This window comes from Hippoglossus stenolepis, chromosome 11 (genome assembly GCF_022539355.2).
Source record: "Hippoglossus stenolepis isolate QCI-W04-F060 chromosome 11, HSTE1.2, whole genome shotgun sequence".
NCBI lineage: Eukaryota > Metazoa > Chordata > Actinopteri > Pleuronectiformes > Pleuronectidae > Hippoglossus > Hippoglossus stenolepis.
Genome location: NC_061493.1, coordinates 11,775,816 through 11,883,691, shown reverse-complemented (window position 1 = coordinate 11,883,691; position 107,876 = coordinate 11,775,816). Strand labels below are relative to the sequence as shown.

At 41.9% G+C, this 107,876-nt stretch overlaps 3 protein-coding genes and 1 long non-coding RNA gene across 7 annotated transcripts; 1 reads left to right on the top strand and 3 right to left on the bottom strand.

Annotated features, from left to right (window-relative positions):
* Positions 1-412: 412 nt before the first annotated feature.
* Positions 413-2,365, bottom strand: LOC118117357. Its single transcript, XR_004697784.1, has 3 exons — positions 2,137-2,365; positions 585-631; positions 413-480 (listed from the first exon to the last, which is right to left on the bottom strand). It is a non-coding gene; the product is annotated as an uncharacterized LOC118117357 (long non-coding RNA).
* A 2,395-nt stretch (positions 2,366-4,760) lies between these two features.
* LOC118117162 (small integral membrane protein 44) lies at positions 4,761-10,509 on the bottom strand. 4 transcript variants are annotated; one of them, XM_035169180.2, is made up of 4 exons: positions 9,943-10,496; positions 9,100-9,194; positions 5,653-5,921; positions 4,761-5,535 (listed from the first exon to the last, which is right to left on the bottom strand). In XM_035169180.2, exons 1-4 carry the CDS (start codon positions 9,964-9,966, stop codon positions 5,297-5,299), a joined length of 627 nt encoding a protein of 208 aa, XP_035025071.1. In that variant the 5' UTR covers positions 9,967-10,496; the 3' UTR covers positions 4,761-5,296. The 4 variants fall into 4 exon arrangements, with proteins under 4 accessions (XP_035025071.1, XP_035025072.1, XP_035025073.1 ...); XM_035169181.2 differs by lacking the exon at positions 9,943-10,496 and adding an exon at positions 9,297-9,872; XM_035169182.2 differs by lacking the exons at positions 4,761-5,535; positions 5,653-5,921 and adding exons at positions 6,593-7,268; positions 7,869-8,272 and having other exon boundaries at positions 9,943-10,509.
* A 694-nt stretch (positions 10,510-11,203) lies between these two features.
* tm6sf2a (transmembrane 6 superfamily member 2a) lies at positions 11,204-15,571 on the top strand. The gene is made up of 10 exons (XM_035169179.2): positions 11,204-11,537; positions 12,436-12,539; positions 12,626-12,723; positions 12,941-13,044; positions 13,135-13,217; positions 13,306-13,430; positions 14,155-14,256; positions 14,347-14,439; positions 14,519-14,638; positions 14,749-15,571. Exons 1-10 carry the CDS (start codon positions 11,446-11,448, stop codon positions 14,956-14,958), a joined length of 1,131 nt encoding a protein of 376 aa, XP_035025070.1. The 5' UTR covers positions 11,204-11,445; the 3' UTR covers positions 14,959-15,571.
* A 1,311-nt stretch (positions 15,572-16,882) lies between these two features.
* Positions 16,883-59,397, bottom strand: LOC118117205 (neurocan core protein-like). The gene is made up of 20 exons (XM_035169257.2): positions 58,992-59,397; positions 45,297-45,376; positions 41,758-41,958; positions 40,313-40,495; positions 39,602-39,776; positions 38,113-38,240; positions 37,014-37,298; positions 36,308-36,451; positions 36,069-36,158; positions 35,823-35,980; positions 35,559-35,721; positions 31,316-32,464; positions 27,621-27,737; positions 23,977-24,090; positions 21,867-21,918; positions 21,549-21,655; positions 21,108-21,190; positions 19,952-20,096; positions 18,996-19,178; positions 16,883-18,137 (listed from the first exon to the last, which is right to left on the bottom strand). Exons 2-20 carry the CDS (start codon positions 45,367-45,369, stop codon positions 18,019-18,021), a joined length of 3,669 nt encoding a protein of 1,222 aa, XP_035025148.2. The 5' UTR covers positions 45,370-45,376; positions 58,992-59,397; the 3' UTR covers positions 16,883-18,018.
* Between the last annotated feature and the right edge of the window lie 48,479 nt (positions 59,398-107,876).

Genomic DNA, 107,876 nt, shown 5'->3' with positions numbered 1-107,876 from the left:
TTTTGTAAAATATAACTGTTACAATGTACAGTAATAGTGCAGCAAAGACTGATGAAAAATCTTAAAGTAGGCCATGCTGTAGCCGGAGGCTATTTTTACCTATCAGGAGGATTCTGGGTGTTTTCCATCCAAATCCTCACTTATAGGTGTTCTCCTTTTCTGCACAGTATTTTAAAGACATATGCTGTGTGTGATTTTTTTTTTGTTGTCTATGTATTTCTGGATATTTCTGTGATCTGATCCCACAGAGAGACTTCTTCATCAAAGCCAACCACATCCTGAAGTAAGACATTGATCCACAAGGTGGCCCTGTAGAGCACATTATCAGGCTCGACCACAGTGTCGTTAATCATGCCAGAGGACATGATGCTCATATCGAGCTCCATGATCATTTGAAAATACAAGCTCTCACCTGCTCAAACTGCTTGAGAGTGTGAAGCTGGAGAGGAAGAGAGCTGTCTGTTTCATCACTGCACAAATCTAAACAGAAGAAAAACAAGAAATCAAAGAATTAGCAAGTCATTTGAGTAGTTTGTACGATTTCTCACAGGCGTAGGAGTTTTTATTAAAGAAAAGCTATGTACCTGACATGTGACCTGTGATCTTGGATGAAGTATCCTCCTGCACAGCACTGACGAGAAACACAACAAGGCATCATCAGCACGACTGACACACGCACATAACACAATAGAAATAAAGTGACAAAACCTCCTCAGTTGTTTATCCATTACAACTCTTACAGAGGTGTGAACATCATGCAGAATAACAAGTTAACTGTCTTTTTGTAATCTTTAAAGCAGAGATCCATTCTAGAAAAGAAAAAGACACTAAAATCCTTTGACTATAATAATAGTGCAATTTAATTTGCATCTGTGTGGGAGAGTAGGGGGTCATCAGGGAGTCCCAACGGGGGAGAGGAGAGTTCTTGCGAGGTGGGGGTGCTGAGGGTCAGAGTTCAACTGGGCCCTTTCACTATAGGCTTCCACGCTATCTGTCCAAACCGTTTTGCTATCAGTGGAATCAATCATCCCTTAATCTGGTGGAAACAATTTGATTAGAGCGCACTTAAACACATCATTCACAATAAAATGACAACAAGTAAATAAACGGACCTATAATTGAACACTATGTGCTCAGGCTCACTGTTTGGCCATCGCGACCGGGCTATACGTCTTTTTATACAGTGCTGCATCGGTCCTCCTCATTCCTAACCGTGCACGTTGTAAATTCCTCTGACAGCTGCTGGGTTACAAATGGTAAAGACAGTTGCTGCATGCCAGGGGTTTCAAAATTCACCAGGTGCAGGAACAGACACGCTGCAGCGTTGTGGTGGGCCGGGTATCATATCTATGTTTTACTACTTTTTAAGCAAAATTCAGTGGGATATGCCATGTTACTGTAAATGTGCTTGTGGGATTTAGTGATGTAATAACCTAGCCTACATATTAGCCTACACACTACACTGCATGGAGATTTTTTAAACCATTGCAAAGTAATTTTAGTACAGGATCTAGTGCATGAAAAATATAATATAAAAGGCTAACCAAACATATTTAATGATTGGAAGTTGTGCTTTTATTTAATTTACGCTCATTCTTACCTGATTGTGTGAAGTATTTTTTAGTTATTACATCTGTGCCTGTTATATGAAGTGTCTCATGGGCCATATGCACATCCCCATGCACATTTGGACCCTTTAAATAATTCCTACTGTACCGCAGTGTTCTTTAGTGCAAAGTAGGCCACAATTAGCCTCGTGAAAAATCCTCCTTTTCATACACATTTCATCAGTTCATCATTCTTATCATGAAGGTATTTGGGTAAAGATGCAGACATCCGGTGCATCACGACAGTCAAAGTCACACAATGTAATCGCCAGTGGCCTCAATAGCTTGCACTGATCTATAAATCATGCAGATGGATGCTGTGTTGATGCAGCCTGGTGCAGGAGAACGGCCTTTATTAGCTGTACCTCTGCTTTCTGTAGAGAACTGACATAAATGACAGAACGCAGCGACACTGTGAGAGGAGATAGTGCGTTAATGAGCCCCCAACCCTCGGCTCATATGTTTTGTTATAATGCCCAATGAGCGCCAGTGTTCCTCCGCGCACACGCTCCGCTCTGCGCCGCCTCACCTCTCACTCTGTCCCCAGGTTGGCTCCGGCGATGATGAGCTCCAATCCATGGAGGCTACTCCTGCAGACAACGGGCATCCATGCCGGTTAGCCTCCTTCAAATCAGCCGTGCACCAGTCATCGCTTAGCGGTAAACACAAGCATCCAGGAGGAGCGTGACATCTGCGGCGCACATCCGCTCAGATTTGGTTTGGAGAGTGAGAGGGAGAAAGAAGGGGGGGTGAGTGTGTGTGTGTGTGTGTGTGTGTGTGTGTGTGTGTGTGTGTGTGTGTGTGTGTGTGTGTGTGTGTATGTGTAGGATGTCGCCCCCCCATCCTGCAGAGAAGAGCCCCTGCTGTTCCTCCAGCCCACCACCACCATCACCACCACCACAACAGAACAATACAAGAACAATACATCCCCCAGAATAAGTGTCTGCACTTTCCCTGATTTAACTGAGGGTAGCTGGCTGTTTTCATAACAAAAGTGCCACAGCCTCGTTTTCAAAGCAAACTATACCATACACTCCGCAGACTCAGCATAGTATAATGTACTCCATGTCCATTATTTATCATTATATATGGCTATGTATAATCTTTCAGAGCCAGTAGTATGTCTACATTCATTCAAATACAAATAGCATACGGATGTGGGCCACTTCAGACAATGATGCAGCACTTCTGACTTTCTCGTGGCCCGGTCAAAATGGATGAGAGCCTGAAGTTGCCAACTTGCAAAATAGCAAATGTGGCCCAAATATCCCAAAAACAAATGTGGGACTTTATGGCAAACATGTGAAGCTCTAAGCAAAGTGTAATGTTGAGGTGAATCGAAAGTGGCCCATGTGGTAATTGGAGAATATGGACCAAATAGTACAAAACAAATGTGGGCCACATTTGGCACCTTAGGCTGACATGCAGTACGGCTTACTTGTGGTCCAGATCTGGCAAACAGGTGCTGACATCATTCCATGTGGTATATGGGCCAGATAGCAGTGTTTGTGTGGAACAAATCTGGGCCAAAACTATTTTGCAATGTGTACAATGCGCTGATTTAACTGAGGGAATCTGATTTTTTTCCAAAATAAAAGTACCACAGCCGTGTTTTCAAAGCAAACTATAGCTTACACTCCAGACTCAGCCGATTATAAAATGCTCTATGAAATAATTGACGGTTTTTAATCAATTTATTTCAGTCTTTTATTTAGTCTACAGATTTATGCAACTGCAAATTAGGAGTCTGTGTGTATATTACACTCATATCACCAGCTGCCATATGAAACCAACATCTGCATATTTTATACACCACAAACCGACCATTAAGTTTCGCCTGTTTGCCAAAAATGTGTGCTTTACACCATGAAGCCTATTCATAACAACATAGTGTCAGTTGTCAAATGATATGATCTGTAATTACAGTCAACAACTTCATTAGAAATGGGGATTGTGATTATTTGACACATACCATTCGGCACACAAGGCACATTATCCTTATATCACAATATCACCTTCCTATAAGTGAAGTATTTAAGTTCCCTGAGATCCCACTCACACTCTTGATATGTGTATCAAATTGCTGAGGCTGCAGAAGACTTTATCCAGCCCATCAGCCACAGATAGTGACATAAACTCGGGGGGTCCTGCTCTGAAGAACAAAGAGAAAAGGGATTAGGGGGGACAGAGTTAATAAGATTATGTCATTGTTTGCTTTAGTGCTCAGTGGCAAATCAGCCAGATGATGTGAAGATGGACACAGCTTTGGTAATCTTGTTAAATGTCACTGCACCAACTCAACTCTTAAAAACACAACTCATGGTGGAGACAGAAAACATTTACTTACTGTTCTTTTACTGGATGCGTGTTTGCTTGTTACTCATTAACCCCACACATTCATTTAAACCTGAAAAGGTCCCTGTCTCTCCTTCACTGCATCAGCTGAGGTGGCATATGGAGCCAATTTTACCACAGCGCCCTCTCCTGGGACCAAGGTTGCAGTTACGTCAGACATTTTTTTATCTTTCTTTTTACTTTTCCTATTATTATTTGGTTGAACTGGCTCTTTAGGTGTACGTTTAGTCTGACTAAGATCAGGGTAAATTATGTTTTATGTTTTTAATGATCATGTTCACTCAAACTATGGACTCATCACCCTCAACCGCACTATTTAGTCTCATTTAGTTTTTTTCTAGTGTTTTGTGTTCTCATTCATGACTTGGATGTAGCCACACGATTCATTTTTGATTCGTTTTATTGGAATCAACCATTTGGCCTGTATGATTTCAAACCAAAATGCTTGAGGTTGTCGACTAATGTATTTATTCACATAACCCGATTAAATGTCTATTTTCAATAGGACGATCCCAAGATGCCTGTATAAGAGCTATATGCATATTTTTCTGTGTAATACATCTGGTTTAAATTTACATATATTTATGTTATTGGTTATTCTCAAATTCACTAAATCCATGTGACCATCAGTTGGGCTTATGTTTCCCTATAAATTCTAAGAAAATTCAGAAAACATCCTAGTTTTCACATTCTACTGTCTATATATAACAGCAAATATGTTCACTGTACCTGCTATAGAGAGCAGAGAGCTTTTTCCACATATACGACAGACATGAAAGTGAAACATTAAAAAACAAGCACTCTGCAATTGTTTTTATTGAACTAGGCTCATCTGCATATTAATGTGTAGCTCTTAATCTGAGCAGATGTATCTTCATACACTTGACTTCATTAATTTAGACATAAATGTTCTACAGAGGAGACATATTGCACATATACATATTCTGATATTATCTATATATACAAAACATTAATACTTTCATAGGATATTAACTAATCAGGGATGAAATGTTAATGATGTTCTAATGTTTGATCATCTCAGCCTATGTGCTTGCATTTTGTGTCACGTGTGTTGCGGCAAATCAGCTGCAGTTCCCTCAACAGACACTGGATGTCCTCCTGAGACCACTGAAGCATTGAGCCCCAACAGACAAGAGTGACCACCACTCCTACAATAACACATTTTCAACCTGACACAATAACAGCATGTCAAAGCCACTCATTGAAACCTTTTCAGTCACATTAGTCTTCACACATTCACACCAGATACAGGAAGTCAGCATCAACGACAACAAGTCTCTAATCAGATTTCACCTTCCTCTTCCATTTCTTCTCTAAGCTCTGTTCCCGAACACCACACGAGGGCCCGACTTGAGGTTCCCCAGAGGTTCTGTGGAGAGGATCCAGATGGCGGGAGCTTTCCTGAAGTCCCTGTCCATGAACTTGTTCTCCTCTGCCCGAGCCAACGCCTCCAGCTCAGGCGAGGTTTCTGGGCACCAGTCGATCATGAACTTATCCTTTGCCTCGCAGTAGTTCACCACCACTTCTTCAGGCTGCTCCCCAAAAAGCAAATCTGGAACACAGAAACCGAGGGAGGATGTGTGAGTAAAACACATGGAGTGGCTGCTCTAACCGTGGAGAGCGGCACTTTTTGTATTTCCTTGTTTTCTAAAGAGTTGCAGATACAAACCTGCAAAGTCATGGATGAGGTCTTTGATGAGGTGCCCGATGATGGCATAGAGAACAAAAAACAAGATGAAGACGGCCATGATTAGGTAGAGGATATAGGAAGGCAGGTTGATGGCGTCCCGAGACGGAGGTATGTAAGACTCGAAGAGCACGGACCCATCTTCCTCCCTGAAGCGAGCGTTTAAGCTGTCGGACGTCGTTTCCATCGCCAGCGTCTTCAGATATCTGCCGTCAGCCAGAGGATATCCACTTAACAACTCTGTGTCATCCCTGTGTTAAGAAGCAGACACACAAGGTTCCCTCTTACTTGTCAATCCATGAAAACAGACACAAAATAGATCTGGAGGAAATAACAAGTTCTCCGACTTTAGGCATGCGTTCACAGAATTTCTATTCTTGTTGCTCTAACAGCAAAGCCAGAAAGAAGCAGCTGAGGATCCCCCCCAGTTCATTAGGTGTCTTTACACTCCTCTGGCTAAACACTACACTGAGCGTGCACGTCTTTATCTCTCAGTGTGATGATATATGCTCAGGTTGTTTCCCTCCCTATCCCTTCGCTCGTTGAGCTTCGCATTTGGAAACTAGATTAGCTGCAGAGGCTTGAGGTCATCAAGCTTAGGGGAACCAAGGACAGCTCTCCGAAAAGGGAAAGTATTCAACTGCTGCATAAAGGATACGTACAGACCTACCGACCTACCTACATCCCTATCTATCAATCCATCTATCCAACTATCCAACTATCCAACTATCTATCCATCTATCTATATCTATCTGTCTATCCATCCAGCCATCCTTGGTGCATCCATCATTACCGGCCAGTATCTAATATGGCTGATGTCGACTAATCCTTGGCATTTGTAAATAAGGTCACAGCCCCTGACACAGCAGGTATTACAGTGAGGTAAGATGGATTAATGAAAGCAGACAAGACACAACAGCTCTCATGTATTATTCAGTTGTTTACTGGAGAGAAGCTTGGTCCAACACCACAACATGGAAATGTGTGAGCTAATGATGGAGAGTGACAGTTGTGGAAAATGAACAGAAAAGACCAATCATGTGCAATTTAACAATAAATTCTTGATATGTGATGGAAACATTCTCATTTCTATACATTTCAAAATAAGATACTCTTGATGGGTGACAAATTGGACGTTAAATAGCAACATAATGCAATATAATTAAATGAAGGACAATATGGACTGTGTTCACATTAACTTTTAATAATTAAATCAAATGCTTTAGCATCACTACAACAAAGTCACAACACTGATCACCGCACTGACATATGAGATGTGACTTGAATTTGTGGAAAAACTCAGAGGGAAGTGACATAAGGGGTCAGGGGGCAGGCGAAGGTCACGCTATGAGTAGATATCCGTTTTTCTCCAGGGTATGACGAAGGGATGGAGCTCCTCAGCAAATGAGGGGTGGATGGGCGGCGGTGGTCTCCGTCTCCCCGGTGGAAACCAGGCAGTAGCCCGTCCTTCTCCATCTCCATCCTCAGCACGTCCCTCTCCATTAGTTTACTGGAAACACTCAGGCATCGCTCTTCTTTTACCTCCGCTCTACCTTCCTCTGAATCATCCTCCACCGGTTTGGGCCCAAAAATCCAGTCTGTGATCAGGAGAAGAATGAGAGTGAAAGAATGAAATGAAAGTCATGGTTCTCTGTGACTTGACAGTGTTTTTTAAAGGGGAAATCAACAACTTTCTTATTTGTACAAATAATAGTGCTGCTGTCTAAACATGGCATTAGAGACTACTTTTTTTAAAGGGCCTGTGTCACAAACAGGGTAATGGAGTTTGAAAGAAGTGGAATTTACCATACAAGGGAAGCCTAATTAAAGTTGCTGTTGACTTTCATTAGGGGAAATAAAGGATTAAGTGATTTTCGTTCTTAGTGGAAGTATATTACCACTCTCAGAGGCTTCTAGCGGCAGCCATTCACTCTTTTTTTTTGGTCCTTGGAATTGACCTTAAAGGGTATAACAAGGAAAGTGTTGGGAAGGTTAAACACGGCACACAAACCTCAGGATAAATGTGAAGGAGAGTCCTCGAGCAACACGTTCACCCAAAAGGAAAATGGAGGGAAAGACGAAATGTTTCTACCACCTTGACCTCAGAGTGTTGGGTAAGAAAAGGGCTCAGTGACACCACACACATGAACACCAGAGTGGGGAAGGAGAGGACACCAGCCTGGGGGTTTTACATGTACCTGCCAGGTCATGCATCAGATCTTTGATCAGGTGTCCCACTATGGCGTAAGTGGCCACTACAACCAACACCACCCCAATTAGGACGTAGACTACATTGCGCGGCAGAGTTATGGCGTCTCTAGCTGGGGGGATGTAGTCCACAAAATAGGCCTCCTCCTCGTTCCTCCTGGACAGCTGCAGGAGCTGCCGGTGCTCCAACGCCACATGTGAGAGGTTCAACAGCAGAGCTCCTCCCGAGGCGTTCAGGGACACGAATGGTAATTGGTTCATGGTTTTGGTGCTTGGTATATTTGGACAGATAGAAACTCTCTTTTAAGGAGAGGCTGTTCAGAGAAGGGGGTGAAACTTGGTGGTGGCTTCTCTGGCTGATGAGGGATTCATTGTCTTGTTGAAGATCCGGCTCCTTCATTGGGAAAACGGGTATCATCAGAGAGGAGGAGGGAGAGGAACTGAGCGTTAGAAGATTTATAACGTTCTCCGAAGCTCGGAGGGGTGGAAGGAGTGACGGACAGATGGAAATGTCAAGATGGTTTTGAAAAATGAGAACACTGTCTCTGAGCTGCAACAGAATAATACAAAAATGTAGTTCACCAGACAAGGAAAAAAATAACATAAGTGTGCCACTTCTACTAATCTCTCGTCTAGACCTAAATCCCAGCACTCCTCTTTCTAGGTTTTTCAGAGAGGGGGTCCTCGGTCAAATTTCCAGCAGAGCAAGGAATGTGAGACGGAGGAGAGGTGAATATAGGACAGACACAGTTAATAGGATTGAGTCTGTCACAGAGCAATATCAGCTTTCCATCTGCAGGGATTAGAGATATGAGCGACGAGAGGTGGACAGTAATATGCCAAAGAGGCTTATGGTCCTCCATGACCACATTGCATATACATATATATATGATACATATATTACAGTAAACCCAGTTTCTCCAGGGCTTAAACTGGCATCACTCTGTGGATATATATATCATGCATTAATTCATCTTAAGCAGCAGGTTATCTATAAATATCCTGTCACATAATTTCACTAATATGACACAATATTTTCACGGCAAAACTGCAGTCGGAGCTTTGTGACCAGTAAATATTCTCAGGGGTCGGAAAACTATACAACATCAAATGTAACTTATGGAAGACTGTCAACTGCTTTTCAAATATGAAAGTTGATCAAATGTTATGGAAGGAAAGAGATGACGCTGATGATTTGAGGACACAAAGTCAACTCCTTACCTTGTGATCAAGACTCGAAACGGCTCCTCAGCTTTTTTCGTTGACTTGTGCATAGACAGGACATCCAAATTAGCAGGTGTGGTAAACAGGCGGCTCTGGAGATAAACACAAACACATGGCACAAGGTTAAGGTCATGCAAAACAAAAGGCTTACCTAAGCGGGTGGTCTCTTTCATATTAAACAGACAAAAACCCACCATCAACTAGTGGGCAGGTAAACAGTGATCTTAAAAATGTACTTTCATCCGTTCAGATCTGGGCGGAGCATCGGGATGTGCCGTAAACCGCTTCCTCTAGGCTTTAGAATCATTTTCCGTTTGCTTTTGAAGTTTGCAAAACTGAGAAATGAGAAAGTGCCATTCTATGATGGTGATGGCGACGTTTGCAAAGAGAATGAACCAAGAGACTGGGTGCAGCCCATAGTAGAAATCGTTCGACATGTTGCTCAAAAAAGGCGATTTCTAATGAAAATCAAGGCGAGAGAAAGATAAACAAAAAGAGGTGAATGTTTGAAGTGAAAAAGCAGTGCGAGGTGTCTGAACGTGTGTCAGGGTGGAGATGTGAGGAGGATAAGGCTCGATGGTCTGAGATAATCCTGGGCAGGATTTGGTTGACACATACCACCGCCACCAGGGACACCTTTTCACTGAGTCAGCAGACAAGCAAAAAAAGAAGATGGAGCTCATTTAGCATCACCCGAGGAACCTGTCGACTCTGTGTGGTGCAGTTCAAGGCGCAGATTTACACTGTCAAGCCACAAATATTAAAACAAGACAATTCACGGAGGATAAAATCATGAAATTCAACCGTATTTTGATGTGAAAAAAGTTTCGGATACTCTACCTGTGAGAAGGGTTCCTGTCTCATTTATTGCAGGATCCGTTCACTTCAGAAATTTTTTGTCGTTCGCATTTGGGGTCTTGTTCTTCTTCAGGTGAAACACAAAGCAGATTAACGGCTCCACAGAAAGCACTACAAGCTGAACTAGTCCGAAGCAACAAAAAAATAACCACCCAGTCACTCAGTGAAGTTGGTCCATATTGACAGTGACTCCCTCAGGCCGGGGTGACCACCTTCGTGGGTTTGTCTTCTGGCTCCAACATCCACTTGAAGTAGACATCTCCCAGCAGGAAGGTCCAGTAGACGACAGTTAGGGAGGTGTTTACGACCATGATGCCGATGATTAAAGGGTGAAACATGGTCGAAGAGAGAAATCTTGAAAATCTCAAAATGAAAAAACCTGTCAGCTGTGTGGGCGAAGGGTTTTTCAATAAGTCTGATTGAATCTGTCGGCTTCCACTCTCTTCTTGAACTCCCCACCCCTCTCTACTCTCCCTTTCCACTGGTCACTAAGTTTCTGTGGCAACAGCAGCATAATCCTCTTCAGCAGCTTTGTTACAGAAGATAAAGTTGCATTAGATGAAGGCCTGCTTTACAAATGTTGTTCATCCATAAGAGGCAGTTGCATAATGCTGATGATCTGCAGTAAATAGAGTAACGTGATCCAATGTTATGCAAAGACACCGCATAAAGAAATGTAACAATAATGATCAGATTTAATCAAACACCCTGACAACAATAAAACAATATAATCTTTGTTCTGAACTTTATGTTCCATCTCGCATATAATCCAGAATTTAATCAAGCATGGAGACATTAGACTTAGCTGTTCTTAATCTTATACCAACACGGACAGATGGCTCCTCCAGTGAACCCCAGGGGCCACAGGGGCCTACAAAACACTTCAACCTGTGCAATATGACACCGATTTTTTTTTTTTTTAACTATTTCCTTTGCCTACTTATCTCATGTTCCTAGAATCCTAAAAAAGATAGAATGCAAAAGCAGAGGAGGACAAGTTGAGGACAAGAGTGGAGGAAAGCTGCCACCAGCAGGCGGCAGTGTGTACTAGCTGCACTGTCAACGTATATGAATCAAATGGTTTGTCAGCAACATGTGGAACAACATCTCATTAAGTTCAAAAGCAACATCAGCCAACAGATCAAATCAAGATATCAAAATAAAGAATGCAGAGCCAAATGCGTAACTTACGCATGACGCACGACCCAACACGTTTCCATGCGTTTCCTTTAAATTTCCACCTGGTGGTCGTGACTCTTGGGTTGAACTTTGAGACCTGCAGACAACGCTGGAGCGAGCCAGTGCGTTGTTTCTTCACAGATCAAAAGCCAACGACTGACGCACCTTTTATAATTGTCTCCTTGCCTCTGCAAGCAGTGGAGAGGACACTGGCTCCTAACATGCCTCGTTCTGGTTCTACCGCCTGTCACCGCGTTTAACTGGGAATATTTCTCTCTGGACATTTCAAACGATACGCTTGGAACAATGAGGCCGCCGGTGGAAGTCTCCGTGTTTCTCATCTCTCTCTTGGCTCCTGGAGTTTTATACACATTGAACAACGTCCTTGCCCTCCAGGAGTAAGTGTGTGCGTGCGTGCGTGTGCGTGTGCGTGCGTGTGTATGTGTGTGCGGCCTTGCACAAGAGAGCTGCTGATAGTTACAGGCTTGAGAACAGGCCCATTACCATCGATATAGAGGGTTGTTAACATTGAGAAGATATTCACACATTCAAAAATAATGATAAACGAATCTTTGTTTCAACACAACACAGGGAAGACAGACAACGTCCTATCAAACCTAATCCTCCAAAGCGTGTTGATCCAACCTCGTTTAAAGTTACTGGTGAAAACCTGGACTCAAAACAAGATTCTAACAAGAAAATAAAAGTAAGAAACGATTAGTTTAAGAAAATAGAGTCAAATGTTAAAACCAGTTGACTATAGTAAATTTATAAAGTTGAATTTAAGATTATAAAATTATAATATGACCCAAATTCACTCATTGTCTGTGCCAAGATCAGTGCAATAGAGTTCCACTGAAAAGTAAAAGAATTCAAACTTTCCGATTCTTAATTTGTTCATACAAAATTATTTTGTTACATTCAGTGTTAGATATCGTGTCTAAAAGGAAATAATAGAGTTAATTAAATGGTTTCCAGGATTAAAGATCTTCATTGTTCTAAATTACTCCTCACCTTTTCCTGATGGAAGTATGAATGTGAATGATAAATTGTACATTCTAGTAAAATCAGGGACTGGAACCAAAGATTATTGTCATTGAATAGTCTACTAATTATTTTCCTGATTAGTTTAATGAAAACGTCGGTTCCATAGAAGAATGGTCTGTGATAACTTTAAGAAGCACAAGGTGATTTATTTAACAGGATGTGAAAAAGACTGCCTAATAGACTAAAGACGAGAAATGCAAGCAAAGCCCACCGAGGAGGAGTCCACCGCTTGTGTTTTTTCCCCCTCAGACCTCTACCTATCCTGGGCGTGGGACTGGTCGTCCTGGGATCTGTTCTTCTTCTCGTCCTCCTCACTGTGCGACACAAGACCAACGTGGACCCTTTATTCTACGGTACAGTTAGATACACACACATTTAAACTTGTATCTGTGGTCCGAGTGTGGAAGCAGCAGTGTGAATGTTTGTTGTGTTTCTGCAGTGTTCGCAGAGTTTTCCTTCTCCTGCATGGTGGGCCTGACGAACGCTTTAGAGCAAGATGGGTTCATCTCTGGCTTCATGGGCTTCTATCTGAAGATGGTGAGAGAACTTCCAAATGGGTCATTCTGTGTCACATCATCACACACACATCTTAATGACATTTTTCAAGCTTATCTGGTCACAAGAGAATCCTATGGAACTTAAATTGAATCAACATGCCAAATTTAAAACACTACTTCCTAACGATGGTTTCTTTTCCACGTGTTTATGTGTCAAAAGTAAAAGTATTTACCACGATGTGCTTCGGTCTCTTCAGGGTGAGCCTCATCTGAGTACCGCCTATGCTGTGATGATGTCTTACTGGGAAGGCGTCTTTCACTTTGTCCTCTTCCTCTTCATCATCCACCGCATGTTTAAAGGGTAAGCTGTCCCATCACCAGCGTCTGTGATTATCTTCTGCATGTTTACAGACGCACGTTGATGAAGTTTGTTGTTTTCCTGTCTGTGCAGGAAGTCCTACCGAAGCCTGGGCCTGCTGTGGGCGGGCTCCTCCATCGGCCACCAAATTGTTCTCATCCCAGGAGTGGTCGTCGGTGAGAGCTGCTTAAATAAACGCCGTCTTTCTCTGAACGGTAGAGTGTTGTTTGAGAGCATTTCTATTGATGGTGTTCCTGTGTGCAGGTAAATACGGGTCTAACATTCGTCCAGCCTTTTGGAGGAACGTCCCCTTCTTCGTGGTGCCTTTCTGGGCTGCGTCCGTGCTCTTCAGGAGACACAGAGAGATGCCAGTTGTCACAGCAGACAAGGTGAATTTCAAATAGTGAGACATGTACAATATTCTGAATATCTGAGAGGAGTGTCTTCAAACCGTTTTCCTTTAGAGATTCATTTAATTGAACTTCTATCAAAGTAAAAACTATCTAACTAAAATCTCATGATTATATTTAATCTTCAGATAAGGACACATAATTTGTCTTTTAATTTGTTGGCTGATGTCCTCCCTGAATCAGTGTGTGGAAGAACACGAAGCACCATCTAAATGATGAAAACATCGCCCTTGAGAGCGATTTGAGGCTTGATGAAATAATAATAGATGCCTTTTCTATCATCATACATTATATATCATCATATTGCACACATATATTTCATTATCACTGACGGTGACCTGTTATTGATAATAATATAAATTCAATAAGTTGTTGTATTGACCTTTATTTGTTTATCTACACACACATTTGAAAAGGATTCTTCAAATTAAGATGCAGAAGATCTGTCTTATATTTAACGATGGACTTTATTATGAAAGATGATATGAACAGTAAATATAAGGTAACGCACTTTCTTAGTTTGCAAACGTTCCTGGAAATTATAATAAATAGTTACTATAATTTAAATAATGAGTAAATATAAATGAAAACAGGTTAAACTTAAAGCAAATCTGCCATCTCAATTTATGACACTTTTAATCACTATAAAAATAATGAGATGGAGTGTACCCACATTAACTGAGAATGCTCCTGTGTTGACTAGGTTGCAGAGGAGCAGAAGAAAAGTCTACTGACCAGGCCGGTCGACCTGCTTCTGTCACTTCTCTTAATGGGAGCCATGCTCTTCTCAGTTTTCCGAGGCTTTGTGAGTAAAACCACATGTTTCTTTTCAGTGTCTCTGCCTCTTATCGCACTCTTTGAGATATTAGCTAACATGTTTCTGTCTCTGTTCCAGGTGGTGCTGGACTGTCCTCTGGACACCTGTTTCACATACATCTATCAGTACGAGCCCTACCTCAAAGACCCAGTCGGCTTCCCCAGGGTTACGGTCAGTCTGAATACAGAATTAATGAAACCAAATATATTGTACATCCTCGATAACTGATTCTTGTGCACAATTCTTTCAGATGCTGGTGTATTTATTCTACGCTCTGCCCCTGCTGACTGTCTTCATCTACGGTCTGAAAACACCAGGGTGTAGCTGGATGTTAGACTGGACCATCTTCTTTGCTGGAGCCATGGCTCAGGTAACTGGTAATTATGTGTTTGCAGTTCTTCATATTCCTAGTAAAAGCAAATTACAACATATAGAGTCTAACGTTGGCTTCTTCCTGCTTCTCTGGCTTCCTCCCTCCAGACCCAGTGGTGCCATATCGGTGCATCTCTGCACTCCCGCACTCCCTTCACGTACCGAGTCCCTGCAGACAAATGGTGGCCTGTTATCACCCTCAACGTGCTGCTTGCTGCGGTGCCGGCTCTGCTGGCCCTGCGCTGCCACTCCAGCCCCACCTTTTTTATGAAACCTGTCCCCAAGGGACAGACCAACACCGAGAAGAAGAAAAACTAAACCTCACTCCAGCCACGGACTGTCGAGGAATACGTCACGCTATGACAAGGCTAATGTTTTCTGGGACTCTCTGTTGTGCACAAACTGCTTAAAACACCCAATTTTTCAACCTTAAAACCCAGGGAAAGTCTACAACCATCCGTCACCTGGCGCAGCACTCCCTGCTCGGACTATTGGACCCCTGATAAGAAAGCAGTTGATGAAGTAGAGGGCTGTGATCATCTCGCACAGCTTTCAGGTGACTCATGCAGATACAGAGATGGTATCTTTCCAAACTGAGTCTCTTAACCTAAATATATAGGACAGCAACAAACCACTGGAGTGTGAAAGTCTTATTATATAGTTTCTATGCAGGAATCCACAACAAAACTCCAAAGCTTTAAGTTTGTTTTGTACTGGGTCAGTGAAAAACCAAAACTAAAGAGTTTAGTAACTTGATAAAATTCAATGAAGGATTGAAAGCCTGAATAAGTTGAGTTTGTGATAAGAGAGATGGTATCAGAGGTTGACAGATACTGTGCAATGTCTGGATCTACATGTTGTCACTGCACTGATCAAGTTGTGATCAACTGATAATTATGTCTATAAAATGTCAATAAACGATGAAGCATCACAGTTTTCTACAGCCTCAACAGTAAACCTTAAGGTTTTTATTGATATAGAAATAAGAGAACCCGAAATCAGAAATTACTGTTTTTGATTAATGATTTATTATTGGCTCTGTTCAACTCATCAATTGATTAACCAATAATTCTAGTTAACTCAGTATCTCATGGTTCACTTTATTTTGTACAATGAAAACAAATGCTGCCGTGTCTGAGCTAATAAAGCAAAAATCTGCTTTTCTACACCAGCTGAGCATTTTGGTGGTTTAATAAGACGTTTCCTCAGAGGGTCAATATTGTCCCCTCCGTCGGATGATGCCATTGTGCCCTATGTGCTCTGAGCTGCTGCTGTTGTCAAACTGATAAGCAGTGAACCTGGGTCAAGGTGAATTGTGACACACGACAGCAACACAAATGATCACGCGACACACTGATCAGCAGTGCGGCTACAAACAGTTTTAGTCTTTAAGAGTTTCATCCACTGGGGGAACTTTGACATGACAGAAACATTCTAAACACAACAGCACTTTCACTTAAAAAACTAATGGACTGAAGGACCTGTTCCCTCCAGTGAAACAAACAACCCAGGTCCAGCCTTGCTAGCAGCTCCATGTGAGCCTTTAAGCTAAATGATCAAATCCGCATGCTAATGCTCACATCGGGTATTTACCATGTTCATGATGTCAGTTTAATATGTCAGCATGCTAACATTGAATTATTAAGGAAAATGTTAATGCCATTAATTTGTAAGTATTTTTGATATAGTTAAGTGTTGGATGGAACTTTGAACTGAGGGGGGAGCTGGTTCATACCAGTTCATACTGTTCATACTGAGGGGAAACTTCATGGTGGTTCATCTTATATTTGACATTACAGTCAAAACCACAAGAGTCAACCTCAGGTGCCAATGGAGGAAAGGTGTTTTCATATCGGGTCCTAAGGACACAACCTCTGGGTAGCATGACTGTCTAGGTACAAATTGACATTGCAATGGTTAGATAAACATTAAGATGTTTCACTTGATAAATGTAAACTCTAATTTGTTGGTGCAATGGGAAAAGTCAATTGATAATCTAAGATATCGGAATTCATCCTCATAGGAAGACAAGTATCAATGTAAAGTTTCATGGCAGTCATTAGATAAATATGAATAGGTTTCACTTGATCAGTGAAAGTGCAATGGGAAAAGTCAATGGATAAGCCAAGATATTGGGATTCATCCTCAGGGGATCAAGAGCGTCAATGCAAAATCGGTGGTTGTTGCGACATTTACAATATAGAAATAAATAAGTGAGTTAATTAAAGAATAAACAGAAATGTAAATTTTTATCACTTTATTAAGAATGAAATACAACAGCAGGACAAAAAGTCATAAGAACACCAAAAAAGTGGATGACCGATCAAATATCAAAAGGACCAAAGACAAAAAAATTGTGACATTCTATCCATCATGTAAATATAGCCGTGCAAAGATCGAAAGTATTTAGCGATTCAGATACAATCAAGTGGTTATCTCGAGGGTGTACGGTATAATCCCATCTAAACTAACTATGTCAATGGGATATATGCTTTAGTTTAGAGTGCTTATGGAGAGAGGGGGGTCTATTTGATTGGACAAGGTCCAGCTATTGATTAAGGATCAGCCAATGACATAACACCACAATATTTACAGTACAGAGATTAGAGGCAATCAAATGATTAACTTTGTAACTAATTGATTGTTGGACTTATATAGAAAAAAATGATGTTACGTTGGCTTTTTGAAATATAAGTTAAAAAGGGAAAGTATATCACTTGTAAATGATTCATAATAAATAGCAACATACACAAACATAGTAAATATCAGGAAAAAAGCATGTCAGTAGATTAAGACAGACCAGCTATTCAGTAACTCTATGGGAGAAAAAAGTAACAGCTACAGTACACACACAAAAACCTCAGGGTTACCAGGGGCTGAACGCTGTCTTGCATCAATTACATCTGTGCTTTGTAAACAGAAAACTAGGATGAGAGTAATTTTTCATGTGGGACAAGCAAACTTTTAGAAAAGAAAACCTGACTCAGCACTTCTCTACGCCTCTCTTCTACATGCACACGCTCACACATGCTCACACACTGCTGTCGGCCCGACAGACCCAGAGAGGTGCAGGATTTACTGTCAGGGGGGGGACGGAGGGCGGGTGTTAATACGAGTTAGTGTAGGAGTTAGTGTTCGCATGGACCTTGGTTAAAGGAAGCAGCGTGAAAACAATAAGAGGCATCAAAAACACCCAAACTCAGTGACAGGGTTATGGAGATCAACTTTATGTTACAGTAAGAAAACCTTATTCATCAGCTAAACGGAGAGAGCATGGTCAGAAGCACGAAAGGAAAACAGGAGGGATGTCAACTACTGTCTTTTCTTTATGGGCCATGGTTAGCACCTAGGCGTAGCAGACATGTCGTGTTATTTGGTTCAGTAGGAGCTGTTTGCGTCCTCTCTGGCCTTGTGTCCGTCTCCGCCGTGTCTCCTGTGGCTGCGGCGCTCGCGGTGCTGATTGTGGTGGTGGCGTCTGTACCGGTGTGAACGGCGGGCTGAAGGTAGAATGGAAACAAAGGTGTAGCTTGTTATATGTTGTACGAGATGTTATATGCTGCACTATAGCAGATACACAACACAATTTATTGTGTAAGATTATTGAATTTAATTAATCCCATTCATATTTAGTGATAATGAAGACACAGTTTTCCAAACAGACCTCAAACATAGTTTTTTCTGTAGTGCAAGTACTTCATGGCATCAATTCCACATGATGTTGGAAACAATCCTTTAAAATTCTGCTCCATGCAGACATGATTTCAAGCTAGCAATCAAGTCAGGTGGTGGATGAGGATGAGGGGGCATTTAAGTACATTGTTAAGTTAGTGACAGAACATTTGCTTTGTAGCATGGTGTATTATTAAATTGGAAACCGCCTTGAGAAGATTGTACAATGTGGCCTGCACATGGTCTGCTTCAATCCTCAGACAGACTGTGGTATTAAAATGATGATTAATTGGTATTAATGAGCCCAATGTGTGGGAGAAAACATTCCCATACCATTAAACCATTACCAGCACACACAAGGCAGATGGGTTCATTGATTCCTGCCATTGATGCCAATTTCTACCCCTACCATCTGCAGCCTCAGCAGATTTATCAGGCCAGGCTAAGTTTCCAGGTCTTAAACTGTCCAGTTTTCATGAACCTGTGTCCACTGCAGCCTCACGTTTTCTGTTCTCGGCTGACAGGGCTGGAACCCAACATGACCCTCTGCTTCAAGGTTCTATGTTATTCAATGCTTTTGTGCTCCCCACATTAGTATAGAGAGGTTCTCTGAGTTACCAGAGCCTTTGCAGCCAGTCTCCTCTGACCTCTCTCAGGCGGCCTGCGGGTTGAAAACAGACACTCACACTTTGTGCAGATGATCCTGGGTCTCTCCCAGCTCCCGTCGGCCCGGCAGCGAGTGGTCGGGATGTGACGCTGGTAGAAGCCTTCAGAGCACTGGTAGCGCACCACCGAATGGATGTCATAGTGTGACCTCCGGCGACCTATCAAATGGGCGTTCTCCACTGTGGGCGGGGTCCCACACAACACTGAAAATAATTGAATTAAATCATAAATCATGCAGATAGAAGTTGATACATGTACATGTTTTCAGTCCATGATTTAATTTACGATAATAGTCTACACTTTCACTTCATGCATCTGTTGTGTAAAAATACTGACATTAGGGCACTGTCCATATTTGCAGGTGTAGAAAGCATAGTATTACAGTGTGTTTTGCCTGTAGATGGCAGCATTGTTTCTGTATCTGCAATTTGAGCTGAGCGGTGGTGGGTCCAGGGGGAGGTACCGGGTCTCCGCGGTCCACAGGGAACACAGCCAAGCCACAGAGCCATGAGACCACAGCCAGACTAACAAACACTCCCCAACCACTTAATCCTTCCTTTTCTAACCCCTCCTGGACGTCCACTGTGTCTGCCTGTCTATAGCTCTCCTTGCATCCTGTAAGATCTCTCTGCATCTTCACATTCAGGCTGGCTGGGTCGGGTCTCAGGGTGAAGGTGAGTACGAGGAAAACTTGGTGGAACCGAACAGAGGAATTTCAGATTGTATTGACAATATCCGTAACGACAGTTCTGCTGCCTGGTCAAAGTGTGAGTGAGACCATGAAGAGTTGAGATTAAATCTCAATTTTCACAAAAGTTACTGAATTCTGAGCAACTCCTGAAGCTTTGTGAGAACCAATCATTTCTACATGTCGTTGTGTATGTGCACGTTTATTTAAATTATGCTAAAAGTACTAGTTAGTTTGTTGAGCGCTATCCACTGTTTGGTTACATTCGGTTCAGCAGTGTTGCAGTACCTGTGCCTTTCTTGCAGATGTAGGGCAGGTTGTAGTTGCAGGGCACGTCGTTCCACTTGCCATCCTCATGGGCAATGGTCACCACACAGTCCTCGCCACCTGCAAAGAAGTTATCCGGCTGGCTCTCCCTCCAGTTCTCATAAACCTGCACAAGAGCAACACAGTTCAGCTGAGACTGGGGCTCGGGTCGAATTTTTCTGTCCGAATCCATCCTAGAGAGAAAACTATCCGAGCACAACAAGCATTCTGTATTCATAAGCAGATAGCTGTTAATAGAGATCAGCCAAAATGTCCTCTGGACCAAAAGCACCTACAAATAGCCACTGTTTGTGTTTTGTGTGGAGAAACATTCAACTCATAGATAAAAAAAATGTGTGAGTGTAAACGGTAAACAGCGATCTGAAGTCTTGATTCGCACATCCGCTGTCTACATCCAAAGAGGAGGCTAGTTCGTCATCAGATGATAGCTGAGGCTCAGAGATCGTCCTGTCCCTGACACACATGGTTACTGCTTGTTTTACCCAAGTACAGACTGTGCTGTGTAAAAAACCAACCAAGCAATTGTGACCGACCTAACCCGAACCTGAAGGCTGATCATGAACCTGAAGGAATTCCAAGATTTTTGTCCCAACGGGTCCCGACAGGCTTTAGCTCAGCTGCATTAGTTTTCCTTTCTCAGTACTCTCTGGAAGTCTCTCAACTTTTTCGTTTTCTCTAAAGGCAAAGATGAATGCTTTCATTTTCCAATTAATTCCATGTGTAAGATTAAAAATTTGATTTAGCATATAAATGGAAACGTTTAATCTTTTAAGGTCCTAAAGACTTGTTTTTAAATGTGTTTGTTATTGTCAACAATGTAGTCCTTCATGAATACAAATGTTTTAACAGTTGTGTCTTGTTCATAAGAGATTTCTGTATTTACTATAAGTAAATCTTTATCAGAGCTCTTCTTCCTTTGAGATCTGATCAAACTGCTCCGACACAGAACTGATAATGCACATTATTTGAGTTTCAGGGCGTTGAATCCTTATTCAATAAAAACCGAGTGCATCTTCTTCAGGATTTTAGCTTTTGATTTGTGCTCATTTTATCACCGATCTTATCAACTAGACAGTTTTTTCTGATGTGAAATTTTCAGGTCCTTTCAAACTCTCACCAGATCGTTTCCATCAGTCCACTGAAAGTCCTCCTCCACTGTGCGGTCGTTCAGTCCGATCCAGGCATTGTCATGACCCAGGCCTGTAGAGAACCAGTACAGGATCAATCTTTGACTTATTACACTGTAAGAAATCTGACACCCACACTGATATATCTATGTGATTAACACTCCTTTGTTCTATATGTTCTTTTCATCATTTTATTTGTTAATTCCTTTCTTTTCTCTGTCCTCAACTCTGCGTGCGTCATAATATAAATGAACAAATCAGGACAATTACGAAGATTAGTATTTCTATGGTGTTGTTCGGTTGTATATTTTTGGTTGGAGTGAATTTACATGTCGTTGTTGAAGTTGTACTTTTTTTGTTTTGTGAACATTTGCGTGAGTGTCTTCCACATAAGTTCTGGTCGAACCACAACAACAGAAACACACACCCACCATTGATAAACTCCTGCTCTGTGGTGGAGATGACACTGCTGAGGTGGGCACTGTGCTCTCTGCAGTCTTTCTCTGCGTCCTCCCACGTGTGCCTGTGGGTGAAGTACCTGTGGAACAAGGCCGTGAAAGTGGATGTGAAAATGCATATTTCATACATTATGCAGCACGCCCAAGTGTAAATGGCACAGAGTGCTGCAGTAAGTATGTCACGGATAACTCAAGGGTATGAAGAAGTAATGCAGATAAACGAGGCCCCTGTGGTTGCAGGTAAATATATTGTGGCTCCATTCATTTTCCCGGTGCAGCCATCATTCCTACCTGTAGCAGTGGCCGTGGAACTTCCACCAACCGTGCTCGCAGCCTTCTATGTCTGGGAAGATGAAGAGAAAAGAGAAGGGGAAATGAGAGGAGCTAAAATTACTCCTCGAAGGGCACGTGAAAGCACAGTTAAGTGCAGGAACATGGGGAAAGATAAAACAGTCTGTCTAAGGTGGGAGGAGAGAGGAAGCAGAAGAACCATTTACTCTTTTTAACCAAGCGTTCTATCTCACTCACGACTTAAATATATGACTCTGGCATCTTGAGAGGCTAAATACACGAACTGTAATTATACTGGATTGTTTTCAATTCGCTGCACACGTGGCCCTCTCTCTGCACTATTAGTATTCATTAATAACACCGAGGCCCACGGTTTCATTTATAACTACTAAGGTTAGATATTCATTAATCCTCATTACTACTGCAGCGCACACATACAACCACACACACACACACACACACACACAGAGAGAGAGAGAGAGAGAGAGAGAGAGAGAGAGAGAGAGAGAGAGAGAGAGAGAGAGGTGGATGTGGCTATAGCCAGGGAGCTGATGTATCTGAGTGTGTGTTGGTTTGAATGTGGTATGGGGGTTGATTAGTGCCACAAACCACTTAGACATACTGTGCCGTCCAAAAATCTAATTCCACTTTCTTACATTCATATAAATCTTTCCTCTGTATCGATTGTTTACCTTGGTATGGATCCTCACATTCGAGCACCTAAATCAATCTATTTGACACTCAGCCAGTTAATTGCTCGTTTTACTTGTTTTCAGTGGCTTGTTTCTCTGACTTCCCATCCATGGCTCTGTTCTTTTCTACTTATTTGCTTATTCTTAAAAGCTCAATTATTAACACACATTGTATCTTGGCAGCTGTCTGCAAGAAAGAGATAAGCATTTTTCCCAAAATATTGAGCTACTGCTTTAATATTATGTTAAAACTGACTTGGTTTCTTTGACTTTGTCTCTATTCAATTTTGTTGTTTTATTCCTGCTTGTTTTTATATGTTTACCTCCACCAGGGAGGCTGTGTTTTCATTCCCATTACTCAGTCTGTCTTTCTGTCTGTCTGTCAGCAGGATTACTGAAAAATGACTGAACCCATTTCCATTCAATTTTGTGAAGGGATGGAGCATGACCCAAGGAAGATCCCATAAAATTGTGGACTGAATTCTTTTTCACAGCCTTGTCGGAGATATGGCCCACTAGTGCATTCTGCCTCTCTTCCATTGCCCTCATTTTAACTATCTTCTCCATATGACACCCATTTTAATCCTGTTTTTCAAAGCCCCATATAAATAATGTTTATTTGTCTGCCTTATTTAGATGAATATCGACATATACCTTGGTAACAGCTATTCTCTCTGGGTTCTTTGACCATTACTACTACTTACGGCAAAGCCCCACAGGACACCTTTAATCTTAAACCGGCACATAACACAGCTACTGCAATTATCTCAACCCATAAAACAATATTGCTAAAACAGCAAACACAATAAAAATGAGTATTTGATGGGTAACAACTATCAAATAATTCTGCGGCCAAGTATGTGGGGATGCTGACAGAAAAAATGTGCAAATATTAACTGGCGTGGAAAAATTTGAGTACACACAGAAGAGTCAGTCAGAATCCATCACAGTGTGACACACAGTGTATCTGTGTCTCACAGAGCCGCATGGCTGCACACTGATCAGGATTATTTCCACCAGCACCTTTCACTGCTGCTATCAGATGGCTGCGAATCTTAATAAGCTCACCACTGTGGCTGCACACACACACGCACGCACGCACGCACGCACGCACGCACGCACGCACGCCGCATGCAGCACACGCACACACACACACACACACACACACACACACACACACACACACACACACACACCACGATGCACTGAATTTGTTGGTGCAACACAGTCCAATAACATGATGCATAATAATAAATCCCCTAACATGGCTTGGAGTCATCTGTTCGGTATCTGTGTGTAAATGTGTGTGTGTGTGTGTGTGTGTGTGTGTGTGTGTGTGTGTGTGTGTGTGTGTGTGTGTGTGTGTGTGTGTGTGTGTGTGTGTGGTGTGTGTGTGTGTGCCGTTTCCTCCCTCTCACCTTTCTCACACGTGTCTCCCCCGTAGCTGGGCAGGCAAAGGCAGAGGAATGAATCAATCTTGTCAATGCAAGTGCCTCCATTTTCACATGGCTCCGACTGACAGTCATCAACATCTGTAGAGAGAGGAAAGCAGTAAGAGCTGATGGGTCGTAGATGTCGTTAGGGTTCAAATAAAGGACGTTTTCTGCTGAGGAGATGTTTTTCATAAAGATGGTTTGGGCGTTTAGGTTCTTACAAGAGGAGCTGGTCCTTGTTTAAACAGTGAAATGTGAGCATGTCGGCGCGTACAGTGCTGTAATTCAAACAGGGTGTGATAAGAATGCAGATAACCCAAATCCCCCTTTACATTCCTCATTGGTCCTCATGCTCTCACAGAGGACGACACTATAAACACCTTTCAAGTGTTAACACAGGCTTCACTACCCATTCACAGAGCTTATGGTCGTCTTGATGTAGGTCCAATCTCTTCTTTTGTCTCTTGTTCATCGTGTCCCTCCACAAAAGGCTGCACGAGGGAGAAAGACCAGTCTGCACATCAAATCATTTTTCCTTTTAAGCTGTTATAGTGTAGACATAATTTTGGTGGACAAGTGAGCAGATAGGCTGGACCTGGTCCTGGCTCAGGTCCCCAGCCTGGCAGACTTCCACCTCGCTGTAGGGGAAACAGATACCAGCTTCCAGGCTGCTCCTCTGCAGCTATCTGTGCTCTCTAACCTCTCTGTGGATGGCAAAAGGAACATTTCTCTCCATGGATCAATAAAGCATCACTTTATCATTGAAAATGGAGGGTAGGTAATCTCTTTTCTCCACTGTGGGCTTTTTTGGACCCAGAATAAAAGACTGTACCCCAGGACTGCAGAAATCTATTAAAACTCACAGCGAGAGCGCAGAAAGAAAACTACTCCCAAGTTTAAACTTTCTTCAGAGTATTTCCTCAGATCTAAATGGTTTCTTAGATTCAAGCACAGAGCTGAACAGTGGAAAAGGTCAGCGGCTGTAAAGATCTGCGGTAAATGTGTCAGACAGATCAAACAAGAATGACCTTTAGCCTCGGACAAGACTTTCATATTTCAGACTGTCCTCACACGCTGAGGCTTCTATCATGGGATTAAGTATGATTGTTGTTCAATCATTTTAGAGGAGACGTATTAATGCTTTTTTTAGACTTTCTCTTTCTGCAAAATTAAAGTCTGGCCCAACCATCTGGTCTGGCATGCCCCCTAACCCCTGCAGCTACATCCATACTAAACGCATCAACTCTGCTTCTGAAATGCCAAGCGTTGCCAATATTCTGGAGTTTATTAAACGGAGAAGTTTTGGAAACGCTTCTGGCCCCATTTTAGTTTGAAAACTCCGGGGGTTGCCTTTTAGTGTGGATGTGCAAAAACTGAGATGTTTGGATACAATGATGTAGACACTGATTGGTTCTTTTTGGTCACGAGGTAGCCTTAGCTGATTGGTCGTTAGAACGCAACATGGATAATCTATAAGCGTTGCTGACCCTGTTGTCTTTGCAAACAGCTGTTGTGCAAATTCTGCATTTTACAATGATACAAATGTTACAGTGATGACGCTGAATCAGAGGATAATGTGCCTCCGTTAAAGTACAGTTTTCTCAGCTTTAATCTATAGTTTATTCTGTGACATCAAACAGTTTTAGGCTTGACTTTAATCTGACAACAGAGTCTGTTTATCTGTTTATGAAGATGGCAGCTCTGTTAAGATAGATGGAGAAAAAACGAGGTCGACAGAGATTGAACCACAGATTTGTAATAATGTGTTTTCTTGCAAGATTTTCTTTAATCTCTCAGAGTTGGAATCAATCAAACAGGGTTTCTTGTCTGTAAGATCAAATATCAGTTTAAGAACATAAGTAGCATACAAGTTTTCAAATGACAGTTTTCTTATACCGAAAAAGAAAAAATTGTCACTGGTTTAAATCAGTTAAAACCACCATGTGTAGGAACGACACTATGGCAGAAAACATAACGTAAGATTAGATCTATATTAAAGTTACTAAAATGTTACACATTTTAATATGTTGATGATTGGATGAACAATAGTACCAAACTCAGAATGTCATTGATCAGAGGTCAAATTAAAAACGGGAAAAGTGACAATCAGACATTCATGTTTTTAGTCTTTAGGTTTTCTACAAGGTGATTTTTTATTATATTATTATTATATATTTGTTTATATTATTAGCACTGGTGAGAGTAGCTCCCCGGGAACATGTAGTGACTCAGACCTGTAAAAAATATACACAAAATGGTCGGAATAATACAAAAACGTAACTTTTTACAATTAAAAATTGTATAAGTATGAAACTGACTAATGAGTGACCTTGAATGACCTTGAGAGATGCTAAATCCCAGTAAAAGACACATCACCTTCTCTCCCACCCCATTAAAATCAGCTCTTTGTTGTTCGATATGTAAAAAGAATCCCTTTGTGCCTCTCATCCAATATTCAGTGGGGAAGCTGCTCCTCAGAGAGGTAATACTGCAAATTCTGCAAATCCATGACAAAGCCGTACAGCATACCCCTGCATCAGCTGCTGGCTGTCCATCTGTCCGTCTGTCTGTGACACTGAACAAACCTCGGTAAGTATCAAGGCGTTCACAGCCCAAATTGGCCTGTGAATACAGATAAGCGTGCTGCTGCATGTGAATCATTTATTCATAAAGTGATCACTTCCTTGAGGAATCGCTGCCTAATGAGCTGAGCATGTGTTACGGAGCAAATTAGGACCCTCATGGCAGATTTACACCTCGGTGTCAAACTGTCTCACCACTGCCGAGGTAGTTCTGCCGTGTGCTGAGGGATTACAGCGACTCACAAGCACCTCTTCTAAAACCTGAATACCTGCATGGGTTCATCGCATCAATGCAAACATCCTCTAAATCAAACATTACCACTTATTTCCCAAACTGCCAGCAACGATCTGATGAAACTAGAGATATTTTCAAGAAAGATATTTCATACAGTCTTTATACAGTAGGAAAAATATTGATCTTTCTCAAGGTTTCCCCAAGTTCAAATTAAAACATTATAAAGACGTCTTAATATCACAGAGACTTAAAGAATTTAATACCTCTTTCATGGTCAAAACTAAGTATACAAACCAGATGGTGTGATTTGAGGAATCCATTTATCTACAATTTCTTCAGCTTTGAGAAGACCCTCCGTGTACTTTTCTGCATTGCATTGTGGGAGAACATAAGCGAGGATTTAAAGACCTTCAGGTATATTTGCTGGTGACATGAAATCAAATCGAAATTCAGACTGTGATGTGTAGGTTTGACTCACAGAATCCATTCGCACATGAAACCAGCCTCTTTGCGACATGACACATCTTGGAATTTTGTGATTAAAAGAACTTTGCCAGGGAAAAAGCTGCCACATCCTGACCTTGAGGGACCGTGACCATCATCCCCTGACAGTTTGAATCTAACCTTTGACCCTCAGCCTCGGTTCATCCTCCTCTCTCACCGTGACGCACAGCTCGACCTTTGACCCGCCAATAGGGCGTTAAAGAGCCCCTGCGTCAGTACGCACACACTTACTGACACGGAGCTGGCTTCATTATGCCAGCGAGTGTGTGTTTGTTTTTTTTCGTGTGGGATGTTTGAGCATAACTCACCAATTTCACAGTTCTCCCCAGTGAATCCTTGTGGGCAGTAGCAGCTGTAGCCCGTTCCCTGAGGAAGGCACTTCCCTCCGTGCAGACACGGGTTTGTCACGCAGGGCTCCACCTCAGCTAAAAGAGACAGACGGATGGGAGTGGAGAAGGAATTTAGGGATTCAGAATAAGTGAGTTAATTAAATACTGTAAAACGTTTTTTCCTGTTTTTGAATGTGATTCATTTTGGCATCGTGTATTTAAGCTCCGGGGCTGAATAAAGCTTAAAATATTCCTTTCCATGTGGATCCTCTAAAAGTTGGGCGGCTTGAACACAATTACCCTCATGTCCGCGTGGGTTCTGGATAAAAATAAAATCAATGTATGACTCAGAAAATAAAAATACAAACATGCTACCCTAATTTTCTGTAATTGCAGCTCAGCTAAAACCAGCGGCTACAACACAACGCATATCCATTTCACACTCTGTCTCTTTTCAAAGGGATCAGAAGCCAGGGAGCCTCAACCTCGCCATCCACTCACAGCCACAGTTGTCATGGTTACCATATGGAAAGCGAGCCCTGGCTCACTCCACCGAGCGTAGTGGGCAGCGTGAGAACTTCAGACATTAGCCACCCTCAAAAGAAAGGAGCAGACCCCCCGCTGAGCGCCTTGGCCCCGCCATTCACCCCCAAAATGTCTTCATGTGTGTGGTCTCCTTCCACAATTACAAATTTCCATATCAATTGACACGCCACCACATGTTTCTCCCCTGAGCCGCTCATTATAGCAACTTAAGGTCTTTGAAAACCAACACTCGTTCATCCTGGCCGCAAAGGCTCGGCTGTGGGACCCTTTGTTCTGCCAGATCCTTCTCTGACACTGAGGACTGTTGAGGAGGAGGTGCTGTGTGAAGTTCACATTGTGTGTGTGTGCAGGTTTGTGTGTTTTTCCTTAACACTGTGAAAATCAATACCCTGGTTATGATTAGCCCCGAGGCCGATCCAGTCCAATAATTAACCAGAAGCAGACATCTTAAGCTCAGATCATCTGATCTATCATCACGTCAGATTGGACAAAATAAATGTTGGGGGACAAAAAAATCAGGTTGAGTGTTTTTCGAGTTTTCAATCACAAGGACCCAGTGCAGAGCAAGATTTCTCAACAGCCTCAACTTTATAGATTTATGGTAAATTTTGCTTAATAAACATCTCTGATGATTCAAAGTCAGGTGCTAAAACCAGCCACGCATTTCATTTAATGCACAGCGGTCTCGCCCTATGTGCACTTGCGCCCTGTGCATCAGCGAAGGTCAATGGCACGCCTTGACAAATATAAAGTGTTATGACAAGCAGATTTACTACAGTATGTGTGTGTGTGTGTGTGTGTGTGTGTGTGTGTGTGTGTGTGTGTGTGTGTGTGTGTGTGTGTGTGTGTGTGCGTCTGCATGTGTGAAAGATAAACCTTGTGTGCCTGGCCATTCATTAGAGCGAGTGGTGCAGAAAAATCAATAGTTGGTGGAAGGAACTGACAGGAGCGGACTGTCCCTCGCTCTGCACAGCGGCTGCTACAAACAACAGCAACAATAAGCTGGCAACAGCAAAATCCGACTAATAAGTTTACAGAGATAAGACCGTTAGAGATTAATTCTTTTGCTGCAGCGATGCCGGGGATACCTCAAAGTATTTAATCTACACATCACACACGGCCTTCGCTGCAAGTAATCACAGCTGCAGACACAGTGGAAAGGCGGTTTACTGTGGAAATATGATTTCGGATAAGCACTTTAAATCTCACAAGTCACGGTTGGCATTTCTGCGAAGGCGCGGGAGCACGGAGAGGGAAACAAAGAAGCTTGCTTGCGATTTAAATGTTACAGAAAGATGGAAAATCAGTTTAAAAAGATCAAACAATGGAAAGAAACTCAGTGTGTCTCTGTGCATCAAGTGTGAAGCCGTGTGTGTCTGTGTGTGTGTGTGTGTGTGTGTGTGTGTGTTGTGTGTGTGTGTGTGTGTGTGTGTGTGTGTGTGCTCCAGTTTGAGAACAATGCGCTCCGCAGCTGAAGGTCCTCGAATCCAACCTGAGGCCCCTCTATCTCTCCTCTCTCATTGATTGAGCGGACTGATTAAGTGCTCTGTGATCCAGTCAGGAGAGCAAATACCGACCACCACCGTGAAACCCAACCACAGGGGAGCTGAGCCCGTGTACATGAGAGTGAGAGAGATGTAAGCTGAAAGCCGTTACTCTGCTCCAATCTCCTGCCAGCGTGTCCACCCCCCCCCTCGTTTTCCAGCAAAGATATCTGTGTGTTTGTGTGTTTACGGGCCTCTGCCTGCACCACTCCAGGGTCTCTCCGTCAATCAATCAGCTCTCACACTGTACACCGGCAGTCCAGATTGACCTCGTCTTCTTGTCGATACAGTTTACAGCTGTTTTCTATCCGCAAGACTCGGAACACCTCAGCCATGCCTGCTCCAGACATGAGCTGCAGAATAAATCACCTCGTGTGATAGCATGATGTCCGTGGGGCATCCACACGCTGGGTGATAGGATTTTTTCCCCCCCTGTATGCACTGTCATTATCGAGCGAGAAATAAACCAATGGGCCGGCCCCTCGGATGTACAGCACAGGGCTGCAGACTTAATCAGCAGATTGTATACGGTGACAAGGATGTGATCTCTGCTTCTGGCAGGAATAAATGGTGGGTACATAGCCAGGGAATGAACACTGAATCTTACAATAAATAAGCCAGTGCTGAGCTCAGTGGAAGGATTAATGAAGAAAACTGTATGAAAGGATAATTCTGTTCTTTTACAACCAGGAACATTCCTGTAACAGAAAATGAGTAAGTAAGTAATTCCTGAGGTTTAGGAATCAAAGGTTTTGCTGCAACAAAAAGCAGGAAGAGAACAACAAGCAGACACAGAGCTAAACAGTGCTGGGAAGATGTATCAATTACACCCTAAAATTACATGTGAAAAAAAGCACAGTGTTGCCTTGCTAATTATGTGACGGAAAGCATATCTAGTTTTATCGCTTGCTACATTTCATTGTTCTGTTGAGTTCACATTATCTGATTGACATTCATTTCCAGCTTTAAGCTCTTGAAGATACAGTGATCTCATGTATATCTTGCAAAAGAGCCAATCAAAACACCCAGAATGGTCAAAGTTGTCATGTTGACATTTCAGGTGTATCAATTGATTCACAACATCAACTCATCTGTTGACTAACACACAATAAAACATTCCACCTTAAAATTTGTCAGCCACTATTGAGTGGCACAGTGAATTTGATTATTTTCTACCCTTTTAACTTAAGATTAAAAGGCAGAAAAACAAGCTTTCATTCATCATCCAGTCTCCTGGCCGTGTCTTTATTTGTGATGCATTTGCAGAAGAAACACAACACAAAATGAAAGCTTTAGGTTATCTCGCTATGTTATCATAATCTAGCCTAATTATTTTTTTTTTTAAACACAAACTACTGGTTAATGGCATGCTAATTAGAACGTTAAGTGGTCAGTTATAGTTGACCGATTAACTTGCTACCATAGGAACAGTGGAATATCTGAACCATATAATTTGGAGCGAAGGATCAGAATTATCCGCTATCAAATCAAAATAATGCTCATAATACTACAATCTATGACTAATTCAAACACATGCAGATACGTAGATACACTAGAATGTACAAACAGACAAACATAGCTTACTTGCTGGGCCCAGAGTAACGGTGCTGACGTTCGCTCCTCTGCTGCTCTCCTCCTCCATGTTGCCAGGTAACAGGGCCCCTGAGCCCACGGCGTGAGACCAAGCGGGCTCTTCCTCATCCGGGGGCCCTGACAGTAACGGGGGATAATCCACAGAGCTGTTCTGACCTGCTGTCTTCACTGGGACCCAGTGAAGCGGCGTCAGGGGGTTAGAGGAGCCGTCCTGGTTTTCGAGGTGAGGAGACGGTGATGGGTCTCCTGATCCGACCATTTGAGACAGGGTATGGGAGGAGACTGATGATGGTGAGGGTGAGAGGGATGCGGTTTGGGAAGTCAGTGAAGGTGAGAAAGTGGATGAAGAAGAGGAGGAAGAGGAAGAGGAAGGGGAAGGAGATGGTGACGATGGTTGAGAAGAGGACATGAACACTGTGGCTGATGGGGATGGTGAGTCTGAGGGGGATGAGGACAGTGTTTGATGTTGGTCAGGGGAGATCGATGGTGTTCCTGCTGGTAAACTGGACGGTGATTTTGATGTAGAGAAGTCGGTGCTCTCCGACCCAGTTGTGGTCGTCCCAGTGATCTCCAGAGGACTGGTGGTGGCAGTGGCAGTCGTGGTGGTGGAAGCGGTGGACTGTCCTTTCCTGTGACCCCTCTCCCTGGATCTTTCTCTGGACCTTTCTCTCGGTTTAGACGTTCCAACCGGTCGTCGTGACACTTGTATCTCCCCCTTTGCCTCTGCTCCGGTGATTTCTCCACTCCCCTCATCTTCTCCTTTCCCTTTCTCCTCTCCTCTCTCCTTCTCTTCTCCTCTACTCCTGTCCTCGCCTCGGTTCTTCTTTCCCCTCCCTCTGCCGCCCCTACCGCTCGCTCTGGAGGTCACCGTCTCCTCCCTCTTGCCACCCGGCTGGGTCGTGGTCTCTGATTCAACGCGGACCCAGGTATCCCCGCTGGATGAGGTGATTTCAGGTGCAGAGCTCGAGGCGGTGGATGTGTGGGTCTCTGGATTCTCCTGGGTCTTGGTGCTATCTGTAGTGATAGGAATACCGGAGGCGGGCAAGGTAGATGCCAGACGAGTGGGTGAGTCTACGCTGGCTGGTGCGCTGCTCTCCTTGGAGGGGCTGCTGAACCATGAACTTCCCCAAGAAAACAAACCTGCAGAGGGCACAAAATAAACAAAAAGAAAACCAGGAGTGAAGCCAGAGGTGTTCGTTTTTGCCGACAAGTGCAGAAGACGAAAACAACAGTGATGAACCAAGTAAAAATAATCTTGTGGATTCTGTCTGTCTCGTCAAGGGAGACAAAACATTTCAAAGCTGTCTGCTCTTCGTCAGCTGTTTTTCCTCTGTCACTACACTCAGGCTGTCTACACTTCAATATTATCAACGCTAGCAGGCAAAGCTCTGAGGACACTGAAAACAAACATTTCAATAAAGGTCAGAATAGAGCCGAGCATTTCCCATGTTATAACATTTTTTTAAAACCACTAGATTTAACCAGAGAACACTGCCTGCAGGGGTTGCATAAGATACCGAAAAACATTAGACTTACAAAGACAGAAAGATTTAACCGTCAACACTTACTGCAAGTGTGAGCTTTCAGAAAAACGTGTGTAATGTAATTACCAGTTTATGATGTGAACATGTTATTCACGTCAACATACAAGTTGTTATTAAGAAAAGAACAGATAGTATTTTTTTCCTGCCACATGACCTACTTTGGAATAATACAACTGTCTTAATGTGTGCATTGTCATAAACACTTGTAGTTTCTGACCATCATCCCATGGACCTTTACCAGTAGCGTATATAAGCAACGTGGGCACGCGAGAGAGCAGCATGCTTTCAAAAAAATTTTTTTTACGGAGAGTATATAAAAAGCACATATGGAATATATGATTGCTGTATATTCACATTAAGTGTCACATATAAATAATGCATGAACCTACATTCAAATAGCATCTATAGCCCAGGGCGCTGTTCAAGCTAGAACCACCACATGCCTGCTCGCACTATCAGTGTATAGAGACCACAAATTAGCTAGAGTACATATACCACACTCCACAGTTGTGTTGTACATGGCCCCTGTTAAATACACTAATAAACTAAACACAACAACTGACCTCTGAGCTGCAAAGTCATTACACTAAAAGCTGCAAAATTAAATAACATGGCAATATATGGCAAGAGCACAAAATAACACTGTCTGAAGCTAATTAACAAACTGCTGATGAAATTTAAAGACTCTCCTGTGTCATTATCACATTTAAAAGAGCTACTTTCAATTACGATGAATAAGTACAAATGCAACAAAAAAAACATCTGGGTGAAGCTTTAAATCCCCTCTAGACACACCTGCACGTACACACACCACGCACACACGCACATGTCTGAACAAAATGAAAAATGCATGCTATAAACTTTCAGCAGGGTCTCTTAGTCTCATTCCTCACCATTCTCTTCATCTCACACACACTACCTCCCTGTTAAACACACACACACACACACACACACACAGCCTGAAACGCGGGACCTCCACGCTCTCACAAATTGCCTCAAAATTGAATCAACAACTCTGTAACACAGTTTCAACAAACACTGAACAGCAACGTCTGCCATTTGAAAACCACTTTCTTCTTCCGCCAGCACATAAAAACATTTAAACTCAGAAGGCCCCTGAGGAATGGGGAGGAGAAATGCAGGTTGATGAGTCTTCCTAGTGTTTATGTTGGAAGGAAACCTGATGATTTCAACACACAATGCCTGTGCTCCAGGGTTAATAATGGGCATCAAGCTAAAGAGACATGATTCGTCTGCTTATGCACTCATGTGGGAAGACTCAAATCAACACAATCACAGGCACAGAAATACTTCTGTTTGTGCATGCTCTGTGTGGGCGATTTTGAAGATACAAAAATGCCGCACCATTAAAACAAATCTCTTGAAAACAGTCTTTGTTTTGACATTAAAGTGATTCTTAACCACTTGCTGATGAGGGTTTGAATTTGTTAGAAACAGAAAACTCTTCTCTGATAAGGAAAATGGAATCTAACCAAACATATTCTGGTGACAGCTGAGACAAGAGCTGGTTGAACTGTCAAAATGCTAAGTAGAGAATTGTCGGTGCCTCCTTTACTGTCTCTCCGTTTGATTTTTCCGCCTCCACCAAATTTGATTTATTAATTATAGAAATAACACCACATGTCATCTGAGTCATATGAAGATTATTCTTGATGTTTGTTTCTCCCTCTCTAGTGTCATTGCTTTTAATTATCAAAATAACATGTCCTTGTCCACTGGTGGGCTTGAGGATGACTGGTTTTATGGGATTATTAGTTTATTTAAAGGTTTTATTTCATCCCTGATATTTCTTCCCCGTGTTTCCTACAGTAAACTGTCCTTTGTTTTCGTGACACTTGGCAGAAAGTCTTTGATCCAGTTGTGTAAGACACACTTTTGAGCAATTAAAAAGCGTCTCAAGAAGTTTGGAGTGCATGTAGGGAAGTGTAATTCCCTGGAAGTAACAACTAAGAGGTAGACACCAGGGTCTTTTTTTATTTTTATTTCAAAGGTCCCACTAATTACCTTGGAAATCGATGCCCAGAATCTGGAAACAAGTTTACACTCCCAGAAGGAATGGAAATGTGTCCCTATATCAGAAAAGCTCTTGATGCATATAGAGGGGAAAGGGAATGATTTATTTTGTGCAGGGTAACCAGGCTGATACGTCTGCGAGGAGTATAACCACCTTCATCTTCTATAGGTTCAGCACCTAAATCTTTTTCCTATTTATGATAAATGTTTGCCAACTCATACAGTAACTGAGCAATTAAAATATTTTCCATTTTGGGGTTAAATCCCTCTAAATCACTACAGGGAGGCGACCAGAAAGAGGTAATCTGAGGAAATATAAAACACCTTATTTGCAGATATCCAAAGATATTACAAATAAGAAAAAGATGTACATTCTGAGCTATGGGGGTCTTAATAAAATAATCTAATTTTTCTTAGCTAATTTGAGTTGCCAAGATATGTCCTTATCTATGACAGAAGGGATTACATTTGACTCGGTTCTAAAGTGAGCAAGGCTTGAAAGTAAGAAATAAGCTTAGAATACACACATACAAATATAATGTTATTAAGCCTCATGAATTTAAGTCAAACGCTATAAAGCTCTTTGTCATCAGGGGTCAAAACCTGGTTAGTAGGCCATTCAGTTCAGTGATTAGAAATAGTAATGATCCACACACCTGGAGATGCCGTACTGGAAGGCTTAGATTCTTGATCTTCCTTTTTTGTAGTTGTCTCCTCGTCACCTTCCTTCCCGTTTGGTGCTTGGGTCCCGTTCTCGTTTCCAGTTCCCACCAAGTAGTTCCAAGGCTTCCACATGGACTTGGCAATCTTTGAGATCACCTGAATTAATGAGCAGATGGACAGAAACTTAGCTGATTCACTGATGCCATCATTTTTTGGTATTTCAAACAGAACTGATTGAAGCACAAAACCTGACTGACTTTCTTCTCAGCAGGTGTTGGGTGAACTGGGGGTCGGAGAAACTCTTCCGAGTCAGGACCAGGCTCCAGTTGCTCTCCCCAGTCTAAGGAGCTCTGTCCTGGGATTAGCTGGAGGGTCACATAGGATCCTGAAGACTCTGAGGACCAGGGGTCTGAGGCTGAGGGTGAATCATAATCCACAGGATCTTTGGTCAATACAAGCAATCTTTATTTTTTACAGAAATCAATACTAGTAATCAGACTCACCAGCATCAGTGCTGTTAAGAGTGGCCTCCTCCTCAAGGTCAACCAATCCTGTCCAGTTGGAAGGTGAACCATCGCTGCCATTTAAGGTTCCTGTATGGATGTAAGTAGAAAGAACATTATACTTGTACCCAAATGAAGTGCATTGCCACTATGTCTAAATCTACTAATTAGATTGTTGATTCTCTTAATGAGCTTCTTTGTGCTGCTACTGATCTTCGAACCACAGACAAATGAGAAACCTCTTGTAGTGACAGCCTGCTGTGTAGTCGGGTCGGGGCTGTCCATCCCTGAGGAGTCAGCATCACTTGAGCCTGCGAGGTAGCTCCAGGGCTTCCACAGGGAGGTGTAGATGTGAGACATGGAGTCCATATTCTTTATGTTTCCTAGGAAACAAGTTGATAAGATCTGCTGTTCACATTGCTGTCGCTGAAGGATTTCACCCAGTGTGTCTCTAACTTTTGCAGAAATTGACCGATATCAGTCAACATACGAAGCCGCGAGTGAAAATGAACCACTAGATATTGACATCCTGTCCTCTTTGCACTTCTTCTGTCAATCCAGCTATTTCACAGAGACATGACGGTGGGGTAGATAATGTGGATCAGAAATCAGAGTTGCCATAGCTACAACAGCAGTAATGTCATTTATCATAACTGATTCAAATAGCCACTTAAATCCTCCACAGCAACATCAACACCTCTCTTATGAGTGAGGTGGTAAATAAATCTGTGAATTCATCCATTTTTATGGCCATTTCTATCTATATAGATCTATAAAGTCCAAATAATATTTACGTTAAACATAATTTCAACATAATTATAATAGTACAGATTTATGATTAATTTTCATTGCTGTCTAAACAATCCATAATGAGTTAGCTCTGTAGTTTTGATAGTCTTTTCCCGAAGCAGAAATAGTATACAAAAACAGCACAATTAATAATACCTCTGTAGCAATAAGCATCATATAGAACTGTGGTGTTGTCAGCGGTGCTGTTGGGTGTGACGGTGCGGACTCCCGGCTGGATCCCTCCACAGTCGAGGCGAGGCGAGGTCACCGGGTAGCGAATGCTGCCATCGGACAGCCAGCCAGGGGCACAGCTGTCCAGGCCTGCCCTCCAGGCAAGGTAAAGCTGCCCCACCGTGGCAAGCTGCCCCCCGAGGGACACACAGCGGTCTGAGGCCGAAGACAGAGACAACCTGCCCGGGACCGAGGAGTGAAACACCTCACCTAAGGGAAGGAGACATGAAAAGGGAGCTTGTCACGAATATAAAATTCAGTCATAACATAATGAATCTTTTCCTAAAACACCTGGGTACTGGGGTTTTTGCCAAACATTACTCAACTAAAATAACCGCCTCCACTAACCAGCGCAGTTTCAGTCTACAAACATTTTTTTCACAGTCATATGAGGTCGCTGTGACCTTTGACCTCTGGAATTTAATCACTTATCATCTTTAAGTCCAAGTGCCACTGTCACATATGACCACTAAAATCAAATCAGTTTGTCCTTAGGTTGAACTGAACATTTATACCAAATTTGAACCCATTGCCTGGTGGCATTCTTGAGATGTTTTGTTCACAAGTATGGCGTGGAGGCATAAAAAGGACTGTTGAATTTGCTCTGAACTATTTTTAGATGTGGATTAATACACTTTTGATGCAGTATCCCCTATTTACAGCAGGAGGATGGTGCTCGTGGGACTGGCTTAATATAAACCACAGTGCCCATGTCACTTTTATGAGGGGACATGTCACCAAGTGCAAAGGTCTGAGTTGCTGATTTTTTTTTTTTTATAGGATTTGGACAATTAATTGGATCAATGACACAAGACCAATAAACTTGCTAGGAGAAGTCATTGTCGCTTAATGTTTTTGTATTGGAATAGAAAAAATATATATTGCCAGTATTATCCTTTAGTAGTGTAGCAGAATAAGATGCAGACATCAGTGTAAAGCTATGACTGGTTTTGATATGTTCTCTGTGTGTGTGTGTGTGTGTGTGTGTGTGTGTGTGTGTGTGTGTGGGTGTGTGTGTGTGTACCATCCAGTTCTTTGGCAAAACAGTACACATCAAACAGCTCTTTCGGGTCCCTCTTCCCATAATTCCTCACTCCAGCGGAGTACTCCTTGTGGCCATAGCAACCAAGCTCTGGCAGCTGGACAGAATAGCTGTGGAGACGAATCATGTGGGAGTCATAAACGGTAATAAATTTGGGATTAGTCTTTCTTTTGTCTGATCAAAGGAAATAAGCATTAGAGATATCTTATGGATGTTTTACTGTATGAATATGATCTTAGCACACATATCAAAACTTTGATTCTCATTAAGACTTTAAATGTCAGTTTAGAATAAATTCCTATTAGTGCTCTCTTTCAAAGGGCAAGGGATTAGAATAGATTAAAATACAATTGAACAGTGAAGAAACAACAGCGGTAAAAATATGAACATGATCCAGAAGCAGATTAAAACAAAAAACAAAAGAACTGAATAACAATTGAAAAAGCAGAAGATCCGAGAAGAGAAAGTGAACAAAGAATATTATTCTCATGAGATCATTAGCAGGCATATTCAAAAATATGTAGCAGTCTTTAAAATAGAGTTCAAACAATTGATCAATTAATGGATTAAGTGATTGAAGGAAAAACTGCAGTAGCTTTGATAATCGATTACTTGTCTAACAGTTTTATTTTTAAGAAGAGATTGATCCGACTGTTGTGTCTGTATGGTAAATATGAAGCTACAGCAAGCAGCCGGTTAGCTTCGCTTAGCATGAAGACTTGAAACAGGGGGAAACAGCTAGCTTGGTAAACGGATTTTGTTGTCTTTGGACAGAGCTAAGCTGCTGGAGGTAGCTTTACATTTAGTGTGCAACCATGAGAGTGGTGTCAATCTTCTCAATTGACTTCGTAAGAAAGCAAACAAGCATATTTACCAAACTATTCATTTAAAGCTAGGGTTGGTAATAAGGCTCCACTTTGAAAACATCTAACCAATACATCCCAACCTTCCCATCGGCCATCTTGTCAAAGCTACGCCCCCAAAACGCATGAACTGCCTCACAACTCATCATTCGGGAGGAATTAAATTATTAGTAAAGTCCTGTGAGGGTCAGAGAAAGCAGCTTTTTTCTTGTCCAGATAACTTTGTTTATCGATGGCTATCGGAACGTGAAGAGGACTTTAACAACTAAGACAAAAAGTGTTTCAGGAGCAACTTACCAGCTCTGCAAAAATGCCCCAAATTTACTGGTTGAAAAATTTCGAATGTAAAAATCTATTCATATCCTAATTTTATTTGATATAGCCTAAAGTAACTTGAACCCTAGGAAATATGTATTATATTTTATTGACCAAATTATTAATAATATTTAATTTAATAATAATATTAATAATATTTAGCCAGTAGGGAGTCAGACATATCAAAAACCTCACAGCATACCTTGAGCAAAGCAAAGCAAGACTCATTGCAACCAGCGAGCAGCGATGTGAGGGTGTGACAAGCAAACGGAAGTTATTAAACGTCTTCTCACCGAACGGTCTGATCATCCAACCAGCCGGCTGCACAGCTGGCAAAGCCGTCATAGTACGCTGCCCACATCTGGGCTGGTGTGGCGATCTGTGCTGAGTTCTCCTGGCAGACCCGCTGTGCGTCGGTAAATGAGAGGGCATAGCGGGCGCTGGGGGTCCGGTAGTGAAACACCACGCCTAGACGGGCAGACGCAGGGAAAAGAGTTGAGGCAAAACATTTAAAAATTCGTAGTGGGATGTAACAGAACAGGCCACAAACAGATCAATACAACAGTATGCGAGTTCCAGCAAATGAGCATATGAGCAAACAGAAAAGAGATCATTGGTGTTCGGTCCAAACACTTTGATTTAAAGAATAACACACTCACTCCAGTGGAAAGTTAGATAATACTCCAACACCAACACAGAGAATTGTGTTGGGTCCATCATTATGATATCGATATGGAGAATCAATGTTACTAATCTAACGCTGAAAAGGCTTAATTGGTCATGCTTCTGTTTTAAAGCAGCTGTCATCTATCTTACATTAGCACGACAAGCATTGGATGCAATCAAACAAGGAAATCAATGAAGTTAAAAGAAGAATTTTAAAGGCTTTTGTGTAAATGCTGCTCAGTCTGTCAGCAGGATTTCTGTTTTGTTTCCTTTGGAGAGTTGCGGCACAAAACTTTTTGCTCACAAAGAAATCCGACGAAAGACGCTGCGGCACTCACCGGAGACCACCAGGGGCACAGTGTCCCTCTCATAGTCGTTACCCATGACAACCTGACAGTGGTAAGTGCCTGAGTCGTTGGTACGGAGACTGGAGATCTCCATGGTAGCATTCAGAGGATTGGCAGTGTGTCCTGGCAGCATGACGCGGCCACTGAAAGCCTTATTCAGCTTGATTACATCACCTTTGGCAGAGATAACAAACCTTTGTTCAATACAACTGGCATCCTGCACAGATATACAGATATAAAATAAACTTCAAGGGACCACAGACAAATTGATGTAGATATAATTATGTTCTCAAATTCTATTTTTGCTAGAAAAATTCCTGGAAAATCTTTTCCTGAGGGTTTGTATCTCATTTTGACTGCAGGAGCTCCAGCTGTCGGCTCAAGATCTATGTCATTGTTTTGCTTTGGAAACCTTTCAGATTCAATCACATTCATGATTATTTTTGGCATCAGAAACAATCACAATTTGCAATTACCTTTTAAGTTGATACAGCAAACGTTTTGGCAAACAGCTGCTTATTTATACATCCAGCTTGTGGAACATGATTTTCGTTAATTTGGGGTTTTGTTACTGATCAAACAAAGACAAGTCAAACATTCACTCTCTTTTAGCTCAGCTTTGCTCTGCACACTCATTCGCGAGCTGCTAAATACTCCACTATGTTCACCTGCAAGTTGCCAACTTTATGGTGTAAAATGAAGCCGTTTTCAAACATGAACGCAGCAGGAGATTGTCCTCGTCAGTCCAAAATATCTGGACGTATAAATTACACCAACACTGGCATCAGTTCTCATCACCTCGAAACTTGTTGTTTTTAAAAGTTGACGTTTTTGTCTGTGCCTTCTACATGTTCGGCTCCTTTTTTTCATCATCATTCGATATTTGTGTTCATTTTGTTTTTTTCACTTTTATATCCGTCACATGGGCTCCCTTGGACACATTCCTTTTTTTGTGGTGGCAGTAAAAATTCTGGAGTATGTCCTGAGCCACTGAGTCGGTCATTTGCGTTCTCACATACAGCCCCTCTAGATAATTTCAATGTCAAATGATATCAGAATATATCAATGAACTGTTAGATACTATAAAAAAAGGCCCTGGGTAGATTAATTTCATATGTACAAGCCTTGACTTTGCTAAAACGCTTCCACTCAGACAGATTTGAAGTGTTTACAGTGGAAATTCAGTATAAAAAGGTTTATCATTTGAAATCCTGGAGCTGCTACAGTCAGCTTGTTAAATTCTTCTCCTGTGAGGCCTTCAGGTTCAATTTCTCTGAGCTTAGCAGAACTGCCAACTCAGGTGGTGACTGTCTGTGAAAGACTCACATCCACATATTATAAGCTCCGTTGTTGCACTTGTGGGATGTTATTTGACTGAGTAATGTAGGTTTTTATCAGCAGCTGAATCCCACTGTACCATCACATCTTTGTTTTACCTTTAGCTGAAAGCACAATCTGCTCCACTGGAGCTTCCTGTCCTTCAGATGCCACGGTGCGGGTCCACAGGATGTGTGGACGCTGGCTGGAGGAGCTGCTCTGGAGGGTAAAGACACAGGGCAGGACAGCTTTGCCTGCCAGTGTTTGTTGTACTGTGGGATGGGTGATCCTACGCATGTTCACTACGGAGGAGGTCTCACCTAGAGGGCAACAACACGAGAACAGAGCATAGTTAGATGATGAAATTAAATATGTTGCGAGGGAAGAAAACGACACAGAGAAAATGGGGCAGTAAACAATTTCCTGTGATTATGATTCACTTAATGTGTTGCATAAATCTGCTTTGAGAAAGGGCTCTGCAGACAAATACAAATCTTTCTGCTGGTTGATTAGGGTAAATGCAGCCAAGGAGATGCACAGAAAGTGTAGCGTGTGCAGGTGTCAGGTTCCTCTGGGATTCATTAGCAGTGTCTCACATTTCCACAAATGAATGAGGAACTTGTTTTATTATTCCAGCAAATAAACCCAACCCAGGCTTTCACACACACACACACCTGAACACATACACACAAGTGAACATGGTGGCTCACCAGCTCCAAGTAATTATTTACATTTCTATATATATTGTCACCGCTCACACAAATGACTTCGGCTGTCACTCACAGATTCATTTAAATAAATTTCACGCCACAGAAACATCAGTGTAAAGGCATCGACACAGTAAGAGCTAGGTTCATGGTTCTGCAGCCTGATATCAGCGATTCACTGGCAACCAGGCTGGTTGCCAGGATATACAGGCTAAATGTAACCATGACAACGTGATCATCTACACAGACATTATCCTCCAACCAGACAGTTCCTAGAAATCTCTGTGTGGTGTTATCCTCTGTGGACCTTAGTTTAACATTGGTATGTTATGGCTTTCATTATTTTTCATTTTATTTTATTTAGTTTCTTACCACAATTTAATTGAATTGTATTTATTATTTTATTATTATCATTAATATTTGTTTTCCTTTTAAATACATATTTCTCATAATATATATATTTTTTTGTAGATTTTTATTTTGTTTTAATACTGTCTACTCAATAATAATACATAGTAAGGTCATAAGCTGTTTCTACTTAATTCAAGGAGTGCTGCATTCCTTTTTTCTGTTCCTCTCTGTAAAATGTTCACTGTTAGTCAAAAAGAGCAATGTGTAGAAAACATCAGCGTAACAAAAGAACCTGTGTTAAAATAAAAAAAAATAAAGCCTCATTTGGAATATGGCACACGATGGAATTGAATCCCTGAAAGATATTTTCCATCTGCATTTATATTGGCTTTCACAAGCTAAACCCCCTGAGAACGTCTCCCCACAGTGGAGAACGCCGCCGCTGGCTTCCCTACAAATCAGATGTAATCACAGAATCACAAATACCAGGGAAAAGCATAAGAGCCTGAACATGACGGAGAACAGGAATGAGAGAGATGGAAGGAAAGATTTAAGGAGAGGTGGAGGGAGGGCGAGATGGAGGGAGGGCGAGATGGAGGACTAAGAAAATGGATGGGTGAAATTGAGGGACTCTGGATGACAAGTGTGTCGTGTAGCATGGTGCTGACAGATTGGACAAAAGACAAATGGCCTGAAAAGAGGAGCGGAGAGCTGGAAGTGACATGAGAGGACGCTCTCTGTCATTAACAGATGTCGTCTCCACCTCCTGTTCATCCTCCTCACTCCACTGAGCTCTTTACATTACAGCAGAGTTCCCCCATAACAATTTTATATGTAATTATGGCCCGTAAACCTATAAACATAAGGACCTACTAACAATACTAATGCAGCGACAGATTATATATACATATATAAATAGTCTTATTATAAGATGCTGAGCTTGAAGAGTCATTCTTGACCTTGCAAACAATAATTTGATGAAATGAGTCAGAGTCTATTCAGCTTTTTCTGGAGCTTTCTACAGTTTGCTCAGTCATTCTGTGAAAAAGATGTGAAATAAGTAGCTTTACTCCACCTGATGTTCTGCTGTGCAAAGCTCATTAGTTAATTTGTTTTTTAATCAGTATTGATACAGCTATGATGCAGTCATTTCTATAGCCACTTATCCTGTTCAGGGTCACATTGGGATAAACTCCTTGGTGTTATTAGGAGATTGGACATGATGTGAATCACAGGACATCACATAGAAACGATATGGACAAGCAGTATTTACCATTAACTGGTAATAAATGTGTGCAGCATTGATCATCCAGTGGTACCAGAGGGTTGTTATTGGTCTTATGCTGGTATATTTCCATACACTATTATGATTTGCACCTCATGTTGTCGTTTGTTTGTCCAGATATCCGTCAGGTCATGGGTGGTGATCTGAATGTTTAGCAGTGTTTTCTTTGTTCTTGTGATACAGAGACTGTGTGTTTCCATGAGTTAGGTCAAGGTGGTTTTGTTTTATCAGTTTCTATGAATTTGTCGTCATCCGCAGCCCTTCCTTTGTTCTTCATCTCACCTGACGATTTTGGTTCATTGAACAATAAACAGCTTATTTCGCCTTTTCCATTACCAGCAGTTGTTGCTTCCCTTATTCCTATTAGGCACATGCAGGGTTGGAACAGTGGTACTTTGTTGACTATTTGAAGACAAATATAACAAAACAAAACGAAAATAATAATAAAGTGATAACACAACAAAATAGTTCAACACGATAAAATGTAACAGCTTTTACAGTAGCTTAAAATATAATGATTGTTTGGTCCTGTTTTGAATTTTAGTACTGGCAAGATCCTTTTACCTTTACCTAGATTGTGCAATATACATATATAAATGATTGAATGTGGATGAAAAACTTTCTACTGTCAGAATGTAACGACTAGGCTATGTTTTAATTTTGGAAATGACAGATGCAGTTTCTCCTCTTAATAAAGGGACAAAACGACCAGGCCGACCGGCGACCACCACCACGCCTGCCAACTGTAGCAAACGTAATTAAGGAGAGCCACTAATCTTTACTACAGGCAGTCGGCAGGCTGCAAGTGGGACCTCAAACCTTCGCTACTATCCTCCAGAGACTCACAGCTCCGACACGTTTTCTCTTTTTGTTCCATAATTGTGAATTTTATGCAGAGTTGTGATGGAACAGATGGTCAGCTAAATTTGCACAAATGGGTTTGGAGGTGTTCCAGCTCAATCCCACTGAGCATGTCTGCAAACATCCTCACTGTGTCAGCTTTCACTTACAACACTCAAATTAGCGCAGACCTGTCTTGTGAATATGTGTTTGTCAGAAAATTTATGTGGGAACTGTTTTTCTCTGGATCCTGGTCCAGGTGCTTCGTCCTTCCTTAATTCCTTCCACTCATCCTCCTTTCAGTTGTCTTCATTCCTTTCCTCTTGTCCTTTACCTCCCTCTTCTTCCACTAAACACTATTGTGCCATATTCTGTTCCCACTGACTGTTGTCCCTTTGCATCTGGAAGTGCTGATTAGCACTTGGAGATGAAGCGCTTGAAGGAAACAAAGAGCGGAGGTAGGAGACAGACTCACCCAAGCCTAAATAGAGCAGCAGCATCACAGCAAAGAGGATCTGCCGCCCAGCTGCACATGGAGTGAGCCCCATCCTGGACCTGCAGAGAGAGAGAGAGGAAACAGAGGAGAGAGGGGGAGAAAACAGAGAAGAGAGGGGAGAAACAGAGAAGAGAGGGGGAGAAACAGAGAAGAGAGGGAGAGAAAACAGAGATGAGAGGGAGAAAGAACAGAGATGAGAGGGGGAGATGGTTTCAATCATCAGTAAGAAGAAAATACAAACTTATTCACACTGCACTTGCAAAAATATCATAACATATTGCCAAGATTTCCTTTTGCCAATAGATTAAATATCTCAAAGTGAATGGTTGGGAATGGGAATGCAGCAACCTGAAAAACGTCTTTCAAATGGAAACAGATTATCACTGAATAATTACCTTCACCAAAGTGGGATAAGTATAATCCCATATTCCCGAAACTGAAAAAAGTAGTATGGCAATGTATATATCTATACCAAGTAGGTAATTTTCTCATTTCACTTTCTTTAATATTACCAGATCGGGGGTTCCTCTTTACTTTTGGGAATTTCTGAACAAATAATGCAGAGACATATGTAAAGTGTTTTTATCAATAAAAGGTGAAATAGTGAGCACTTTGCAGAAAATGTCTGTATATCTATCTCATCTCAATAAATGTATTGTGGCCAATCAGGTTAGTCTCTTCTACATTTTCATGCATATTCATCCAACAAGACGATAGAGATCAGTGTTATCACCTCAACCATTAATATCCATGTTTTATTGAAGACAAACAGTAACTTTGATATTCAGATCTTACACATGTTGATTGTTGACATGAAACCCCAAAGATCTCATGTTTCTCTCGACCCCAAATTGCTTTCTGCAACTAGGCTAGAACTCTGAACCCTCCCTACCAGTGTGTGAAATGGTGAATAAGAGACAAATTGTAAAGAACTCCAAAAATGCAGTCTCTTTTTTTTTTTTTTTGTCACATGAAACAGTTTGTTGATTTTTAATTGTAGGAACAGATGAGGGACGACTTGCTCCTGCGCGGATCGGAAAAACCTCCACAGCTGTTTGGTTTATCCCTTCAGAAGCTAATTATACTTTTTCACATCCATCCAGCTGTTGTACAAATAAATCTGTCTTTCTTGGTTAAACGCTTAAAAAAATAAAAGCTGGCCTGATGGAAATAAAATCTATTTTCAGAGCTGCCATATTCTAACGGTGTTGCCGATGTTTACACACACCTGGTTACATGTCATTCATCTTTAATGACTTGTCTACCAGTTTTCACAAGCTGAGGGAAAGCATCGTCTGTGAAGTCACAACAGGTGTTGAAGCAGCAGCATGAAATCTCACCGACACAAAAACTGACGCAGACTGTGACAAAGTTCACGAATGAGTAAATTACTCATATGTTGTTTGTTTTCTATCATTTACTGTTGTGACGTCAACATTAGTTATAACCATAGACTGTGTGTAAAGAAGGAGTACATGATTCCTCCGTAAAAGTGAAGCCAAAGTGTCTCAAATACCACCTAGTGGCTGGCTGCAGGTCATAAACCTCGCCTCCTCCATGTTAGGGGATGGGACATGGACCAAACTAAGAAAGTCAAAGTGCAAATCAAATACTTTTCTGTTGTTTTCTCTCATTTACGGTGGTTCTAATCCTACTGATGATTGTTCAAGAGTTCATTTTTCCAGTAAGTTTGGTTTTAACTATAATTATTTGATGATATAACAATGGGTGAAACATCACGATTGACAGCTGAGACTGACGGATTGGTCAAGAAGGGACCTCGATACATACAGACCTCCAAATGTGCAAGATGGCGGGATTCGTATAAGGGATACATTTAGCTTCAATTCTGGACAATAGGTCAGTCATCCATCTTTATTTACTGTCTATGGTAAAAAAATACACCAAGTGTTCCAGATGGCCTTGAGGCTTAAATCAATGAAAATCTAATCTGAGGCAAACAAGGTTGCACGTACACATTATCACAGCAGCAGATAATGTTTCATATCCATTCATTATCACTGTGATAATATAATAACAAATAAATAACTTCATCTATATAAGGCCACTTAAGGACCCAGACATGGTCCACTGAAGCTTAGCAAATTACTCATTCAGCGCTTTCCAGCCAGGGAGCTAATACAGACCAGTGTGTGTGTGTGTGTGTGTGTGTGTGTGTGTGTGTGTGTGTGTGTGTGTGTGTGTGTGTGTGTGTGTGTGTGTGTGTGTGTGTGTGTGTGTGTGTGTGTGTGTGTGGGTGGGTGTGTGTGTGTGAGGCTGTAAAACGTTGGCACTGCACTGAGACAAAGTGACCTTTGAACCCATTTCCAATTGGAGATGGGAGGATGCCCTGTTGGACACATTACATTTATCTGGCAGATGCTTTTGTCCACAGTGACTCACATTTTTCACCCAGGACCCACTTTAACACCTGAGCTGCAGCTGCCTGTATTAATACAAATGACGGCATCCAGCCCCGGTCTTATACTCTACAATATCAGATGTTGTCAAGAATGATTTGGACACAGAGTAAGAACTCTAATGGAGAAAAACTGGATTATTTTTTAAAACGTCCAAACAGTCTTTCGCCACAAAATATAAAGTTACAGTGCACTGCAGTGAAAAAGTGTTTCTGGTGCATTCCTGCTGCACCACATAGAGCAAATTCTACCACATATCAGCAATGAGCTGCTGACTTTGCCAGAGTGTTTGGCTTGGGGCCCGAAGCGTCTCAGCTCAATGGAGAGGCGCCTGAGACGGAGCTTTATTGCCCCGTACTGGTATGAAATGGAGATGAAGAGGAGGGTATGCTGTTTGAAGTAAACACAGCTTTGTTTTATATAGTGATGCTGATTTTAAGGGGACTCCAGCAACAGTAATAACTCTGAATTATTCATTTACCCGTGGACACAAAAAAAAGGCTCCTTCTACCTTCCAGACTGGTTGGAAGAGAAGCTGGAACCATTTGAGCAGAAATTAGTCCAGCTCGTTTGGACTGTCTAGATTTCACTTACATGAAGTAAATAATTGATCCAACTAAGCAAATGTCCCCTTTGCATTCACCGAGGTAACAGCAACTCATTCCAACAGCATCCCGAAGCTCAGAAAGAAGCATTATGCAAGACCAGCTCGACCCTTTATAAATTACAGGAATAATGGCGGCTCTCTTCTCCGACCATGTGAAAGCCCACTTAAATGTTCGGCCATTTTAAAGTGAAGCGTGTGAGTCAAAGAAAAAAACGTTCCTCAGATGGTGACACCTGCCAAACAATACCGTCATCAAAGTACAATTGTGATTCTTTTTTATTTTTTGCGGGCAACCAAGTAGGTCTTGGACTTTATGAAAAAGGGGGGAATTCTGGTGATGGTGAGATCCCGCTGTGCCACACACTTAGAGGCATCGCACCATAAAGGTGGGTTAGGACCTCGTGATGGGCTGTGACAGATTGGGGTCGAGCTGTTGGACTCTGAAGGCCTGGTGGAGCTAGCTGGGTGGGTGACAGCAGATTTCTAAAGGTTCGGAGAGGGTCATGACACCGAGGAGTTTGCCCAGTCTTGCAAGCACAGAGCATTGGAGGGTGTTGTATGCGGGTGCCTGGGACTGGCAGGGGCCCCTGCTTCTATCCACAGCAACAGAATTCAGAGTTCAGCATATGGACATCTCTATGGATGCAATACAACATGCAAACCGTGTTTCTATAGACAGCAGCCATTCAAAGTTTTACCCGTGGGGAATTTACAACATACAGTCGCACCAGCTGCATACTAACCACTACCTGCTTTTGTTAGGGACGAGACATCAGATGTTGTGAGCGCCTCCCTCTGAATCGCCCCTCTTCACTCTCACAGGCTCAGTTGTGTCTTGAGGAGAAAAGAGCCAGAAGTCTCTAAAATGCTTCAGTGGACATCAATGTGGATGTCCATCCGACACATTTTCACGATGTCGCCTGAATAGGTCGGATTCTCGGCTCATTGTGAGAGCCAGTGAGTGCAGTGACAGAGATCCAAAGAGAGCTAACAGACGAGGCTGGCAACGGACGAGGTCGACATTATGCCTCAGCACTAAGCTGTCAATCTGTCGAAGCCCCATGATCATCGTGACGCAGGCGAGTATGTGCCCCTCGACCCAAGTCTCCTTCAGACCTACACTAGGTGGGAAAACTGCTTGAAGGGAAAATCATGAAAAGTGTTGAACAAGTTATTTCCGTGTGTGTGTGTGTGTGTGTGTGTGTAATCAGGCCACATTGGGTCCCATGTTGATTGATGACATAAGCACACAGCTGTAATGGTGCGGCTCCTATAAAGTCCCACATCAACCCGCCGCCGGTGCAGAAGGTGCAGAAGTCACTGAATCTCACCCTCTGCGTTCATGCATAGAAAACATAAACACAACTCACTGAAACACACGCACACAACAACACAGGTACACACACCCGGTCTCCCTCGATCTCTCTGTTAAACATTAGATCACGTTTGCTGAATCTTTAACATCCTGCAAGTCAACAAATACACGTGCATGTACGCAGGAGCAAGAAAAAGGAAGTGAACCAGTCGAAATGACCTCGTTTCTCATAAAATGTGATCAGGTCATCATCAAGTGGAGAAGAAACACAAGGTGCTTAAACTGATATTAAACCATGAAACACACCCATTACACATTCCAAGTGCTGGTGGAAAAAACAAATGAACCGCTTGATTTAATGTGATAAAATTACACTTTATCATCAGAATGCTCTCCTGAAATTTGTCCTAAGCGTTTCACATAAATGACTACGAAAATAAAAAACCATAGAACCACCAAACAAAAACAATCATTGTGTCGCACATTATGAATATGTGGCTGTCGTGCAATCGATATTATCACTATTATTATTATCCTCAATCGCTGGTTCATATACATCCTTCGGCAACATTAACCTTAAACAATAGCTGCAGTTCAGAGCTGCACAGTGTTCAGGAGGTGGTGGTGTTTGACACCATACATACTGCGACATGGTTTTTACCCAAAAAATGTACCTGTGCACCATACTCCAGGTGACCATGTAGACTCAGGAGATGCAAACCAGCTACAGTGATTTCTTTTTCACCTCTGGGCTTCTTTTTTGCATTGGGACTTTAGAGTTATCTTAGGTGGGCGCCCACTTCTAGGAAAACAGCTACAAAACAAAACCAACAACTCTTGATTGTAAGCTTCTAAAATCTCTGCTTTGTGAGGCATGGTTCATTTCGGCAGATGTTTCTTTTGAACAGCAAACTTAAAATGCATGATGTTTTTTAATTTTTTAAATCAAAGTCTGACGCACACCTCCAATCTGGTTGCATTGAGTGGCCTCCAGGTTCACTCCTGACTAGGCTTTAGTTGTGATAATTAGCCGAGAGGTTCACAAATATGCATTAGATAGCTGCAGTACATGATTGTGGTAAAAGTTAGCTCTTTGTCAACAAAATTATCCTGTCTGGACGCTAACTATGATTAAACAGTTTGTAAAACTACATGTATGCTTTATGGTTTAACTTTCCATATACTGTTTGGCTGGAGCACGATAGAATGTATGAATGAGTATTGGAAATGTGGAAGTAAAATATTTGACTGAGATGCAGATACATAAACCTTCCCAAACCAAATACGGTACAGAATAGAGCCTCAACTGTGATTAACAATGTAGATGTGTCGACCCTGAACAAGACCTTTGGTAATATAATCTCTAACCTCTAATTATATAGTCATTGATATGTTGCAGTAATGGTCTACTTACTCTACTACTGTTTTAAACATGTACAGCTCATATTAGTGCATTCAAACACACCTTTGAATCCATAACATTCAATTTGGATTCTCACACAAATTCTCACACAAATCATGTTTTTCCTTTTCTTCTTGGTATTTGACAGAATATTATTCTCCCCACAACAGAAGAGAGCTCGGGAAAATGACTTCCTGATTACATTTTTATTTCTGCAGTAAGATCCAAAACATTTTGGGGGCAACGGCATGATGACAAGAAGGAGCCACGGAATAAAATATCTAGAAATATGAGGCAGCTGAAGAGGAGAGACTTGAGGACTTAAGATAAATCTGTACCATTAGACATTGAGACTGAAGCTGAATAATTTTTACAGTGTGGGGACAAAATGTCAGCCCACTGGGACCTGACAGGAAAATCTGATTCCTCTCCTCCTTTTTCTTTAATCATGTCTCGCCTATTACCTCACGAGAGCGGCGTATAATAACACCAGATGAGTGACAGACAAAGTGGTGAGCTGGGAGAGGACGAGCGTGAAGGAAGAGGAGTGAAACGAAGGTCATTTTATCACCATTGTGATAATACACTTCCATGATGAAAGCTCTTCAGAAAACCTGCGCTGGAGGCTCCATAATTCTTCTTAATTTACCGTTTGTGAGCAATAGGCTGCAGTCGGTCCATCCTGAATGGATGTGTGGCTGAAAATTTGAAATTCAGCCATGCACAGAAGCAATTTTCCTTAATGAATTGTAAGGACAGGGGGGGGGAAATACAGTAATAGTATGTTGCAGTCGAGATTTGGTGCCATAAAAGAGACATAAAACCAGAGTGCATGAACGCTAATTGCTCAAGAAATTAAAAACAGAGAAAAGGACACTGCTGAGGGAGGGTGAACTAAGCCGAATCATTTATTCACTTCCTGCACACAAAGACACAGATAGCCTTTGTGTTCAGTGTGCCTGTGTGGTGACTAATCACACTCAAAGCAACTAATGACTCATGCAGTTGTGGCCGGGGGTTTCAGATGGTGAGAGGACTCTGGAAAGCTGCTGGTTCCTCCGATTCAAGATTACACACCCCGTTCCTCTCACACTGAAACCATTGATCTCACTGGGCATGGAGACAGGGGTTACTTAAACCAGCTCGACAACACGCTCAGACGCCAAGTTAAAATTTGGCTCAGATCTGCGTTGAGTAAAGCGCAGAGAGGAGGCAGTTAAGATCTGTCTGAGTTCCTGCACCGGGTCGGGTACCTGACGGGGTAACGGGTAAAAGTTAACATAAATTCACAAATAGGGAAGGGGTGAGAACTAAAGTGTGTTTTTTTCAGAACATTTCATAAATGATTATATCTAAATAAGATTATATGAAGCCTAGTCAGCCTCTGTGAAAGCCCCACTCCACCATTGCCCACTTCTCTGTTGCTTAGGTAATTGTTACTATGGACATTGAACCAGCTTCAAATGGACCAAATAAAGACAACAACAAAATTGCCACGTTGTAATACCTTTCGATAGCCACAAGTCTTGCACGTGGACGCAGAGGAAACACACTGACAGCTGCAGGTGCACAGGTGCCGCAGCAATTATTTTCCAAGAACACCACTGAGCCACCGGAACAGGAGGACAAGGTGGACAAGGAGGCCATAACCCAGCTGATGTGAGTGACTGTGTATGTAGCACGTGTTTAATCACAGGTCATATGTAAACGGGTCTGGGCAGGTCCAGATTTGACTTAGAGATAATGGCGGTTAACACGTCCGATATGGAGATTTGCAAGTGTGCGCGGATTTGCAAAAGTGGACCCGTGCAGCACTGAGGGATCCCTAACAAACAAGTGAGAGATGGCGAGGAGCCAGGACTGTAAGTAGGTTATAGTAACTGTAGTTGGCTGTTACAACTTTTGTGGTCTTTTCATTAACTATTCATTATAGTACACAGAGAGCTAAGAGGGAATATGTTTAATGCATGTCCCACCAATGATTTGTTCATACCTGAGAGAGATTGACAGCTCTTATAAAACCCATCTGTTGGCATCCTTCCTGTCGAGGCTTTCAGATGCACTCAACAGACCCGCAGCAGATGATCTCAGATATGCTCCTTTTCTCTCTCCACATCTTCATCCTCAGCCTCTTTCTGGCACCGCCGCATGTGTGTTTTTGTTGCGCGTATGTCTGTGTATGTTAGCCAACAGTGATTTGGCAAAAGAAATCTATTAAATTACATCTGAATAACATATGAAGCAGCCGCAGTATTTATACTGTAAGTGTGGACACAAATGTGAGAACAGAGCGTTGTAACGTAGCTTTTCAACACAACCAGTCGAGAGCCTCAGTGGAATCAATCATCTCCCGTTTCTGTAATGCATCATAAAGGATCAAGTCACACTGGCTTCAAGTGTTTTGTAACCAGTGCCTCTTAAACAAAAGAGAAAAGAAATGTTCTCATTTGACTTAAAGAGGGACTTCACGGAAAAACCACGGTGATTCAGCTGAAGCATTTAATGTGTTTGTATTCATTTCCCTGCAGGAACAGGCTTTTATACTACACATGTCACATTTCAGGAATAAAATGAATGAAAAAAAATAAAACTAAAGTGTTGATGTGTTATTTAACACTTTTCACATGAATGTATCTGAAAGCACAAACTGTATAAAATCAACTTTAAATCTGCTTTAATTAGTAACATTATCCACAAGATGGCAGCTTTAAACACAACACTGATATATCATAAACCTCTAAAGTAAATATGGTAAACATGTTGGCAAACACTAGTTAATCTACATTTCTAATAGACATAGCACAACCTGATGGATGTTATATATAACATCCCCGGGGCTTTCAGCTCTATTTTTGGTCTCCTCCAACTCCTGTAGGGGAATATCTGTCTCTTTAGCTGTTAAATGCTGTGCTGTGCAACACTAGTAAACAGTCAAGATGCAGCCATGAAAACCAAAACAGTGACCTGGGAGAGGCTAAAAACTATCTGTCGATCTTGGAGTATCTGTAGAGTTGGGGAATAACTCTCTTAATTGTTCTGTTTTGCATTGGTCCCATGAAAATATTGATTAAAGTAGCTTTAAATAATCAGTTCCATTGAAACCATTCAAATGTATTGCACGTAAAATGTTTGTTTAAGTAAAAAGCATTATTGAGGAAAATATAGATTTTGGGATCAGGGGTCAAATATATGTATCATGGGGCTGTCAGTGTGTGGTCTGAGTGGCCAATACACCAGCTGTGTCTGAAAGAACCCAGAGGTCAAAGGTGAAGGTTCAGAGGTCGGCTCTCGATGACAAAGCCAATAAAGGATCAGGTGTGTGTGAGACTCAGCATTCATCCACTCTTAATTCTACAGCTCCACACACGCACACGCACACACAAACACACACCCTCTCTTGCAGTTTGCCTTGGATCATCAGCACGGCCATAAAGGCGACAGTAAAGGCCATATTTTCATCCCCAGCATAACAGACGCAAATATAGACACACTGTTGGGACGTCCTCCAAGAATCTGTCTTCTTTAATGACGCGCTGCGGCTGTGGACTATCAACTAGGAGAGGACAGAAAATACAAGACAGAGCTCTGTCCTTCAGGTGTTCACTGCCGATGCCCAGAGAAACTGTCCTCTTCATTCTCACAACAGCGAATAAACAATAACAGGACAAATAGCTGAGGGGAGATGTTTCAAACAGTGTGACGTTAGGAATAAAAATAACCCAACAGCATCTTGGAAGTGACAAATCATTCAAATCTACACCACAGAGGCAGAGGGAACTTCTGTTACTACTTATGAAGCTTCTTCTTATCCAACAAGTGCTGACTAAAGCTACTTTTGTTTGGAAACGCTCCTACAGATGTGCCTGGAGTCTGCACAACTCAACACAACACAACTAGTTTGAGAGCCGCTAGGATAAAGGAATGTGGAAACGCGACTGTTTTAGTTTGAAAGCTCCAGAGCAGCGTTTTAGTCTGGACTGGTAGAAGCTAAGATTATATCTGAGAGGAGCTGAAAATGATTACAGACTCAAACCCAACTCTTTAGTCTGACTTTTATGTAGGTTTTTATCATTTCTATTATTTCTATCATTATCATTATTCTTGTTCTATTTTGTTTAACTAAAATTTCAATGTTGATTATATATATTGTATGATTTTAACTTTCTTTTTTTGTTGTTTTTGCTATTATTGATGGCTTTGGTATGCATTAGTGTCTATATATTTTTATTTTTTTTATTTAACATCCTATGTTTTGTCAATCACCTCCAAAGCACTCGGATTGCATTTGACCAAATGTTTGTCTTCTACCATGCAGTCGGTACTTAGAGGAGAGCCCCCCCGGCCAAAGACAAAGAGAGCGACCTTTCTCTCTTTGTGTGGATGAGCTGTTCATCTACGCTCGTAATGATTGGTCCGGTGGGCTGCTCCTGTCCCCGCCCAGGACTAAAGACGGAAGTTGATTGATGGATTGGTTTGTCCAATCCCTTCTGGGTTTTTGTATCTGCAGGGACTCGCTCTGGCAAAAGGGTCTCAATATTCCAGGGAGAGAGTCACAGAGCGACAGCCAAAATCCGGCAGCTCCACAAACCGCACGCTGCTCTTTTCCCCTTTGACAAATGTCGGTGGTCGGATCGTTGGGCTCGGAGATTTGAGAGCTGTCCAGTGCTGAAAACGTGGACAGTTTCTGCTCCAGTCACCGTGAAGCCATTGTTAGTCTAAAAACCTATTCCCCCCCTGGCTGTAAACAGACGACAAAGTTCAGTGAGATCATAAAATCTCCACTTTCCCTTCACAGTCTAGTTCACAGTTGGATCTGCTGTTTATGAATTAAAGCTAGAGCAAAATAAAATGGGGACTGCAGCACAGAAGTCCAATATATTTACTGCATTGTACAACACACTGAGAGACACCGAGCGAATCTAAATCAACACATATTCAGGGCAATATCATCCTAAAGCCATTTGATCGTACACCTGGGCCTCTATAAGCCAGTGCTGATGTTATTTGCATTTATATAGTTCCATTCTGTTGGTTATTAACACTGTATAAGGGGAATTCACTCCATAATCACCGCAGTGACATATTAGAACAGGCACTTTCATACCATAGAGACCAATATCAAAGCCTGGCTGAGGATTACCTTTGGCTTCTTCTGAAAATACACCATCAGCAAGTCTCATAGCCGTGAACTGGAGAGAAAACCGCACATGTGTGATCAGTGGGGCTAAACTGTCGTCTCTGATGCATTTCATTCTGAAAAAGTGTCTATTAGGGCTCCGGGTAATGATTATTTCCATGATTGAGCACAGTTTACCAAAGCCACGTCGATGATGTAAAATCTTTTGTCTGAGTCCAAAATCCAAAGATATTCAACTGACAATGATATAACAAAGAAAAACGGCAAATATTTGTCCTTTTCACATGAAAAATGATTTGATTATTTCAAGAGTTGCTCATTAATTTATCATTAATCTATAAATTGTCTAATTGTTTGTGTTGTAATCTTCATTCAGATATTTTTTTCAAATTTTTGGGGTTTGATCTTTTGCGTAAAAAATGTAAACAAAAAAAGAAAAACTGATGATCAGTGCACTATTGTGTCAGACAAAGAAAAACAACAAATCTTCACAGTTTAGAGTCTGAAATAAGGGTTTGTTTGGCATTTTTGCTCGAGCAACTACTTAAAATTGGCTCCAATCACTTTTCTGTCGATTGACTCATTGATTATTCCACCTATCTTTCTACTTCTACAGTATTTCATCTATTTAAAAGTGCCTCACGTGACTCTTTTTAACTCCCGGCTTCCACTGATGCAAAGAGTCTCCTCAAATTGCAGACGGCTCGCAGCCAGACGTGATAAACAATACGGAGGCTGATTGAGTGCAGAGTGTGCAGCCACAGACAGCGAGGCAGCTGAACTGCAGCTTGTACTCTATTTTAGAATCAGACCCTTTTGTTCCCCCCCACAACCCGTCTCTCTCTGGTTCCTCTCCTCGAAAAAGTGCAGTCATCTACTTACACAGATGACTACACAAGCATACACACAGCTACTGTATGCGTGCCGGCCCACATGCCCCTTCACAACAACACACACACACACACACACACACATACACACACAAAAAACACACACACACACGTCTGAAGAGAATGAAAAATGCATGCTGTAAACTTTCAGCACGGTCTCTTAGCCTCATTCCTTAGTATTCTCCACGCTCCTGCTCCCACATGCACTACTTCCCCGTTATCTCGCTCACACGCACTTCCTCCTCCTTCAACTGCATCCCGCTCATAACGCAGGGTTGCCCTGTTACCCTTGTCCTGTTTTATGGCCCTGACACACAGCTGGTGGTGGGCACTCTAACCAGGCCATAGAAGAAAAGACTCCTCCACACATTGAGCGGTGAATAGAAACAGAGCTGGGCTTTATTGGGCTGCAGGGGCTCTCATAATCTCAGACAATACAGCTCATTTGTCAAGGTGACCCAAACAGTTCTCCTCCTTCACTGTGTTTGTACATGCCAGCGTTTGTTTACAGAACATGACACTCATCAAAACCAGACTCTCAGAGATCCGTTCGTCTGCTTGGACACCAGGCGATCACTCATACCACCATCATGTCACTCTTTGTGTCATCCCTCATTTAATATCAACAGGACCAAAGCAAAGTTAGTTTCACAAGGCAGACGAACATGAGGTGGTGTGATGTAAAGACAGACTCGTCTATGAAGCTGCCAGAGTACACCGTGATCAGTGATAACCCAGATTCTATAAGCAAAACCATCTATATTTAATGTCCTGCCCAGGTGACGGCTCTCGGAGGTGCATGGCTCAATATAATGTCTGATTTTGGCAGATATTCAACAACATGTTGTTTGTTCAGCAGGAGACTGTGATTTACATAATGGATTTCACAAACACCTGTTCAAGTGTTCAGATCCGCTTCCACAGTTGCATCACTCAACAGACTGCATCCTCCCACCCTTTCATTTCTATTACTTATTTGCATCTGTAAAGGGAGGACTGTGTGTGTGTGTGTGTGTGTGTGTGTGTGTGTGTGTGTGTGTGTGTGTGTGTGTGTGTGTGTGTGTGTGTGTGTGTGTGTGTGTGTGTGTGTGTAGTCCAGGTATTACTCATATTGTGAGGACCTAAATCTGTTTCTATATTACATTGTGGGGACTGGTGTTTATGGGGACTAAAAACAAGTCTCCACAATGTCAATCATTCGATTTTAAGGTGAAGACATGTTTTAAGGTTAGGTTAAGGTTAAGTTTAGGTCAGGTTTATGCTAAGGGTGGGTTAAGGTTAGGGCAAGGGTTAGGGTTGGGTTAGGGTTAGGGGTTACCCTTAAGTTGTAACTATGGTTAAGGTGGAAATCGTAGAGACACCAGTGCAGAAATGACTAAAATGATGTTGTGTGTGTGTGTGTGTGTGTGAGAAACAAAGCAAAGTTCTACTAGACATAACATCACTTGAGATGTAAAGGACACACAGACAAGGTTACTTGGTGACTTGATTATTTATGCATGTCCCTACATGGCTTGTAAATATAGACCAATATTAAAAGCTCTGACCTGGTTAATAATTAAAGATATCCCAAACGATGTGTGTGAGGCTGTGTGGTCATGCGAGGAGGGAGGCACAGATCGGTCCACGGGAAACACTTATTACTTACACTTAATGCATGTGCATATAATTAGGTATTGCGTGAATGGGCAGAGTTGGGAAAGGGGACTCTGAAATACCTTTAGATTGACCCGCGATGGTTTTGCAAAAGTGCATTGATTTAGCCAAGGACCTGAGACAGTTGGAATCCAGCAGCTGAGCGGGCACAGGAGCTCCCCACCACCCGGTGACATGAGATGTATGACACACTGACCAAATGATTTGTCTCATAAAACACGCATAATCCTCCTGCTCTCACTCTTACCTTTCTGTGACAAGGCGAGGTGCGTCCTGGTGGTGCAATCCTCTGGAATGCGAGAGAAGGCGCCTCGGTGCAGGTGCTCTCCAGAAAGAAAAGAGGCTCCCAGAGGATGCAGAGACGGCAAACGACGAGAACAGGGGTGAAACAGCACTTTTGCAAAAGGGGGAAGAAGAAAAAGAGACCGGCCCGAGTGTGTGTGCGCGCACGCAAGCGCAACCGCTCCGCGTCCTGGAGTTTACGCGCTCCTTCTTCTCCTGCGTTATCCTCCGCTCACTGAGCAGCAGCAGCCTCTATGCGCCGTTCATCCCCACACACTGACAGACACACACACACGCGTGCACCCACAACACAGCAAGGTGCTCCCTCCGCCCCCAAGCAGCAGAAGCAAAATCAGTTTGAACAAAGAGGCAAGCGGTGACAGGCAGACGGTTCCAGCGCCCCCATTCAAAGAGAGGGGGGACGAGGGTGGTGGTGGTGGTGGTGGTGTGAGAGGCAGGGGGAGGGTTGGGGTGAAGGAGAGAGAGAGAGAGAGAGAGAGAGAGAGAGAGAGAGAGAGAGAGAGAGAGAGAAAGGGAGAGGGGTGGGGGGTGTACTTTATGTGTGACCATAATCCGATTCCTACATAAACCTCAAAGGTTGATCCGGTGTCTGTGAATTAAATTAGAATTTACATGAGCTTATATATATAATGACAGTCTGACCATCATCTAAAACCTCCTTATGTCACACACACACACACACACACACACACACACACACACACACACACACACACACACACACACACACACACACACACAATACAAATCATGACCACTTGTTCAGTTCCCACAGACCAACCATAACACTGTCTACATCATTTTATATTGTATATCCATCTATCTATCTATCTATCTATCTATCTATCTATCTATCTATCTATCTATCTATCTATCTATCTATCTATCTATCTATCTATCTATCTATCTATCTATCTATCTATCTATCTATCTATCCATCTATCTATCTATCTATCTATCTATCTATCTATCTATCTATCTATCTATCTAGAATCTATTGTTTCTGATGGCAGATCTGACCAGAGGTGTCTGACCTGCAGGTTCATCCACACTGAATCCCCTCAATGATAAAGTGAAGAAGAGCAACAGCCTGGTCTTTGTTATTCATCACATTATGGCCTGTTGCTCAAGATGGTTTTGAATTATGCATCCTCCCGTTCTAATGGAGGCAGCAGTTGGTTTTGAAATCTTAATAGAGCCACTAATCATGGCAATCATGGATCTTAACTACAATCTTTATTTAAAGAAAGAGCCTCTGGTTACATTTTTGAATGAAGTCTCAGGTTTAATCAGTGAATTGAGGTGTTTTGGGGGAATAAAAGTGAAATGTGTCCCTCAAACTTTAGATCTGTCTCTGTGGATAAACTGAATGGAGAATTTGGGGTTTGAGCTTTTTCAAACCCAGAAAATCTAAATATTCTCTACTGTATAACAACCATACCAAACACACTTGTGGGTCCATATTAGTTCTCAAAACCAATTAAAACAGCATTTGTCCAATGACACACTCAACCCCTCGTCCAACTCTAGCATACTTGGTGCCTTCCCCCGGGAACCCCTGTTCATAATCCGATGGTACCCTCTAGCACTGTTTGGGCAGTTCCAGGTCTAACAGGGGAGCTCACGTGCAGCAGAGAGGAAACAGGTGACAAACAATTCACTGTCTTTGTCTTTAACAATAAAGTCGCTGTGTCTTTATTTCAAAATACATTACATGTATTCTATGACCCCTAAATATTTCCTGCTTTGTCGGACAAACAAATCGTTACACTAACTACTACTGACACAGATGCCTCGGAGCCGGCCTATGCAGTGTGTATCTGGACATAGTGTATCTTACTTTAAAGGGCACAGGCTAACCCTGTGACAGTGATCATGGAGGGGATCTTTGTGAGTTTGAGTTGGCCTTGAATTAAAAAAATTGTTATATAAGTTTTAGTTTTGGGGTATGATAGCTTTACTTCTTTAAGAATTCGAGTGGTGACCTAAACCAGGTTCATGCACTCACACCCTTTCCTTGCTTCATTTAAAACCATATAAAACATATATTACATACATTTATGTGTGAACTTGGTTAGAATAACTGCGCATTCAAGAGTCTCAAACAGCTACAGCTAACACATCAATTTAACTCGTCGACATTACAACTGGCATTCTATTGGACGGGGAATTTGGATAGAATTGTTGTTCAAAAAATACAGAGAAGAAATCTGAGAGCAAAACGTTTCACATGTGCACAGAATCAGCATGAGGAGAAGAGCTGAAGCTTCAGGAACTCTGTCGAAGCAATAAAACATCTGAGAGCAAGCGAAGAGTTTGAGCATCAGCAGAGCAAATCTAAGCCCCAAGCAGGGGCTACTTGAGTCAAAGCATTACAAAATCTGATTGTGAAATCAAGAGGTCAAACTCTCAAACTGAAACACCAGGTCTTGAATACAGATATAGGGAAAAACATACTGATTGGTGATGGATAAGTAGGAGGTACAGTGAATTTATTGCTTAGGTTCTTCTCTGAACAGACGCCTGCTGTGGCTCAGATAAGAAATGAGGTTCATTTGAGCCATAAAACCAAAACAATGGGCTGAGAGACACTAAAATAGCTGTAGAGCTAAAGACAACAACATGTTGGCTGTGATTTCCTGTGGGTCTGTAACATTGAGGGTAAATAAAGGCAACATCTGATGTGAAGTCTGTCGACAGCGCTGTTGCCTGAAGCCTGCAGTGTTTGAGACAAGTGAAAGCAGCTGAAACACTCAGCAGTAAAGTGGTCTGAACTGTGATGCAGGTTCTTTATAAACTCAGAAAACGCAGACACACAAGTGAAGGCATCCGTATAAATACGATACGTCTTTATGCTGCCGTGTGTTTCTACTCGTACGTCTGACACTGAGGGGATAAACAAGGTCGACTGCAGGGAGAGAGACTTGTTGTAATTCATCTGGAAATTGATCCTGTGGAAATGAAGCTGAGGCCAGATCCTCTGTCCGCAGTTCCTCTGAGCAGTTTCCAGTTTACAGAGGTATACGGGAGTTTCCAATAACAAGTATTGATTCAGTCCATTACGGTTATTGAACGGTGTAGACTTACAGTTTGTCGTCATCTGACATAAATATTACAGACATCTGCGGACGTTGTCGGATTTCCCTGTCGTGACCTGGAATCCGCAGCACCGACAATGATGTGAGTGCAACTATGAGATAAGTGCGCGTGTGGTTGACACAAAGGCTTTTTGTTTCTGTCAGCAAATAAATCTGCAGAACCGAGAGACTAGACGAGACGCGTTACATGTGACAGCCGGGCCTGAGCCAGCCAAACATCTTCCAGGCAAATTCACTCAGCCACCTAAACACCTCCCTGTGCTCCCGAAGTGCTTCAGCGTCACTACACAAAACACAGTCTCCATTTTAATTGGGAACATTCAGAAAATAAACCAAAGAGTTTGATGTATATTTTAGTCATGTTTAATCGTATTTAGTGTGTAAACATACGCGGTTGCATTTGGGTTAGTGTCTAATCCTGTTTCAAACATTACTCCTTGGCTCAGTTTTGTTGGCGTTCAAACACAATGACATGTTGTGTTATACTTTAGTGAGACAAAGAGGAAAATATATGCAGACTGCAGTCATTGGATCTCTCTCTCTCTCTCTCTCACACTCTCATACACACACACGTTATCTTAAAAACAGGCACATTTACAGAGAGGTTAGTTGACACAGGCAGACACACACAGAGAAGTGGGAGATTCATCCGGCTCTTGTTGCATCTCCGACTGCCTAGGAACAAGAAAGGAGGAGCGGGAAAGAGTTGCCGAAGCCCTGAACACAACTGAGAGTTTTACTGTGAAAGGCCTCGGGGAAGTGCTCCAGGGAACTTCATCTGAAAACACCCAGACATCCTCATCAACGCACTATAAAACCAATATTGCAGGATAAAGATGTTTGGGCTTTGTTAAATCTGATTTGCTCTGATTCAGCTGCAGCACAGTGGGCGCTGTATTGACAGATTATTGTAAATTATGAATATTGATATATCTTTCACAGCGGGAAAGTGAAACTGCATATATCATTTTGTTCATGCCTGTTAGGAGATTAAATATTGAATTAAAGTTTTACATATACATACCGCACATGACACACACACACACACACACACACACACACACACTCAGCCTTAATGTGGGCTGTGACTTTTAGAAATGTCAGGCACCTCGCCAAACAGACAAAGAACGTCAATCACTCTCCAGCGAGGGAGCAGCCATCCACGCACAATGGAGAACACACAATACACAAGAGAGGCCGGGTGACGATGATGACACAAATATTACTCCTGCAAAGCTATTACAGCGTCTTAACGGAAGCGAAATTACGCCGCCATGTAACGCACACTGCCCCCGGCTGGGAGCAGAGAGAGCGTAATGAGGCTTTCAGTAGCGTCATGATTTCTCCACACTGGTTGAGATGTGTCTGTGTGTGTTCAGGCGGCCATGTTTGCTTATTATTCGCCAGGCAGACTCATTCGCCGCTTCGTGGGGTTTGTATTTTATGGCATTGCTGTTAATGTGAGGAGATCAAACAAGCCAGTAACCAAAGCCACATAAAAAGAAGGGAAACAGGATATCTCCCAGTAGAGAGAAGTCTATACTGGACTTTATAAACTCTGATGAAGCAGTTGCTTAAACTTGGTTTTGACACCACGCTGTGTTTAAAACGCTTCTGTGCCAGAAGGCCCCATCTGGGCAGCAGTCGTGGAGGAAGTCTGGGAGACATCGGTGGGCCAGGATGTTAACTATGGAATATCTCCACAGTGTCTGTCTGCCTGTCAGTCTGCCTGTGTTGGTCGCTCCACAGCTTTGGTCCAGACTGAAATATCTCAGCTGTTACTGAACCAATGACCAGGAAGTTTGGTTCCAATATTCAATGTACTGTACTGACTTTGTTAATTCCCTTTACACCACCGTGAGGCTGACATTTGAAGTTTGGAGTGAAATGACAACCACCAGATGGATTATGACGACATTTGCTACAGAGTTGTAATAACAGTTTCTCCAGCTCTTTATTTTATCTCCAAATCTGTGCAAAACTAATGAAGCTAAGTGAAAGTTCAGTCATAAATACCACCTTCTTACACGTGCCTCCTAAGTCACATGCCCCAGTTTCCGCTGTCTCTTCACTCCAATATCTCATTCTCTCTTTTCTCCAGTCACAGCCTGACACAATCACCTGTAAGCTGTTAAAATGTTCCCTCTCCCTCCTGTCATTCAGCTGTCCGTTCAGTACAGCGATTAATAAAGGACACACCTCCACCCCTGTACCACCTCAACCCTGGATACTAGGTCATCTCCCTTCCAACCGTCCAATCAGAAGTCTTCATGTATTAACTTCGTGCTCCGTCCCTCCAAGGGGAAAGTCTCCTTCATATCCAAAGCACGTAATTCATGAGACTGCTTCCATGGCCTTCCTCTTCCTGTTTGGGCCTAAAACACAACATCTGTTCCTATTATTTCACGATAAATTCAATTTCATCCGAACTTACTCATTTTCTTTTGTTCCTCGATAAGTTTCTCCTGATTGAGATGAACTTCCCATCAGTCTCACTTGTACTTTGTGTTGTGCTGCTTTGCAACGACAATTAACTGACACTGTCAGTCAATTAACCTCACACATTTCACTTCACTCAGATTCAGACACCTGTGAGCCAATCATCTCGCTGCTGTCAGATGTTAAAATCTTCTCCTTTATCTGCTGCTGTCAGATTTCCCCTTAATCCTCAGACGGATGTCATTCACCTCCATCCCTCGTTCACCTCCAGCGTTTGTCGGAAGCAGACGTCCAGTGACATCACCAGGGATCCTGCTCCTCATCCCATCCTCACAGATCCTCAGCTACACACGTTCAACCACCAGCTTCACCACCACCAGGGTTCAGACTCCATCAGACGGATGTTTCTTTGCTGCTGCTGATGTTCCATTCCTCCCTGTTATCAATCTCCTGATTGAAACAGTATTTTTCTACAGCATCTCTCGGCCTTCATCAGAACAGTTTGCTCAAGTTGTCATGGAAATGAATCAGTGTTGTTACAAGATAAAGGTGGCCATTCATATCTAATGCCAGACAGACGTCTTTGGTCAGAAATGGGTCATAATCTCGGCAGCACAAGCCAATGACTATGATTAAGTAAAATATTGACTTTTCTTGACATCAAAAAAAATCGTCTATCCGTTATCTATACCACTTATCCTTTTGAGGGTCGTGGGGGGAGCTGGAGCCGAGGCGGGCTACACCCTGGACAGGTCACCAGGGTATCATGAGGCCAACAAACAGAGACAAACAACCATTCACAGTCACATCCGAGTCTCCAATTTACCTAAACCCAATCTGCATGTCTTTGGACTTTGGCAGGAAGTCAACACAACCGGAAAAAACCCATGCTGACATGAGGAGAACATGCAAACTCCGATTTGAGGGCTTTATACACTGCATGGTTTATTTTGCATTGCTTTACCTTTCTCAATTCATAGAAATCCCAGAAGATTTCAGTGATACACACCGTGACCACCAAGCAAACTGCATCTGCTGATGAAAACTGGGAGATAAGAAGCACCTGAAAGAGTCATGTTGTCTTTTTATTAGCCAATCAATCAAATGAGATGATGCATGTTAGTGGCATTAATGCCTGTAAAATGATCTTGATATTAATGTGGGGAAGGAAAGTATCTGTCAGAACTCAAAGACAAAGGAGCTCTTGGCAACCTACAAAAAAAAGGTGAAAAAGTGTGACTAAACAAAAGATCACAGCAGCAGCAGTGGAGGGACTATTAGCAGACAAAGGAGCAGGCAGTTTGGGGGAAGAAAAACAGAAACAAATTCCAAAGTAAAAAAACTGGTTTTGCAGATTTTACCAATGTTTGAGCTCAGGACAGAATGAGACTATTTTTGACAAAGCTGTTTTTGATCTTTGAAGTGTAGCGTTTCCTCGTCTAACAGTTCAGCTGATGTGTGAGGGCTTTTAATTCAGACTGGATGACAGCTTTACCCCCCCCAACCCCCAGCAGCACACACAAACACACTCAAATATATATATATATATATGCACACTCACGCAAAATAAGAAAAAAAACCTTTCACATGCTCAATTAAGCACTGATCTACCTTGGCAGTTAAAATTCAGGTCATGTGTGGAGGAGCAGCTGCGGTGTGTGTGTACGTGTGTGTGTGTGTGTGTGTGTGTGTGTGTGTGTGTGTGTGTGTGTGTGTGTGTGTGTGTGTGTTTGATGATGTTTCTACTTGCGTATATGTGTAACTCTGTACATCCTCATGCATGATTGGGGAGTGTAGATATGACTAAAATTATGTGCTATGTGTGTGTGTGTGTGTGTGTGTGTGTGTGTGTGTGTGTGTGTGTGTGTGTGTGTACCCGTCCCTAATGAGCTCTTCTGTGCAGCAGCTGTGGTCTGGGTCACACTCAGCCCTCGTCTTTCTCCACCTCCTGTTTTCATTCAGTGTCTGCGGCAGTTGCTTTCTTCACAGCGGCAAATAAAAACCATGCAGCTTTGAAAACAGGAAGCTCTGTTGTCAAAGCTTTCGGTCATTACGCTGTCCTTCTCACACATGTGAAGAGAGAGCGAAGACACTCACACACAGATACAAACACACACACACACACACACACACACACATAGAGAGGGCAGGTTTATTATGTTCATTAGCATCGCACCAAAAAGACGACATTAAAAAGATATTCCAAGAGAATAGCACAATAAATCCTACATGTACCATCACTAAACTCTGCCTTAACTCTTCTTTGCTATGCTCCATTCTGCTGGAACTTACTTTCCACTTTACAGTAACAGGAATAGCAAGCAGTATAGTGCGTACCTTCACCAATACCCAACAGTCCCCTTATGAAACCACATTTTTATTTACTAGATCCGGATTTCTATCCATCCGCACCAAACTGCACACGCTCATTAATATCAGTAGTAGAAGTTTCATGATAATCCGTCCAGTAGTTTTTGTGTTATCCTGCTAATTCACAAACAAACACCAACCTTGGCAGATGTATTAACTCTACTTTGCTGGATCACTAGTCTAATTTATTATTCTTTCCACTTTGTAAGGGCTTTGCTCTTATTTCTGTGGATTTAACCATCATTTCTATTAGTAACTAATAGAGGTAACTGCTGAGATCTGACAATTCTGCAACGCTGCAAAAATGAGTCCTAATGGGGCAACAAGCATGAGAGGTCAACAGATCAGTCAGACTATTAACAAGTTAGTCAACAGTTTTTAAGAGACAAAACAAATTATAACACAAACTTTTAACATCAGATCTTACCTAATACTTGGACCCGTTTTAGTGAAGTTACAGCATTTCCAGATCTCAGCAGGTATTTTTGGGAAGTGGAGTGTTACAATAACTGATATGTCCGACCGCCAGAACCAAAGTTGTGATAAACACTAGTTTTCCTTTATCTCTATTTTAAAGAGGCACTGATTTGTGATTTGATTTTGCATCTCCATAATGTTGGAGGGCTCATGAGAGACAGTAGCAGTAAAGAGAGATATCCTGATTATTACTCGAGGTGTTCAGTAACAAATCAGATCTGATCACTGAACAGATCTGTAGCTTTTAGCAGCGATGATTCTCTTACAGGTGACTGAGTGCACTGTTCACAATTCAGCCATAATAAACAACCTTTAATGTGTTTGTTTAAAACAGACACATTACATTACATATCATTATTACTCATCACCATCATCATAATGTGATAACAGTTGTGTAAGCGTGGGCAGTTTGAATCATCCCTGAACGGCAGTATGAACAGATCTGTACACTCACTGTCGTCTGTAGTGAAGCTCACAGAGAGCTGATCGCTTCGCTTATCACAGGACAACGTGACTTTGAACAAAATATTTTGAATCAGCAAAATAATTTGCAATTTACACCTCTAGACCCAAGCAGTGATGTATGGTGACTTTTACAGAAACAACCTTCTCCCCTTCGACTGACAGTAAACTGTGAAATGTGCAGTATATATACTGTAGGAAAAAATATCCAGAAAAGATCCTTGAAATCTTTAAAAAATATTTACTATTGAATAACATTTTCTCTTAATCTTCTCTGTGAATTCTTATCATGCAAAAGTAAAACTGCTCGATAATACACTCTTACTCCTCTGCATCATAAATGCTACTTCTTAATGGTCTGGAAGAAAAGGCTGTTGCAAGTAATCTGTGCAACTAATAATGTTGATCTCAAAGCGGTGGAGGCTGAGTCCAGGGCAGCTCGACAAACTCACTTGTCTGTAACTAGCAAAGTACATCAACGAAATTATAGAAACTGACTCGCACTCAAAGTAGCTTTAAGAGACAAAAGCCTACCGCAGCCACAAGAGGGCAGTAGATTACAAGATAAAACAATCATACAGTATCAGATCTTTTATTGGACTAAACGCTCTCAATTTTTAGCTTTAACCAGTCAAACACTGCTTGTCTTTCTTGTCTTGATATCAAACCACTGGTCTCAAGGATCGATCTGCAAAACCACAAGTTACTACATTTCCCATAATGCAATTTAATGGTTTCTTAAGCTTTCAGCCTCTTGTATACACTTACTACCCAGGCTTCACCCCTCTGGTGTGTAAAGCAATCTCTCTGTTATAGATTACAAATCTCAATCCCAAACTGAGATTAACTGCAAAAACATCACTATGAAATCATCAGGGTTATTTTTTAGGACTTTAAAATGGGATGTTATTACAGCTAGTATAGTATAGTATAGTATAGTATAGTGTGGTGTCTGGTGTGGTAGCTATAGTATCGCATAGCATTGCATAACAGAGTAGTCTTTACTCAACTCTAACCTGCTGTAACTGTACTTTATCTTCTCTCTTCTCCTCCACACATCACTACTCTCCTCCTCTGTCCTGTAACTCAGTTGTATTCTATCGTAACTCCACACGTTAATGGAGCTTGTTTCATAAACCACAGGGTGAGCTTTAAATGTCTCCATCGCTGCAGGTATGACTTGCTCTTGTTGGCCTGATAATAGAGCACATTTCAGTCTTATTGCCTCACTCAGCCTCCTTGACACGGAGGAGAATCTGACTAAACGATCAATCTGCAGACTCACTCCTTAACCTACTTTACTCTGGTTTTAACACTGTTTCATCAGCCAGGTCGTCCTTCGTTTTTTTTCTTCCAGCCCCCTTCAGGCAAGTTGCTTGAAAAGATGCTCCACTTTCTTTCCGCGTCAACTGATGACGCCTCTGTGTGACTATATTTCATAACAGAGCAAACATCTCTCGTGAAGCCGTTCATAATGCCCCGTCCCTGTCCGCGATCAGCTTTCTCTCTGCTGCTTCCCACTGAAATGAAAAACATGGAGCGTAGCTATTTCCACCCAAACGCGGCATGCTGTGCACAGAAATGCATGTAATTCATTGTTAAGGGAGGCAGCTTTTGGCTTCAGCCCAGAAGTGAAAAAGCAAATCCCATCAAATTATAAAAGAATAACCATAACAGAGTGGTTGTGGAGACTGAGCTGTAACGCCCAGCAGACCTGTGAGCTCAGGGGGATAATGCTGAAATAGATTGGATAATTTCACAGTGTTTAGCAGTGAGAAATAAGACACCTTCTCAGAAAACCTGAAAATTAACGTATGTGTACATGTGTGTATATATAAACACAGTATATATGTGTGTGTGTGTGTGTGTGTGTGTGTGTGTGTGTGTGTGTGTGTGTGTCTCTGTGTGTGTCTGTGTGTGTCTGTGTGTGTCTACACTACACACCCACATTTAGCGCCTCTAATGAAAATGCCCATCTGTTTGTTTTTCCTAAACACAAACATTTGGCTTGTCAGAACATTAACTCCGCTTGAATCCAACATATTTCTTAAAGAACATAATTCCATTACAAACATTGTGCATCTTGGAGACACACAATTATCTTAGATAGGAGGGCCCAGTTACCACCCGGCACGACCCAATATGGTGCCGGGGATGAGAGTAAGAAATGGGCTTTTAGGAGGAACAGGATGTGGCTCTCACAGGTAAGCGATACTATAAACTTGATCTTATATAATATGATGCATTGTTGTAGCTATACAAAATTGTATAAAATAATATCACCCTAACTTTAAATGTGTGCAAAACTAAAATGCAACATGTTGCTGTAATAATTATCCGAAAAACATCACCTATAGTAGTAAAACACTGAGAGTGAACATTTTTCTGCATGTACACTCTTATTACTTTTGATACCTTGAGTACATTTTGCTCATTTTGCAGGGTAAAGTTTTCAATACAGGACTTTTACTTGAAGTGCAGTATGTTTATAGTATGGAAATAATATTTTTCTTAAGTTAAATACCTGAACTATACCCCCACCACTGTTTATTTGACAGCTTTAGTAACTATTTACTGTAGGATGAAAAATGTTCACAATGGATCGTGAAACAAGCTTTTAAAATACAACACAGTTTAAGATTGAACCAAGCCTCTGGGCTTCAGGCATTTTATAAAAGGCAATATAGATCCGGGGGGTCACATCTCAGACGTCTATGAGCTGTTAACAGTTCGACCCAAGAGTAATCTTTTTCCCTCTAAACCCTTTGCATGGTTTCATTTCGGTAAAAGACAAACCTCTGCACTTTGCTTTCCTTTCCTTCCTGCTCTTTTCTCTTTTTTTTTGTATTTGTGCATCTGAAAGCTTGAACCTTGAACAGATTTGAGCTCATAATAATAATAAGACTCCCATCCCTCAGTCAGTGTAACATCCTGAACTTGGGCTGAGTGATACACGGTTTGTTATACTTCACTTTCAGTGTGCAGCTGACTGACAGTTCCAGGTCACAGTGTGTTTACCATTGTAATCAAACAGCTGTTTTTGTTGATAATGTTTTTACTGTAATCGGGATCAATGAGATTATGTTTGGGTATTCTTGCACCTATAGGCACTTGCTTATGTTTCATATACTGTATGGTGCAAGCCAGCTCGGTGTTAGCACCCTACAATCCACTACAGGCTCTTGTTACATAGTCGGGTTCCTTGAACCTGCAATAACTGATCGTCAGTTCAGGGCATTAATGCAACAATAACATTACTCGTTTGCTGGTGTGTTTCTGCAGACCTGGCAAACATAAGTCCAATATTCACTTATTTTATCTCTATCTTATTCTCCACCAAATGATGTTCCCAGAATAGTCCTTGTTAGCGGTTTCCTCTTGTTTCCAGGACTTATCTCCATATTTATTTGCATACAGACAGGAGATTGATATTAATACTGTCTCCGCCAGAGGGCAAATTAGGAGGCCTCCCAAAATGTCAAACGATTCACTCTCAAATTTGTCCTTCACGCCTCATTGTCATTCTGAGCAACCATTTGACCAGTAAAATTCTGTCATCTCACTCCTCTGCTTGTGTTTCAGTGTGTGTGTGTGTGTGTGTGTGTGTGTGTGTGTGTGTGTGTGTGTGTGTGTGTGTGTGTGTGTGTGTGTGTGTGTGTGTGTGTGTGTATTATGCAGACAGGCCTGTAAATCCTTCAGCAGCAGAATTGCTTCACACTTCTGTTTTTTGTCCTTGGCTGAATGTTCGGACACCGTAAAGCAGAGGAACAGTACGTACACATTTATTCCTATAGTGTATTGATTTTTTAAGTTTGAATCTCGCACACATACACACACACACACACTCACTCACACCAAGCCAGCTGGCAAACAGTCCCATTGATCACAGAGCGAGGCTGGTCTTTAACCTCCTGGGTAAAAAAGAGTCAGTCTAATTGAAACCCGCAGCAGCCTCAGGAGAGCTGAACTGTGACATTCACTGAGTCCTGATATCAGGTTGCCTCCGTTTGCCCTCTGCCTGCTCACTCTGCAGCACTGTGCCACTAATGGTCTCATCACTGCAATGCAACTGCAAACTGCTCCACACATCCGCAGCTCCCTTCTCCCCGCTCCGTGCTGTCACTTCTGCACAAATGTTTCGGAGGAACTTTTGTTGAAGGGCACCGAGTTGCTGTTGCTCGTCCTCGGTGTTCCAGTAAATTACCCCTCGGAGTCAGTTTGGCTCTGGGGTGAGTGAAAGGCGCAAAGTGGGGAGCGAGGCCTCTTAAACTTTTGTAACACCTCTGACATGGGAGCCATCTTGATGACGCCGGGCAGACTGAGTCAAATATGAGTAATAAACCTTGAGAAGTTTCTGGAAAACACCAGGCAGCTTGTTACAGAACGACTCCTCTGTCTTCCACTCTTGACCAAGCAGGAGTGTTTTAATGTTTTTCATCTTTCTCATGAGACTCAATACAACTTCACATCAGGGGAGAAGAAAAGGGGAGAAAACACAGGATGATGTGGCAGCTCAGACTGTGAGGTTATAGGGCCATCTAGTGGATAAAAGTGGTGTCACATGAAGCTTAATATCCCAAGTGGCCAACGTATTCATCCATCAATCCATCCATTGTCTATACCGCTCACCCTCTGACGGTCTCGGTGGGTCACTGCACTCAAAAAAAGAATTATGCTTAAACGGTGACTTTATGTATTTCAATTACATATTACATTTCCTTGTAACTTATTTTTACATAAATTCAATGTAAAGGGTCCTTGATTAGTATTTGATTTATTCACACAAACCCAACATGATAGAAAACACTTCATTAATGTGACCCTTTACATTGAACTTATGTAATAAAGTTACATAGACATTTTATATGTAATTGAAATACATAAAGTCAATAATGATTTATTTTTTTTTGTGAGGCACGACACACCCTGGACAGGAGGTCAGTGTATCGCAGGGTCAAAGACAAACAACCATTCCCACTCACATCCACACCTACCTACCACATCCCTGGCCAAACCGGGAATCGAACCAGGAAAGAGGGAGTCAGGGGTGACAGAGAAGACAGTTTGTTGAAGACATACAATAAAAGACAAAAAACAAAAATTATGAAATCAACAGAAGCAAAGGAAAACAAATATGAAGCAGATGTGACACCATGATGAAACACGAATAGAGATGTTTTATTTTGAAAGTTTCAACTTATTTACAGTAACTACTTTACAAGTTGTATTCAGTGGAGGGCAGTTAAGTGAATGTATTCTACCTATTGTTTTTCAGAGTAAAAAAGGAAAGTGCTGTAGACAACTCTGAGAAATCGGTTCAATCAGTTTTGTGTAGTCCTGCTAACAAGTAAACAAAATAACAGAAAGGGATGAAAACATAAATTCCTTGGTGGAGGTGAATATCTGAAAGTCTAAAATAAGAACCTCAGGCTCTTCTCTGCTGTTCACCTTTTGACCAGCAGGGGTCGCCCCCTGCCTCTGCAGCTGCCTCCTGTGAGTCTCTTCAGTCTGAGCTGCAGTTCTCCTCCATTCATCAGCCTTCTTTTATTCACACTGACAAAAGAGACATCAAATAGGGCGGTGTGGGAAAACACAACAATGCATTTCACAACGCAGACTCTGGCTAATATATGCAAAGTGGGAATAAAGCGAGTCTGTGTGTGTCTGTGTTTGTGTGTCTGTGTTTGTGTGTCTGTGTGTGTATTGTAAATTGTTTATCTCTAATTTGCCTTGCATTTTATTGAATTTCTGCGTCTGCAACAATATCAAAATTCAAACGATTTAAATGTTTCTAAACTGACCAAAAATCTGAAATGAGAAATAACTGAAATCTTCAATATTTTGAATTTGTTCCTACAAAGACATGTGGAGACCAGCACCTGAGCAGCCAGGGATTCAGTTTTCTTGCACCAAAATCCCAACTGCTTTTGCTTGCTGCCATTTCTGTCAGTGTCACAGGATCTGCACCCACATTCGGCAAAATGAACCTGAAATGATTTGTCTCTCTCCTGGTTGGCTGCTCGCTGCTTCCCACCCAAATCAAAAGGGGCGAGTCGTGGGAGGTCATGTCTGGCCACCCCTCAGGAGAATAACGGGGTCTCTGTCTGCCCCCCAAACCGCCAACGGTCCTCCATGGTCCCTATGGCAACAGCCAAGGACCCTGGAAGGCCCCCAGACTGGAGCGTCCGAGCAGATGCCCATAATTAACGTCGCTATATGGAGGTGTCAGTCCTGCCAGTCTGCCTTACATGGAGACAGACCCTCTCCCAGACCTGTCAGAGGCCCATAGGGCTGGGTGAAAAATGACTGCCCTGCGGTGTGTGTGTGTGTGTGTGTTGGATTGGGGGGGTGGGTAACGTCTGCCCACCAGTGTCTGCCCAGTTAAAACATGACTGACCATCACACAGTGGCACAACATTAAAATGATCTTTTACTTATAGGACCAGCTTCCTCCAGAATAAACTCTTAAAGAATACAGTGAAGAGACATCTAGCGTCACTTCACTGTATTCTTTAATTCTTTAAATGCTAACTGCGTTTAATATGAAAAATGTGATTTTCCTCAGTCACACTCATTTGAACTCAGTACGTCTCTTATACATATCCTAAAGTTACCTCGGTGTAAATACGTTGAGGTAATGCTCTGGCTGACATGCTGTCGTGACGCAGACTGACCGGGTGTCTGGCTTACACGGTTGGCTGAGGATGAGATTGCGTCTCATCCTCACATGTGTCCGACCTAAAGACATAGAGGGGCCATTTCAGAAATCTCCATAAAGTACTGAAACAACCAGACCTTGATAAAACGGAGCAGACGTTCGTCATATTTAATGCTGAGGAAGTGTTATTGCTCCCATAACAACAAGAAAATCAGTGACCACTGTGAATTCAGGAAAAGCTGGTCACTGATAAAATCAAGGAAAATAATCATTTGTTTTAGCCCCACTTATCTAGCATTTAACCAGTGTCTTTGTAAATAGAATTGAATATGTTGTGGGTATTTGTGAATGCATTTCTCAGCAGCTATAGACCTGAACTCGTTTTATATAATCGAATGTAATCTGTGATGCTTCTTCACTCTTTGAGACATCTGAACAACCTCCCTCTGTTTGTGAAGAGCCGAGAGATGAGGCCAAAACCTCCAGAGGAAGTCTGAAAAGTGGACCAAGAATTAGGGCGGATCAGGAGGTCGTCCACTAACCAGAAAGTCGGCGGTTTGATCCCAGTCTCCCTTATTCCATGTGCCACGGTGTCATTGGTCAAGACACTAAACCCCAAAGTCAGCTGTGTGTGAGTGATGTGATGTGTGATTGAGAAAGTGTTGCACTTAGATGCATTGTATGATTGTGTGTGTTTGAAGGGATGAATGGCATCTGTGCTTTGAGTGGTCAGCAAGACTATAGAAAGGCTCTAAAAAATACAGACATTTACCATTAAACAATATTTACTATCTTCTGCTGCGATAGTTTTACAAAAAATCTATAAATAAATTCACTAACAGTTGTAAACCTGCCTGTGAACAACGTGTACCTGCTGTTGAACTGTGTTATCAAGAATTTATTAAAGATCTAGTTATGGATGCTTCATAGGTCTGATGAGACACTGAACATGTCCCTACAAGTATTACAATCAAACCAAAACCATCATCAGATTTTCTTTGTTCATAAACCAGCTTCAAAACTACAGAATCAATCACAACACCACTGCAGTGTCCTGCTACCACGGGTCAACTGATCAGTGCTGATTGGGTTAAAGACACATCCGTCCGCTGTCCTGCACGTGACACCAAAGGTCACCAAATGCACTGTCCGCGAGTGGCCGAGTTCATCAACAGCCCCGTGTGGTCACCGGCACGCTCGTGCTGCGGCTCACTGAGGGCCAGGGGGTGGGGGGGGTCAGGACATCACCTCACCTCTGACCTGGCCGGCCCTCTTTGTCGTCATTACATAATAAGATGTTTCCTTCCACACTGATGAATCTGTTTCTGCAGCAGGACCACAGAGAACGTGTGTAAGTGAAAATGTCTTTATGAGGTTGTTCAGCCTTTAAAGCCAAAGTGAAGTGGTCTGTAAAAACGAGGCTATGGAACGGGTATATGGGCTTGTAAATGTGGAACAATAGTGAAGCTGCCCGGCGGTTCAGGGGCGATTTCATTTCATATCTGTTGTATTTTAACTAGACTATATGTTCAGTCCAGTTGAGACGTTGTTGAAATGTGAATTTGACAATTTCTCACCGCCTAAATACAATAAATGACGTTGCGGCGCAGCAACAAAGGATCGTAAATGATGTCACACAATGTAAAGCGTGTTTTAAAAATCGAACATAAAAATGATGACGAGGTGAAAGTAGGATAATCGTGGGAGAACTTCCTGATACGTGAAACTCGGCATGAAGAAGCAGAAGCTGGAGAATAGAATCGTGAGTATTCCCTCGGGGGTCGTGGGATCAGCGAGCCAGACACTGTTTTGTGGGACCTCAAATGCAGGAACACGGGGAGGTGGGAGAGGGCTGTCTGGGGCTGAACCAGCCAATTATACTCTGGCTAGACACATCGCACTTACATGGCATATACATGTGAGAATCTGCTGCTGAAGTTAAACAGCTCGCACACACAGACACCTGGCGTTTGGCTGAAACGACCGGGTGAAGTTGAAAGGATCTGAACCTGATTCACACCATTTTGATTCACGTGATGTAAAGTACAATTATATAAATAAACCACAAGAAATGTATCACTTTGAAAGCAAGTTGAACTGCACTGAAATAAAGCAAACTGGGCTAATATGAGGGTTTGGTGTAAATATGTGTTTTTTAGGTTTTGGAAATGATTGGTAAAGATAGAACCTGTGATATGATCAATGATGGTTTTCAGTTAATATCATGAATGAAACGTAACAGTCAATAAAGATATTTTATTTTGAAATGTTCAACTTATTAACAGTATCTAACTCACAACATTTACTCTGTGAAGGAAAGTAAAACCTCTTTATTCAATTTACGATATGTTTCAGAATAAAGTGCTGGAGGCTACTCTGACATTTTTCATGCAAGAGACCATAACATGCCACATATATTGTAAGATTGTGATGCACAGTAAACAGTTGGGTAAATGTGAGAAAGGCCCCTCGGATATTTCTATGAATTAACATGTTGATTGTTTGAAAGATTGTTGAGTGAAGGATAATGTGTAGACAACATCACAAGCATGGCTGTAAATGCATCACAACAACAGCTTGAATGAAAAGACCAGCGTGTGTGTGTGTGTGTGTGTGAATGTTTTAGCAAAACAGAGTAAATCCATCGGAGATCTTTATCATTCTCAGAATAATGGAAATTGTTTTGTAATTTTTCCTCAGCTCAAACATTCTTCTGACCATTTTTCTACCTTTTACCAACAAAACTCTTCAACTTTAACTTTGCTGTCCTGTGAGGGAAATCTATCTTGCAACCCAGAAACTATAACACATAAATTCAAACAGAAGATACATTTAACAAATATAACGAATAATTGTAATAAAAATATCTATATGATACAACCGTTCACTTAAACTTCCATAATAGAGCTGCCACTAAACGTCCTTATTACATATAGATTTCACATTTCTTTTCACTGGAGGTCAAAGCAAATGTTAAAGTAAGAGATTCTGATGTTAATCAACAGCCCATTGATACAAATTAAGCAACTACATGGAGTAATAATTTGTATAGATGCAATACTGCAGGGATTAAGACAGACGTTGTTTCCTTAAACATATAAAAACCAATGTTGAAATATCCTGTAGTTGAAAAAGAATATGCCAAAAATAGATAAAACTTGTTTTTCTCGTGTCAGTTTATTTCCAGTTTCTAGTCATTGTTACCTGCACGAGTTTCAATGTAAAGAAGAAAAGCTGAGAAACTTAATTCATAAAAAGAATGTTTCGAACAAAATGTGTGTACGATAAGTTATATGAGTTATAAAAAAACATATATATGAGTTAAAAGTTAAATTGATAATGCTTCAACAATAAAGCTGACACTTATATATAGAGAGAGATACTGTATATGCGAGATATATAAATATATATACTGTATCCATCTCTCTCTCTATCGATATCTATCTATCTATCTATCTATCTATCTATCTATCTATCTATCTATCTATCTATCTATCTATCTATCTCTCTCTCTCTCTCTCTGTCTCTCTCTCTATCTGTCTATTTATCCTTCCATCTATCTATCTATCTATCTATCTATCTATCTATCTATCTATCTATCTATCTATCTATTATCCCTTCCATCTCTCTCTCTCTCTCTCTCTCTCTCTCTCTCTGTCTCTCTCTATCTGTCTATTTATCCTTCTATCTATCTATCTATATCTATCTATCTATCTATCTATCTATCTATCTATCCTTCCATCTCTCTCTCTCTCTCTCTCTCTCTCTCTCTCTCTCTCTCTCTCTCTCTCTCTCTCTCTGTGTGTGTGTAGCAGCTGCATTTGAATAGAAGGTGACAAACTCTCCCACGGCGGGGAGCGCGCAGGCCTTTTTGGCATTAGCCACGCGGCACGCCTCGCATAGTAATGGTGGCTCGCGCATTGAGCTTGAACTTGACCGCAGGAATGCGGCTCGTGGGAACGCGGGCCCCGGGGTGCCCTCCTCCATTCAGGGCGCACAGGTCGGTGTCAGCTCTGATTATCATAAAACCCAGCCTGCTTCAAATGGAGGCAGCAGGGCTCAGACTGGCTGCGGCTCTTTCACACCAGGCCGAGGAGGAATGAACAGGTCTCTGCTGCGGTAAGAAGTTCACTCTGGATTCACTCTTTCACACGCGTTTACTGCAGCTCTTCTCTAATGTGTGCACAGCCTCTACAGTATTTAACTCTGAATGTTGGCAGGTGGACGTTAGATATTCTTGGTTTTGTTTATTGTCTTAAATGTGTTGTATGTCCCTGAAACTAAAACAAGTCCATGTCTGCTTAATTGGTATTCTGCTTTTTATTTTATTTTGGAATTTTACCATGACAGCTTTTCATCGTCCAATATGACATTATTATTAGAAACATATATTTTTTGTAGGCACGTGTTTCTTAAACCTATTTCCAAACTTTCAATATTTCTAATGTTTGACTAAAAGAATTTGACCTCAATGGGAATAAGGTGAATAACAAGTGTGAACATTTTATGGCTAATTTAATTTCTCATTCTAGTGCAATTCACCTTTTAATTGTATAACTGTATTATGCACATAACACACTTAGGTCCACAAGGTGCCTTAACACACACTGAGCATTAATTAATGCATTTCTCAGGCTGTTTTTTCTTTTGTTGAACATTATAGTGTAAGTTTAAGAATCTTGAGTTTAAGTTTACGAATTTTATACATTCTCAGAGACAAAATTCAGCAAATTAATTTCCTTTTTAAATGTATTATATTATTTTCCATTACAAACAGTTGAAAATTATTTTTATAAATCTTTGTTTGATTTATTATTATCTCATTTTTACCAAGTGCCTGTCTCCTGTACTTCAACCTTCAAAAACACATTCAGAATGATTGTAAAATGACAATGTACATGTTTTGAGTCATTGGAAAATTAGTGCAGGCCCATTCTCCTTTATATTTTACAACTCAGTAATAAACCTCATTTATTCATCTGCAAATATGAAAACAAAATGTCCTTTGAAATCTATTTTTAGGGCATAAAACATTGATTTGAGCCTGGACTTTTGTGCCTTCTCCTTTTAGTGGACTAAAACTAAAATACTGGGAAAATCCCACTCTTAATAAAAGATAAGATTGGCAGATAGTTTTTACTGTGAATCCTTGTGTATTTCTTTATGGCTTCACTTCAAAATAATATCGTGGGGTGGATTGAGTGTAAAATGAGGCCTGTGAGTTTTAAAGTGTGACATCAACACTAATACTGTACACAGAAGAGAAACAGTGAAAAGCTTTTACTGATTGTTCTAATTCACCTTTTGATTTAACATTTAATTCATGAGTAAGACACAATGTTAAAAAGAACATAAATTCACAGAGAGACGGATGAGGGAAAAATAATAAGGTGGTTATATCCTTCCTTAAACATTTAAAGTTCATACGTATGTTTTGAAACTGTCATAATATATCATACATTAAGTTAGAAAATATAATCTTAAATCATAATGATTGAAAAAGTTACAATTATAACAAAAACTATTTAAAGGTGGAACAGTTTTCCATCATAGAATTAATCTGAATAATAGAGAGTTAAGTGAGATCAACTTTATTCTAAGTGAACATGTTAAAATGTTTTAAAGAATATATCTCACCTCCTTTCCAGACACAGTAAATTAACCCTGTAATATGCTTTAAATGAAATATGCTATTATTCTACAGTGTGGAAAATCTTCTGATCCAGTATCAGGTGTAAAGTGGAAGTAGCAAAAGTGTGAGTCAATCAAAACATGAGGAGCTGGTTAATCAAAATATCAAACATCAAAATAAGTTCAGTAAGTATAAACTAATAATACAAATCTCCATATTTCACAACTTTTAGTTTACAGAGTGAGGACACTGACTAGAAAGCAGTTTTGTTGTTTGCACAGTATATTGAATTTGAATCTTATTTTTCATTCAGGCAAAAAACGTAACATACTTTAAAATGTGATCCAAGACAGAAGTAGAACGACTTCATATAACAATGGGAAGGACACTTTTTAAAATAACCAATAAGGTATTAAAATGTAACCTATATCAAAAACAATATGTCAACCTCACAGGGGTGGGGAAAAAAGCATGCATTCATTTTTAAAAGAATTAAAATCATCTGTAGAAACTGTTGTGTTATATAAAAGGATGAGAACAATTACATATATAATGAGAATTAAAAGTCATGCACTTTTCATCTGGGTTTTATTAGCCATTTATATTAGTTTGTATGTGCAAAATCTTTTCTTCTACCACTACTACGAATAATAATAATAATTATTAGGTAATAATAATAATGATAATAATAAGAATAATAAGAATGATAATAAGAATAATAAGAATAATGTTTTGACAGTATAAGTGCAAACTTTCATTTCGATTTGCCTTTTGAATTTCAACCCTTTATTTCAATGTCAGTTTCAACAGGTGAACTTGTGTGATAACATATAATATTCTACTGTAATGTCATGTGTAATGTTAATTAATATTAACTTATTCAACACCATTCACATGACTGTATTATACATATAAGAACAGAAAAGCTGCTTTCTAATAATGACTTTAGTTTCTTTAAGCCACTCTTTTATCTAAACTTTTAAATAGCTAACCTTTTTTATCATTAAATTATTTTTTTTTATTCCACGAACGAGACGATTGGCCATTGAATTATGTATTTTAATATATCACATTTCCAGTAAATATACAGTTTGTCTGCAGCAGAATTAGTTGTGGGTTTCTCACCATCATCCACTGCACATATATATTTTTAACTGCAAGTAAACACATACAGGCTTCTCGCATTAAAATACATATCCTTAAAAAACAAACATATACAGTGACTCTGTACAGAAAAAAGCTTTTACGAGGCGAGCTCGTTTCTCCTTCTCACCAAGGTGTGTCGCTGTTTCCCGCTGTGCTGGCTGCTCCTCCACTGTACTTGACTGTATTTCTTTTAGTTTCCTCATGTGGCTTTTTAAAACGAGGCAAGAGCCTGCAGCTCAAAAACAAAAATCATTTCTGCTTCCTCTCCAAACGGCCACAATCTGTTGGCGTGCAGGAGAGAAACAGCCAATAACATCTGCGGGAATAATGCATTTATTATTGCGATGTAAATAACACAGGCTGGCTTCTTATAGGTCGAGTATAAACAGGCTGTAAACCTCCTCCTGTAGACCCAGCATGCATTGCTGTAAAGTAGCTGCACATATCACACTGTGCTCTGGATTATTCTCCTCTATATATTTTATATCACAGGCTGAATCTGCAGCACATATATTCACGAGTAAAACAAAACAGCAGCTATACAACATTTCCTGCGAGGTCCTTTATGCATCCACTGGGTGTATGGAGACATGATCACATGACTGATCCTGGAAGAGGAATAAACTGGGTCTTCTTCTTTTAGGCGCATAAAAAGATTTGCCTTCGAATCAGTAAATCCTTAATAAATCCGGATTTTCACAAAACAAATCTTTTAGTCTAAAGAAAATAGTCTTTAACTCCATTTTTCTATAATTGTGACACGAAGATTAGCTATATCCTTCATCACCCCACACATTTTTGGGACTATATATAATCAGTGTGTAGGGTTTGGTCCATGCAATCCTGATTTCTCTTTCAAAATAAAACCAGCAATAACCCACTTTCACGCTGCTTTATATGCTCCCATAATATTATAGGCCCTCTTTGACAAATTTGATAGGCCCTGAGCCGAATCTACTCCCTCCTCCTCTTCCTCCATCATCATCACCCTCCTCCTCCTCCTCCTCTCTGGCCTCTCTCGCTGTCTGCAGCCGCAGCTCTCCCACTCCCTCCATGTCTGACCCGCTTTATCCGGTAAGAGATGATTTTTTTTTCTCCGTGCATAAAAAGGTTGGCAGTTATCCCTCAATGCAGCAGATGAGATAAATTCAAGATTATTGAGGGAGAAGAGAAAATAGCTTTTTAATAATAGCAGGCGGTGCACCTTTGCTACGCAGGATATAGGAGAGGTGTCTCTCTCTCTCTCTCTCTCTCTCTCTCTCTCTCTCTCTCTCTCTCTCTCTCTCTCTCTCTGCCTCTAAACATCGAGTCCAGTTTATTTTTGGTGGAGTGCAAATAGAGGAAGAAGGCTTTTTTTGATGGATCATTATAATCCACTAAATTATCATCCAGAGGAATCTATGTGGACCCAATTACTGGACTGCACACAGAACATTTGTAAGTAGCCTTTACTGTTTCAATGGTGCAACATGCTTCTCGTTAATTTGGGCTTTTTAAAAATATGTATCCAGTTATTCATTATTTATTTTTATAGTGTCATGCTTGATAAAAGGATCCTCTTGAAATAAAACACTGTTAAACAACTTTAAGTGTCAGTTTAGCAGAGAAATTGATGCCAATTTATCATTTCATGAATAAAAAATCTGCTTTTTCAAGCTTATCTTACTGATGCATCTCTGCTGATGTCACATCAGAATATAAGCAAACTGTAGCTGGATTATTATAAGGTAGAAATAACATGTCTGTACCTTGAGGCCTCTGGACCACAGACACAAATATCAGGAAAAACTTGGACGAATTTTCTCGGGATGTAGAAAGAGTGTCTGCATTAGTCTGTGTTGGAGTTAGTGCAAACTCCGGAATATTGAATGAGACTCTGAGCTGTCATGTGCTCATGTGAGAAGTATTCATGTAGAGGAGGAGGAGGAGGAGGAGGAGGAGGAGGAGGAGGTGGAGGAGGAGGAGGAGGAGGCCCCAGGCAGTGCAGTGCAGAGTTCAGCAGGGAGATATTGTTGTGAGCCTGGGAAAGTGTAGCGGGGCTGACGCCAGACTGTTGTTGTACAGGGGTGTGTGTGTGTGTGTGTGTGTGTGTGTGTGTGTGCGTGCGTGCGTGTGTGAGGACCTCGAGGATCCCAGACCTGATTGTCATGTAAATTTCTCTCCGGCACGTTGTTGAACTTGATGTTGACTTTTTGTGTGTGTGTGTGTGTGTGTGTGTGTGTGTGTGTGTGTGTGTGTGTGTGTGTGGTGGGGGAGAGATGGGAGTTGGACTGTGGGAGGGGGGGTACAATTTTACTTGTCACTTGTTTGTGGGAAAATCCATCTGAGGACACACACACACACACACACACACTAGGTTTATTTCAAACTTTTACGGTTTCTCTACTGAAATTGATATAATAAAAGTAATATTTTTGGAACAATAGTTTATTAACAAATAATAATTTTGATGTGTAAAAACTTGAAATCTTCTCTTAAAACTTTTATGACGTCTAGATGTTTTATTTCATTGATAAAGAATAAGAAAAATAAAAAGATTACAGGCTGTAATAATATAAACGCCCATGTCTTGTATATAGGCTATTTCTATACACACTTTTGGTTTTTAATAGCACACTAATATAGATGTGAACTCTTGTATAGGAAGATTTATAACTGTGTATTATTATTTCTATATAAAGTAAAAAAAAACTAATTGCACTGCTTGAGTTTATAACACAAGGATGCAGGTGTACTCCAACCCCATTGGTCGCGCATGCTCAGAAACAACGAGGACCGTGCATCCAATGAAAACTGATCTCATAGGAATATTGCTGCAATTATCTATTTATTTATTTGTATTTATTTTAACGCTACAGAATTTGCCGCTTTTATTTAAGCACGTCGACAGGAGCCCGTACAACGTGGCGTTAGTTCAATTCCAGGCTGACAGCAGCACAGGCCACAGCTGATTACATCTACTTATAAATGCTCGAGAGCAGAATGGGATTCACACAGTGGAGCTGGACCTGCAGAGCTGACACCTCACTGATACCAACAGATTGCCCGTGCGTAATAATCAGATATGTGACTGCTATCAGATGCACGTTTTCGTTTGGAAACCAGGACTGTAGCTCGCTGCTCTTTTATTGGTTTACCTGCACACACACACACACACACACACACACACACACACACACACACACACACACACACACACACACACACGCACGCACACTGCAGCATCTTTTTAAATATCCTTTCAAACTTTGGAGAGATATTGCAAGTTGCTATTCGGGTCTTGTCTCTGCCACTGGCTTCTCCTTTGATCAAAGAGGGTGATTGTAATCGTGTTCACTATCTCGTCACCTCGGCCCAGATATCACACATATCATTACATCGCACTGGATATGGCTGAATATAGCCTGAATATATGCTATCAGGATGTGGCTATAGGCGTGTGGCTTTTTTTCTTTCTGCATAGAGACCCTGGATTCCTCTGCTTGCACGCAGAGTATTTTTATAGACTGTTTAAAATAGAGCCTATAACATTCCCTCTTCTTTTAATGTCTGCAACCTGAGAAGTCAGTGATTGGAGGACACCGATTTTAATTAAATGCTTTAACAGGGCTATTTTGTGTGTTAGTCAGTCATGGGGAAATATGGAGAGGCTATTGCAGCCATAATGCAGTCATATGATAATGTAATGAGGATACAGGTCAGATAATTGTCCTTATTTCAAATGCATTTAATCACGTTTATCATTTTATAACGTGCACCACAAAGAAGAACTATAATATTTTATAACCTCGTCTTTTTAAGGGTTGTGTCTTTTTGCGGTTTACTTCTATTTGCCGTCCATTCGCTGTGACCTATCCTAAATTAAAATACATTTTATCTTTTGCGATATGTGATTAAAAACATTTCAGCTCTGAGCGGATGAGGATGCTTGAAGATTATTTGTCCCTCTGATACATCTCGGCGGAATCTGCAGGACATTTTGTAGGATTAAAAAGATTTGATGACGTTTTTGCTCCATTCCTCTGAACCGAACAGGACTATAACGTTTAGGGTGAAAGAACAAGCTTGTGTCTGGTGAAGGAGCCCAACGGGTCTCAGAGTAAAATCCCAAAATATTAATGAAGAGTGGCTCTGGAAATATATCTTACTAATTCTTATAAAGTACAACCTCTACACTCCATGGTTGATCCATGCAGCTTCATTTGCGTCAGGCCGATTTTGCATTAGGAGACATTTTTACGCATTTTTACGCAGGGAATCATCTTCTGATCGACACACACATGGACTCCGTTTTGAAATTGGCTGTAATATCTTCAGATTCCCGCCTCTCTCCCCCTCTCTCTCTCTACCCCCTCTCTGAGGCGGAGTTTATCCCTCTGCTCACCGCGACCACACTCTGCACTTGTCACTTGCGACGCGCGTCTGTGAGGGAGAGGAGGACACCGAGCTGCTCCCACACAGCTCCACAGAGACAGGACTCTACTTTATAGCAGCATTTTGACTCTTTTACTCATTAGTCGACTCTTCTACCATCGGATGAGAAAAATTAAACCAAGCTCTGTTAAAACTGCTGAAAGGGAAAATCCTGTAGAAACAGTCGGTGGATATTGCGCACAGTGGAGTGGAGTGAACCTGATGTGCAAGTAAGTGGGATGCTGGTTTTGTGTAGTTGAGGTGGAAGTTATTACAATTAAGAGGTTCTGTTGTGTAGCTGTGTTGTATTTCCCTCACACCGGTTGTTGCAGGCGTCGTGGTTTTTTAAACTACATTACAACAGCCGCACAATGGAAGATAGTGCGATGGCAACTTTGATTACATGTTAAAACTAGTGGCGTAAACCCGCAGTAATAGTAAAAGGTGACACCACCTCCTTAAAAATTACATTTGCATTTTAATAATCGGATGTGAATGGTTGGGATATGGTTGCAGAATGATGATTAAGGGCTCTGGTCTCATTTCTGCGTGATGCTACATGCGAAACAAAATGTTGCTTATTAAACACAAAAATAGAGCTGTAGGCTTCACTATGTGTATTTACACTGCGTTTAATTTGTGCCAATGGAGCAAAGTTTGATTTAGGGATGATAGGCAGGACCAACTGGGGAGCTACTGGGCCTTCGTATGACAATCAAAGTGTGTGTGTGTGTGTGTGTGTGTGTGTGTGTCTGTGTGTGTGTGTGTGTGTGTGTGTGTGTGTGTGTGTGTGTGTGTGTGTGTGTGTGTGTGTGTGAGACAATCATGGAAGCTAGTACAACTTGAGTGTTTTAACTTAATTGTACCTCCTTATAGAGATAAACACACATATATAAATATAAAAGCTTTATAGAGCAGTTATATTTCTGCTTTCTCTCGTGTGCGTGTGCGTGTGCGTGTGTGTGTGTGTATGTGTGTGTGAAAAACCACAGCCAGTCTCTCTCTCTCTCTCTCTCTCTCTCTCTCTCTCTCTCTCTCTCTCTCTCTCCCTCTCTCTCTCTTTCCCTCTCTCTCTCTCTCTCTCTCTCTCTCTCTCCAACCTCTCCTCTGTTTTCTGTTTTGTGTACACCGGAGGAGAGGCGGCCCCTTTAAGAGACGACGGGTCAGTTAGTGTCTTTGGTTATCTAGCTGTATGAGTTTTAATTTCATAAAGCTAGAGAACCGAAAGTACGAACTGACGCCGAGCACTTCGCAGCCGGGGGCTCCCTCCCTCCTTCTCTCTGTGTGGGAGCGCGATGGAGGAGAGGATGCCGGGCAGCAGCAGCAGCGGCAGCGGGGGAAGGATGCAGGAGGGACGGATGCTGAGGGATGCTGAGCGCCGCAGCTGATGATGAGGAGTGGTGGTGGTGGTGTGTGTGTGTGTGAGTGTGTGTGTGTGTGTGTGTGTGAAAATCGCGCATGATCTCAGTGGTGGTCCTCCTCTCCTGGACAAATGTGCACGTTCACCTTACGTGCGAGTGAGGGCGTGAATGTTGCTCGTGGTTTGGGGGCATCGATGACGATGATAATGATGCTGAGGCCTGGGATCAATAAATTCGGCTTCTCGTTTCACTTCAGGACATGCAGGGAGGGATGCATGTGAGGGGTGGGGGGGGACACACACACACACAAAAACACGGTGTAGCTGTCATAACTGTGTGGGTGTTATAACAGCAATATCTTGAGGGGGTGAGACAGAAATAGTTAAAGGATAAATGTGATTGGTCCATCCAGGAGTCACGTGACGGTGTTGGCAGCAGCAGCAGCACCTGATCTCTTCCTAAGATCTCATATGTTGCGTTATGGTGGATTTTGCAGGCCCCAGAAGTTGGCACGGTGTTTATTAAAGGCGGTAATGACACTCTGTGAATTCATCTAAGATTCCTCTGATGCACTGAGTGTGTTTCCTCTGTGGTGGTGTCCCCTGGTGGCCATTAACTGGACATTAGGAGCGTGATGTATAGTTGGATGCACGTGTCTATTACTTGGTGCACAATGACGTTTGAGTATGGAGAGACAGAGTGTGCGAACATGCCTCACAACACTGTCTTTCCATCACCTGAGTGTCAAATATTGTGCGTTGTTTGCGTCTTTGTCTGCGCCGTGTCACACATCACCATCATAAAGCATCATGGGGTACAGACCAAACTGCACACAGTCATCTCCAGACGATATCAAACATCCTTTCATCGCTGACGTCGACGCACGGCAGACATGTTCAAGTTTGTGTTTTCACCGGGCTGGATTATTTTCCATGTTCGCCTGCAAGATAAGAACAAAATAGGACATGGGGCTCAGAGTTTGATCTATTCTTAGAGCGGAATCAGCAAGCCTTGGAGATGACTGAATATCCCTGAAGTCCCAGCATGCTCTATTTAGACCATGACTGACAATATTTGATGTGCACCGTGAAACAAGGGAGCTGGGATTGCGTGCGACTGTGTGTGTTTCGGCGTGTGTGAGTTGTTGACGTTTGCATATGCAGGCCGTTGCACAGTTCGGAGCCAGGATATATATATACGCTTTGACCTCCATGTCCTCCATTTTGGAGTGATGCAAAGAAGGGATGAATGTATCATGCGATCTCTCTATGGTTCTGTTCAACTCCACATATCACACGGTGTTTTTGGAAATGCAATCTCTGTTTTTATTTTCAATTATGTGTTTTAGTAGCAACTGGGATGCTACTCAGATGCTCCACTTTGGGTTATATCACTGCTTAGTATATCTTTTCCATGACGCTTTACATTTTTGGACTCTCCACAAACACTTCCATCAAGCGTGATTTAATGTTCAAACTACAGAAAATATATTTGACCTTGAAAGGAAGAAAAATAATGAGAAGTGCATCATGGGAGAAAACATATTTGTGAAGTCAAAGAAACAAGTTTAGGAAACTGCTGTTTGCTGCAAGGTCGATTCAAATGGATTTATTTCCCCTTGTGTTTTATATTACTGCACTGCTTTGCATACGACTTATTGTGTGATGTTGAATTGAAAACGGGAGCTACAGCTGATCCTCTTTTTTTTGTTTTGTCTTTAAAGGAAAATGTCGGCAATGAAGTTTGCAGCCACTCACAATGAAGACAAACTGCCACCAGACAGGAAGAGGAGCTGCAGTCCACCTGCAGGTAAATATTTTTTAAATGAGAACACGTGCATGATGAGCACACATGTGTTTCACTCTCATATCAGCCACAAGCCATTATGCTGCCAAGTGCACCAGCAGTGTGCTTATTTTGTTCCCCCTTATATATCTTGGGCATGTAACAATAAGTCCCAAAGGCTCAGGTGAAACTTTTAAGATGCTGTAGGCTTTTTTTCCCCACAGCGTCATGAACGAGCGATGTTGCTGCATTCCTGGTGGTTGATTGTTGCCCATGTTCGGTGGAGGAAGGAGTTGTTTTGTGTGTGTGTGTGTGTGTGTGTGTGTGTGTGTGTGTGTGTGTGTGTGTGTGTGTGTGTAATAGAAAGAAAGACAGACTGCGCCTGAATTTTGAAATATCGAGGATTTCGTATTTTGCATGAGGAATAATATTTAAAGTGTGCAGCACTGTAGTAATCCTCGCTGTCTCCTTCAAATGAAAATGGGCATTAAGATGGACATTTGCTGCCATTTTTACCGCCGCACAGTGTAAATGTCAGTTTTATATCATTCATGTATATGTCAGAATATGTATATACAGAGTGTGGCAGCATTAGACTGTAGCCCCCAGCAACATAGTAAACGGTGAGAATTGAGCGAATGAAGTGAGGCCTCCATGTTGAATTCCATTATCCTCTTCTGCTTTGAAGTATTAACATTTTTTTTACATTATACATCATCTTCATCCTCCTCTCTCTCACACACACACACACACACACACACACACACACACACACACACACACACACACACACACACACACACACACACACACACACACACACGTTTCTTTCATTCTCATACATTCAGCGTTTTATCCCTTTAAAGACTATGATCCTATTTGTCAGGTAGAGTGTGTGGTAGGTGCAGGGGAGGTGGTCGTGTAATCTTTGCTGCGGTTCTTTATCCCGTTAGGAGAGCGCAGCCGTATAAGGGCTCACCCAAGGTTTGGACCTGCTCATGTGGAAAGAGTGTTTGGGTGGCTCTGTCCTCTTTGCCCCTAATGCCTGGACGAGCCAATCCTCCCCTTGTCCAAAGTCTCCTGATTATTGTGCACCGAGTGTTGATTTGCATAAAGGTATAGCACATGCATTATTCAGCATTAATTCAAAACGCTTGGAAAAATACCACAGTTCCAAGGGAAGTATATTGTAAGTCGAGCGGGTCGGTGAGATGTTTTGGTCTCACTCGATTTAAATATAGAATTCTCCATTTTAAAGCTTCTGAGAAAATATAACTTGAGTCAAAAACTGTGTTATTAGAGTTATTCCAGCCAGATTGAAACAGAAAAGTTCCCAGCGTTGAGGCTGCTGGGAGTGCTCCCTCCAATGCCCCATTAAGTAGCTGCGTGTTAGAAATTAAACAATAAGTACATATTGTTAGCAAGGTCAAATCTTCATGGTTCCACAACCTTGACGCTCAATGGAAAGCTCAGTTATTCAAATTCAGTATGGCGTTCTTTGAGTCGCCCAGATTTTCCCAAGCTTTACATTAGCATATGCAAGGAGCGGCCTGTGCTGCTGTTTTCTAGAGTGGATGTAAATTATAACCTCAGTATTATACAGGCTGATAGGAGATAAATCTCTGCAGTAATGCATTGCAGCGAATGGGCGTGGGGTGGGGGTGTGTGTGTGAAGGGTTTGAAGAGTGTGTGTGTGTGTATGCATGTGTGTGTGTGTATGTGTGTGTGTGTGTGAGGTACTGTACAATAGCCGGTGGCAGATGGAATACAGACTAGCAAAGCACTTGCTAATCGTCATGCTAAACTCTCTTTTCACCGCGTTTAGCTTCTCTACGTTTTCAGCCACAATCCTTAAAAAAAAAAAAGGGATATTTTTTCTACAATTAAGATGCATCAACATGTAAATTTTCAGACAGTTGTAAGATTGGCCAAATGGTTTTGCAAATGAGCACACATTGTTTTAAAAAACAAATATTAACACAGAGGGATTACTAAGTCGAAATTTTCACTTGTGCGGTCCAAAAGGCTGAGGGGCTTCAAGCCTCACGAGCAGTGGAGATCTCTTTGGAATCCCTATGCAAACTAGGGCTTGAATAATGAGATGTATTTATGAAGGGCTGGGAAGGGGGTCCTGCTTTTGAAAGCCAGTAGGCTGGAGCCTGAATGGGATGGAAGGAGGAGGAGGGTGGTGGGTAGTCGGACAAGGGGGGAAACGGGTGTGTGTGTGTGTGTGTGTGTGTGTGTGTGTGTGTGTGTGTGTGTGTGTGTGTGTGTGTGTGTGTGAGAGTGTGGAGGGGGTACAGGGGGCCCCCCAGCAGTCCGGGCCTCGGCTGAGGCAGCTGTGAAAAGGGGTACCGTCTTTTTCCCACGCCCAGCAAGACGCGAAACACTGCCGCAGCTCGCTAGGGTCAAGTCCCATCGCTAATATATACACACACATACATATACACGCATGCACACACACATAGAGGCAGAGAGATGTGTGTGTGTGTGTAAAAGTTGTGCAAATTAACAAGCTGTCTGTGAGGCTCTGTGACATGTGGACACCTGCTATTCTCCCAGAATGCTTTGCACTCTCATCAGGGGCCAGTGGTCTTGATGGGACAACAATTAGGTCATAACTTCAACTTGAACTAGAAATTCTGCAAAGGAATAAAAAGAACCTGATCATTATTATTATCAGTACTTTTTTTTTTTTTTCTTTGGAGTATTTTGATTTTGTTTAAATTCTTCTCATTACATTTTTTTTTTTTTTTAAAGTCACTTTCAACCTTGTAAAAAAATTTTAGAATTATAGTTTAGCTTTTTTTTATGTAAGAATCAGGTTTCTTTATTTTGGGAAAAGCACTGTTATATTTTACTTCTCGAACTGTTGATGGGTTCATTCACGCAGTCGCTCGTGAGACAAACTTGGCCTTGTGCTTGACCCAAAACCCTAACTGTCAACTTGGCATTGTCCACACTCATGCACACGCTCGTGCACACACATGCACACTCACAGAGCTCGCTTCAGGGACACACAAAAGAAAAAAATGAAATGGAGGAGGGATGGAGGGAGATATGAAAACTATAGAGGAGTGTTTTGCAGCCGAACCCTTGGTGTGACCTTCTGGGTTGTTTTTTTTTGTCAAACACAAAAACACTAGGTGCACAAAGAGATCGAGGTTTTAGACAGAGAATACTAATCACTGATTTTTCTTGTGAGTGCTTTGCAACAATACTTAGCCAGAAAAGAAAAGCAGAGAAAGCCTAATTCGCACTCAAATGAATTTCCAAAATCTGTGTTTGGTGTTTTTGTCTGTTTTCTTTAATCGCTCGTTCACATTGACGACCAGTGGGTTCTATGTTGCTGTCCGTGTCATCAGCTGCTCTTTCACCCCCGTCCCCAAGAATCTGGTGTCTCATCCTCCTCCTTCCCCCTCCTCCATTGTTGCATCCGAGCCACACGGAGCGGTGTTACACTAATACAGTTCCCCCTGCCTGCCTGAGCTCTCCCGGCTTTAATTCCACACTGTGAAAGACGCCTCATGCTATCTCCTTGAGTATATTAGCAAGCATCCTCTCCTCTCTTTCTCATTCTCTCTCCATCTCTGTTTTCCCTCCTTTCTCGTGCCCGTCCCTCCTTCTCCATCTCTTTCTCCTCGTTATCGTCTTCCCTCCTATTCAGATGAGTTTCACATAGAGAGGGGGGCCCTTCTAATTAGCTCTGTAAAGATTCTTTGTCGTGGTCAGTGTGGCCACCAGTGTGTGCACTGAGAGGGGATGTGTGACAGCTAGTGTTAGCATTGAGAAAGTGTGTATGGGCCCTTAATGAGGTTTGTTAGCTGAGTGTGTATCCTGCTGTTTGAATGCAGCCTCGGCAGCCTTTGAAGGGAAAGAGATGAAGAGAGCGAAGGAGGAGAGAGGAGTCTTTCAGCGAGGTGGCTCCGAGAATGCAGATGATGCATTATGCTCAGTGTGGTTTCCAGTCGAATGGCAGTTGAGAGGAGAATAGTTCCTTACCTGTCGTGTTGTCCATGAAAACGCTGGTGGGGGAATTCTCGTTGCCTTAGACAATTTGTAGTGACTCCAATAAACCCCCCGTTCATGTATAATCAAGAAACTGAAGCTTGAAAATATTAGCTCATAATTAATTTACTGCTTTAGCAAGAAAGATGGGGATCCCAACCCGAAGGCTACATCCTTGCTACTACATTCTGCTACGGATACGCCTGTCGTCCACACTACTGCTGAGTTATAAATTGTTTTAGTTTGAAAACAGGGTCTTTTATACTCAGCTCACAGTTTTGGGATCAATGGGAGGCCAGATGCAGTGATATCCCATTCATCATTTGTGGTTACGAGTGAAAGGGACATTTAAAAAAAAAGAGAGCAGAAGCCAGCTCACAGAGGAAGAGAGTGCCTCTCAGAAATCCTGGATTACCTGTTACAGATTTGATTTCCCTTTCCCTAAAAGTCTTGAAATAAGGACTCGCGTGTTATACATTCAGCTACGTGCAGTCAAGATGATGGTTATAATAACTGGTTATCAGGCGACAGAGAGAGAAAATGATTTTGAAATGTAGTCAAAAGTCAAAGAAGAGGTGGTGGTGGTGATGGTGGAAGAATGATGGAGATTAGAGATGGCTCTAAACAGACCAGAGCCGGAGGTGCAAGGGAGGGAGGGAGAGAGAGAGAGGGAGAGAGAGAGAGGAGAGAGAGAGGGAGAGAGAGAGAGAGAGAGAGAGAGAGAGAGAGAGAGAGAGAGAGAGAGAGAGAGAGAGAGAGAGAAATTGGTTGGGAAATGAGAGATGGGTTAGCAGCAGAGAGCCAACCTGCTGGGCCTGCCTGCTGCCTCAGAGATTGTAAACTGTCACTCACGTTGCAGACTGACAACCAAGACAGACATCATTTGCTCATATTATCCTCGACTACTGAAACAGTCGTCCACGCAGCCGGCTCCGCTCTCGGTCTTTTTCTATTCTTCACTCCATATCCAAGCAATTTTTTTTTACATGTAGAGAGAACCCTGTCGTCTCTCTTTCCACCAAATCTTTCTCCTCTCTCTACTTTCTTTACATCTCTTTCCCTGAGATGAAATGAGTCAGCTTGCACTATTCTCTCCCCCTCTCATTGTCTGACGGCTCGTTGCCTCTATAGAGGGCGTTCAGGCTCTTTTCCCTGTTTTTACCAGTTTGCCAGTGTAATCCTTTACGTCGCCACAATGAGCTCTCACACCAGCCACGGGATTCTATTAGGCTCCCAGAGAGACACAGGATCTCCATAAATATTTTTTCGAAATATCCTTGCCCCCCCCGACAGCCCACCACCTATATCACTGTGTGGCCTTAAGACAGCCAACCTGAGAGTTTCCTTTAAGCAGTGACCCTGTTTTGTTTAGGCAGAGAAGTAGAACTGGAAGGTAAAACAAAAGCGTACACACTTTACATTACCGACTGCTTGTTAGCGCTGTCAGCCTCACACCCAAACTGACTCCCAAAACAGCGTTCCTTCACAACCGCGGTGTATATAACAAGCAACTGAACAAGTAAACGCTTGTTATGTGGTCTTAGGAGGAACACTAAAGATGTTTATAAAAATATGCTGAAGTCACTAGAGGATGTGATTCCTGCTTCCTGCTGCAAACATGATGCCATTAAAGTCTGCGGAGAGATTCACCACCGGTCTCCACACATGTGAAACCTTTGAAATGCACAAAAGTACAGAGGCAGTTTGGCATTTCATTTATAATACTTCATCCAAACCATAGTAAGACTGTTGCTAATATTGCAGATGCTTTTCTTTCTTGTTGCTAGTTTGGCTTTAATGGTTGGTGACTGCCTCACAGAGAGAGAGAGAGATATGACATGTGACAGTTTTTCCCTCTGACAAAAAATGTTTTACAGTCTGAGTCAAACCAGGGACACTTAAATGTCTATATGGTTTGTGCAACAGAAAATTTCATTGGTATTAATAATGTGTGTTTTTATAGATTTTATAAAATAGACACACACTGTCTGAGTAAAATAGCATAGTATCTATCTATTATGAATATGTTGATGTGGCACCTTCGTGCTTTGATTTCCAAGTATCTTGTACTGACTGGAGACATGCATGCATTTCTCTTGCTAGTTGTCTGTCCTATGTGTTAGTTGACATTCAGTTTACTCCTTGATGGAATAATTAAGTATCTTTATCGTATCGTATTATATATATCGAATGGTATGATATGTTATGGTATCGGATTTTATACTCTTCATATGGTGTGTTAGTAAATTCCAACTACTATTAGCAAATTGGCCCATTTTCAATCAAGCAAATGTTGTTTTAACTATTAAAATAATAAGATAGACGACATCTAAAAAACAACCTGACGAGAGAAAGTGCACAAAACACAAGATCTAGATTTGCCTGATTATTAATACGGTGCAAAAACGTTAGCGTGACGACACTGAACACATCTCTTTGTCTCTTAACAGACATCTCTACTGAACATTTAAAAATCGGTAAATCACTTATTCAAAGCCGTCAGATTTCTCATGCTGCTGCAACGTGTTTGTTGATGTCTCTGGGTTTTGTTCCTCAAGTCCAAAGCCATGGGTCACAGCCCCCCTCACCCACACACAAACACATCCCTCTATCTCCCCCGTCCGTCTCTGGCCTCTCCTTCTCCCATCTTGATAATGCAGCCCTTTTCTTTCTCGCCAGGGTGGAGGGCTGCCCTGAACCAACATTGTCCCCTACGCCGGCTGTAGTGGGGGCCCCTATTGTGTGTGAAGGAATGGCGAGTTAACACCCATGTCTGAACCCTCTCAATGGGGGCATTGTGTCTGAATCTTCCTCCGGCTCACCCAATCTCACCTCACGTACTCCCCTGCACCGGGCCAAGTTCGGGGCTACTGTGGGTGCTCCCCCATTATAACGCTGAAAACATGCACATAACAGCGAACTCAAATTCACCCATAAACCATCCCATAACTGCTCCTCGACCATTTTAACCCGATGCTTTCTCTCTGCATCTTATTCATTCATCAGCCAGCCGCACTGAGCTGAATATGTCTGAATATGTGGCTGGTTTTGACAGGAATGGGGGTCAGTGGGTTGTATGGTTGCTGAAGGAGGCCCCTGCAATCCCTTTTTCTTCTAGAAAAGAACAAAGCGACACATAAAGGACGATATTGTATTAGCATGATAACGGAATTTAGAATGTACTGAAGTGAAGGAATCCATGAAAACAAGTTATTTGCTATCACAACGGTTATAGTGCTCATTGTTTTTTGTGTTTTATTTATGCCGGTCATTAGACATGGTGAAAAATTGTGTAACATAACACATGTAGATAATGTTTACGGAAATATAGGTTATGTGTAATGATTTTTCGGGGAAGACATTTTAAAAAGTATGAAAAGAAATAGATGTGTCTGTGTTTCATACAGTATGCTGAGCATTTTTATTTGTTCCTGTATCGAGTGCCTTGAGGCAGGTTACAAAAGAGCAAGTTGGCGTTTTCTTCCCACATATTTTTAATCAAAGTGTTAGTGTTTACATTTGCATTTGCATTGAGCAGAGGGATGCTGAATGCCAAAGGTGAGATTTTGAAAAACATTCTCTATTTTTCCTTTTTTCAGATAGAAACATGGGTGGGTGGTTGGAAGGCTGGATAAAGGCTGGTAGATGACTGAACTCGGAGACCCAGCGCAGCTCATCATCATTGCCACGGGCTCTCGTCTTCCTCCTCTCCTCCACTGGCCCGCACCTCCATCCAAGGGTCCAGCAGAGCCAGTGAAGCCCAGGCGGGGGGCTGGTGAGTGGGCCGGGAAGGATGGAGAAGGTCCCTGAAGGCTCAAAGCACCTCTGGAGCTACCGTCATGCAGGAGAAATCAATATGAAACACAGAGCCTGCACAGCTCTGAGTGGGGTTTCCTGCGTTAGTCTGTGGCCTAGGGGCCCGCAGACCTCCAAAGGACAGGCCCTGCGTGCCCCTCTCAGCTGCAGCCCTGGCACCTAAGACTGGACCTCAATTCCCGATCTCCACTGGCTGTGTGTGGTTCTGCTGAAGGGGATCTCTCCCCAAATAATACCCAATACCCATAATGCTGAAAGACTGCCGAGAGGGATATTCCTTTCTCTTGATTTTTCTTTCCTTCATAAGATTGACATATCCCCCATTCTCTGCCTCTGGCTGTTTAGAAACCAGTTTGGGAGTTCTGCTTTTTGACTCACTCTCCATCCTCCACCCGCCCCCTGTTTATTCCCTGACAAATTTTTCACATTTGAAAAAGAGACAGTGTTGTCTTTATTTCCTCCTCCTCTCATGGTTTGCTGTTACTATGGTGAGCCACGGTCATGTGTCTGTTCAAACCAGAAACACCGGCATATGATTTTTCTCCACGATATTATTCAATCCCAGACTGATTAAAAAAACTGACTGAACGTGAAGAGGGCTGAAGATCACAGAGCAGAGAGGAAATGGTAAAAAGGCAAGTATCTCTCATCCTCTATCTTTCATTCTTTACGCTCCACGAACAAGTGTGCTCCCATTACCTCAAAGGTAAAGTTTATTCTCAATTAAAGAAATGTTTGGAACTTAGGGTTAGTTTAGTTTTTAAGTCTGTAACTCAAATCTGAACATTTTGAAACATATGAGACAGCAGAGAGCTCCGTGTGTGTGTGTGTGTGTGAGAATGTACTATATATGCTTGGCCTTGAGAGTGTTTGCCAGCGAGCAGCGGCAGCAGCGTGCACCCACAGCTCCCGCACTGTGTCGTCGTCACAGCAGTGCAGCGTGGTTGTTTCCTGTCCAGATGGGCACAGCTTCAGACAAAATGGCCGCCGGTCTTTCCCTCTGCCAAAGATGGCGGGCGCATCGCTGTTGTCTGCCATCTGTGCAACCGTTAGCTGTTATCAAATGCAAATTGAGGCTAATTGCATTTGCATAACCTCCAAACATCATGTCGTTGGCATGTGCTGATAATTGCTCCCGTAAATGCGGCGTAGTGGCGAGCGAGCTAGGAGCGAAGTAACGTTTTAAAGCACATTCTGTGACTTTTTTTCTATCGAGGTGCGGGTATTCGCACCCTGAGATGTGTTTGATGGGTGTTCGTGCGATCAAGAGCCTGGACCCACTGTGCCATATGGTATGCATGTTTCCATGTGATTCCCTCATATGCAAATGTGACACTGTACAAAAGACTGAGCCGAGGCTTTATTCTTTAATCAGAGAGCGCTCTGTCACGCGTGCACACTCACAGTTTTTCTTCAAGCGGACATACATAATGCACAGATGAAAGCATTAGGCAAACAGAGACGCTCAGACATGCACACAAACTTTAATTAAGGAGGGATCCATAGGCCCAGCGATCTCCAGACCGACAGACCAGACCATAATAGCCTCTTTTCATGCACATGGCTGTCTGGTTACCATGCAACTGAACAAATCGCGGTGGAGGGGGGGGCTGATGTTAGAAAAGGGATGCACAAGAAACATATAATTAGTCTGTATCACAACAATAGCCGTTTGAAGAACGCTGGATTGAAGCTTTGAAATATCCCAGAACGCTGTTTTCCGATAAAACAGCAGTTAGAGGAAAATGAATGAAAACTGAGGCTTCTCCTCTGTTGGTGTAGCACCTTGCATCGAATGAAAAAAAAAATCTGATCTCAGTAATTGCTTTAATAGTAACGATCTCATGTAGTCGGAGGATTGAAGAGTTGTGTAAATGAAGATCTCACGTTTCTGCGTTTTCGGCGGTGCGTCCTTTTGTGGTCGCCTTTGAGTGAGCAAGTCTTGTATTTTGGGGAGCGTTAATTCATGCGATGAGAGTCGTCTGACCCGCCGAGTAACAATGCGGCACTCGTATTTGCATTTGCCCATCAAGGCAGCTGCCGCGCTGTACAGTTAGCGCTACTGTGGGCAGCAAAATGGCGGTCACGCAAATCACAGGGTCTGTCTGCCGGTCGTGGGAGCTGAGGAGAGGAGGAGATGGGAGGGGGAGGGGAGGATGGGTTAGGATTTTGGGGCGTCTGGTTTGAGAGAGAGAGAGAGAGAGGGGTTGCAGGGTCTAGACTGTGGGGTGGGGAGGTCGTTCAGGAGTGGGGGGTGATAGTGTAGAGGTTATTATTTGAGAAGGGGGTGTCTGGTTTTAGGAAGAGCCATTAATGAGGGGCTGAAGGATGGGGGGGGGGGGCAATTTGGCTGAATTTGTGAACATGTGTCTGCGTCCCGACCATTTGCATAGAGACGACGAGGGCGTCCATATGCCGTCGGCGAGGCAAATTCAGTCACACGCCTCACCAAGTCCCCCCCTCGCACGATGTGAATGAAAACCCCCCAAGTGTCGCACCAATCGTCCACATCTGACAGTCACATTATCTGTCGGAGAGCAGGAACACGCACCCCCCCACCCATACCTCCCCATTTCTCACAATAACACGTAAACACCCCTGTACCATATTGTAGCCTCATGTTAGTCGCATCACTGTTTCTGGTTCGTTTACACCACCGGCCAATGAGGAGACGCCGAGCCTCTTTTGGCCAGTGACAAATGGGGGAGAATCAGGAAGAGGAAGAAAAGGCTCGGGCGAGTCATGAGTTTTACCCTTGATGTGCCGGTGGAAAAAGAGAATCAACAACCCAGCTTCAGTGGTGAAGAAACGAGGGAGAGGAGAGAAAAGGATAGTGGGGAAGCGGAGGAACGACATGAGGCCAATATTTCATAATGACAAAGACGCGGCTGAAAAACACAAAAATAGAAAATACAGCAGTTTATTAGAAACAAATACGACTGTGTTACATTTTCTTTGTGCTCCAGCCAGACGTACGTGGGGGTCGTAGCATATTTACAAATTGATTAAAGAAAAGCCTCCCCTATTAAAGTCGTCGAGATGTTGGTGATCGACAAGAGTCGGAGAAAAAAAGTCAGACAACCAGACATAGACACAATGCAGATCTCCATAATGTCCTGTATGAATGCTGCTGTGCTGAAAGTGTTCGTCTCCGGTGCTGCGGGTCTGCGTTCGGAGCGTGGGAATGTAGGGAGAACATATGCAGAACAGCCTGGCGCTGGCGAGACGGCCTTTGCTCGCATGAATGCAGTCGTGGCAGGTGAAAGAGGACCCTAGAGTTCATGGGTCAAGGCCAGCCAAGGGGTCGTCTGACTCATGAGTGTGTGTGTGTGTGTGTGCGTGTGTGTGTGTAGGGCCACTCTGGTTGTCGTCTGGGTCTTATAGGATGCTAATGAAGTTGCCAGGCTGCTTGATAAGCACTGCTGTCTATTGTTACTCAGTCTGGTTGCTCAGAGAGGACTAGACTGGGGTGTAGACTCGGACAAGAGCTCCTTCATCATGTTGTAGTCGCAGCAGAGTGGGAGACAGGCTGACAGACAGGCAGCCTTAAAGTCAGACCTCCCCTGCTGAAAGTGTGATTGTGTTGTCGGGAAGCCTTTTCTCCACACATCTCTGCTTTCTGTGACATTTCTTCTCTGAGTGACGCATTGGTCTCGGGCTCTCCGGCGTGGTGCCTGTCTTTGTTTCGCTCTAGATTGATGGCGGCTTTGTACAAGGACTCTGCATTTCCATGATGGAAGAAATTGTCAGGAGTTTGGTTTACAGTGCATCCATTCACACACTGGATTTAGAGCCTTACAACCACTGTGATTTCTGTCAAATCAAACTGGAAAAACCTTTTTAACAGTTTTGTCCAAACTTTGAGTTCTCTTCAATCTGAAGGGATAAATCTCGGAGGATCTGGGATTTTTCTATAAATCAGGGGCCATAAAGGGGCCAAACTTTACACAGAGGGGCCAATTATATGTCCAACCTCCATGTACAGTCCCTGAGTCAGTAAGGTGCACATTACAGTCCTTCCTTGTTTGCTGTTAGCTCTGTAGCTTTGAACAAAGCCACACATCAGTGAATATATTTTTGCTCAAGCACACTGTGTGATTTAAGAAAAGCTCAGGAAATAAAATTCTTAACAAATTCTCATATGTATTTTTTTTGTAGTGTTTGTAAGTGACTAGTTTATTAAAAAAAAAAAAGGATTACTAACAGGAGAGTGGCACTTCAAGGGCCAATCAGATTGCAGTTGAGGCCAGTGCCCCCCTGGCCCCACCCCTGGATCCGCTCCTGATGAATGTGGTGACACTCGAACTAACATTGAATGAATTATTTAAAAATCCACATATACGATGAGGGAATCTCCAGAACTGTCTTTTCTTTAGGTTTTACCTGAGTGGTGGCTGACAGCATTACATTTGTTTACACTTTTTTCACAATATAAATATATTTGGTCTGGTCATATATTGAAAAATGTAACCATGTACTTCATATATACAACATTTAACGTGCGTGCGTAAAGGTGCGTTACTCACGGTATCCCTTTAAGGGAGGGAGCATTACCTCATCAGGAGCTGTGTAAAGGCAGGAAGTGAGTGAATGGATGAAGGAGCGCAGTGCTAACTCTCTCCACTCCTTTATGCTGGTGGGTGCAGGCTTCATTAGCTCGACAGAAAGGGACAGCTCCCTCCACGTCCCCTCAATAGACCCATAGACCTGTCTCACTGGCACAGGCTCTGACTCAGTGGGGTGTGTGTGTGTGTGTGTGTGTGTGTGTGTGTTTCATTCACACACCACCAGGCCTCATAGTTTCTCACTCATGCCTAAAGGAAGCCTGGCATTGACACTTTTTGTGATTCATGTCTCTCTCACACGCTTCTTTGTCCGTCACCCTCTCGTTTTTATCTCGCATGCTCTCCGTTATTTTCCATTTCACCATTTCTACTCGTGTTTTTTGTCTTTCAGTCACTTTAGTCCTCTTGTCTCAGATCTCTCATTGAACGGGACGTTTCCTTTTGGTGTTGGTCCTCCACTTCAGTCACTTTACACAGACATTACTGACTTTGTATAAAGTCTATATAAATACAACTCTTTGAATAAGATTACCTACACATGAGATGTATGCCTGCTATGTGTATCAGCAATCTTCCACCTAAATAAATGGTTTTAACCATTATTTTAATAACCATTATTGCACAATGAACTACTGACTTTGTTGTTTGTACTTTAAATGATTGCTTAGCAAAACTTTGATAATTAACTATTTCACAACATGCAATGGTGAATAATTGATGTTTATTTTTTTTGATAACTAAAGTAGTTTCCTCATAAAAGGGAATTTTAGATTAATTTAGGTTGTGAAAAATGTGATTTTCATACAAAAAATATATCTAAACTCAACTTAAAGTAATTCATCTTTAATAAATGTTGAGCCTTACTGTTTCAAGAAACAGCCCTTATTTCTTTGACTGTCATTTAACTGGAAATGTATTTAATTTTATTCTCCTTCCATTGAAATCCCTCCTGACACCCAAGCTACTCTGTAGAATGATAAACTAAAGACACAGAGATGCAGCTGAGACATTGTTATAGGCGCCTATCTTGCTCCTGCTCCCGTTTCCCATCAGGCCATGTGTGTGGACAGCTATTCGGGGGTCCTCGTTTCGTGAGGGGGAGGAGTACTGTATATATAGGCGAATGTGCTGGAAGGTGGCGGGCCAGCAGACATGATTAGCATGGGCAACCGCCGCCTCTTCATCTGGCTCATTGTTGGCGTTGTTGCATTAATGAGCCCAGTGTGCATCACACACTCACCAATCACTTGTCATTCACTTGTACAATGAAATCAGGGAACAAAGCGCCTTTTTCTTTTCTTTTTTTTATTTCACACAATTACAGCGACAACCCGAGAGCAAGATTATTTATGAGTATGGATGTTTGTGAAACCTGCTGGTGAATATAGTTGTCCTTTAATTACTGATTTCTGGTCGAGTCACATCTCTGTGGGCTCAAAACTCGAGCAGCGAAAGTAGAATGAGGAAAAGTTTGATATAGACCCGCGGAGAAAAAAACGAGCTTTGACTCAGAAATAGAAGCCGAGAGAGAGAGAGAGAGAGAGAGAGAGAGAGAGAGAGAGAGAGAGAGAGAGAAGGAGTGTGATACTGTGTCCTGGATTGTGGTTCCAGTGGGATATAGAGACTTTCGCATTTCCCCTGCAAAATGAGATAGGATGAGCTCTTTTAACACACACACACACACACACACACACACACACACACACACACACACACACACACACACACACACAGCTGAGTTGTCGAGGCAGCAGGAAACTTATTGCCCCAGATTTAAAGCAAACCTGCTTCCCAAATGCGGCAGTTTAACTGTCGATGCTCTTCAACTGAATTCAAACCAGTTTAATCATAACTTTATCGTTTATTCTCTGCATCACTTTATCAAATGTACAGTAAACTGCGTGTGTGTATGAGTGTGTACATGTGTATGTAACAGACGGCCTGACCTCTGACCTCGTCCCGCTGTGAAGCTTTCATTCCCATAGGCTGGGAAGCTGTGGTCGTTTCTGTGCGCACACACACACACACACACGCACACACACACACGCACACACACACACACACACACACACACACACACACACACACACACACACACACACACACACACACACACACTGTTGGTATAGCTGTCGCTCGGCCACCCATTCAGGGCTCAGTCACGGCCACTTAGAGCGCAGCAGACTCAGGGATTCAGACGAGCTGTGATCCAATGACATGTATTTATAATGAGGGGACCGTGGGGACGTCTTTGTTGGACGGACACAATGTCAGCATAAGGGTGTGTGTGTGTGTGTGTGTGTGTGTGTGTCTGTGTGTTAAGGAGTGGGGGTTAAATACAGAAAGAAGAGAAACGGAGGGAGAAAGTCCGGTAGACCCCACCACCCCACACACACACCCTCCTCATGCTTACAAATTCAAACTTTTTCTGTATTTACGCCTCTCTTACTTTGGCAACTCTTTCACACACACACACACACACACACAACACTTTCTCTGCTGTGCCTTCTTGATCCGTGGAAAAAGATTTACCTCGTTTCCATGAGAATATCATCTAAAGACCTTGTCCAGTAGAAGAGAGGAAGAGGAATTTGGCGGACCATGTATTTCGTGCGTGCATGTGTGTGTGTGTGTGTGTGTGTGTGTGTGTGTGTGTGTGTGTGTGTGTGTGTGTGTGTGTGTGTGTGTGTGTGTGTGTGTGTGTGTGTGTGTGTGTATTGGAGATGTTGTAAAGTTCAAAAGTAACAGCAGTTACTTAAAGTTTCTTTATAAGCAAAATTATGCTATAAAAAGGTTTGGCTGTGTGTGTTCCCACAGTGAGAAATTGATCGATCCATCAAGGATGATATTGATTTATTTACGAGGAAAAGGAAGAAGATTCTGCCAAAGATATTAAATCCTGCAGTTTTACATGATTATGTGAGAAAGTAAGACAGAACTCAGTGGAGAAATAATTTGTTAGACTGCAGTCATGATTGGAAACGATCCATCCACCTCCTCTGACCTCCTCTGTTTCTTAATTTTGTCTTCATCATTTCAACAGACCTTTATCCTCCTCTCTCATGCATTTACTGAAACAGGAGTCAGAACGTATATATATTTATTGGTATCAAACTCTTCACTGTACCTGTCAGTGTGCACAGTTTAGAGACAGGGTCATGTCGCCCCATGTGCAAACATCAGCCGGGTGTTGGGACAGCGTGGGCGGGAGAAGAGCCCTGGAGAGCTCTACAGGCTCGGGAAGGCCCCTCATAATTGCCCAATGTCTGAAACACTTCATGTATCCAGGGACAATTGTCTAGCAGCGCTCTCCTCAATCATAACCCTCCTACATCCTCCTTCACACAACACACAACACACACCTTGATTTTCACCGTCCATCAGTCTGCACCTTTGGAGAATTAAAGGGAAACTGGTCGTTCAAACCCATGAGCCCTGAGTGGCTTTCGTTTTTTTTTTTTTAAAGAATAACTAAAAATCTATAAACACAAAGAGGAGTGGATCTGGTCTCTTGTCGCTGACGGTTTTAACGTCTAATCGAGATTAAAGTCTGGACAAATTAGGATTAAACGCTTTATCTCTGCTAGTCAGATCCTAATCTTGTTCAGTCATGACGGTGCAAAACCAAGCAGCAGAACCGTCTGTGTGTGTGTGTGTGTGTGTTACCCCTCAGGCATAATTGCGGGGGTCCCCTTTCAACTGTGTGTCCTCTTGATGCTCCAGACTTCAGGGGTCAGAGGTGAACGTGTGGACTCAAACACAGACAGATTTTAGTTGTCACCGGCAGCCTCTCCTGCATCTCTACTCACATTAACCATCAACCGCACAACTTTCTTCTTTCCGTTTGAGTCTAAATCTGCTGTTTCAGTCGTGCAGCAGGACAGACCCCTCCCCTCACAGCTGGTGTGCAGTTACATTTCAGGCAGCGTCAATGTTCTTTATGGTTCTGGCTTCATAAAATAGGACAATTTTCATATGTTTTTTTCCCTGTGTCCCAGTTCTGTCACTAATTTCCTCTGTTTTCTCTTCTCCTTGCAGATTGATGGAGCAGTGGAAAATTACTGGCTGGCGGAAAAACCACTTCTGAAAATGATTTCTGGCCAGACTGGATTAAAACAATCTTATATTTCTGTTTTTTGTACATTCGGTCTGGACTATATTTAAAGAAACGACACCAACAAAGAGAGAATTGTAACGCTGGATACAGATTGTGTTTTTCCACCAGCTGTGCCTTGAATTGGATTTTTATTGTTAAACAATTCATGTCTTGGGTGGGTTAAAATTTAATATATTAAAGATATATAATAATTCAACTAAAAAGTGTGTTTTATTTATTAATTGTGATATATGACTCAGACTGTAAAATACATCCATTCAGGTTTATTTTCTTTTAAAGATCTGTCACTTCTAACTCTTGATGTTAAGGTTGAGTCACTCAAATATCCGACGCTTTTTCTGTCATTCAAATCATTTTTATTGCTGTAAAACTTTATGTGTATACCTTGAATGAATATATGTGTGTGGGTGTGTGTGTGTGTGTGGTCAATAAAGAGAACATTGACTTAAACGTTTATTTTCAGTAAATTTATTCAGTCTTAATAAAAGATATTGAAGCTCTTAACTGCAACACAATGCTCTCATATTTATCATCCTGGTTTTACACAAGTTACCTCTGTGAAATTATTTTGGTGCTGCAGTGGGATTGTTGCAGTGTGGAAACAGCAGTGACATTTTTATTTACTGAAAAAACAACATAGAGTTACACAAGAAATAATCTTTACAATAAGAATCTTACTACACAATAAACATATTTAAATAAATGTATTGACTTATCAGGTTTGAGTCTTTTCCGTTGTTAGAGCCCTTTCACGGAGGCTTTTATGTTTGTTGAATTTCGATTTGTTTTTAGTTTTTTTCATGGTCGAGATCCGTTTTCTTACACAAATCAGAAATACTATGATAATTGAAAATGTAGAGAAACAGGCCCAGCAGCTGACTAATCTACTGTACAGCCCAGACTCCTCAGAGAAGGATAATTAGTGCTGTCCATCAACCCTAACCCACTTTTCAATATTAAAGCAAAACTGTAACAAAGAGGCTGCCCTTTTCATATCAGAGGTTTTTTTTATATCAAACAAATGCTGCATTTTGTTTTTGAAGCTGAATCTGAGGGGAAACAATAAGAAACTGTCCACAGGCCTGTAGAGGACGGTTTTACAGAATTGTGTTCTCTGTATTTTATTACAGGAAAAGATACATTTTAATCTATTGTATGATTATGTATACAAAGAAGAAAACCCAAATAGTTTTTCCACTTATTCAATCATATAATATCGAGCATGGCTTAAAAGAAAATAAAAGGAAATGAAAGGGAAAATAAAGGAAGAAAAGGAAAGGAAAGGAATGGAATAGAATGGGAATGAAAAGAAAAGAAAGGAAGGCAAAATGCCTATAATTCAAAATAGAAATTTTTTTTATGGCAATGTGAATGTGAAATAAATATACTATATTTAATAATAATATAAAAATAATTATAGATATATGACAATATATGATAAAGATTGTTTCTAAATCACTTCTCACTGGGTTTTGCATTAAGCGTTACCAGGAAATTAAGTTTTTGAGGATAAATTGAATATAAATGGAAGAAATTTCAAAGAAAGAAACAACAGAGAGGGAGAGAGAGAGAGAGAGAGAGAGAGAGAGAGAGAGAGAGAGAGAGAGAAGAGAGAGAGAGAGAGCTCATCTGAATAGATGCAAATTGGCTCTGCCTCCGCCTGGCATCTTGCCAAGTATCTATAGCAACCACATCCTCTGACAGCCTCCATCCCTCCCTCCTTCTCTCTCTCTAATTAGTCCTCTATCTTCCCCTCAGCTTCTTTCTTCCTCTGCTCATTTTTTCCTCCCACATTCCCAGAAATCTTTGCACAAAGAATCTGCTCATAGGTTTCTGTCCTGTTAAAGCACAAAAACCTGAGCCAGACCAAAAATATTTCTCAGACGTCAGTATGTTACAAATACTCATGTTTTATTTTCTCTAAATCTAGATTGATCTAAATCTGGTCTCAGACACGCTCTTTGATTTAATACTATCATCCTGTTAAATAAACTGGTTTTGATGGTTGGTTTGTTTCCTTCTTCAGTTTCTCGCTCAGTTTCACGTGTTACGTTCACGGTCAAGTTCAAAGCGCCGCTGGGCCTCAGGCCTGAGCAGCTTCTGACCCAGCTCACCACTCAGAGCGGGGCTGCAGCGCCACCTGCCGGCCACGTGAGAAACTACAGCCGGAGCGCTTCAATCATTCGTGAGGATGGAGCGTCCTCCACTGGTCATCCATTGTCACTACACATGTGTCCAGTGTGCACAAAGGCAATTAAGAATGTGCACGATCAATGAAAAACACATTTAAAAAAGCTACAATGGATTGACAGACAACAAATAAATAATATAATATTATGTGTCCTCACTGATTCACTGATTTGTATTTATAACTTTCTATATTTTCATACATAAATTATAGATTAATTTCGATATTTGTATATAAATACAAAAACTACTACTTTAATTAATTTGTGTAGAGATAGATATATCTATATTTGGA

Excerpts from the sequence above, each read along its gene's own strand:
- LOC118117162 (XM_035169180.2), bottom strand. The coding sequence starts at position 9,966 with ATGAGACAGGAACCCTTCTCACAG. Across the intron at positions 9,195-9,942 it reads GACAGGAACCCTTCTCACAG|AGCCGCCTGTTTACCACACC; the intron begins GTAGAGTATCCG and ends GTTTATCTCCAG. Across the intron at positions 5,922-9,099 it reads TTTCGAGTCTTGATCACAAG|GGATGACACAGAGTTGTTAA; the intron begins GTAAGGAGTTGA and ends TTCTTAACACAG.
- tm6sf2a (XM_035169179.2), top strand. The coding sequence starts at position 11,446 with ATGAGGCCGCCGGTGGAAGTCTCCGTGTTTCTCATCTCTCTCTTGGCT. Across the intron at positions 11,538-12,435 it reads AACGTCCTTGCCCTCCAGGA|ACCTCTACCTATCCTGGGCG; the intron begins GTAAGTGTGTGC and ends TTTCCCCCTCAG. Across the intron at positions 14,639-14,748 it reads TTGCTGGAGCCATGGCTCAG|ACCCAGTGGTGCCATATCGG; the intron begins GTAACTGGTAAT and ends TCCTCCCTCCAG.
- LOC118117205 (XM_035169257.2), bottom strand. The coding sequence starts at position 45,369 with ATGGGGCTCACTCCATGTGCAGCTGGGCGGCAGATCCTCTTTGCTGTG. Across the intron at positions 27,738-31,315 it reads CGTTACTCTGGGCCCAGCAA|CTGAGGTGGAGCCCTGCGTG; the intron begins GTAAGCTATGTT and ends TGTCTCTTTTAG. Across the intron at positions 18,138-18,995 it reads CAGGATCATCTGCACAAAGT|CCCGCCGTTCACACCGGTAC; the intron begins GTGAGTGTCTGT and ends TTCTACCTTCAG.